This window comes from Macaca nemestrina, chromosome 7, assembly GCF_043159975.1.
Source record: "Macaca nemestrina isolate mMacNem1 chromosome 7, mMacNem.hap1, whole genome shotgun sequence".
In the NCBI taxonomy this organism is placed as follows: Eukaryota; Metazoa; Chordata; class Mammalia; order Primates; family Cercopithecidae; genus Macaca; species Macaca nemestrina.
In genome coordinates this window covers 84,458,504-84,595,648 of record NC_092131.1, presented here as the reverse complement: position 1 = coordinate 84,595,648, position 137,145 = coordinate 84,458,504, and the positions used below count along the sequence as shown (strand labels likewise).

At 42.0% G+C, this 137,145-nt stretch overlaps 2 long non-coding RNA genes and 3 pseudogenes across 3 annotated transcripts; 4 read left to right on the top strand and 1 right to left on the bottom strand.

Moving 5' to 3' along the window:
* The first annotated feature begins 29,867 nt into the window (after positions 1-29,867).
* On the top strand, positions 29,868-37,857 carry LOC139364013 (dehydrogenase/reductase SDR family member 2, mitochondrial-like; annotated as a pseudogene).
* A 5,315-nt stretch (positions 37,858-43,172) lies between these two features.
* LOC139364012 (uncharacterized) lies at positions 43,173-44,494 on the top strand (annotated as a pseudogene).
* A 17,011-nt stretch (positions 44,495-61,505) lies between these two features.
* Positions 61,506-72,418, top strand: LOC139364336 (uncharacterized). Its single transcript, XR_011625994.1, has 3 exons — positions 61,506-62,133; positions 65,697-70,746; positions 71,323-72,418. It is a non-coding gene; the product is annotated as an uncharacterized lncRNA (long non-coding RNA).
* LOC139364337 (uncharacterized) lies at positions 71,653-102,181 on the bottom strand. 2 transcript variants are annotated; one of them, XR_011625995.1, is made up of 5 exons: positions 102,049-102,177; positions 87,928-88,106; positions 85,982-86,187; positions 81,374-81,558; positions 71,653-71,763 (listed from the first exon to the last, which is right to left on the bottom strand). It is a non-coding gene; the product is annotated as an uncharacterized lncRNA (long non-coding RNA). The 2 variants fall into 2 exon arrangements; XR_011625996.1 differs by lacking the exon at positions 87,928-88,106 and having other exon boundaries at positions 102,049-102,181.
* Positions 102,182-119,799: 17,618 nt separating this feature from the next.
* On the top strand, positions 119,800-121,751 carry LOC105478027 (bromodomain-containing protein 7 pseudogene; annotated as a pseudogene).
* The last annotated feature ends 15,394 nt before the right edge of the window (positions 121,752-137,145 follow it).

The following is a 137,145-nucleotide window of genomic DNA, read 5'->3' as shown; positions in this document are numbered from 1 at the left end:
AAGAGAATAAGTGAATTGGAGGAGAGTTCAGGATATTCTGTAGCACAGAGGCAAATGAAACAAGAAAAGAAAATAAACTGAAAGGCTTGAAATATGCCTACTGGATAATCTAGAAGACTAAATTACTGAGTGAAGGCAACTGAGAGGGAAGAAGTAGGAAGCAAAAAGCAATGGTATTGATTGAATTTTGTAAAATAATTTAGTAAATGCACTTAAGGATTGAGAGTAAATTTCTTAATACACTTTTTGTATTTTTTCCTCATAGTAAAATAACATTTCTAAACAAATGGTATTCAAAATAGGGTGTATGCACCCCAGACAGTTAGCAAAATAGTCTCCTGATAATCAAAAAGAAAATATTAGAACTTTCATCTTTATATCCTATTTCATTATACATATGTGTATATTTCATAATTTATATAATATGTTGATAAGCAATGCATGTCTATAGTTTATAAATATGTGATATACTTACATTGCAGGTGTGTGCTCAAAATTAATTAATTGAGTATTTGAAAATGCTGGAGACCACAGTTCTAGGCAAAATAGCAAAGAATATTGGGTCAGGGGTTATTCAATGAGTAATGAAAGTATCCTAACCTTTTCGTGTTTTTAAATGAAATAACAGAAATATTGAAAAAAATAGGATTTCATTAGAAAATTTTATGGGCATATATGGGTATAAGTCAGAGTTTTATGGGTATAAGTCAGAGTACTTACTAAATTAGTGTAAATATCCATAGTTTCTGAACAAGCAGAAATAAAAAAGATATACTATAGAAAACTTTAGCAATCTGACATTAGTCAAAAAAGGAGTAACAAAAAAGAAGCAAAGATATAGAACAAAAATGATGTGTAGTAGGTTGAATAATGGCCCCCAAAATATATGTCCACATCCTGATCTCTGAAACTTGTAAATGAGACTTTATTTGGAAAAAAGATCTTTACACATGTAATTAAGAATCTCAAGATGAGAACATTCTGGGTTATCTGGGTGGGCCTTAAGTCCAATGGCAAATGTTCTTATAAAAGACACACAGAGGAGTGACACACAGGGAGAGGAGGAGATGGCCAGGTCAAGACAGAGGCAGAGCCTGGAGTGATGCAGCTACGAGCGCAGGAATGCCAACAGCCACCAGTAACTGCATGAGAGGAGGAACGGGATCTCCCCCAGGGCCTCTGGAGACAGCACAGACCTACCAACAGCTTAATTTCAGACTTCTACCTTCCAAAACTTTGAAATAATAAATTTATTATTTATGTTGTTTGAAGTCACCCAGTTTGTGGTAATTTGTTATAGCAGCCCTAGTAAGCTAATGTGGATGGTAACAGAAAACACAATAAAAATATCGTAGAAATAATTTCAAATTTATCAGCAACCATACTAAATGAGTAGATGAATTCATCTATTAAATGACTATCAGATTGGATTAAATAAAGGAATACAAAACTCAATTATATGCTGGTTATAAGACATGGAGTAAAAAAAAGTGATTGCAAAGACTGCAAATAAAAGAATGAAAAAAGATGTACAGGGAAATTGTTAACCAAAAGAAAGCTGGAGTACCTATTAATATCAGATTATATAAACTTTAAGGCAAAAAAGAATTAATGGGAACAAAAGGGGACAGTACATAATTATATCGGGAAGGATCCACCAAGAAGATTTTATTTGTAAGTAAAGTTAAAATACAAATAACAAACTAGAGGAAAGTATTTGCAACTTACATTATAGGCTAAGGGCTAATTTTCTTAGTGCATAAGGAACCTCTACACATCAATAAGAAAGAGACAACAACCTTGGAAAAATGGGCAAGAGATATGAATAAATGTTCACAGAAAAGAAAAAACCAAATGGTTCATAAATATATGAAAAAAAAGCTAATCTCAATAGTAATGAAAGAAATGCAGTTATAAGCTATGTTGAGATATCATTTTAAAATTATCAGATTGATAAAGATCCAATAAATTGATTAAATATTGGATTAGCCAGTGTTCAGGGTGTGATGGAACAGGCCCTCTCACACATTGCTAGTGGCAGTGCAAACTGGGACAACCATCTATGGAGGACAATTTGGCAATGTCTAATATAACAACAAAAACCTTTTGATTTACACATTTCACTTCTCCCTATTTGCTATAGTCTGAATGTTTGTGTCCTCCCCAAATCAATATGATACAATTTTATTTGGGGAGGTGATTAGGTCATGAGGGGAGAACCCTCAGGAATGAGATTAGTGCCTTCATAAAATGGCCCAAGGGAGCTTGTTTGTCCCTTCCACAAAAGGAGGACACAGCAAAAAGGCACCATCTATGAATCAGAAGGTGGCTCTCACCAGATACCAAATCTGCCAGATCTTGGACTTCCCAGCTTCCAGAATCACGAAAAAATACATTTCTGTTGTATATAAGCCACCCAGTTTATGGCATTTTGTTATATTAGCTCAAATGGATGAAGACAATTTGTCCTGCAGATGCTCATGAGCAAAATGATGAATGACAAAGGCTATTAATTGCACTACTATTTATAAAAGAAAGAGATTAATCATATTATAAACATCCATAATATATAAATACTACTTGAAATTATTAAAAAGAATGAGGGATTTCAGCATGCAGTGACTCATAATGACCCCCTAAGTAAAAAAAGGAATGAGCACAACGGTGTGCACAATATACTGTTCTTTTATAAAATGAGTTAAAATTACATAAGTACCATTTATGAATGTCTGTATATAAATACACATTTCCCAACACCTGCACAAAATCTTTCTGGAAGGATACATAAAAAACTGGGAACATTGGTTGCCACTGGTGAGGACGCCTGATAGGCTGCCAGAGAGGAGTGGGAGGGTGCCTGAAAAACAACCACTCAACCAAACCAACCACCACCAACACCACCCAATCGGCCCACCTCTACCATCCCCTTATCTCCATAGGAAGAAGAATCAATAGAGATGATCAGCAAAACTAAAAGCTATTTCTTTAAAAATGAATAGTGAAATAGACAAACCTCTGTGAAAACCTGATCAAGGAAAAGAGAAAATACACAAATAATGACTGGCGAGGCGTGTTCATTCTCCATTGCTGTCTTTTGTGTGTCTGGGGTTGTGGATGAATGCCATGTCGTAGAGAATAGGCAAAGGAGTAGGTTTTATTGGGAAATGGGACATTTACATGGCTGAGTCATTAAGAGAAGGCTGAGTCTCCCATCATCCCATGGAGAGCAGGCTGGGCCTTGCTGTGTCCACAGTGAGGGCCTGCATTCTACCACAGGGTCCTCTTCGCCTTGTCACCCTCCCTTCTTAAAAGAGCAAACTTGTGAGCAGCCTTATCAGTGGGAGAATAAACAGACTGGCATCAAGGAAACTGGAGAAAATTTAAAAATCATTAAAAAATTAAATCAATAGGTAAACTCTGTCTCTCTGTTCCCTCTCAATAAAAACACTAGGATGAGATAATTTTATAGACGTCTTTTACAAACCACAAATGGATTTTTTTTTTTTAAGAGACACGGTCTTGCTCTATCACCCAGGTTGGAGTGCAGTGGCGTGATCACAGCTCACTGCAGCCTCAATTTCCCAAGCTCAGGCAATCCTCTTGCCTCAACCTCCCAAGTAGCTGGGACCACAGGTGCATGCCACCATGCCTGGATAATTTAAATTTTTTTTTTTTGGGGGATGGGGTCTTGCCATATTGTCCATGCTGGTCTCAAACTTCTAGGCTCAAGCAATCCTCCTACCTTGGCCTCCCAAAGTGCTGGGACTACAGGTATGAGCCACTGTGCCTGGCCTGGATCATCATTTTTTATACAAGCTTTTTTGGAGGAAAGAGAAAGAGAGAACTGCTCAACTTACTTGCATCCTATAAATTTTGATACATTGTGTTTTCATTTTCATTTAATTAGAATATTTTCTAATTTCCCTTGTGACTTCTTTTTTATGCATGAGCACTTAGCAGTGAGTTGTTTAATTTCCAGATATTTAGGGATTTTCTAAATATGTTTGTTGTTTACTTACAGTTTAATCCTGTTGAGGCCAGAGAATATATTTGTAAAATTTTAAATTCATTGGGATTTGTTTTATGGCCTTAGATACGATCTACCCTGATGAATGTTCCATGTGTGCTTGGGAAAAACTTGTTGAGAGGTGCGTCCTATAAATGCCAGTTTGGTCAAGGTGGTTAATAGTGTTGTTTGAGTCTTTCATATATTTAATGATTTTTTTATTTACTTGTTCTATCAACTACTGATAGAAGAGTGTGTTGAAGTTTTCAACTGTGAATATACAGATTTTCCTATTTCTCCTAGTCTAGTCAGTTTTTACTTTATTTTGAAGCTCTGTTTTTAGACACTTATACATTTAGGTAAGTTACATCTTTTTGACAATTTGATCCTTTTTTTCATTATGTAATATTCCTCATTATCCCTGGTAATATTCTTTGTTCTAAAGTCTATTTTGTTTGATGGTTAATATAGCTCCTCCAGCTTTCTTTTGATTAGTGCTAACATGATATACCTTTTTGCATCTTTTAACTTTTAACCTAGTTATCTCTTTATATTTAAAGTGAGTTTCTAGGAGACAACAGATTCCTTGGGTCATGTTTTGGTTCTAAGCTGGCAAGCTCTGGTTTTTAATTTGAGGCTCTCTCTGTCTCCTGTCTTTCTCATTAGTAGGTGGTGAAAGCCCGTGGAAAAGAGCTCGTGAGAGCAGACACTCCCGTGCCTGGGTTTCCATTGTCAACACCAGTGGTCCTCAATCAAAAGCAGTTTTGCCCCCCAAGGCACATTTAGCAATGTCTGAAGATATATTTGGTTGTCGCAACTGGGAGAGGGTGTGCTACTAGTATCTGGTAGGTAGAGGCCAAGAATGCTGCTAAAAATCCTGCTACTCATGGGACAGCCTTCCACGACAAATCATTATCCAGCATGTTAATAGTGCCAAAGCTGAGAAGCCCTGTTCTAAACTTCCGCGATAGTCCATCCTGGCCTTTAAGAATTCACTAAAATGTTAGAATATTAGCTGCTCTTTTTTATTCCCATGTTTATGGCAGTCACCTCTTCCTCCCACACTTTGACAAAAGGGAAGCCGTTCATGTGCCACGTCTTTCTTACGAGGGTCTTGTCGCCACTCTTTGGAACTCAGTTCACACAGTGGCCTCAACTCTCTGATGGACTGAAGAAAAGCTACAGTTTTGTAGATTGTCTATATTTTTTCGTTACTAGGGTGAGGGTGATGTTCTCTTGTGGCTTCGTACATCATAAGTGGAAGGAGAACGCCTCCCATCTCATTTTTAAATAATCAACTCTAAATCAGGATAAGGACAATTATAGATTAATATCATTGGTGAACATGGATTATTAAATCAAGAAGTTGTAATAGTATATATACAGTAGTATATATATTATATATATTTTATATAAATAAATCATGGCCATGAAGGGTTTATCCCAAGAATACAAGGAATGTTCACCAACAAACATTAGTCGACATAATCCAGTCCAACAGATCAAAGGAACAATCCATATGATCATTTAACAGATGCAAAATTTTCTTCTATATAGTTTTAAATCTATTCATGATTTTTAAAACTTGTAAACTAACAGTAGAAGAAAATTTTTAAAAATTAGTATAAAAGTCTACCAAATACCTACAGTAAATATCATTTAATGGTAAATACTAATTACATTTCCACTGAAGTCAGGAATAAGACAAGGATGCCTGCATCACCCCACCATCCAACATTACACTGGAGGGTCTGTCAATACAACAAGATAAAAAAAGTAAGGTATAAGAATTCACAGAGAAGAGAAAAATTCAATATTTACCAAATGCATAGAATTTTTGAAAATATATTAGAACTAGTTAGATATTTCTGCAGTTTGCTAGCTACAAGGTCAACATGTAAAATCAACACAGTTGCCATTTAACACGGTGTCAGTTAAAAATGTGTATGTGTGTGTGTTTTTTAAAGGTAACATTCACAAGATCTATAAGATATCTAGGAATTAAAAGAACATAGGGTTTTTGCAATATCTTTATGGAAAAACTATATCTTTTTTTAAGAGATGAGGTCTCACTCTGTCACTCAGGCTGGTGCACATGTAAAACATCTTTGAAGAGCAAAATGAAGCTCTAAGTGGAAAGACATATCGTATATAAGAAGGCTCAATAGCATACAGATGTCCATCTGTCCCCACTTTAATAGATGAAATAAATGCAATTCTGATCAAAATCTCAATAGTTGTTGCTTTTAAATAATGGAACTCATATAGAAGATGGAAACTTCGAGAATAGCAAAAAAAATTTTGACAAAGAAAAATAAGATGAGGGTACTTGGCTTGTTATGGCACTGTGGTAAATAAAATATTGTGTTATTGGAACAGGGATAGAAAAGTAGACCTATAGAATGGAATAGAGAGCCCAGAAAGAGACCCTCACATAGATGAAAATTTGGGAAATGACAGAAGTGCTGTTACAAGTCATTACAGGCAAGAAAGGACTAGTCAATAAATAATAACCGCATGATTGGTTTTCCACATGAAAATAAATTAAGACTCCTACTTTAAACAATATACAAAAATAAACTAAAGTTTAATTAAGAGCTAAATATGAAAAATACACAACTGTAAAACTTACAGTTAATTAAAAACTTACAGTTAAATAAAATTACTGTTAATTTACTCATTCATTCAACGAATATTTATTGAGCTGCTGCTACACACTGGCCTAGAATTAAGGACAGAGCAGTGAATAAAACAAAGTCTCTGCTCTAGTGATGGTTTATGTTAACAGTAAACGAATAAATATGTAACATGTCAGGTGATGAGAAGTGCCATGGAGAAAAATAGAGCAGGGTAAGGGGCTAGGGAGTGGGTAGGTGGATTTGCTACTTTATACAGGGTGGTTGGAGAAGGCTGTCCTGACCTGAGGAGAGAGCTGAAGGAACTGGGGGAGTTTGGAATGTGGATATTCAGGCAAAATAAATTTTCAGGTGGAAAGACCAGCTGAACAATTGCTCTGAGGCCGGAGAGCACTTGGCCTTTGAAGAACAATGAGAAGGCCAGTGTGTCTGGGATCAGGGAGAAGGGAGTCATAGCAGATGAGGTAAAAGAGGACGTAGCGAGGCCAGGAGACATAGGGCTTGAAGGCCATGGCAAGGACATCTAAAGGGCATGGGAAATCATGGGAGGATTTGCGCTAAGGAGTGGCAGGATATGAGTGCAGTTTATAGGGTTACTCTAGCTACTTGCGGAAAGTAGATTGGAAACGCGCAAGGGTGAAGGGGCAGGGAGTTTTGTTAGAAGGCTATTTCAGTAGCCCAGGTAAGGGATGAGGACTTGTTCCTGGGTGACAGGTGTAGAGGTGGTAAGAAGTGGATGTTAATCAAGTGTTCTGACATACTTTGAAGGTAGAAAAGATATAATTTGCTGACATGGCATGTGAGAGAAGAGGAGAAGCCAAGGTGGGGTGACTCTGAGCCTTAAGCAACTGGGCTAACAATGGTACCTTGTAATAATATGGTGAACTCTATGGGAGGAACAGGCTTGCGGGAGAGCATTAAGAGCTCGGTTTTAAACATGTTAAGTTAGAGACACTTATCAGACATCAAGTAAGCAGCTGAACAGTATATGAGTCTGGAGCTCAGGCAAGAGGCTGGAGCTTGAGATAGCAATTTGAGAGTGGTCAGTCTAATAAATGGTATCTAAAACCATAGGGCTGGACGACTTCACCTAGTGGGTTGTCTTTGCAGAGGAAAGATCTGAGGACTGGGCCTTGAATACTCCAATTTTAGAGTTGGGAAGAAAGTGAAGGAACCAGCGAACAAGACTGAGAAGAAGCATTCAGTGAGATTTGAAGAGAACCAAAGAGAAGGAGGTGTGTCAAGAAGGAGCAAGTGATTATGTCAAATGCTGCTGAGAGGCTGGGTAAAGTGAGGACTGAGCATTTATCGTTGGGTTTAGCAAAGTAGAGATTATCTGTGACCTCAGTGACAGTTTCAGGGCAGTGGTGATGAAAGCCTGTTTGGAGTAGGTGCAAGAGAGAATAGGAGAAGAGTAAGTAGAGAGGGTGCACACAGATAATCTTTTTGAGTTTTACTGTAGGATGAAGGAGGAAAATGGGATGGTAGTTGAGGGCAGCATATATTAAGGGATTGTGTTTTTTAAATATAGAAAATATATAGAGTGTTTGCATGCTGATGATCCAGTAAAGAACAATATCCTTGAGGAGGTGTGAGAAAGGACGGGACCCAGGGTAAAAATGGAGTGTTGGTTTTACACAGGAGCACTGACAGTTTATCCACTGTACTAGAAGGAAAAGCAGAGAATTTGGAATGTATGTAGGGGATTGGTAGTACTTTTTAGATTGCTTCTACAATCTCAGTGCAATAAGAAACAAGGCCATCAACTAAGTGAGGAAGTAGAAGGTGTTGGAAGTTTGAGAAAAGAGAAGTTATAAGAAAATAATCTGTAAGAGTATAAGAGAGTGAATTGACCAGGGAATGAAGCAGGATTGAAGAGCAGCACTAAAGACCTTCCTAAGGTCAGTGGTCATGAATTTAAAGAAAGACCCTTCACCATGCTTGTGTGTTTTTCCCTAGTGAATATCATTTGCTTGTGTACTATTAGCGAGTAAACAGAGAGCTATGTTTTTCCAGTTTTGGGTTTTTTTTTTTTTTTTCCTGGAAAAGTCCAAGAGAGGAAGAGAAGAGCAAGGGAACAACTACACCTACAGAGAAGAGACTCTCATGATGGAAGGTGGAATTAAGCTCAGTCATATAGGAGGTGAGGACATGAATGGGGGTGACAGATGTGCAAACTGACAAGTCAGTGGAGAGCAGGTTCCATTAGGTTTGAAGAATTTAGAAACTGGGCTATTGGAGGGAGGATGCTGAAAGATGAGAAGCCACAGTGAAAGAGTGAGACGTTTCTTGTCAAGGTAATGGGGAGAATGCTATTGTTGGTAATGGCAAGGTCTCAGGCATGACTGTGGAAGTTGGTGGCTTGGAGCAGGGTGAGGATAGGATCACTGGGAATGAAAGGGTCAAAGAACTAAGAAGATCATGCTTATGAATATTGAAGTCACTAATAATTAAGACAGAGTTGGTCCTAGAAAAAGACAATGACCCAGGTGCTAAAATCTTCAAGGAAGGAGGAATGGTAACCTGGAGGTCTTAAGATGACCACAAAAACTAGAAGTAAGATGAGCAAAGTCTACCAAAAAAGGAGTAGGTTCAGAATATGCAAATACCTTTAAAAACAAATAAGAAACAAGCAAGTAACCCAATAAAAAATGGGCAGAGAATGAACCGGCAATTTACAGAGGAGGAACCCTAAATGACCCAGCAGGCAAAGAGGATTAACCTCACTGCTAATCAGGAAAATGCAAAGCAAGACAAGATGCTCTTTCACATCTACCAGAATGACACAGATGAAAATGTCTGAGACCACCAGCATTAGGAATGATGTGGAGGAATTGGAGATTTCATACAAGTGTAAATTGCTACAATGGCTTTGGAAAACAAATTTGGTAATATACAGTAAAAATCATGATGCATGTGATCTTTGACCCAACTTCTTCCTTCCAGATATAAACTCTGGGAAAAGCTCAAACATGTGTGGTGCAAGTAGATGTGCACAGGACACTTATGGCAGCATTATGTGTAATAGATAAAAATTAAAACAACCTAAATGTCCATCAACAGGAAAGTAGATAAGTAGATTTTGTATAGTCACACAATAAGAATATTCTATGGTGGTGCAAATGAATGAACTAGAGATGCGTATGTCGTGGTTCAATTCCAAAAACATAAGGTTGCTGAAAATCAGTAAATTGCATAATGATAGGTACAATGTGATAACACCCATCTTTGGTAAAGTTTAAAAACAAACAAGACATGTATACATGTGCCATGTTGGTGTACTGCACCCATTAACTTGTCATTTACATTAGGTGTATCTCCTATGTAACAAATCTGCACATTGTGCACATGTACCCTAGAACTTAAAGTATAAAACAAAACAAAACAAACAAACAAAAAACAAAACAATATATATGATTTATGAATGCATATGCAGTAAAATGTAAAAACATGAACAAGAAGGATATATACAACTTCTGAACAGCAGCCACCTCTGGGGAGGGCAGAGAGAGAAGCAGCACAAAGTGGAGATTCTATTCAATTTGTAAGTTTTATTTATTTCTTTTCTTTTAATTTTTCTTTTTTATTATACTTTATGTTCTAGGATACATGTGCACAACGTGCAGGTTCGTTACGTATGTATACATGTGCCATGTTGGTGTGCTGCACCCATTTACATTAGGTATATCTCCTAATGCTATCCCTCCCCCCACCCCACAACAGGCCCCAGTGTGTATTAGCGGGGGAGTGACCTGATTTTCCAGGCGCTGTGTGTCACGGTTTCCCTTGGCTAGGAAAGGGAATTCCCTTACCCCTTGTGCTTCCTGGATGAGGTGGTGCCTCGCCCTTCTTTGCCTCTCACTCACTGGGCTGCACCTACTGTCCCGTACCCACTGTCAGACATGCCCCAGTGAGAAGAACCTGGTGTCTCAGTTGGAAATGCAGAAATCTCCCATCTTTTGTGTCACTCACGCTGCAAGCTGGAGGCTGGAGCTCTTCCTATTCGGCCATCTTGGTGCAGATCTATGTATTTCTTTTCTTTTCTTTTTGTTTTTTTGAGACTGAGTCTCACTCTGTTGCCCAGGCTAGAGTGCAGTGGTGCAATCTTGGTTCGCCTCTGCCTCCCAGGTTTAAGCGATTCTCATGCCTCAGCTTCTCAGGTAGGTGGGATTACAGGCATGTGCCATCATGGCTGGTTAATTTTTTTTTTTTTTTTTTTTTGGTATTTTTAGTAGAGACAGGCTTTTGCTATGTTGGCCAGGTTAGTCTCGAACTCCTGGCCTCAAATCATCTGCTGGCCTCGGCCTCCCAAAGTGCTGGGATTACAGGCATGAGCCACGGTGCTTGGCCTGTAGTGTTTTATTCTTAATAAAAGTTGGAGCATATTGGGCAAAATGTTAACATTTGTTAAATGTGGGTGTTGGCTACAGTACACTGTTCTTTTCCAGACATTCAAAATAAATATTTCACAATAGAAGAAGTCTGTGGCATAGGTATGGATGACAGCACTTTCAGAGAACAGCTAAACACATTTTAAAAACTCATGTAACCCCACTGTTCAGTGTCAGCCTGTCACTTTGCAAGCATTTCTAGAGCACCTAGAAGTTGTGTAACAGTGCTCTCCGTGTTAGGGCTCTGCAGAGAATGAGCAGAATTTCAAACAGATGACAGAAATATGAACATGCCACCAGTGGAAATTTAAAATGTGTCATGACAAACATTCCTCAAGAGGAGTCAGAAATGATGCTGGTGGCTTGGTCTAGAATGGGTCGAATTTGATAAAAACTTACTAAAATATTTTCCTGTGGCTGTAGTTCTCCAGTAGTTCAATCAGTGATTCTGCTTTTCTCTGGGCTCTCTCTTGGCCATAAAGAGGCATTTGGGTACATACCTGTCCTTTTATTGTGTGATATATAAATATTTAACAAATAGATATCTATGGTCTCCTAAGGGCCGTATTGCAGGATCTGGCCAGCAGCCCACAATGCAACAGGGCTCTTTCTTTGTTCCTGGGTGGATCAGCAGGTCAAGAAATAATAGACACACACAAGATAGTGAAAGCAGGGTCCAGGTGGGTCACTACCTTCTGGTCCCAACAATGCACTGGATATACCAGCATTTATTATTAAGTTTAGTGAGGGCGGGGGTAGGTTAGTGAGGGATTTAGAGTCATTTGATTATGAGGTGAGATGGTCATGTGGGGATGAAGTAATTCTTTAACATAACATCTGTATGCAGAAGTACAGTGTACAGAGATAAGAATTTATAATATAGTGTGTGCATCAGTAATTTCTAACAGAGCCTTAAAACAGAAACACAGTCTTTCCGTAACTACGATTAGCAAGATATTAATCAGCAGTAACAGCTGCAGCAAAACTGGTTACAAACAATCCATAGAAACAGGACATGAAGCTAGACAACTGGTTAGACCAGAAATTATCAGAAGGGAGTATGCCTTAATCTTAAAGAGGCCTAGAAGAGCTGTGGCAAGATGAGGGTGTTTATGGCCTTATCTTATCCATATGGACAGGTGCCCCTCAAGCATCCATTTATAGGCTCTCCACAAGGGTTGCATTCCATTCCCAGAGCTATGAACATCTGCTTTTCTGGGATAGGAATCTTGGTGATGTGAAAGCTCCCTGACTGCACATCCATTCATAGGTTCTGTGCAGGGGGAAGCACATCTTACACTGTTGGCTCATTCTGGCAGTCCAACCTGGCATTGTCTTTACACAATCTTGCATGTGATTTTGTATTTATAATCAGGTGCATTTCATCTTTTATTCCGTAGCAGTAGTTTCAGGGGCTATCCCTACAGGGCCAGGCAATGCACACACACAAACACGCACACACACACACAAACACACACACACACAAACATGGCCCAATTGCTCTCCACTCCTTCTCCAAGGTCCTCTCCGTCTTACTGAAACCATCACTCCGTGCCTCCTCTGTCTGTGCTCTCTCTCTGGAAGTGGAGAACCCCTGTATTCCTCGAGGATCTTTTGTTACCAGGAACCTAGCTGGGGCAGCTTCGGAGGCAGAATATTGCCTTATGAGGGGTTGTTCAGGGATCCTATAGGTGGCTCTAAGGACACCACAATTTGCTTAGATGTTTTTATGACTCAACAAAGGGCTTGGGAGCGTGGTGGGAAAGGAACAGGGTGAGCTTAAAAGGAGTGTCTGAAAGACAAGAGGGAATGGGCTGGAACTCTTATATAACAGAATACTCAGTGGCAATCAGCACAGCTCTAGGACTGCTGCAGCCCCAAGCTTCTGCTCAGGAATCCAAGGTAAGCATCTGAGTCCATTGGTCCCAGGTAGGCATGTCTCTTTCCTTCAGGGGTCTCCCTGGAGAAAATGGGCTGTTGAGACTGGAGAGGCCAGAGTCCTCTAGGAGACACATACCTCTTCTCAGCACAGCCCTTGTTTGGAAGGGATAAGTTTGGCTGCCAGGGGACCCAGCGGTCAGTAACCTGTACTGGTCACCACCAGTAGTGCTGGAGTATAGACAGGGGCAGTCTTAAGGCCTGGACTCAAATCCTTATCAGAAGAAGTGCAAACTTCCTTATTTCTTTTGTCCCCAGAGATAAAAGGTCAAATCCCCATTCCCTGCTGTGGTAGCAAGTATCAGTGCTGCCAGAGACACCCGTGGACTGAGCTATTCCCACCCTTAGAGACCCTGGGCCTTGCTTCTTGGGCTGGGAGGGCTTCCCAGGATTAGGGATGGGAGTGATGAGAGCATCTGCCTGGGGCTGTCCTGTGAATCCTGCCGTCTTGAAAGCATGTCAAATGATTTCTGCTATGAAACTGGAACGTATTAATTCAGAAAATTTGATAATAGCCCAATTTTCATACAAAAGCTCTAAGTGTACAGCTAAGTTAAAGTTGTGAAATTTTAATAATAGATTTTTACCATTCACAACTTTAATAATCATTGCCAAATTCTACATTCAAAATTTAAGAAACAGACTTTGAAAATTCTCTGAGGCATGTGTGGTTGGTCATTTTAAAATAACAGGTGGCTCATGTCTGTAATCCCAACACTTTGGGAAGCCAAGGTGGGAGGATTGATTGAGCCCAGCAGTTCAAGACCAGCCTGGGCAATACAATGAGACCCTGTCTCTGTAGAAAAATAAAATAAATCAACCAGGCATGATGGCATGCCCCTGTGGTCCTAGCTACTTGGGAGGCTGAGGCAGAAGGATCCTGAGCATGGGAGGTTGAGGCTGCAGTGAGCTGAGATCATGCCACTGAACTCCAGCCTAGATGACAAAGTAAGACCCTGTTTGAAAAATAAACAAACACACAAACAAATGAGAGAGAATTGTTGTATTTTTAACCCCTTAACTCTTAAAATTTATATCAAAAAGAAAAAACCCCAAAACTTGTAGTTTTGTAATAATTGTAGATTTGTGAAAATTGCAAGTATAGTAGAGAGTTCCTGTATACTCTCCACCCAGCGTCCCTTAATGTTAGCATCTTATATAAAAATGGTATGTGTATCAAAACTAAGAAATTAACTCTGGTACATTATTACAACTAAACTATATACTTTTATTAATATCTCGCCAATTTTTTCTCTAATGTCCTGTATGGTTCAAGGATCCAATCTAGGATAATACATTGTGTTTAATCCTTGTGTCTCCACAGTTTTTTTCTTATCCGTGACATTTTCTCATCTCATTTTTCATGGCCTTAACAGTTTTGAAGAGGATTGGGCTGGATGTTGTAGAACGTGACTCAGTTTTGGTTTGTCTGATGCATTTCTCATGATGGGACGGTAGGATGAGTTTTGGGGAAAAATGCTACAGAGAGAAGTGTCCTTCTCATCTCATCATATCAAGGAGTACATGGGATCAGCATGACTTAGACAGTGATGTTCACCTTCATCGCTTGGTTAGGGAACTGTCTGCCGGGTTTCTCCACTGTAAAGTTACTATTTCCCCCTTCTTTGGAAGTGAGACTCCAAATCCAACCCATCTTCATGGTGGGGAAGAAGGGATTCAGCTCCACCTACAAGGAAAAGTATCTTCATATATTATTTGGAATTTTTCTACAGAGAAGATTTGTTTCTTGTCCACCATTTAGTTATTTATTGAATCTTTAAAAAATAAATATGGACACATAGATATTTATCTTGTTTTAGATTAAAATCCAATAATTTGTTACTTATTTTATTGCTCAGATTGTTCCAGCTTTGGCCATGGGTAGGTCTTTCTGTTTGGCTCTTGTGCCCTTGTGCCAGGCCTCCATTCTTTTGGGATTTTTAAATGTTTGTTTGTTGAGCACTTCCTTACTTTCTGGCACTACAAGATGCTCCAGGACCATCTCGTATTTTCCCTGTCTCAGCCCTAGAATCAGCCGTTTCTCCAAGGAGTAACTGAGGAATTAGAAATAGTAGACTTTTAAATATAAAAGCAATGCATTCTTTTTGTAGAAAATTTGGGAAATAAGAATACAAATTCAAGAAAAAATAAATGATAGTGCCATGATCAAAAGAAATTCATTTTGGCAATTTGATATCTTTCTTTTCCAGTCTCTTATTGATTTTCTTTGTGTTCAATTTCATAATTTCTGCTTTTATCTTTGTTTTCAAAATTCTTTTCACTTGGGTTTATTAGCATTTTTCTTTTATTTAACTTCTTGCATTGAAAGATTATTTCATTTTCAATTATTTTCTTTCCAAGTGTATTTAAGACTGCTTTACTCTCTGTATATTGCTTTGATCACATCCTACAGGGTTTTATTTTCCTGCAAAGTCCTCATATTGTTGTTCCTTCCTTCCTTCCCTTGCTTCCTTTCCTTCCTTTCCTTCTTCCTTCCTTCCTTCCTCTCTCTCCCTCCCTTCCTCCGTTCTTCCCCTTTCCTTTCATTTCCTTTCCTTCCCTCTCCTCTCCTTTCCTTTCTTTCCCTTCTTCCCTCCCTCCCCTCCCTCCTTCCCTCCCTCTCTTTCTTTCCCTTCCTTCCTTCCTTCCTTCCTTCCTTCCTTCCTTCCTTCCTTCCTTCCTTCCTTCCTTCCTTCCTTCCTTCCTTCCCTCCCTCCCTGCTTGCCTGCCTGCCTGCCTGCCTGCCTTCCTTTCTTTCTTTCTTTCTTTCCTTCCTTCCTTTCTTTCTTTCTTTCTTCTTTCTTTTTTTTTCTTTCAAGACAGGGTCTTGCTCTTTCACCTAGGATGGAGTACAGTGGCTCAATTATAGCTTGCTGCAGCCTCCAACTCCTAGGCTCAAGCAATCCTCCCACCTCAGCCTTCCTAGTAACTAGGACTACAGGTACTCACTATCACTCTTGGTAATTTTTCTTTTTGTTTTAAGAGACAGGAGTTCAGAGGGTGGTCTCACTGTGTTACCCAGGCTGATCTTGAACTCCTAGTCTCAGGTGATCCTCCCACCTCAGCCTCCCAAAGTATTGGGATTACAGGTGTGGCCACTATGTCTGGCTTTGTTTTTCATTTCTAAGTAGTGATTTCTGCTGTGATTTTTCTCTTTTAAAAACTATCATATAAGGAGATTTAAAATTTCTAGTAAATGATTTTTTTTGGATTCTATACTTTTATGTTCATTTTCTGTATTTATTGCATACAGGTCAGTGACTATGAATGGCTCACATGATTTCCACTCTTTGGAATTTATTAACATTTTATTAATTATTATTTTAAATTCTCTCTATTCTTAATTATATTTTGTCCATTAAAGTGTTGATTTCATAAGGATACATGTTAAAGTTACTCACGGACTTTGTATTTGCCAATTTTAAACTTGTGTTATAAAAGTTACTGACTATTGTAATTTTTGTTTTATATATCTTTTAATAACATAATTATTATCTTTTTCCACTTTAATGCCCTTTTCCTTGAATTATATTTTTTCTTATTATAATATTGTCATACTTTCCTTCCTTTTATTAACATTTGCCTGATATGTGACCTTCTGTTCCTTTCTTCCTATTTTCAATTTTCCTTTGGTCGTTGTTCTAGCTGTACCTCTTACAAACTGTATTTTTTTTTTAAATTTATTTATTATTATTATACGTTAAGTTGTAGGGTACATGTGCATAACGTGCAGGTTTGTTACATATGTATACTTGTGCCATGTTGCTGTGCTGCACCCATCAACTCGTCATTTACATCAGGTATAACTCCCAATGCAATCCCTCCCCCCTCCCCCCTCCCCATGATAGGCCCCGGTGTGTGATGTTCCCCTTCCTGAGTCCGAGTGATCTCATTGTTCAGTTCCCACCTATGAGTGAGAACATGCGGTGTTTGGTTTTCTGTTCTTGTGATAGTTTGCTAAGAATGATGGATTCCAGCTGCATCCAAGTCCCTACAAAGGACTCAAACTCATCCTTTTTTATGGCTGCATAGTATTCCATGGTGTATATGTGCCACATTTTCTTAATCCAATCTGTCACTGATGGACATTTGGGTTGATTCCAAGTCTTTGCTATTGTGAATAGTGCTGCAATAAACATACGTGTGCATGTGTCTTTATAGCAGCATAATTTAGAATCCTTTGGGTATATACCCAGTAATGGGATGGCTGGGTCATATGGTACATCTAGTTCTAGATCCTTGAGGAATCGCCATACTGTTTTCCATAATGGTTGAACTAGTTTACAATCCCACCAACAGTGTAAAAGTGTTCCTATTTCTCCACATCCTCTCCAGCACCTGTTGTTTCCTGACTTTTTAATGATTGCCATTCTAACTGGTGTGAGATGGTATCTCATTGTGGTTTTGATTTGCATTTCTCTGATGGCCAGTGATGATGAGCATTTTTTCATGTGTCTGTTGGCTGTATGAATGTCTTCTTTTGAGAAATGTCTGTTCATATCCTTTGCCCACTTTTTGATGGGGTTGTTTGTTTTTTTCTTGTAAATTTGTTTGAGTTCTTTGTAGGTTCTGGATATTAGCCCTTTGTCAGATGAGTAGATTGCAAAAATTTTCTCCCATTCTGTAGGTTGCCTGTTCACTCTGATGGTAGTTTCTTTTGCTGTGCAGAAGCTCTTTAGTTTAATGAGATCCCATTTGTCAATTTTGGCTTTTGCTGCCATTGCTTTTGGTGTTTTAGACATGAAGTCTTTGCCCATGCCTATGTCCTGAATGGTACTACCTAGGTTTTCCTCTAGGATTTTTATGGTATTAGGTCTAACATTTAAGTCTCTAATCCATCTTGAATTAATTTTCGTATACAGAGTAAGGAAAGGATCCAGTTTCAGCTTTCTACTTATGGCTAGGCAATTTTCCCAGCACCATTTATTAAATAGGGAATCCTTTCCCCATTTCTTGTTTCTCTCAGGTTTGTCAAAGATCAGATGGCTGTAGATGTGTGGTATTATTTCTGAGGACTCTGTTCTGTTCCATTGGTCTATATCTCTGTTTTGGTACCAGTACCATGCTGTTTTGGTTACTGTAGCCTTGTAGTATAGTTTGAAGTCAGGTAGCATGATGCCTCCAGCTTTGTTCTTTTGACTTAGGATTGTCTTGGAGATGCGGGCTCTTTTTTGATTCCATATGAACTTTAAAGCAGTTTTTTCCAATTCTGTGAAGAAACTCATTGGTAGCTTGATGGGGATGGCATTGAATCTATAAATTACCTTGGGCAGTATGGCCATTTTCACAATATTGATTCTTCCTATCCATGAGCATGGTATGTTCTTCCATTTGTTTGTGTCCTCTTTTATTTCACTGAGCAGTGGTTTGTAGTTCTCCTTGAAGAGGTCCTTTACATCCCTTGTAAGTTGGATTCCTAGGTATTTGATTCTCTTTGAAGCAATTGTGAATGGAAGTTCATTCATGATTTGGCTCTCTGTTTGTCTGTTACTGGTGTATAAGAATGCTTGTGATTTTTGCACATTAATTTTGTATCCTGAGACTTTGCTGAAGTTGCTTATCAGCTTAAGGAGATTTTGGGCTGAGACAATGGGGTTTTCTAAATATACAATCATGTCATCTGCAAAGAGGGACAATTTGACTTCTTCTTTTCCTAACTGAATACCCTTGATTTCTTTCTCTTGCCTGATTGCCCTAGCCAGAACTTCCAACACTAGGTTGAATAGGAGTGGTGAGAGAGGGCATCCCTGTCTTGTGCCAGTTTTCAAAGGGAATTTTTCCAGTTTTTGCCCATTCAGTATGATATTGGCTGTGGGTTTGTCATAAATAGCTCTTATTATTTTGAGGTACGTTCCATCAATACCGAATTTATTGAGCGTTTTTAGCATGAAGGGCTGTTGAATTTTGTCAAAAGCCTTTTCTGCATCAATTGAGATAATCATGTGGTTCTTGTCTTTGGTTCTGTTTATATGCTGGATTATGTTTATTGATTTGCGAATGTTGAACCAGCCTTGCATCCCAGGGATGAAGCCCACTTGATCATGGTGGATAAGCTTTTTGATGTGTTGCTGAATCTGGTTTGCCAGTATTTTATTGAGGATTTTTGCATCGATGTTCATCAGGGATATTGGACTAAAATTCTCTTTTTTTGTTGTGTCTCTGCCAGGCTTTGGTATCAGGATGATGTTGGCCTCATAAAATGAGTTAGGGAGGATTCCCTCTTTTTCTATTGATTGGAATAGTTTCAGAAGGAATGGTACCAACTCCTCCTTGTACCTCTGGTAGAATTCAGCTGTGAATCCATCTGGTCCTGGACTTTTTTTGGTTGGTAGGCTATTAATTGTTGCCTCAATTTCAGAGCCTGCTATTGGTCTACTCAGGGATTCAACTTCTTCCTGGTTTAGTCTTGGAAGAGTGTAAGTGTCCAGGAAATTATCCATTTCTTCTAGATTTTCTAGTTTATTTGCGTAGAGGTGTTTATAGTATTCTCTGATGGTAGTTTGTATTTCTGTGGGGTCGGTGGTGATATCCCCTTTATCATTTTTAATTGTGTCGATTTGATTCTTCTTTCTTTTCTTCTTTATTAGTCTGGCTAGTGGTCTGTCAATTTTGTTGATCTTTTCAAAAAACCAACTCCTGGATTCATTGATTTTTTGGAGGGTTTTTTGTGTCTCTATCTCCTTCAGTTCTGCTCTGATCTTAGTTATTTCTTGCCTTCTGCTAGCTTTTGAATGTGTTTGCTCTTGCTTCTCTAGTTCTTTTAATTGCGATGTTAGAGTGTCAATTTTAGATCTTTCCTGCTTTCTCTTGTGGGCATTTAGTGCTATAAATTTCCCTCTACACACTGCTTTAAATGTGTCCCAGAGATTCTGGTATGTTGTATCTTTGTTCTCATTGGTTTCAAAGAACATCTTTATTTCTGCCTTCATTTCGTTATGTACCCAGTAGTCATTCAGGAGCAGGTTGTTCAGTTTCCATGTAGTTGAGCGGTTTTGATTGAGTTTCTTAGTCCTGAGTTCTAGTTTGATTGCACTGTGGTCTGAGAGACAGTTTGTTATAATTTCTGTTCTTGTACATTTGCTGAGGAGTGCTTTACTTCCAATTACGTGGTCAATTTTGGAGTAAGTATGATGTGGTGCTGAGAAGAATGTATATTCTGTTGATATGGGGTGGAGAGTTCTATAGATGTCTATTAGGTCTGCTTGCTGCAGAGATGAGTTCAATTCCTGGATATCCTTGTTAACTTTCTGTCTCGTTGATCTGTCTAATGTTGACAGTGGAGTGTTGAAGTCTCCCATTATTATTGTATGGGAGTCTAAGTCTCTTTGTAAGTCCCTAAGGACTTGCTTTATGAATCTGGGTGCTCCTGTATTGGGTGCATATATATTTAGGATAGTTAGCTCTTTCTGTTGAATTGATCCCTTTACCATTATGTAATGGCCTTCTTTGTCTCTTTTGATCTTTGATGGTTTAAAGTCTGTTTTATCAGAGACTAGTATTGCAACCCCTGCTTTTTTTTGTTTTCCATTTGCTTGGTAAATCTTCCTCCATCCCTTTATTTTGAGCCTATGTATGTCTCTGCGTGTGAGATGGGTCTCCTGAATACAGCAGACTGATGGGTCTTGACTCTTTATCCAGTTTGCCAGTCTGTGTCTTTTAATTGGAGCATTTAGTCCATTTACATTTAAGGTTAATATTGTTATGTGTGAACTTGATCCTGCCATTATGATATTAACTGGTTATTTTGTTCGTTAGTTGATGCAGTTTCTTCCTAGCCTCAATGGTCTTTACATTTTGGCATGTTTTTGCAATGGCTGGTACCGGTTGTTCCTTTCCATGTTTAGTGCTTCCTTCAGGGTCTCTTGTAAGGCAGGCCTAGTGGTGACAAAATCTCTAAGCATTTGCTTATCTGTAAAGGATTTTATTTCTCCTTCACTTATGAAACTTAGTTTGGCTGGATATGAAATTCTGGGTTGAAAATTCTTTTCTTTAAGAATGTTGAATATTGGCCCCCACTCTCTTCTGGCTTGTAGAGTTTCTGCCGAGAGATCTGCTGTTAGTCTGATGGGCTTCCCTTTGTGGGTAACCTGACCTTTCTCTCTGGCTGCCCTTAAGATTTTTTCCTTCATTTCAACTTTGGTGAATCTGGCAATTATGTGTCTTGGAGTTGCTCTTCTCGAGGAGTATCTTTGTGGCGTTCTCTGTATTTCCTGGATTTGAATGTTGGCCTGCCCTACTAGGTTGGGGAAGTTCTCCTGGATGATATCCTGAAGAGTGTTTTCCAACTTGGTTCCATTTTCCCCCTCACTTTCAGGCACCCCAATCAGACGTAGATTTGGTCTTTTTACATAATCCCATACTTCTTGCAGGCTTTGTTCATTTCTTTTTCTTCTTTTTTCTTTTGGTTTCTCTTCTCGCTTCATTTCATTCATTTGATCCTCAATCGCTGATACTCTTTCTTCCAGTTGATCGAGTCGGTTACTGAAGCTTGTGCATTTGTCACGTATTTCTTGTGTCATGGTTTTCATCTCTTTCATTTCGTTTAGGACCTTCTCTGCATTAATTACTCTAGCCATCAATTCTTCCACTTTTTTTTCAAGATTTTTAGTTTCTTAGCGCTGGGTACGTAATTCCTCCTTTAGCTCTGAGAAATTTGATGGACTGAAGCCTTCTTCTCTCATCTCGTCAAAGTCATTCTCCGTCCAGCTTTGATCCGTTGCTGGCGATGAGCTGCGCTCCTTTGCCGGGAGAGATGCGCTCTTATTTTTTGAATTTCCAGCTTTTCTGCCCTGCTTTTTCCCCATCTTTGTGGTTTTATCTGCCTCTGGTCTTTGATGATGGTGATGTACTGATGGGGTTTTGGTGTAGGTGTCCTTCCTGTTTGATAGTTTTCCTTCTAACAGTCAGGACCCTCAGCTGTAGGTCTGTTGGAGATTGCTTGAGGTCCACTCCAGACCCTGTTTGCCTGGGTATCAGCAGCAGAGGCTGCAGAAGATAGAATGTTTCTGAACAGCGAGTGTACCTGTCTGATTCTTGCTTTGGAAGCTTCCTCTCAGGGGTGTACTCCTCCCTGTGAGGTGTGGGGTGTCAGACTGCCCCTAGTGGGGGATGTCTCCCAGTTAGGCTACTCAGGGGTCAGGGACCCACTTGAGCAGGGAGTCTGTCCCTTCTCAGATCTCAACCTCCATGTTGGGAGATCCACTGCTCTCTTCAAAGCTGTCAGACAGAGTCGTTTGCGTCTGCAGAGGTGTCTGCTGCGTTTGTTTAGTTTACTGTGCCCTGTCCCCAGAGGTGGAGTCTACAGAGACAGGCAGGTTTCCTTGAGCTGCTGTGAGCTCCACCCAGTTCGAGCTTCCCAGCAGCTTTGTTTACCTACTTAAGCCTCAACAATGGCGGGCGCCCCTCCCCCAGCCTCGCTGCTGCCTTGCCGGTAGATCACAGACTGCTGCGCTAGCAATGAGGGAGGCTCCGTGGGTGTGGGACCCTCCCGGCCAGGTGTGGGATATGATCTCCTGGTGTGCCTGTTTGCTTAAAGCGCAGTATTGGGGTGGGAGTTACCCGATTTTCCAGGTGTTGTGTGTCTCAGTTCCCCTGGCTAGGAAAAGGGACTCCCTTCCCCCTTGCGCTTCCCAGGTGAGGCAATGCCTCGCCCTGCTTCAGCTCTCGCTGGTCGGGCTGCAGCAGCTGACCAGCACCGATCGTCCGGCACTCCCCAGTGAGATGAACCCAGTACCTCAGTTGAAAATGCAGAAATCACCGGTCTTCTGTGTCGCTCGCGCTGGGAGTTGGAGACTGGAGCTGCTCCTATTCGGCCATCTTGCTCCGCCCCCCCACAAACTGTATTTAACTGGGTTTTAAAAATTCTTTTAATCCATGAATTTAACACACTCACATCTATTGTGAACATCCATATATATTTGGACTTATTTCTGAAATCTTATTTTGTGTTTCTTATTTATCATGCTTTTTTTTTCTTTTTTCCTTCATTTTATTTTATCAATCCAAATTTCTTCTGACCTTCTCACAGTTACCTTCCCAGGTGCTGATACTTTTTCTCATAAGATGTGTGGCAAAATGATGGTGATTTGCACGGCTTTGCTCCTCCCAATGCAAATACAGTCTTGTGTGGCTCAAAGATGGGTATGTGTTCTGAGAAATGCAACATTAGGTGAGTTTGTCATTACGGCAATATTGTAGAGTGTACCTACACAAACCTACATGGTGTAGCCTACTATGCATCTAGGCAATATGGTATAGCCTATTGTTCCTAGGCTGCAAACCCCTACAGCATGGTACTGTACTGAATACTGTAGCCAACTGTAACACAGTGGTAAGGATTAGTACATCTAAACATAGCTAAACATAGGAAAGGTATACTTAAAGCACAGTGTTATAATCTTATGGGACCACCTTTGTAGAAGTGGCCTGTGGTTGACTGAAATGTTGTTATGTGGTGCATGACTTACCTCTGCAGTGAATTGCCCAGGACCCTCCTACTCGTTATGTCTGCTGCTTCTAAGCTTGGAGCACCCACAGCTGCTCCCATCTTTTGCTATTATTCTTTCCTGAAGGCATTTTGGACTGTACTTTTCTCTTGCAAGGCAACACCATTCATCTTTCAAGAATTCCTTATAATTTTTTTTTTTTCAGACAGGGTTTCACTTTGTTGCCCACGCTGAAGTGTGGTAGTACGATCACAGCTTACTGCAGCCTAAACCTCCTGAGCTCAAGTAATCCTCCCACCTCAGCTTCTCGAAACGTTGGGATTACAAGTATGAGCCACCATGCCTAGCCTCTTCATAATTTTTACAAGCATTTTTTCTTTCTGCGTTGGCGTTGTTTTGTTTTGGTTTCCTTTCTTTCTTTCTTTTTTTTTTTTTTTTTTTGAGATGGAGTCTCCCTCTGTCGCCCAGGCTGGAGTGCAGTGGTGCGATCTCGGCTCACTGCAAGCTCCGCCTCCCGGGTTCATGCCATTCTCCTGCCTGAGCCTCCCGAGTAGCTCGGACTACAGGCGCCGGCCACTGCGCCTGGCTAGTTTTTTTTTTTTTTTGTATTTTCAGTAGAGACTGGGTTTCACCGTGTTAGCCAGGATGGTCTCAATCTCCTGACCTCGTGATCCGCCCACCTCGGCCACCCAAAGTGCTGGGATTACAGGCGTGAGCCACTGCGCCAGGTCGGTTTTCTTTCTTTTTAAAAATGTCTTCTTCATCTAGTAGTATTTGCCATAGAAGGCTGGAGTACATATTTACTCTTTCACTTTGATCCCAGCACACCTTCTTTTCTTTCTAGCTTTTCTCTGTGTAGATACTTGTGTAAATATAAGTTGTCATTCTGTATGTAAAAGTTTGTGTCATGATTTTTCAGTTAGCATTTTAATGGAAGCATTTCTATGTTATTACAAACTACTTGCTGTATATATCCCATCAAGTAATACACCATATTCAGCATTTAGGTTTTATTCATTTTTTTACCTATTACAAATAAGGCCATAAAGGTTCTTGTTCACAAATCCATTTTTATATGTGAAATATTTTAAGTGGGTGTCAAGATTATTGTAGATTTCCAGCAAACAGATTGGTTCATTCCATACCTACTAACATATTACACACACACACACACACACAATTTATATCATATATACGTGCATATTGATATATAATATATATGGCATGTATAAAATATACACACATATTCTCGGAACATACAAATTCCTGAATGTTATTATGGTTCCATCAAATTATATGTCTTTGAAAACTAAGATGGTAGATCAACTGTACAACAGGCAAAGACTGGGACAGGGAATGTGAAATATTATAGCACATATCACATAGATGCCTGTGAATGCAGGCCAACTACTCCTTATTGCATCATTTTCTTTGGGAGGGGGAAATATGGCAATGATGACCTTTTCTGGACCATAATTGGTTATATAGTCAGTCTCAGAAGATCAAGGATGGAGTAGGGAACTCTAAATATAGCCAGTTTTTGGTCTTTTTGTTTGTTTGTTTTTACCTCCTCTTGCCATATAACTTTGCTAACTTTCTAATACTATTATTCCACACTGTAGAAGCACAATCTATTTTTCTTGACTCATCAGGGGGGCCTTTGCTCTTTTCAGATTTGTAAATCTGAGGTGCATGGTTTCTCTTCTGTTCACTATGTCCTGGACTTCTTTTCCTGAAGGTCAGAAACTCTTAGTGCTCCATTTCTGTTGAAAGAAAGGTTGAGTGAAATTAACAGGTCATAATGGGAGGTGTTAAGGAATAGTAGTGAGGTTTCTCCTTGTACTGGTTTGCTAGGGTCCCATAAGAAAATATCACAGACTGGGTGGCTTGAACAGAAATTTATTTCTCTTAGTTCTGGAGCCTGAAAATTCAAGATCAAGATCAAGTTCAAGTTTTGTGAAGCCTCTATCCTTGGCTTGCGATGGGTGTCTTCTCATTGTCCTCTCATGGCCTTCTCTCTACATGCACACATCCTTGGCTCTCTTATGTGTATCCAGAGTCTCTCTTCTTATAAGATCACCAGTCAGATTGGATTAGGGCTCACCCCAACGATATTATTTTAACTTAATCATCTCTGTAAAGGCCCTATCTCCAAACATAGTCATAGTCTGTACCAGGGCCTCAGCTTATGAATTTTGGGGGGACAAAATTCAGTCCATAACAGTCTTTGAGACAAACAAGGTTGAACTTGCTTTGAAAGCCTTGTTTAAAGTTTTGATGTTAAGTTCAGACATGAAGTTGTCTATTTTCAGAGATCTATGATTTTGTTCCCTAGGAAGGGTTTTAACTTTTTATATTGATTCCCTAATTGTGCCATGGGCTTAATACTGACATAAAGACTGGAATATGAAGGACAGAACTCAGGAAATTTTTTTAAAAGGAAAGAAAAAATTTTAAAAAATTAGACTAGAATAGACCACTCAGGAAGTGGAATAAGAATTAAATCAAGACCAAAAGAAAAATAAAAAAGAGTACTAGAGAAACAATGTTTAGCTCTTTTAGTTGTTAGGGCCCAGAATGAAGTTTATGCCTTCTTGAGCATAATCATCATTTATTTACATAACAATTATCAGTTTGTTAAAAACAAAAACAAAACAAAAAACCCCAGAAACTTTCTTTCATCCAGAAGAGAAAGTCCAGAGTGCCATGGTCTTACCACTCCACCCCACCTTACCTGGCTCTCTGCTCTGTCTATGCCACTTCCCTGTTCCACTCCACACCCAGGCCCACTGGACTCTGTGCCGGGAGCAGTCCACAGCCCTGCTGCAAAAACACAGCCTACTCTAACCTAAAGCTCCATCCTGTTTCCTTCACAAGCCCTTTCTCTCTCTCTCTCTCCTCTCTCTCTCTCTCTATCCCCCCACCCCCCACCGCTCCAAACTGGGGGTATCACTCTGTCCTTATGACGATCTTTGATGTCTTCCATCATTACCTGGAGAAGAGCACTTCCTTTGGTTCTTACATGTCTCAAGAGCCAAATTGTACACATTTCTAAGCTCTGTCCCCAAGTACTACTTGTGAAATCACAAAAACTAATGATTAAGGATATACTTCACTTATTAAGAGGCAGGAGTAAATATTATAGTGTAGATGTCTGCTTTAATAAAAAATTGTTTTAAGTGGTCCCAGAAATTGAGCCTGATTAATTAGCGTTTTGTTCTTTTACAGATCTTAGCCCAATTGTGTTCTACAAGTCAAAGTCGAGTGAATTTCTTAAGGAACTTTTAAAATAATTTTAGGTTCAGAGAAAGTTGCAAAAATAGTACCGAGAGGTCTCACATACTTTTTATCCAGTAGTTCCAATGGTATTATAATAATGTATTAACATCTTCCATAATGATAGTGCAATATCAAAACCAGGAAATTGACATTGTTACAATCCACAAATTTTATTCGTATCTCATCAGTTTTATATGCAGTCATGTGTGTATGTGTGTGTGTCTGTGTGGTTCTGGACATTTTATCACATGTTGATTTGTGTGGCCACCACCACAATTGAGACACTGAACTGTTCTATCACCACAAAGATCTTTCATGCTACCTCTTGTAGTGACACTCATCTGCCTCCCCTTAACCCATCCCTAACCTCTGGCAACCACAAATCTTTTCTATATTTCTATAATTTTATCATCTCACGAATATATTAGTGGGATCATATGGTACATAACTTTTTGGAATCAACCATATTTACTCAGCAGAACCCTCTTGAGATCCATAAATTGTTGCACTTATCAATATTTTGTTCTTTATTGCTCTGGAGTATTTTCTCACACTCCAATTTTCTGACGCCAGCTGGTGCCCCACAGTTCAATCCAACTCTGACACTAGCTGGCGGTGGCACCAGATTCCATAGGTTCAATGGCTCAGTCTCAGCGATCGCCCCCATTTCAGATGTGAGTTGCAAGTCCCAGGCCACCCATATGTCTGACTGACTAGCTATAAATCAGGGATTCCTTGGGTTGGATAATTTGCTAGAATGGTTCAAAGAACTCAGGATATCTCTTTATTTACACCTACTGGTTTATTCCAAAGGATAAAACTCAAAAACAGCCAAATGGAACAGATGCACAGCACAAGGTATGCTGTGTTTGTGTAGCTTCCATACCTATCTCTCTGGGTGTGCTACCCTGCCAGCACCTCAGTGTGTTCACCAACCTGGAAGCCCTCTGCATCTCATTGTTCATGAGTTTTTATAGGGCTCAATCTCCAGACCCCTTCTCCCCTTCCTGGAGGTCAGTGGGTGGAACTGAAAGTTTCAGCCCTCTAATCACTTGATCTCTCTGGTGACCAGTTCCATCCTGAGGCTATTTAGAGGCCCCACTCAAAGTCACCTCATTAGTATAAACTCAGGTATGACTGAAAAGGGCTCATTATGAATAGCAAAAGACACTCCTACCACTCAGGAAATTCCACGGAAATCTGTGCGAGGAACCTGGGACAAATACTGAATGTATGTTTGGGATATAGCACAATTGTTTCGTAGTGGTCCATGGGATGGATATACTACAGTTTGCTTAACCATTCACCCACTGAAGAACATTTGAGTTGTTCCCAGTTTTGGCTACTATGTACAAATGAAGCTGCTATAAGCATTCATGTACATGATTTTGTGTGAGCTTACAGTTTCAATTCTGGGATAAAGCCTGGGAGTACAGCAGCTGGGTCATATGGTAAGTGTATGTTTATTTTTTAAAGGAAATTCCCAAGCCATTTCTCCAAGTGGCTGTACCATGTTGTGTTCCCATCAGCAATGTATGAGAAAATCCAGTTTCCCTACATCCTCACCAACATTTGGTACTTTTCTGATTTTAGCTGTTGTAATAGAGGAATAGTTGTATTTCATTGTGGTTTAAATTTGCATTTCCCTAATGGATAATGGTATTCAACATCTTTTCAGGTATTTATTTGCCATGTATATATCCTCTTTGATGAATGCTCAAGTATTTTTTCTCACTTTTTAGTTGAATTGCATTTTTATTGTTGAGTTTGAGAGTTCTTCATATATTCTAATATGAGGTTTTTTGGTCAGATGTGGTTTGCAAATATTTTTATGCCAATCTATAGCTTGACTTTCATTCTCTTAACAGGGTCTTTCACAGAGCAAATGTTTTTATTTTGAGGAAATCTGATTTATTTTTTCTTTTATGGATCATGATTTTGGTGTCATTTCTAAGAACTCTTCACCTAGTTATTTGTCCTGAAGATTTTAGCCTGTGTTTTCTGTAAAAAGTTTTAGAGTTTTATGTATAAATCTGTGATCCATTTTGAGGGATTTTTGGTTTTTTTTTTAGACAGAGTCTTGGTCTGTCACCCAGGCTGGACGTCTCAGTCACAAACGATCCTCCCACCTCAGCTTCCTGAGTAGCTGGGACCACAGGCGTGCACCAACATACCTGGCTAATTTTTTAATTTTGTAGAGATGAGAATCTTGCTATGTTGCTCAGCCTGGTCTCTACTCCTGGCTCAAGTCATCCTTCTGCCTTGGCCTCCCAGAATGCTGGGATTACAGGTGTAAGTAAGTCATCGCATCTGGTCTCTTTTTTTTTTTTTTTAAATAAAGAATGAGATTTAGCTTGAGGTTCATTTTCTTCTACTATAGATGTTCGATTGCTCCGGTGTCATTTGTTTAAAAGATTATCCTTCCTCATCGAATTGTTTTTGCACCTTTGTCAAAAATCAGTTTGCTGTACTTGTGTGGCTCTATTTTGGGATGTTCTGTTCTGTTCCATCTACTGTGTGCCTGTTTTTCTGTCAATACTACAGTATCCTGATTATTATAAAGCCAAGTGAAGTTTGAGGATATCCAAGACAAATATAAAAGTCCTGTGGGCTCAGAACAAGTAGCACCTTCCTGAGAGGAATCAGAGAAGCCAGTATAATTTAGGTACTAAGATTGCAGATTTTCTACTCAGTAGATGTGGGTTGAACCTCAGCTTTTTACTGGCTGTGAGAAATTGAACAGTTTATTTCTCTGTGCTTCTGTTTGCAGTTCTATAAAATGTGGATAATAACAATGACTACTTCAAAAAGCTAACTGACTATTAAATGAAAAAAATCATGAAGATTGCATAGCATTATGCTTAGAACATAATGATCAATACATGTGAACTTTACAGCAGATGATGTTGGTATCCTGCCTGAGTCCTCTCAGCACTCAGCTTTCTGTATTCATCAGCCCAACTTCCAACAGCTCGCACCTGTGACTTTCGCTGGGTTTTCTGGTTCCTGGAACCTGCTCTGTGTACAGGTGGGGCAAGCTGGCAGCCTAAGGAATTTAACGCTGCTTAAGAGCAGCCCTCAACCAATGACTGACAAGAGTTGACCAGCTGTCCTGGTTTGCCTGGGACTGGGGAGTTTCCTGGAGGGCAGGAAAACCGGGAGGGTGGGCCACCTTAAGTTCCCCATTCCCTTGGAATTTGAAGCAGATGCTCAGAGTTCCTCAGCAGATTGAATTTCAGTAGTCACAGAGGTAACCTGATTGATCACACACCATTCCCAAATGGGAGTCCCTAGCTGGCTCACGACTAGGAGATGTCAGTGTCCTCATTCCAGAGTGAGCTCTGCAGTCAATGCCCATCTCACACATCCCTGTCCAATGCTCCCACCTCGTCACACAGCTCTGGAATTTATAATTAACTCCAAATCTTAGCATCTCTCCCTAAAATATCTGATTTCTGAGCTCTAAGAATAATATAGCTGGAAAACCAGCTGCTTTGTGGGTCAATGAGGGGAGGACTTGAATATTGGTACTGGCTTGGTAGTCCTAAGATACTTGTCTTATTACCACCAGGACATCCCTCTCTCCCCATCTTCCATCTTTCCTGGGCTGTCTTCTCTTCCATCTCACTGCCTCTAGTCTCCTAACATTTCTTCCCAGGGTCATCTCCAGAAAAACTACTTGCTTCACAGTATACCTCTTAGGGGAGCCACCCTAGGGTTATTATTGTTCCTTGGTCTCCCCACTGGATAGTAAGGGGGTTTGAGATGAAAGGTATGTGTTGAAAATTGTTTCAGATATGAGGTGCTGCTCTTGCAGTTACAGTGACACAAGGTGCTGTGGGCTGTTTGGGCAGGTAGACCTGAACAGGAAGGCCTGGGGGCTAGGAGGAGGTGAGGGGAGAGGCTCTGTGAAATTTTTTGGAAACGGAGAGAGTGGTCTGACTTTATTGGAATCAGAAGGGAGTGACTGGACTTTATCTAGAGTTGGAAGGGAGTCATTTGTGATGAGGAGAAGCAACTTGCCTGTCGGAAATGTTACCAGTTTAGTATCTGAGAAGGGGGGGCTGTTGCTGTGGCTTTAGGTAGAGAGATGAGGGGTGGCTTCAGGAAAGGTCAGAACCTGGAGCTGTTGAGAACAAGTCCAATGCTCAGATGATGGATGTAGAGATGAGCCAGGCAAATATCACTCAGGCACTTACCGGGGCCCAGCACCATGCCTGGCCATGTCTGCTGTGGTGCTGCAGTTCACTACAGTGGGGAAGCCCTTCTGGTGGAACAGGCTGTGGAAAGAACACGGATAGTCCTGTACTTTCCTGGAAAGTTTGGAGAATGGTGGGACATCCGTCAGAAGCCTCAGTGGCACTTCCATGGAGGATGCATGGAGACACAGGTCCTAATGTGTTCCATAATGTGAATATCTTCCCAGGTTCTTCCCTGGGTCCAGAAGGAGGAAAACCAGACAGTGACTGCCATGTTCAAGGTGTCATGGGCCTTTTGGGGTCTTCATTGCCCCTCAGTTCCTCTCTCAGCAAAAATGTTTGGCAAAAGAGCAGATAAGTTCCATAATGTGAATATCTTCCCAGGTTCTCCCCCAGCTTTTTGGGTCCAGAAGCAGGAAGACCAGACAGTGACTGCCATGTTCAAGGCTGTGTCGTGGGCCTTTAGGGGTCTTCATTGCCCCTCAGTCCCTCTCTCAGCAAAAATGCTTGGCAAAAGAGCAGATAAGAGCAATGTCCTGACTGATAAAGTGGCTGTGATCACTGATCACTGGGTCCACAAGAGGGTGAGTGAATAGGAGTCCCTAGCTGGCTCATGACTAGGAGATGTCAGGGTCTTCATTCCAGAGTGGGCACTGCAGTCAATGTCCATCCCACACATTTCTGCTCAATGCTCCCACCTCATCATACAGCTCTAGAGTTTATAATTAACTCAAAATCACAGCATCTCTCCTTAAAATATCTGGTTTCTGAGCTCTAAGAATGGTGTAGTTGGAAAACCAGCAGCTTTCTGAGTCAATGAGAGCAGTGTTGAATCTTATCTCCCTACCTACTGCCTCAGTAGTCCCAAGATATTTATCTTATTACCATAAGGACATCCCTCTCTCCCCACCTTCCATGCAGCTATGGCCTTTTAGGATCCTGGTCTAATAGGGAGAAACCTGAGACCTATTTGTCCCTCAGACTCAGAGGTTTTATTGACTGGAGGATGCCCACTGGCACCAGGGGAATGAGCAGGGCAATGTCTCAGGACCAGCTCAGGGAGTTTTCATAAGTGAACCTCTTCTCATTGTCACATTTCTTCCCATGTTGCTCCAATTCCACTCATCCTCTGACTGCCATCATAAGCCACAAGCTATGAGTCATTATCACTGGCAGGAGGAGGAGTTTCCGGTGTTGAGTGCTTCAGGGGCACGATCTTCCTTTTGACCCTTCATGGTCTATAATTTCACCGATTTAAACCATTGTATTTCAGAATTGTTTAATCATTCTAGACTTCCCAGATCTCTGTGATGTTTTAAATCTTTATGGGTGCTCCCAAGGCCTGACCTTCATAATAAATGAATACATTAAAAAATTCCGAGCTACCCAGATAGTTTGTACAACGTAGAGGAAATGTGCCTTCTGCTCTTTCTTTATCACGGGGTTGAGCAGCCCCATCAAGAGTACATCAGATCTCCTTAAAGGAAGGAAATGCAAAGGGGAGAACGCGGTCTTCAAAATGAAAGTGTTTCAACTGCAGAGCAGTGGGAAGCTGTTAAGCTTAGAGAAACTGTAATTTATACTGGAGGCCTCTGGCTAGAACAAAAAGAAAATAAGCTGGACCATTAAAAATATTCTTTACAACATAGACCGGGTACCCAGCAAGTTAACTGATTTGATGAAATATTACTTTTTAAAAACTCCTTTAACAAAATTGATATGAACATTTCCTTATCTATAAAATATAATTATACATTAAGTTGTGAGAATTAAATGGGGTAGCTTTTGCGAAGGCCTGATAAGTATTAGCCACTCAGTTCCTCTTCCTTGCTCAGAAGGATTTGGAGGTTGCTCTCAGACAACACCAGGGAACTCAATTTGTGTCTCAAGATCAGGCTTCCAGGAGGAGAGTGGGGAGGGCAGAAGCCATCAGTCCATGCCTGCCCCTAGGATCCGCTTTGCCATCGCTGGGCATCTTGCCCAGGACGGGGCCCACATGGTCATCAGTGGCCAGAAGCAGCAGAAAGTGGGCTGCCCCGTGGCCGCGCTCAGCGTGGTGGGCACCGTGTGCCACCTGGGGAAGGCTGAGGATCAGGAGTGGCTGGTGGTCACGGTGAAGGGGCAGGCAGTGGGAGGAGGAGAAGACGGGGATACCCAGATCCAGCCCTGACATGGCTGGGGTCTCTAGGAATGGTATCTAGGTGAACAGCGTGTGCAGCCCAGGACAGGGCCCTGCCCAGGGAATGAAGCAAATGGACAACCAGATGTGTCTGAGAAGAGATGTTCCTGGCAGGAGGGAGCTCACATGGGCTGGTCTAGAGCAGGGCTAAACAAAGGGTGGCCTGGCCTGGGAGCTTGCTAGATACCTGGAAGTTCAGATCTAGCTGAGGCTGCTTGAATGGAGGCTAACTTTGCACACAGTCTGCCAGTGATCTGTGTACTTGTTGAAGTTTGAGAGCACAGCTCTAGCGCACCCCCAGGTGCTGTGCTGGGGAGCCCACTGGGGTAAGAGCTCTTCATGCGTGACCACCCTGGAAGGGGTGAGTCGTGAGGCAGAATCTGAAGGAGCGTGCAGTGGGCAGCTGCATGTTGCAGAGAATGAATGGGCTCTTGATGTGAGACTGTGGGAGGAAGATTCCAGAGTGGAGGGAGAGGTGAGACAAAATTGGTTAGAAATGTAGGAGGTGAGTGAAGATCTGGACTGGTCGGGGCCTGGGTGTCAACCAGGCATCACACAGGGGCAGGAATTTGATGCCTCCAAGGAGGTGAGAAACAAATATTTCACTCACCTCTGATGGCCAGGATCTGCCAGTGCTCCAGGGAGGCTGCAGGATGGCCTCGAGCAGGGGTTCGTCACTTTGCCCCGGGTTGTCACCACCTCTCCTTCGCTCCTTCCTCCACATCCTCTGTCATTTCCTCCACAGGCCTGAAGCACTGTGGAGGCGGTGACTAGTGTGCGTGGCAGAGGTCAGTCCCTTGGTGGGGAGCACACTGGGAGTCAGTGAGCCGGTCTGGGACAAGGTGAGGACCGGGGATAGGCTCACTTCCTGCTTGGCTCTCTGTCCTCCATTTCTGCACGCATGCGTATGCACACACAGTACCTCAGCACCCACATGCCCTCCCTCCCCACCTCAATGCTGACCGTGATGGGTGGGGGCTGGGGCTCCCTGGGACAAGCTGCCCATCAGTAAGTTCAACAGGCACTGACCATGCCCAGCCTAGACCAGGCTCCAGCAGCCTCCTCTACCCAGACTCTCCTTGTGCTGGTCACTGCTACAAAGAGCTGAGATGCCAGAAATTTCCTGGTCTATCCATGGCAAAGACCTCTCCCTTGGCTCAGGTTTCTGAGGCTGTCTCAGTCTGGACTTACTGTCACCTGTTCCAGTCCCTTCATTCTGCCCGTCCCATGGGCCCCCTCTGGGCTGTCACAGAGACACCTCACTTGTTCACAGACACAGCAGAGAGAAGGGACCCCTGCCCAGGCCTACCGTCCCACTCAATCAATAGAGCATTCCAGGGGCTCCCACTGCCTCTGCACACCCCCTACCCCTGCTGTCCTGATGGGCCCCCTTCGAGGGCTCAGTCCTGGTCCCCTCCTGACCCTGTTGGCAGAGACTGGGTCCTGTGATCTATGGAAGCCATCCCCTCCTCAGGGAGCCTTCATCCCACCGACCGCCCCTCCCCTTCTCCTGGTGGAGCCCACCCCACCTTCTCTCTGCGGGTCTCACATTCCATGGCCTTCCAGACTCAACTTTCAATTCCTCTCCTCTCCCTTCAGCCATACTCAGGCTCTTCTGGTTAAAAAAAAATCCTGGTTCCAAACCTTTCCTGACATAGACCAAATACTCAGTATGGATTCCCTTCTCTCGCTGCACCTACCTAATGGCACTCACTGAGTTATCCTGATTTCCCTCCCTCACCTGTATTTCCCCAGCCTCCTCTCCAGAGGGCAATATTGACTGGGGAGAGGTTGTGTGGGGACTGACAGTGAGAGGGTACCCTAAATCACAGATTATTGGTGGCTCCCCTATGACCTGGGCAGGACTGGAACCTCTGATCCCTTTTCCCTCACACATAGTAAGGAACACAGTGTCCCAGCACTTGGCACAGTCACAGGGCTTTATTCTTGCTCTGGCCACAGGTCTCCAAGTGACCAGTGAGATGGGCCCTGGACAGACCTCCTCCCTCCCTGTCCCCTGCCCGTGGATTCTTTCTCATTTCAGATCCTGTGTGTGAACGTGAAGGCCTCAGCCCTGCTGCTGAGCCAGCTGCTGCCCCACATGGAGAACAGGGGATGAGGGATGAGAGGGGCTAGTGGGCACCGAGGTCTCAGTGCATTGGTTTATTTCTACCTCCCTGGAAGCACTTGGGCAGGGACTCAGGAAGTAGAGGATGGCGGGAGAGATGGTAGGTGTGTCCTTTGGGAAATGTTCTCCATTTCCAGACGTACCTTCTTCCTCATGGGATGTGGCAGTTGTGATGAAGATGAAGAGACACTTGCTGCGGAGGGGCAGGGCCTGCCTTCCAGGTCCTCAAAGGACCTTTCACTGACCCTTGTTTCTTTCATCCAGGGGAGTGGCATGGACCTTGCCCCTGCAGTGGCAGCTGCAGGGATGAAGGGGCCAGAGTGAAGTCACCCAGAGCCGCCAGCTCCAGTTATGCTTGCCCTCATCTGTGGGCATGTCATCAGTTTTCCTTCTGGTCAGAGGCCCTATGGGTTTGCTTCTCCTCACCTTCCCATGAAGAGCCTGGCTGTCCTGTGTCTCGTGGCTGCCCTGGGGCAGGCCAGGCTGGGACTCGTTAGTGATGCCCAGACCTCACAGGGGTCTCTGTGACACATGAGTGGCTCTGCACTCCAGGAGTGCTGCCCCTCAGCCTCGGGACCCTGCCCCAAGGGATGCCACTCTGGCTGTGTGTATTGGGTGGCTTTGAACCCAGCAGTGGCCTCGGTATCCACTAATTTAGATGTCCAGCTTCCCTCTAGTGTTCCAAATTGTTCCCAAACTTTTATGCTTTCACCCTGAATCCTGAACTGATTTCCTCATAGCATAAAAATACAATTTCCTGGCTCACCTGGTCTCTTTATTGAACTTTCATCTCTTCTCATCTCCCTTTCTTCTCACAGGGGAAGCTCTGTGCTTCTGGTCTCATCTATGGTGCGTTATGTGCCAATACCAGTGAGTGTGAGCTCCTCTGTATGTGGCTGGGTGAGGGGTAGCTAAAACTGGTTTCCTGTGAAGCCCTGCAGGGGTATGTGGAAGAATTGGCTGTTGATCCCAGATAAGATGGAGTTAAGATGTGTGAACACCAGGCCAGGTGTGGTGGCTCACACCTGTAGTCTCAGCACTTTGGGAGTCTGGGGCAGGTGAATCGCTTGAGTTCAGGAATTCAAGACCAGTATGGGCAGCATAGCGAGACCCCATCTCTATTAAAAGGACCAAAATACAAATTTTAAAAAATGCTGGGGTTTTTTTGTTGTTGTTATGCTGTTAACACCAGCATAACACCCTGACTGCTACAGACCAGGTATAATCTCACTTTGTCATAATAGACCTAATACCCAAGGACATTAAGCCATGTGCCCAGCGTAAGAATAGTCAGTTTGCATTACTTCAAGGACTGGGCCCTGGGTCTCTTAATTCCCGCTTCCTTCCTGAATGTTCAAAAGCACAGTGCAGCTGTCTGTGTCAAGCTTGGACACACATGTAGCAACTTGACATTTCCCTAAGCCTAGAGGAGCCCTGCTATCTCAGAATTTCAGTTCTGAAAATTATTATGGGGTGGTGAGGGGTCAGGGAAGGCATTTTAGTTTGGGGCTGGAGTCAGGCATATCTTCTTAGTCTGTGACCCAGAGTCACAGCTTTTGTTGTTCAGGTAATTGTCCATCCCTGCATTGTCAATCCACTCTGTCTGCTTCCTTTTGCATTTCAGAAGTTGGGAGCCTGCAACACCAGCAGAACAGCCCTGCTGGGCCTCTCTGAGTCTCTGGCAATGGAGCTGGCTCCAAAAGACATCTGGGTAAACTGCCTGGTGCCAGGAATAATCAAGACTGACTTTGTGCAAGTGGGGAGGGTCACTGTGGCTCCTACTCCCACTCCCTGCCCCACTGGTCCCACAGATCCCTTCCCCAGCCAAGCTTCCAGCTGAACTGAGGCCCACAGAGACCTGCAGGCTCATCACTCAGAGGCTTATCACTCAGAGGCTCTGGCCTGCAGGCTCATCACTCATCTGGCCCAGGCTCATCCCTCAGAGGCTCTGGCCTGCAGCCTTTGGGACCTACAACCTCTCCCTTTCCTGTAGAAGCATGGGAGGGCCCTGTCCTTTCTGGGAGCAGACCAGAGTCCTTCCTCACCCTTCTCAGCCAAACAGGGTCACCCTCCCACAGAGGACTTAGTCTTCCATGGTGCTCTTCCCAGCCCCCATCTCCTCCCTGCTACCAGCGCCCCCCAACATTCCCTGCTCCTGTCAACAGTCCATCTGCCTGACATTGACCTGAAATCTTTCCTCAGGACAAAATATTGCCATATTTGCTACCCAGCTTTAACCAAGTCCATGGATTGCAGCGGTAGGTGGTGCTTGGTACTTTAGCGGTCTGTGTCTACTTGAGGGAAAGTTCAGGATCAAGAAGACATAGATCCCTGATCTTCCAGTCTACTAGCTGTTCCCCTCTCTGAAGTCTGAAGACATCACAGTCCTGGGCTGGAGGCTACAGGGTGGGTGTGAGCCCCCCGTGGAGCCTGGTGAGGTATGGGTTGATTGGGGTCAATGCTGGGCACCCCACTGGGGCAGCAGGACGTGAGGTCAGAGATTAACACTTCAAAGCTGTGCCCTCAGATCTGCTCTCTTCCCTCAGGTTTGGGGAGCCAGAGGACTATGCAGGAAGCATGTCCTTCCTGGGCTCTCCAGATGTGCTCCATCACTGGGGAGAACATAGTGGTGGTTGGCTACTCCTCTAAGCTGTGAAGAGAGTCTGTGGCTAAGAGAGTGAGGCCATGGTCCTCAGTAGAAAATGGGGGGCCTAGGGAAATATGGAAGCGGGGAGCCTTAGTATGTCATTAGGATCCAGGGCCATGTAAGGAAACTTGCTCAGGAAATAAGGAAGGCGAAGTGTTTGAAACTTTTCTTTTGGAAACAAACATGTTTGGCCACTTCTTTTTTTTTTTTTTTTTTTTTTTTTTTTTTTTTTTTTTTTTTTTGAGACGGAGTCTTGCTCTGTCACCCAGGCTGGAGTGCAGTGGTCGGATCTCAGCTCACTGCAAGCTCCTCCTCTCGGGTTCACGCCATTCTCCTGCCTCAGCCTCCCGAGTAGCTGGGACTACAGGCACCCGCCACTTCGCCCGGCTAGTTTTTTGTATTTTTTAGTAAAGACGGGGTTTCACCGTATTAGCCAGGATGGTCTCGATCTCCTGACCTCATGATCCGCCCGTCTCGGCCTCCCAAAGTGCTGGGATTACAGGCTTGAGCCACCGCGCCCGGCCAAGGCCACTTCTAATCTAGGCTGATTTCTGTTTGGCTAGTGATATATGAGCAGTCCCCTTGGCCTAGAAGCCTCATCCCTGGCAGAGTTCCTTGCCTCATTCCCTAAGATTTTTTACCCCTCCCTACTTTCCTTCATTCCTTTCCCATGAAATTATAAATTGGGCTGGATACTTTCCATCTGCCCTTCTAGATCCACTATCTGTGTCTTTTCTTCTCTGTGCCCTGGGAGGCTGACCTGTAGGGATGCTTCCACAGTCCCTTAACCTCTGGCTTCCAGTTGGGTTTGGTCAAGGGGAGGCACTCACAGGAGATTGGAGGGCGCAGGAGAGTGAGGCCAGGGAATTTGTTTCTCAGGCTCCCTTATTGCCTGCTTACCACATGAGGGCTGTGTCCACCAAAGGCTATGGCTCTTGTCAGGCAGTACCTTCCCCTCTTTCATCCCTTCAGGTCTACAGGTGGTAATGGCTCTCTACCGTTGCTATCTCAGGAGTATTGCACTATACCTTATTCAGTTTGAGAATATCAATGTTACCACCATATCTTTTCCTTAAGAAAACCATTTACTTATAGCTTGTATACAATAAATCAGATGCACTTCAAGCAAACTTTTCACTGAGTGTTAACAAACTTTTACATACATATGACCACTACCATAATAAAAATACAGAACATTTCCATTGCCCCCCTCCAAGTTCTCTTGTGCCCCATTCCACTGGACACCCCTGCCAATGACCCAAGGCGACCATTGATCTTCTCTCATGATAGATTATATATTTTTTAGAGTTTTATATAAATGGAATCATATGGTTTATATGTACTCTTCATGTCTGGCTCCCTTTGCCTAGCATAATGCTTTTAAGATTCATCTTTGTTGTTGTGTATATCAGTAGTTCTTTCCATTCTATTGCTTAACAATGTTCCACTGTATGAATATACCACAATATCTTTGTTCACCTGCTGATGGACACTTGAGTTGTTTCCAGTTTTTGTTTATTATAATTATATGTTTTGTGACTATTCATGTTGAAATCTTTGTGTGGGCATGTCTTCATTTTTCTATGATAAACAGGAATGAAATTTTTATTTAGAAAATTCTTTGCTGATATTTTCTGTCTTTTCATTCATTGTGAGCATTTTGAAAACCTGTATTTAGGATACTTATAATAGTTGCTTTGCAATTCTTGTATGTTTGTTTCAACATTTGGTTCACTTCAGAGCTGGAATCAGCTGAGATGCTTTTCTCTTGAATATGTGTTCCATCTCTTTGTTCTTTTGTTTTTTTCACATCCAGTGATCAATCTTTGGTTCTCTTATATTGACTCATTTTGTATATGTATTCTGAGCATTATTAATTTTAAGTTGTGGATATTCTGGCATCTATTATTTTTTTCCTGATGTGCAGTATCATTTATTTTTGCTGGCAAATGTTTGGATTAGATTTGACCCATAAACTCTATTTTTCTGGTGACAGTTCTGGTCTCGATTTAGATCTTTGGTCTTTAGCTGAGCTGCTTTGAATCTATTCTTACATGCAGGGCTCAAGGGTAAATTAGGCACATAATTTGGGAATTCCCTTCTTTGGATCTTTCACTTCTAGGATTCTTACATTCATCTTAGTGGTCAGTTTCACTAACTTCAGCTTTCTGTTTTCTCATCCAGAAAAAAATGTGGCTTTTCTGCTCACGCTCCTTTCAATTCATGGGTGCTATGATAACTCCACTTAGCCCCAGGCTAAAAGTCATAAAGAAAGGAACTTTCTTAGTATTGCTCATCTTCTCTCCATTCCAAGAATGTACTTCCCATCAGAGTCTGTCTTCTATTTACTCTCTAGTGACTTCAGGGAGTTGCTTTTTAAAAAAATTATCTTCTGATGTTATTGTTGTTTTCTGTGGGACAGTCATCTGGTAGAGTCTTACCCCTTTTTTCCTGGAAACAAACCCTCATTTTGTTTTTTATTTTTAAATGTTTAAAAAATACTTTTTTTTGATATGTAGTTTTACCCTTGTTGCCCAAGCTGGAGTGCAATGTTGTGATCTCAACTCACTGCACCCTCCACCTCCCGGGTTCAAGCAATTCTCCTGCCTCAGCCTCCCAAGTAGCTGGGATTACAGGCATGCACCACCATGCCTGGCTAATTTTTTGCATTTTTAGTAGAAACAGGGTTTTACCATGTTAACCAAGCTGGTCTTGAACTCCTGACCTCTGGTGATCTGCCCCCCCCCCCATCGGCCTCCCAAAGTGCTGGTGAGAGGTGACAACCTGCTAGTAGCCCTCACTCTCGGTGCCTCCTCGGCCTCAGCATCCACTCTGGCAGCACTTGAGGGGCACTTCAGCCCACCATGGCACTGTGGGAGCCCCTCTCTGGGCTGGCTGAGGCCAGAGCCAGCTCCCTCTGCTTGCGGGGAGGTGTGGAGGGATAGGAGCCGTGGGGGAACCGGGGCTGTGTGTGGAGCTCATGGGCCAGTGTGAGTTCCAGGTGGGCGTGGGCTCGGCAGCCCCACACTCGGAGCAGCCAGCTGGTGCCACCGGCCCCAGGCAGTGAGGGGCTTAGCACCAGGCCAGCAGTTGCAGAGGGTGTGCTGGCTCCCCCAGCAGTGCCACCCGCTGGCGCTGCACTCGAATTGTCGCGGGGCCTCAGCTGCCCTCCCCGTGGGGCAGGGCTCAGGACCTGCAGCCTGCCGTGCCCAAATCCCCTGGTGGTGGGCTCTGGGGCGGCCAGAGCCTCCCCAAAGAGCGCCACCCCCTGCTCTGCAGCTCCCAGTCCCATCAACCACCCAAGGGCTGAGGAGTGCGGGAGCATGGCTTGGGACTGGGCAGCAGCTCCACCTGCAGCCCCAGTGTGGGATACACTAGGTGAAGGCAGCTGGGCTCCTGAGTCTAGTAGGGACTTGGAGAACCTTTATGTCTAGCTAAGGGATTGTAAATACACCAATCAGCACTCTGTGTCTAGCTCAAGATTTGTAAATACACCAATCAGTTCTCTGTATCTAGCTAACCTAGTGGGGACTTTGGGAACTTTTCTGTCTAGCACTCTGCGTCTAGCTCAGGGATTGTAAATGCACCAATCAGCACTCTGTCAAAGTGGACAAATTTACAGCTCTCTGTAAAATGGACCAATCAGCTCTCTGTAAAATGGCCCAATCAGCAGGATGTGGGTGGGGCCAGATAAGGGAATAAAAGTAGGCTGCCTGAGCCAGCCAGTGGCAACCTGCTCAGGTCCCTTTGCACACTGTGGAAGCTTTGTTCTTTTGCTCTTTATAATAAATCTTGCTGCTGCTCACTCTTTGGGTTGATGCCACCTTTAAGAGCTGTAACACTCACTGCTAAGGTCTGCAGCTTCACTCCTGTCAGTGAGACCACGAACCCACCAGAAGGAGGAAGCTCCAGACACATCTGAATATCTGAAGGAACAAACTTTGGACACACCATCTTTAAGAACTGTAACACTCACTGTGACAGTCCGTGGCTTCATTCTTGAAATCAGTGAGACCAAGAACCCACCAATTCCGGACACATTTTGGTGACCATGAAGGGACTTTCACCTATCAGCATACGATGAGACTTTTGCCTATCACCAAGCAGTAGGACATCGATTATCGCTGAGCGGTGAGCACCGACAGACCCCTTTCACTTGCTATTCTGTCCTATTTTTCCTTAGAATTCGGGGGCTAACTACTGGGCACCTGTCAGTTAAAAGCAACTAGCACAGCTGCTGGACTAAAGACAAGGGTGTCAGGCTTTCTGGGAAAGGGCTTTGTAACAAACCCCAACTCTTCGGAGTTGGGAGTGTTGGTTTGCCTGGAACCAGCTTCTGCTTTTCCTGTACTTCTGGGCTGAGCCAAGGGTAGACAGAGAGGAAAGCCATTCAGCTCTGGGGTGCCAACAACAAGTTGGTTGACCCTGCAGCCATGAGCGGAACTCTCAAAGGCATGTCACCCAAGTGAGACTCGCCCATCTATCCTATCTATCCTGACCCTTGCCCCCTGGGTACTAATTCCTGCTAGACAAAGTTCCTCTCACCTCTCTTCTCTGAGGCTAGTCCTGCTTCTAAAAATTGCTCCCTGTCTCTGGCACTTTTCTAGTTTCTCTTATAAGAATGACTTCTAGTATAAACTCCAAGACTCTGTTACCTTCTTTAGGCACCTGTGCTCACCAATAAGAAAGACATAATTTTTGCCCAAAGCCCCATCATATGGGGGACTATCTGGAATTTTAGGATCCTTCCTCAGACTAGCAGCCTAACAAAAGCTATTCCTGAAGCTAGGATATGGGGAGCCTCAGAAATTGTATCCTTCCTATTTATATAAATGAGGACAAAAGGTGTCAATTTTCCAACCCTGGAGATTCCTTCCCTCCCTCAGGGTATGGCCCTCCACTTCATTTTTGGGGCATAACATCCTTATAGGACAGGGGTAAAGTCCCAGTACTAACAGGAGAATGCTTAGGATTCTAACAGGTTTTCAAGAATGCGTCGGTAAGGGCAACTAAATCCGATTTTTCTCGGTGCTCCATGTGGTCTTGGGGGACAGGCAAAGGTACAGATTTTTGAGAATGCATTGGTAAGTGCCACTAAATCCGACCTTCCTTGGTCCTCCGTGTGGTCTGGGGGAAAAACTAATGTTTCTGCTACTGCGTTGGTGAGCACAACTATTCCGATCAGCAGAGTCCAGGGACCATTGTGGGCTCTTGGGCAGGGGTTGTTTCTGCTGCTCCGTCAGTGAGTGCAACTATTCCAATCAGCAGTGTTCAGGGACCATTGCTGGTTCTTGGGCAGGGGAGAAACAAAACAAACCAAAACCATGGGCAGTTTTGTCTTTCAGATGAGAAACACCCAGGCATCAACAGGCTCACCCTTGAAATGCATCCTAAGTCATTGGGATCAATTTGACCCACAAACCCTGAAAAAGAGGCAGCTCATTTTTTTTCTGCACTATGGCTTGGCCCCAATATTCTCTCTCTGATGGGGAAAAATGGCAACCTGAGGGAAGTACAAATTACAATACTATCCTGCAGTTTGACCTTTTCTGTAAGAGGGAAGGCAAATGGAGTGAAATACCTTATGTCCAAGCTTTCTTTTCATTGAGGGAGAATACACAACTATGCAAAGCTTACAGTTTACATCCCACAGGAGGACCTCTCAGCTTACCCCCATATCCTACCCTCCCTATAGCTCCCCTTCCTATTAATGATAATCCTCCTCTAATCTCCCCTGCCCAGAAGGAAATAATCAAAGAAATCTCCAAAGCACCAAAAACCCCCAGGCTATCAGTTATGTCCCCTTTAAGCTGTAGGGGGAGGGGAATTTGGCCCAACCTGGGTACATGTCCCCTTCTCCCTCTCTGATTTAAAGCAGATCAAGGCAGACCTGGGGAAGTTTTCAGATGATCCTGATAGGTACATAGATGTCCTACAGGGTCTAGGGCAAACCTTCGACCTCACTTGGAGAGATGTCATGCTAGTGTTAGATCAAACCCTGACCTTTAATGAAAAGAATGCGGCTTTGGCTGCAGCCTGAGAGTTTGGAGATACCTGGTATCTTAGTCAAGTAAATGATACAATGATAGCCAAAGCAAGGGACAAATTTCCTACTGGTCAGCAAGCCATCCCCAGTATGGATCCCCACTGGGACCTTGACTCAGATCATGGGGACTGGAGATGTAAACATCTGTTGACCTGTGTTCTAGAAGGACTAAGGAGAATTAGAAAAAAGCCCATGAATTAGTCAATGATGTCCACCATAACTCAGGGAAAGGAAGAAAATCCTTCTGCCTTCCTTGTGTGGCTACGGGAGGCCTTTAGAAAATATACTCCCCTGTCACCTGAATCACTCAAGGGTCAATTGATTCTAAAAGATAAGTTTATTACCCAATCAGTCGCAGATATCAGGAGAAAGCTCCAAAAGCAAGCCCTGGGCCCTGAACAAAATTTGGAGGCATTATTAAACCTGGCAACCTCGGTGTTCTATCATAGGGACCAAGAGGAACAGGCCCAAAAGGAAAAGCGAGATCAGAGAAAGGCCACAGCCTTACTCATGGCCCTCAGACAAACAAACCTTGGTGGTTCAGAGAGGACAGAAAATGGAGCAGGCCCGGTAGGCTTTGTTATCAGTGTGGTTTACTAGGACACTTTAAAAAAGACTGTCCAATGAGAAACAAGCTGCCCCCTCATCCATGTCCACTATGCCGAGGCAATCACTGGAAGGTGCACTGCCCCAGAGGACGAAGGTTCTCTGGGTCAGAAGCCCCAACCAGATGATCCAACAACAGGACTGAGGGTGCCCGGGGCAAGCGCCAGCTCATGTCCTCACCCTACTGAGCCCGGGGTACACATAACCATTGAGGGCCAGGAAATTGACTTCCTCCTGGACACTGGTGCGGCCTTCTCAGTGTTAATTTCCTGTCCTGGATAACTGTCCTCAAGGTCCGTTACCATCCGAGGAATCCTGGGACAGCCTGTAACCAGGTATTTCTCCCACCTCCTCAGTTGTAATTGGGAGACTTTGCTCTTTTCACATGCCTTTCTTGTTTTGCCTGAAAGTCCCACACCCTTATTGGGGAGGGATATGTTAGCCAAGGCTAGAGCTATTATCTACGTGAATATGGGAAACAGGTTACCCATTTGTTGTCCCCTATTTGAGGAGGGAATCAACCCTGAAGTCTGGGCATTGGAAGGACAATTTGGAAGGGCAAAAAATGCCCACCTAGTCCAAATCAGGCTGAAAGACCCCAACACTTTTCCTTATCAAAGGCAATATCCCTTAAGGCCTGAAGCTCATAAAGGATTACAGGATATTGTTAAACATTTAAAAGCTCAAGTCTTAGTAAGGAAATGCAGCAGTCCTTGCAACACCCCAATTCTAGGAGTACAAAAACCAAATGGTCAGTGGAGACTAGTGAAAGATCTTATAATGCAGCAGTAATTCTTCTATATCCAGTTGTACCCAACCCCTATACCTTGCTCTCTCAAATACCAGAGGAAGCAGAATGGTTCACTGTTTTGGACCTCAAGGATGCCTTCTTCTGTATTCCCCTGCACTCCGACTCCCAGTTTCTCTTTGCCTTTGAGGATTCCAAAGACCACACGTTCCAAGAATGGTTCACTGTTCTGGACCTCAAGGATGCCTTCTTCTGTATTCCCCTGCACTCCGACTCCCAGTTTCTCTTTGCCTTTGAGGATTCCAAAGACCACACGTTCCAAGTTACCTGGACGGTCTTGCCCCAGGGGTTTAGGGACAGCCCTCATCTGTTTGGTCAGGCACTGGCCCAAGATCTAGGCCACTTCTCAAGTCCAGGCACTCTGGTCCTTCAGTATGTGGATGATTTGCTTTGGGCTACCAGTTCAGAAGCCTCATGCCAGCAGGCTACTCTAGATCTCTTGAACTTTCTAGCTAATCAAGGGTACAAGGTGTCTAGGTCGAAGGCCCAGCTTTGCCTACAACAGGTCAAATATCTAGGCCTAATCTTAGTCAGAGGGACCAGGGCCCTCAGCAAGGAATGAACGCAGCCTATATTGGCTTATCCTCACCCTAAGACATTAAAACCATTGCGGGGTTTCCTTGGAATTACCGGCTTTTGCCGACTATGGATCCCCAGATACAGCAAGATAGCCAGGCCCGTCTATACTCTAATAAGGAAACCCAGAAGGCAAATACTCATCTAGTATAATGGGAACCAGAGGCAGAAACAGCCTTCAAAACCTTAAAGCAGGCCCTAGTACAAGCTCCAGCTTTAAGCCTTCCCACAGGACAAAACTTCTCTTCATACATCACAGAGAGAGCAGAGATAGCTCTTAAGAGTCCTTACTCAGACTCATGGGAGAACCCCACAACCAGTGGCATACCTAAGTAAGGAAATTGATGTAGTAGAAAAAGGTTGGCCTCACTGTTTATGGGTAGTTGCAGTGGTGGCTGCCTTAGTGTCAGAGGCTATCAAGATAATACAAGGAAAGGATCTCACTGTCTGGACTACTCATGATGTAACTGGCATACGAGGTGCCAAAGGAAGTTTATGGCTGTCAGACAATGACCTACTTAGATACCAGGCACTACTTCTTGAGGGACCAGTGCTTCAAATACATATGTACATGGCCCTCAACCCTGCCACTTTTCTCCCAGAGGATGGGGAACCAATCGAGCATGACGGCCAACAAATTATAGTCCAGACTTATGCTGCCCAAGATAATCTCTTAGAAGTCCCCTTAGCTAATCCTGACCTTGATCTATATATTGATGGAAGCTCATTTGTGGAGAATAGGATACGAAGGGCAGGTTATGCCATAGTGATGTAACCATACTTCAAAGTAAGCCTCTTCCCCCAGGGACTAGCAGCCAGTTAGCAGAACTAGTGACACTTACCCAAGCTTTAGAACTGGGAAAGGGAATAAGAATAAATGTGTATACAGATAGCAAGTATGCTTATCTAATTCTACATGCCCATGCTGCAATATGGAAAGAAAGGGAGTTCCTAACCTCTGGGAATCCCCATTAAATACCACAAGGAAATCATGGAGTTACTGCACACAGTGCAAAACCCAAAGAAGGTGTCAGTCTTACACTGCAAAAGTCATCAAAAAGGGCAAGGAGAAGGGAGAACAGCAGCATAAGCAGCTGGCAGAGGCAGGGAAAGACCAGCAAAAAGGAAAGAGAGAAAGGGACAGGAAGTCAGAGAAAGAGAGAGGAAGAGACAAAGAGGGAGTCAGAGAGAAAGAGAGAGACAAAGGAGAAGTCAAAGAGAAAGAAAGTGGAAGAAACTAGAGAGACAAAGAGGAGATAGAGGAAGAGACAGTCAAACAAGGAAAGACAGAAACAGAGTCAGAAAGAGAGAGACAAAGAAGAAGTTGAAAAGAAAGAAAAAGAGACAGAAGTAGTAAAGAAAAAACAGTGTACCCTATTCCTTCAAAAGCTCCCAGGGTAAAGTTCTGTCTACCCAGCCAATGTATATTCTTCTTATGTGGAATGTCGACCTATATCTGCCTCCCCACTAACTGGACAGGCATCTGCACCTTAGTCTTTCTAAGTCCCAACATTAATATTGCCCCAGGAAATCAGACCTTATCAGTACCCCTCAAAGCTCAAGTCTGTCAGCGCAGAGCCATACAACTAATACTCCTACTTATAGGGTTAGGAATTGCTACTGCTACAGGAACCAGAATAGCCAGTTTATCTACTTCATTATCCTACTACCAAACACTCTCACAGGATTTCTCAGATAGTTTACAAGAAATAACAAAATCTATCCTAACTCTACAATCCCAAATAGACTCTTGGGCAGCAGTGACTCTCCAAAACCACTGAGACCTAGACCTTCTCACTGCTGAGAAAGGAGGACTCTGCACCTTCTTAGGGGAAGAGTGTTGTTTTTACACTAACCAGTCATGGATAGTACAAGACGCCACCCAGCATTTACAGGAAAAGACTTCTGAAATCAGACAACACCTTTCAAACTCTTATACCAACCTCTGGAGTAGGGCAACATGGCTTCTCCCCTTTCTAGGTCCCATGGCAGCCATCTTGCGGTTGCTCACCTTTGGGCCCTCTATTTTTAACCTTCTTGTCAAATTTATTTCCTCTAGAATCGAGGTCATCAAGCTACAGATGGTCTTACAAATGGAACCCCAAATGAGTTCAACTAACAACTTCTACTGAGGACCCCTGGACCAACCCGCTGGCACTTTCCCCTCTGGAGGACACTACAACTGCAGGGCCTCTTCATCACCCCTATCCAGAAGGAAGTAGCTAGAGTGGTCATCGGCCAAATTCCCAACAGCATTTGGGGTGTCCTGTTTAGAGGGAGGATTGAGAAGTGACAACATGATAGCAGCCCTTGCTCTTGGCGCCTCCTCGGCATCAGTGTCCACTCTGGCAGTGCTTGAGGGGCCCTTCAGCCCATGACAGCACTGTGGGAGCCCCTCTCTGGGCTGGCTGAGGCCAGAGCTGGCTCCCTCTGCTTGTGGGGAGGTGTGGAGGGAGAGGCATGGGCTGAAACTGGGGCTGCACATGGCACTTGTGGGCCAGTGTGAGTTCCGGGTGGGCGTGGGCTTGGCAGGCCCCACACTCAGAGCAGCCAGCCAGTGCCACCAGCCCTGGGCAGTGAGGGGCTTAGCACCCTGGCCAGCAGCTGCAGAGGGTGCGCCGGGTCCCCCAGCAGTGCTGGCCCACCGGTGCTGCCCTTGAATTCTTGCCGGGCCTCAACTGCCTCCCCATGGGGCAGGGCTCAGAACCTGCAGCCTGCCATGCTCGATTCCCCTCGCAGTGGGCTCCCACCTGGCCTGAGCCTCCCCAACAAGTGCCACCCCCTGCTCTGTGGCACCCGGTCCCATCAACCACCCAAGGGCTGAGGAGTGCGGGTGCATGGCGCGGGGCTAGGGGGCAGCTCTGCCTGCAGCCCCGGTGTGGGATACACTAGGTGAAGCCAGCTGGGCTCCTGAGTCTAGTAGGGACTTGGAGAACCTTTATGTCTAGCTAAGGGATTGTAAATACACCAATCAGCACCCTGTGTCTAGCTCAAGGTTTGTAAATACACCAATCAGTACTCTGCATCTAGCTAAACTAGTGAGGACTTGGAGAACTTTTCTGTCTAGCCCTCTATGTCTAGCTCAGAGATTGTAAATGCACCAATTAGCACTCTGTCAAAGTGGACCAATCAGCTCTCTGTAAAATGGCCCAATCACAAGATGTGAGTGGGGCCAGATAAGGGAATAAAAGTAGGCTGCCTGAGCCAGCCAGCAGCAACCTGCTTGGGTCCCCTTCCACACTGTGGAAGCTTTGTTCTTTCGCTCTTTATAATAAATCTTGCTGCTGCTCACTCTTTGGGTTGATGCCACCTTTAAGAGCTGTAACACTCACCGCTAAGGTCTGCAGCTTCACTCCTGTCAGCAAGATCATGAACTCACCAGAAGGAAGAAGCTCCAGACACATCTGAATATCTGAAGGAACAAACTCCGGACACACCACCTTTAAGAACTTACCCGAAGGTCCGCAGCTTGATTCTTGAAGTCAGTGAGACCGAGAACCCACCAATTCTGGACACACTGGGATTACAGGCATGAGCCATTGCGCCTGGCCATAAAATACTTATTTTTTAAAGATAGTTTTAGGTTCAAAGCAAAATTGAGTAGAATGTACAGGGAGTTCTCATATATCTCCTGCTCACCGCCCCCCATGGCCTTCCCCACTATCAACGTCTTATACCCGAATGGTACCTTTGTTACAATTGATGAACCTGCATTGACACGTCATAGCCACCCCAAGTCCATAGTTTATGTTAGGGCTCACTTGGTGGTGTACATTCCATGGGTTTGGATGATTACATAGTGACATATAGCTACCATTATAGTATCATACAGAACTGTTCACTGCCCTAAAAATCTTCTGTGCTCCTCCTATTCATCTCTCCCTTCTTGCTAAAAACTCTGGCAACTACTAATTTTTTTATTTTTATTTTTATTTTTTTTTTTTACTGTCACCTTAGTTTTGCTTTTTTCCATGGTGTCATATAGTTGGAATCATACAGTATGTGGCCTTTTCAGACTGTCTTCTTTCACTTAGTAATATACATTTAAGAGGTTTGTTCCACTGTATATTTTTGTGGCTTGATAGATTATTTCTTTTCAACACTGAATATTCCATCGTCCAGATGTACCACAGGACATCTTGTTTGGTTCCAAGTCTTGGCATTTACAAATGAAACTGCCATAAACAGTTGTGTGCAGTTTTTTGTGTAGACTTAAGTTTGTAATTCATTTGGGTACATACCTAGGCACATGTAGTAGTCAACCTGGGCTGCTATAATAAAGTACCATAGACTGGGTGGTTTAAAAAACAGACATTTATTTTTCACAATTCTGGAGTCTGGGAAGTCCAAGATCAGGGAACGGCATGGTCAGGTTCTTATGAGGGCCCACTTCCTGGCTTGGAGTGGTCTCCTTCTTGCTGTGTTCTCACATAATGAAGAGAGAAAGCATGCTCTCTGTTTTCTCTGCTGGGATGGCTGATTTACTTTGTGGTACACATGCATACTAATCTCCTTGTAAAACTGTGGTTTGTGCACACCCATGCTACTCTTTGCATTCTGGATAAGCTGAGAATTTTTCAGTCTTTAAGTTCTGGTTCAAAATCAAGATGCTGCAGATTTGGTTCCTGGCCCTCTTTCTGGCTTGCAGGTGGTTCACTTCTTGCTTGCAGAGAGAAAGCTCTGGTGTCTGCCTCTTCTTATAAGCACACTAATCCCATTATGGAGGGCCACCCTCATGACCTCATATAGATCTAATTACTTCTCAAAAGCCGTACCTCCAAATTCCACTACATTAAGGGTTAGGGCATCAACATATGAACTATGGGGACATAAAAACCTTCAGTTTATAACACAGCGTGGTCGCTAAATCATATGGTAAAAATATGTTTAGTTTTGTATTAAACAGCCAAACTGACTGTTTGATGTTGTCAGTGTTTTGGATTTTAGCCATTGTAGTAGTTGTTTAGTAGCATCTCATTGTTTTAATTTGCAATTCCCTAATCATATATGATATTGGCATCTTCTCATATGCTTATTTGCCATCTGTATATTATATTTGTAATATATCTGCTCAGCTCATTTGCCTATTTTTAATTTGGATTGTTCACTTTTTTATTGTTGACTTTTAAGAATTCTTTGTATATTTTATATACAGTCCCTTATTAGAAATGTGTATTGCAAATATTTTCTCCCAGTCTATGGCTTATCATTTTATTCTCCTATATCTCTTTCTTTTTTTTTTTTTCTTTTTTTTTTTTTTTTTTTGAGATGGAGTCTCGCTCTGTTGCCCAGGCTGGAGTGCAGTGGCGCGATCTCCACTTGCTGCAAGCTCTGCCTCCCAGGTTCATGCCATTCTCCTGCCTCAGCCTCCCGAGTAGCTGGGACTACAGGCACCCGCCACCACGCCCAGCTAATTTTTGTATTTTTAGTAGAGACGGCGTTTCACCGTGTTAGCCAGGATGGCCTCGATCTCCTGACCTTGTGATCCACCCGTCTTGACCTCCCAAAGTGCTGGGATTACAGGCTTGAGCCACTGCGCCTGGACCCCTTTCATTTTTGAAGGATATGTTTGCCTGTTATAAAATTCTAGGTTTATAATTTTTTACTTTCAACATTTTAGAGAGATCATTTACTTGTCTTCTGGCTTGCATAATTTATAATGAGAAGCCTGTGTAATTCTCTTTTTTTCCTTTGTATGTAATGTGTCTCCCCCGCCCTCACCCTTCCCACCTTATGGCCGATTTTAAGATTTTAGTTTCTGTATTACTGGTTTTCAGCTGTTTTATTATGATGTACCTTGGTTTTATTTTCGCATGTGTTTATTCTCCTTGGAGTTTATTTTCCCATGCTATATGAGTTTATAGTTTCTTCAAATTTGTAAAACTTCAGTCTTTGTTTATACAATTTTTTTTTTTGTTCTATCCTTTCCTCTCCTCTTCTTATGTGGGACTCCAGTTACATGTCTATTACACCATTTCCTATTATCTCACAGGTAACTGAAACTCTGGAACTTTTTCTAGCCTTTTTCTCTCTGTGCTTCATTTTGAGTATATTCTATTGCTGTATCTTGAAGTTCACTGATCTTTTCCTCTGCCATGCCTAATTTGCTATGAATATTTATATCTGATATGTTGTATTTTTCACCTCTGAAACTTCCAAGCTATATCCAACTTCAAGTAAGATTGGGAAATATATATTGTCTGTGTGCTCAGGAAGAAAAGGAAAATAAATTTTGGTGAAGCAACCAAACTCTGCCACAGTGTTTCAGCCTGGATTCTTTAATCTTTCAAGTCTTGCATAGTCTAGTCCCTGCTTTCCTCTCTGATTTCATCTCCTACCACATTCCCCTTCACTCACCATGCCTTGGTCACATTGACCCTCTTACAGTTCCTCACACAGAATCTTTTCATATACCTTTCCCTTTGCCTGGATACTCTTCTTACTAAACCTTTTTTTTTTTTTTTTTAAGTCACTTCGTTTTCAGACCAAATAGCACCCCCTATGAGACACCTTCCCTTGACCACCTTATATAATATTGCTCCCACCACAGTCACTTTCTATGACATACCCTATTTTATTTTCTTCATAGCACTTTTAACTCTTTATCATTTTTATTTGAGTGTTTGCTTGTTTTTTTTGTGTGTGTATCTTGTTCACTCAAATGTGGGTTCCATAAGACCAGGCACCTTGTCAGTCCTGTTCATGGCTATCCACATTGCACATAACAGGTGTTCAATAAATAGTTGTTGAACAAATGATCTGCCATCTCTATCTGGCTCAGTGATTCTCCTGCTTACATTTTCAGACTGAGGAAATCTTATGCTAGGCCCATAAATTGAACATGAGTCATTTTAGGGAGCATTACAAATAAATGAAACACTTTCAGTCCTGAGTTGGAGGATATTTTTATTTCTCTGATGCACCACTCACCACTTGACTTCATTAATTCACAAATATTCTGCATTCTTATTATGTGTCTGGTATTTTCTAGGTAGAACTGAGAATAGAATGGTGAATGAGAAATACACAATCTCTAGATATTATCATGGGGTTTATCTTCTGGTAGATAGAGTTATGAGTGCCACATTCTCTTAGTTCTCCAATCATACTTCCAATTCATTACTTCTCCACTATCATATATAAATATGTTTCTCATAGGTTCACACCCTTAGGCCTTCAACCACTCATCACCATCCTCCATATCTTCACCAGAGTGTGGGCACCTCCACTGGAAGACCAACAGGATCACAGGGAGCATTCAATATTAGTTACTGTCATATCTGTGGAACTTGGATTATGGAAAATGCTCCATAAATTTTTACTGAATAAAAAACCTACTGCCATTCCTCTCATTCCTAGAAAACTGGCTCACAAGATTCCTTTTTATCTGAACTCTTTTTTTTTTTTTTGTGGGGGGGACTGATGAAATCTTTTTTTTTAATTCTATTTTAAGTTCTAGGGTACATGTGCACAACGTGCAGGCTCATTACATAGGTATACATGTGCCATGCTGGCCTGCGGCACCCATCAACCCGTCATTTACATTAGGTATTTCTCCCAATGCCATCCTTACCCCCACCCACCACCCCATGACAGGCCCTGGAGTGTGATGTTCCCCATCCTGTGTCCAAGTGTCCTCATTGTTCAATTCTCACCTATGAGTGAGAACATGCAGTATTTGGTTTTCTGTCCTTGTGACAGTTTGCTCAGAATGATGGTTTCCAGCTTCACCCATGTCCCTGCAAAGGACATGAACTCATCCTTTTTTATGGCTGCATAGCATTCTATGGTGTATATGTACCACATTTTCTTAATCCAGTCTATCATTGATGGACATTTGAGTTGGTTCCAAATCTTTGCTATTGTGAATAGTGCCACAATAAACATACGTGTGCATGTGTCTTTATAGCAGCATGATTTATAATCCTTTGGGTATACACCCAGTAATGGGATGCCTGGGTCAAATGATATTTCTAGCTCTAGGTCCTTCAGGAATCACCACACTGTCTTCCACAGTGGTTGAACTAGTTTATGGTCCCACCAACCATGTAAAAGTGTTCCTATTTCTCCACATCCTCTCCAGCACCTGTTATTCCCTTTTTAATGATCACCATTCTAATTGGCATGAGACAGTATCTCATTGTGGTTTTGATTTGCATTTCTCTGATGGCCAGTGATGATGAGCATTTTTTCATGTGTCTGTTGGCTGCATAAATGTCTTCTTTTGAGAAGTATCTGTTCATATCCTTTGCCCACTTTTTGATGGGTTTGTTTGTTTGCTTCTTGTGAATTTGTTTAAGTTCTTTGTAGATACTGGATATTAGCACTTTGTCTGATGGATAGATTGCAAAAATTTTCTCCCATTCTGTAGGTTGCCTGTTCACTTTGATGGTAGTTTCTTTTGCTGTGCAGAAGCTCTTTAGTTTAATTAGATCCCATTTGTCTATTCTGGCTTTTGTTGTCATTGCTTTTGGTGTTTTAGTCATGAAGCCCTTGCCTATGCCTATGTCCTGAAAGGTATTGCCTAGGTTTTCTTCTAGGGTTGTTATGATTTTAGGTCTAACATTTAAGTCTTTAATCCATCTTGAATTAATTTTTGTATAAGATGTAAGGAAGGGATCCAGTTTCAGCTTTCTACATATGGCCAGCCAGTTTTCCCAGCACCATTTATTAAATAAGGAATCCTCTCTCCATTTCTTGTTTTTATCAGGTTTGTCAAAGATCAGATGGTTGTAGATGTGTGGTATAACAGAACAGACCTCTGTTCTGTTCCATTGTCTATATCTCTGTTTTGGTACCAGTACCATGCTGTTTTGGTTACTGTAGACCTGTCGCATAGTTTGAAGTCCGGTGGTGTGATGCCTCCAGCTTTGTTCTTTTGGCTTAGGATTGACTTGGCAATGTGGGGTCTTTTTTGGTTCCATATCAACTTTAAAGTAGTTTTTCCAATTCTGTAAAGAAAGTCATTGGTAGCTTGATGGGGATGGCATTGAACCTATAAATTACCTTGGGCAATATGGTCATTTCATGATACTGATTCTTTCTATCCATGAGCATGGAATGTTCTTCCTTTTGTTTGTGTCCTCTTTTATTTCATTGAGCAGTGGTTTATAGTTCTCCTTGAAGAGGTCCTTCACATCAACTGTAAATTTGATTCCTAGGTATTTTATTTTCTTTGCAGCAATTGTGAATGGGACTTCACTCATGATTTGGCTCTCTGTTAGTCTGTTATTGATGTATAGGAATGCTTGTGATTTTTGCACATTGATTTTGTATCCTGAGATTTTGCTGAAGTTGCTTATCAGCTTAAGGAGATTTGGGGCTGAGATGATGGGGTTTTCTAAATATGCAATAATGTCATCTGCAAACAGGGACAATTTGAATTCTTCTTTTACTAATTGAATACTCTTTATTTCTTTCTCTTGCCTGATGCCCTGGCCAGAACTTCCAACACTATGTTGAATAGGAGTGGTGAGAGAGGGCATCCCTGTCTTGTGCTGGTTTTCAAAGGGAATGTTTCCAGTTTTTGCCCATTCAGTATGATATTGGCTATGGGTTTGTTGTAAATAGCTCTTATTATTTTGAGATACATTCCATCAATAGCTAGTTTATTGAGAGTTTTTAGCATGAAGGCTGTTGAATTTTGTTGAAGGCCTTTTCTGCATCCATTGCAATAATCATGCGGTTTTTGTCTTTGGTTCTGTTTATGTGATGGATTACTTTTATTGATTTGCGTAAGTTGAACCAGCCTTGCATCCCAGGGATGAAACCAACTTGATCATGGTGGATAAGCTTTTTGATGTGCTGCTGGATTCGGTTTGCCAGTAGTTCATTGAGGATTTTTGCACTGATCTTCACTAGGGATATTGGTCTAAAATTCTCTTTTTTTTTTGTGGGTTTCTCTTCTAGGCTTTGGTATCAGGATGATGCTGGCCTCAAAAAACAAGTTAGGGAGGATTCCTTCTTTTTCTATTGATTGGAATAGTTTCAGAAGGAATGGTACCAGCTCCTCTTTGTACCTCTGGTAGAATTTGGCTATGAATCCATCTGGTCCTGGACTTTTTTTTAGGTTGGTAGGCTATTAATTATTGCCTCAATTTCAGAACCTGTTATTGGTCTATTCAGAGATTCAATTTCTCCCTGATTTAGTCTTGGGAGGGTGTAGGTGTCCAGGAATTTATCTCTTTCTTCTAGGTTTTCTAGTTTATTTGCATAGAGGTGTTTATAGTATCCTCTGGTGGTAGTTTGTATTTCTGTGGGATGGGAGGTGATATCCCCTTTATCCTTTTTTATTGCATCTATTTGATTCTTCTCCTTTTTTCTTTATTAGTCTTGCTAGCAGTCTATCAGTTTCGTTGATCTTTTCAAAAAACCAGCTCCTGGATTCATTGATCTTTTGAAGGGTTTTTTGTGTCTCTATCTTCTTCAGTTCTGCTCTGATCTTAGTTATTTCTTGCCTTCTGCTAGCTTTTGAATGTGTTTGCTCTTGCTTCTGTAGTTCTTTAAATTGTGATGTTAGGGTGTCAATTTTTAATCTTTCCTGTTTTCTCTCATGGCCATTTGGTGCTATAATTTTCCCTCTACACACTGCTTTAAGTGTGTCCCAGAGATTCTGGTACGTTGTGTCTTTGTTCTCATTGGTTTCAAAGAACATCTTTACTTCTGCCTTCATTTCGTTATTTGCCCAGTAGTCATTCAGGAGCAGGTTGTTCAGTTTCCATGTAGTTGAGCAGTTTTGAGCAATTTTCTTAATCTTGAGTTCTAATTTGATTGCAATGTGGTCTTAAGAGACAGTTTGCTGTGATTTCTATTCTTTTACATTTGCTGAGGAGTACTTCACTTCCACCTATGTGGTCAATTTTGGAATAAGTGCAATGTGGTGCTGAGAAGAATGTATATTCTGTTGATTTGGGGTGGAGAATTCTGTAGATGTCTATTAGTTTTGCTTGGTGCAGAGCTGAGTTCAAGTCCGGGATATCCTTGTTAACCTTCTGTCTCAGTGATCTGTCTAATATTGACAGTGGGGTGTTAAAGTCTCCCATTATTATTGTGTGGGAGTCTAAGTCTCTTTGTAGGTCTCTGAGGACTTGCTTTATGAATCTGGGTGCTCCTGTATTGGGTGCATATATATTTAGGACAGTTAGCTCTTCTTGTTGAATTTATCCCTTTACCATTATGTAATGGCCTTCTTTGTCTCTTTTGATCTTTACTGATTTAAAGTCTGTTTTATCAGAGACTAGGATTGCAACTTCTGCTTTTTTTTTTTTTTTTTTCCATTTGCTTGGTAGATCATCCTCCATCCCTTTATTTTGATCCTATGTGTGTCTCTGCACGTGAGATGGGTCTCCTGAATACAGCAAACTGACGGGTCTTGACTCTTTATCCAATTTGCCAGTCTGTGTCTTTTAATTGGGACATTTAGCCCATTTATATTTAAGGTTAATATTGTTATGTGTGAATTTGATCCTGTCATTTTGATGTTAGCTGGTTATTTTGCTTGTTAGTTGATGCTGTTTCTTCCTAGCATTGATGGTCTTTACAATTTGGCATGTTTTCGCAGTGGCTGGTACCTGTTGTTCCTTTTCATGTTTAGTGCTTCCTTCAGGAGCTCTTGTAAGACAGGCCTGGTGGTGACAAAATCTCTCAGCATTTGCTTGTCTGTAAAGGATCTCATTTCTCCTTCACTTATGAAGCTTAGTTTGGCTGTATATGAAATTCTGGTTTGAAAATTCTTTTCTGTAAGAATGCTGAATATTGGCCCCCACTCTCTTCTGGCTTGTAGAGTTTCTGCCGAGAGATCCGCTGTTAATATGGTGGGCTTCCCTTTGTGGGTAACCCGACCTTTCTCTCTTGTTGCCCTTAACATTTTTTCCTTCATTTCAACCTTGGTGAATCTGACAATTATGTGTCTTGGGATTGTTCTTCTTGAAGATTATCTTTGTGGTGTTCTCTGTGTAGCCTGAATTTGAATGTTGGCCAGCCTTCCTAGGTTGGGGAAGTTCTCCTGGATAATATCCTGAAGAGTGTTTTCCAGCTTGGTTCCATTCTCCCTGTCACTTTCAGGAACACCAATCAGATGTAGATTTGATCTTTTCACATGTTCCCATATTTCTTGCAGGCTTTGTTCATTTCCTTTTACTCTTTTCTTCTCATTTTATTTCATTAATTTGACCTTCAATCACTGATACCCTTTCTTCCACTTGATCACATCAGCTATTGAAGCTTCTGCATGAATCATGTAGTTCTCATGCCATGATTTTCAGCTCCATCAGGTCATTTAAGGTCTTGTCTTCACTATTTATTCTAGTTAGCCATTCATCTAATCTTTTTTCAAGGTTTTTAGCTTCCTTGCTATGAGTTCGAACATCCTCCTTTAGCTTGGAGACATCTGTTATTACTGACTTTCTGAAGCCTACTTCTGTTGGCTAGTCAAAGTCATTCTCCATCCAGCTTTGTTCCATTGCTGGCAAGGAGCTGTGATCCTTTGGAGGAGAAGAGTTGCTCTGGGTTTTAAAATTTGGAGCTTTTCTGCTCTGGTTTCTCCCTATCTTTGTGGTTTTATCCACCTTTGGTCTTTGACGTTGGTGACCTACAGATGGTGTTTTGGTGTGGCTGTCCTTTTTGTTGATGTTAATGCTATTCCTTTCTCTTTGTTAGTTTTCCTTCTAACAGGTCCCTCAGCTGCAGGTCTGTTGGAGTTTGCTGAAGGTCCACTCCAGACCTTGTTTTCCTGGGTATCACCAGTGGAGGCTGCAGAACAGCAAATATTGCACAACAGCAAATATTACTTCCTCTTGAAGCTTCATCCCAGAGGGGCACCCACCTGTATGAGGTGTCTTTCAGCCCCTACTGGGAGGTGTCTCCCACTTAGGCTACATGGGGGTCAGGGACCCACTTGAGGATGCAGTCTGTCCATTCTCAGGGCTCAAACACAGTGCTGGGAGAACCACTGCTCTCTTCAGAGCTATCAGACAGGGACATTTAAGTCTGCAGAAGTTTCTACTGCCTTTTGTTCAGCTATGCCCTGCTCCCAGAGGTGGAATCTACAGAGGCAACAGGACTTGCTGAACTGTGGTGGGGTCTGCCCAGTTTGAGCTTCTCTGGCTGCTTTGTTTACCTACTCAAGTCTCAGCAATGGCGGACACCCCTCCCCCTGCCAGGCTGCTGCCTCACAGGTCAATCTCAGACTGCTGCACTAGCAGTGAACAAGACTCCACGGGCATGGGACCTGCTGAGCTATTTGCAGGATATAATCTCCTGGTGTGCCGTTTGCTATGACCATTGGGAAAATGCAGTATTTGGGCAGGAGTGTCCTGATTTTCCAGGTGCAGTCTGTCATGGCTTCCCCTGGCTAGGAAAGGGAAGTCCCCCAACCCCTTGTGCTCCCAGGTAAGGTAATGCCCCACCCCGTTTTGGCTTGCCCTTTGTGGGCTTCACCCACTGTGCAACCAGTCCCACTGAGATGAGCCAGGTACCTCAGTTGGAAATTCAAAAATCACCTGTCTTCTGTGTCAATCGTGCTGGGAGCTGCAGACTGGTGCTGTTTCTATTCAGCCATCTTGAAATGGAATCCCTACCTGAAGTGTTATCTTCATCCTGGGTAAATTGTTTGTTCAACTAATTTAATATTTATCCTTATTATTTCTTGACATCCTCAGTTCCAGTGAGCTTCAACTCAGCTTCACTTCAGCCACTTTAAACTGTCTTGGTAACTTAGACTTGTCATCACCCAGGTCCTTTCTATCTTGAAATATTAAATGTATATGTCCTATTCTCTGACTACAAATTCTTGCTTTTCCACTGGTTTCTGCTCTATTTCCTCTTACATCAGCTCTTTAACATTATGGAGAATTCTTGTTCCCTGACCTCTCTTTATTGTCCTAATCTGTAAATCCCCTCTTTCATTTTATTTCCTTCTTTATATAGCTTAGACTGCACAATATATCCCTTCAGTTACTGTCCTGTAAGTTCTTTAATTGCTTTCCTCACTTCTTTTTCACTGTCCACTGTTGGGAGAATATTTGTACCTGATCAATCCAAATGTCTTTTCTTCTATAGCTAAGTTGTGGAAAATTGTAGAAATTCACTTAACAAATTTGGCTTTTAATGCAAATTGACTTTTGATATCATTTGTCACCTTTTCCACATGATCCTACTCAGGACCACTTCCATTCCCCATCAACACATATTTAAACCACCAATTGTATTAGTTTGCTAAAGCTCTGTCTTTTCTTTTTTTTTTTAGAGGGAGTCTCACTCTGTCACCAGGCTGGAGTGCAGTGTTGCAATCTCAGCTCACTGCAATCTCTGCCTCCCAGGTTCAAGCCTTTCTCCTGCCTCAGCCTCCCAAGTAGCTGAGACTGCAGGCATGTGCCACCACACCCAGTTAATTTTTTTTGTATTTTTAGTAGAGACAGGGTTTTACCATGTTGGCCAGGATGATCTCGATCTCTTAAGCTCGTGATCTGCCCACCTCGGCCTCCAAAAGTGTTGGGATTACAGGCGTGAGCCACCACACATGGCCCAACTAAAGCTCTGTCTTAGCCCATCTTCTGTTGCCATTAACAGAATACCACAGACTAGTAATTTATTTTAAAAAGAAATTTATTTATTCCAGTTGTGGAGGCTGGGAAGTCCACGATTGAGGGGCCACATCTGGTGAGGGCCTTCTTATTGCATTATAACAAGACAGAGGGCATTACCTGTCAAGGGGGTAAGAGCATGTCAGCTCAGGCATTTTTCTTCTCTTTATAAACTCACCAGTCCCATAATGGAGGCAAAACCTGATGACTTTATCTCATCCTAATTTTCTGTCAATGCCTCACCTGCAAATGCCATCAACATATGAATTTGGGGATTTAGGTTCCAACAAACAAAATTTAGGAGACACATTCAAACCATAGCAGGTTACCATAACAGAGTACCACAGTCTGAGTGGCTTAAACCACATACATTTATTTTGTCACCGTTCTGGAAGCTAGAAGTTCAGGATCAGTGTGTTTTCAGGGCTGATTTCTTCTGAGGCCTATCTCCTTGGCTTCCAGATGACCATCTTCCCCCTTTGTCTTCACATGGTTTTTCCTCATGTGTGTTTACATCCTAATCTCTTCTTCTTATAAGGACATCAGTTATATCGGATTAGGGCCTCAATGTCCTCATTTAACCATAATTACCTCTTTAAAGATCCCACCTCCAAATACCTCACATTCTGAGGTACTTGGGATTAGGACTTCAATGTATGAATTGGTGGCAGGGGTGGGGGTTGACAGATAGACACAATTCAGTAGCGGTAGGGGTTGGCAGATAGACACAATTCAGCCCCGGACAGTCTTCTCAAACCTGCTCCTTTGCCACCTCACTCTCCCTCTTCATAGAGGAGACAGAAATAATTATCTGGCCTCTCCCACTGTCTTATAAATCTGACTGTGAGGAGTTCTCTTCTTTCCTCACCCCCTCCCATTGAGGCAGAAATTTAAAAATAAATATGCATTCATTCACTCTAAAAGTAACAGGCAAGGCAAGGATTAAAAAGAAAAGCACAAGTTTTCCTCTGCCTAGCAGAGGAAAGTGCAGCAAGCTCACTTCAAGCACAGTTATAAGATAACACTCTGAGAAGCCAAGGCCAAAGGAATGGACTCCAGACACCCCCCAGCTCCAGAGCAAGGTTGAAGGAAAAAAAAGACAAATTCTTTTATTGTTACTCCTTTCCCAGGCATCTTAAGCATGATTATGTTTTACAAATGTCTGTATTTAGTTAGTTGTTGTTTTTCTTTCAATGCAGCTGCAAGGCCACCAACTACACAAGGCCACAAGTTATGCTATGCTATAGATTATGTGACCTATCATATGATTAACTGCTTTTGTTTTACTTATTATAAGTCTGCTTATAAAAACCCGACTCTGTCTTTGTTTAATGCTCAGCTTTTTGGATGTGAGTCTGCTGAGCCGGTGTGTACCTAAAATAAACAATCCTCCTGCACTCTCATATTGGTCTCTCTGGTCCTCAGTTTCCTGCAACATTTTTGGTGACCACGAAGGGACCAGAGACAGCAGGTTTACTGTCTCCTTTGGCTCTGGTGGCTGGAGTCCTGGGCCTCAGGAGACCTGTGACCCCAGACACCACTGGAAGAACTTCAGCCTGGAGGGGAAATCAGCCCTCCCCTGACCCGGCGCCCCCTACCCAGCAGTGCAATGGAACCTGAAAGGAGCTACAGGACAATTTCAGAAACAGCATGCTTCAGGAACCGCGGTAAGGTTTTGGGGCCCAAGGCAGGACCTGTCCCATGGGGATGGAAGGGGAGCCTAATAACCTCCTGGAGTGTGCTGAATAGTCTGACCCAGAGGGGCTGGGGGTGACAGGAGTGGCTCAACAATTTGGACGAATCTCACACCCCAGTAGACACAGGATGTGAGAGGGACTCGCTAAGTCAGCTAGGAAACTGGAGGTGGTGAGAGTGGCTCACTACCCTAAGTAGGAAACTGGAGGTGGTGAGAGTGGCTCACTACCCTAACTAGGAAACTGGAGGTGGTGAGAATGGCTCGCCACCCCAACTGGGGAAGTAGAGGGGGCGAGAGTGGCTTGCCACCCCAATTATGAACACAGGAACTGGGAATGGGGAAGCGTGTGAAAGTGTGTGAATGGAGAGGCCTAATTAGGTTCATCAGCTGCAAAGTGGGGCGTCACAGATCTCTTAGCATGGACTGTGTGCTCTGAGAAAGTGTGGGGCCAACTAAGACTAGTGGTGATCTGCATGTGGCTAATAGGAGCCACCCTACAGCTCAGAGATGTAGTGAGAATAAGGATCTCTCCAAAGCCAAGTAGCATCTGAAAACTCCCATAATAGGAGATGGTATAGTTGGCTGAAATGAGAGGAAGAGTGAGCGTGCAAGGGTGATTGTGCTGTGCCATAAAGGGAGGAATGGGAGGAAAGTCATCAAAACTTACTCCATTGGAGTACATGTTATAGAACTTTAAGAAAGGTTTTGCAAGGGATTATGGAGTTAAGCTAAACCCCCAAAGATTGAGAACTCTCTGTGAATTAGAATGGTCTTCTCTTGGTGTTGGGTGGCTGACTGAAAGAACTATAGATAGGGATAATTGGCTGTGCATTTAAGGTGGTGACAGGGGTTGGAGGACAGCCAGGGTACCCAGACAAATTTTCCTTAAATTGATTCATGGTTAAATATAGCACAGACAAGACTGGCCTGGATCCAGCTCTATTTAGCAGCTTCACTGGCAGACACAGAGTTAAAGGGGAAGTCCCAGAAACAGCAAGAGAAGCCAGTTTTGCAGGAGCTGCCAGAGGGAACACAGATTCTTCCTCCATGTGTCCCAGCCTACCCCGCTTTACCGAGGCTAACATCCCCCCAGGAATGAGATTCAGGAGCTAACACACCCCAAGTTTCACCCCAATAGGAGAATCGGAGCCTGGAGAGGCCAGGGAAGGAAGTCAAGATAGTTAAGCGGCAGTCTCAGATCTGGCCATGCTTGAGCTATGCAAATACCTCTCAGGGAGATGTGAGTACCCATCTATTATGACGACTAAGGCCAGGTTCAAGGGGGCAATGAACTTTCAGCTACCAGCTCTTTTCAACCACTGATCTTTTAAACTGGAAATGCCACATTCCCTCCTACACGGAGAAGCCCCAAGCTCTTATAGATTTGATGCAATGAATCTTTCTGACACGCAATCCAACCAGGCCAGACTGCAGACAGCTCCTCCTCACATTATTTAACACTGAGGAGTGCAGGAGAGTAACATAGGCAGCTCTCCACGCTAGAAGCCCATGCACCAGAAGACACAGTGAATGCTCAGGCGTATGCTCAGGGTCAGTTCCCAGATCAAGATCCCAACTGAGACCTGGTGGATGCAACTCAACTTCAGCATTTGCAGAGGTACCAAAAGGTTCCTTTTGCAAGGGATAAGAGCTGATAGAAAGAAGGCAATTAATATAGGGAAGATTTCAAAAGTGCTTCAGGGAGCTGATGAGAGCCTAAGTCAGTTTTACAGAGACTTTGTGAAGCATTCTTGTTTTACACCCCATTTGACCCTGAGGCTTCTGAAAATCAGCACATGGTAAACAAAGCATTGGTAGGGCAAGCCCAGGGTGACATCAAGCAGAAGCTGCAGGCATGAATGCCACTCAGTGTACGTTAATCAGGACCAGAGAACAAAACAGGAAAGAGCAAAAGTAACAAGTGTGGTGCCAGGCAGCTAGGCATGCCAAGGTTTAAGTCCCTTTCCCCAGCCCAGCTCTATCTGGAAAAAGAGAGGGGTGGAGACTGGCACCCGGAGAAAAGCAAAGGAGATGGAAGGGCATAATTCTGACATTTTGCAGCAGGCATCTGCCAAGCCTCTGGGCCAATGATGGCCCAGGGGGACTACGGTTGTGCAGATCCCACCCAGCCCAAAAGAGTAAGTGTGAGAAAGGAAAGAAGAAAGTAAAAACAGAAATCGGAAGGAAACAGGAGAGACCAAGGGCAGTGTGTGCGTGGGGGTGGGACCCGTGTCATTGCCTGGCCCCACAGGCCATAGGAGCAGGAGAACTCAAGAAGGAAAAAGGAAGCAGATTGAAGACTTAAGAAAAAGGTCAATCTGTTGGCAGCAGTCTTTCTATAGAAAGAGAGATTAGCAATGTGAGAGGATGTGGAAACGAAGGTGGATGTGGAAGAGGTCCAGTTAGGCAGGGATTCAAGAGTCAGACAAGGCTAGAAAGAGATTAATGTGTAGGATGCAAAAAGAAAGGACAATGGAAGGATGAATGTCCAGAAGGTAATAAAGAGAGTGGTAAATGCTGTGGTATAAGGAAGTCATCGGCCAAGGGCTGCTGCACCTTAGAGGAACCAGATACTGATCCGATCAGGCTGGCATGAACTGAAGGATGTGAGGACTAGGACAGACCAGGTTCCTTTTCATTAGGCCTCCAGGATCCAGTGGTCACATTAGAAGTTGAAGGCAGCAGGATTCTGCCATATCTGGATTCCAAATTTCTCACTGATGGCTAAGCCACTACATAAAGTTACAAAGGTTGGGTAACGGGGAGAAAAAGAATCCCGCCTCTGGGATGCTGAACAGAAGAAGGAGCCATGCCTTCATGCCTTGTGTAAACTTTCTTGTAGACTTTACCGAAATGCCCCATACTGGAGGCTATCGGTATATGCTAGTGTTTATTTGCACATTTTTCATGATGGATTGAGGCTTTATCCACCATGACAGAAGAAGCACAAGAAGTGACTAAAGTACTGCTAAGAGACATTATCCCCAGGTTTGGACTGCGTCTGACTTTAAAATCAGAGAGTGGGTTGGCATTTGTAGCCGAAATAGTGCAAGATTTAACAAGACTGTTAAAAATAAAATGGAAGTTACACACAACCTATCGGCCGCAAAGTTCAGGAAAAGTGGAATGCATGAACCGGACACTCCAGTAGCTGCTGAAGAAATGTTGCCAGGAAACTCATCTGAGATAGGATCAGGTTTTGCCTGTGGTTCTCCTCTGAGTCAGGTGCACCCCCACCAAACAAACTGGGTATTTACCCTATGAGATTTTGTTCGGTGGGCCAACCCCAAACCATAAGTCAAACAAAAAGGTGATCTCCAGTAACTAGGTGAATTAACTTTAAGAAAACAAACTCAGGCTTTAGAAATAGCCATGCAAAGTGTTCATAACTAGGTACATGAAAAACGTGCCTATAAACCTGACACCCCTTTAAACCTGGTAACTCTGTTTAGGTTAAAAAGAACCCAACGTCTCTAAGACCCATGTGGGATGGGCCCCATATGGTAATCTTGTCCGCTCCCACTGCTGTTAAAGTTGCAGGTGTTGTGTCTTGGATCCACCATAGTTGGTTGAAACCAGCAGCTCAGGACGAGTGAACCAGCCAGCAGGACCCAGACCCCTTGACTCGGCTGATCCTGCGATGAGACCGAGTTGCTGCTGAGGACGACAGGCCTGCTCTGGTCACTCCAGTGGCTGACCAGTCTACACACGACTGAAGCTTGAGGAAACAACAAACCCTGCTCTAGTCACACACCAGAAGCTGACTAGTCTATGCATGGCTGAAGCTTGAGGACTTGTCAAGCAAGTAAATGTAGTTAGAAATCTTGGGACTAGTAGTTTTCCTGTAACACTGTTTTACTATTGTTCTGTCGCTGTGCTCAACCTCTTTCCCCAGGTAAGGACTTCTTTTATCCTTGCTGGATATGAATATACTGTACGTTGTTTTGCTGTTGTTACCCCCCTTAACCATGCTAGAAGAATCACCCATAGAAGGGTGTCCCCACTGTACACATACTACTTGGTCAGGGAACAGTATAACTAAAACTCTATTGTACCATACTTATTATGAGTGTACAGGGACTCACTTAGGAACTGGTACTTATAATCAGACCACCTACTCAATTTGTGACCCAGGAAATAACCAACCTTATGTGTGTTATGACCCCAAGTTTTCACCTGGTGAATGGTTTGAAATTTGTGCAGTCAAAAGAAGGCCTCCTCTTAAACCAAACCAGGGTCCCTCCCTTTTACCAAGGGCTTATTTCTCTGTATTTTGATGCTCGTTAGGTAGCATACCAAGACTCACCCATCTGTGGTAACCTACCTTTGGAAAGATACTATAGAAATAACTACAAATATGTATGCATGCCAAGAGTAACTCCACCTTGTTCCCCTGGGACCCCAGAGAAAGATTGTTGGTATTGCATATCATGGCACCCTAGCACACAGCAAAAGTCAATTATGCTTACCAAAATGTTGGTGGACTGCAGATTTCTCCTTACATGTCTATATACACACATACCCAGTAACCTTCCTATGTGTTATCAAAAAGGGAACCCAAACCCATCTGGCCCAGCAAGCCACAACAATGAGGAATGCTATCTATCAGAACAGATTAGCTTTAGACTACCTCCTAGCCCAAGAAGGAGGAGTATGTAGAAAGTTCAATCTAACAAATTGCTGCCTGGAAATGAATAATAATGGAAAGGAAATTATGGAAATAACTGCAAGAATGAGAAAATAAGCCCATGTTCCAGTTCAAACTTGGAAAGGGTGGTCTCCAGATTCTCTCTTTGGAAGCCTAGTTTTTATCTTTCTGAGGGTTCAAGACTTTAATAGGAGTGGCTCTGGCCATACTAGGAAGTTGCCTAATACTCCCTTGTCTCTTACCTCTCCTTGTTAGAAGCATTCAATCAAGTATAGAGGCAAGAGTAGCTAGGCAAACTACCACTCAGCTAATGGCGCTGTGTAAATATGAACCTTGTCTAAAGAAAAAACTTGTCTTTTCAGGCAGAACTAAGTAATAGTGATGCCTTCTATTAAACTTCTTTCATAAAAGGCATCAAAGAGGGAACTGAGGCAGAAATTTAAAAATAAATATGCATTCATTCACTCTAAGAAAAGTAACAGGCAAGGCAAGGGTTAAAAAGAAAAGCACAAGTTTTCCTCTGCCTAGCAGAGGAAAGTGCAGCAAGCTCACTTCAAGCACGGTTATAAGATAACACTGTGAGAAGCCAAGGCCAAAGGAATGGACTCCAGACACCCCCCTCCAGAGCAAGGTTGAAGGACAAGAAAAGACAAATTCTTTTACTGTTACTCCTTTCCCAGGCTTCTTAAGCATGATTATGTTTTACAAATGTCTGTATTTGGCCAGCTGTTGTTTTTCTTTCAATGCAGCTACAAGGCCACCAGCTATGCAAGGTCACAAGTTATGCTATGCCATAGATTATGTGACCTATCATATGGTTAACTGCTTTTGTTTTATTTATTGTAAGTCTGCTTATAAAAACCCGACTCTGTCTTTGTTTAATGCTCAGCTTTTTGGATGTGAGTCTGCTGAGCTGGTGTGTACCTAAAATAAACAATCCTCCTGCACTCTCATATTGGTCTGTCTGGTCCTCAGTTTCCCGCAACACCGTAAGTGAAGGCTGTTGCTGTGTTTTGAATGTTTGCATGCCTCAGGAATTCATGTTGAAACTTAGTCCCCAGTGCAACAGTGTTATGAGGCAGGACCTTTAGGAGGTGATTAGGCCATGAGGATTCCACTCTCAGGAATGGGATTAATGCCTTTATAAAAGGGTTTGAGGGCGTGAGTTCCTCCCTTCCATCCCTTCTGTCAAGTGTGGACATGGTGTTTGTCCCTTCCAGAGGTTGCAACAACTTGGACACAGAGAGTAAGCCCTTACCAGACAGCAAATTCACTGCCTCCCTGATAGTGGGCTTCCCAGCTCCCAAAACTGTGAGATAATAAATTTCTATTGTTTATAAATTACCCAGTCTAAGATCTTTTGTGATAGCAGCAGGAATGGACTAAGACATAAATTGGTACCAATGAAGCAGGAAATTTCCCTGATTTTTTCGTGGGCAAGAACTGGAGTGCATAGGCACTAGAAATAGCTGGCTGCTTCGGTGCCAGCAAGGTGGACTCTACTTGCTTGGTCCCTCTGTGTTCCACCCCTCACAGGAGGGGGAGCACAGGTGAATGGATGCAGGAGCCAGGGTGAGGGCTTTTGGGCACCAGCAGGAGCAAAACTCCATGTGGCCTCGTAGCAGCATCTAGGGAGGTGCCCATTACCCCTGAAGCCCTAGAAAGAGTGTTACAGTTAGTTCTCTTTTAGCTTTGCCATTTGCAGATGGTTTAAGTGTTAACGGCTCAGTGGAGAATCAGTGTGACAGCCTTTTGCACCGACACCTGAGTTCTTATTCAGTATCCAGGAGGAATGAGGTCGCACAAACAAATTGGACATGGTAAATGTGGGAAATTTTATTGCTGATGTAAGTGGCTTTCAGTGGGAAGGGGAGCTGAAAAGTGGATGGTGCAGGAAGATAATCTTCCCCTAGAGTCCAGCTGTCCCTGACTGACCTCCTCTCTGAAGCAATGCCATCAGGCTGTCCCTCTGAAGTCAAGCTGCTTCTCTCCCATGTCCAACCATAGTCTCTGATGTCCAGCTGCTTCTCGTCTTCTCCTCTTCTCTTCTCCCTCTGCTGGTGGAGCCTGGAGATTTTATGGCAATAGGATGGGGGGTGGGGCAGGCCATGGGTGATTTTGGATAAGGCAACATTTAGTGGGAAAACAGGATGTAAAGTTCTCACTTTGGGCCGTGGTATTAAGCTTTTCAGCTTGTGGGTGGGGCCCTTGCCATGGACTTACTCTCTTCTGCCCAGAATTTCCCTGCCTCTTGTCACTATCTCCAAGAAGTGGAGATAGTGTAACGAATACCTAAACTCTAAGAAGTGGAAATAGTGTAACAAATACCCACTTCCGTAACAAATACCTAAAAATGTGAAAGCAGCTTTGGAACTGGTTAATGGCTAGAAGCTGAACCATAAAGGGCTATTTGGATGACGACTCAGAAGAGGGGAGCTGTGGAGAGCCTCAGTCTTCTTAGAAATTAAGAGATCATGAACAGAATGTTGTGAACAGAATATGGACAGTAAAGACCATTTCGAGGAGGTCATAGATGAAAATGAGGAATATCTTATTGGAAATTGGAGGAAAGGCCATTCTTGTTACAAATTGGCAAATAACTTGGCTGAGCAGTGTCCATGTCCTAGTAGTCTGTGGGAGGCAGATGTGAACTAGGATATTTAATGGAAGAAATCTCTAAGCAAAGTGTTGAGGGTACGGCATAGCTTCTCTTGAATTCTTAGAGTAAAATGCAAGAGAGAGAAATGAATTAAAGATGGAATTTATAATTAAAAGGGAAACAGAACTTAAAGACTTGGAAAAATCTGAGCCTGGGTAGGTTGTAAGGAAATAAAAGGTATATGCAGGAGAGAACACCAAATGGTGTGCTCAAGTGAACCTTTGATAAGGAGATTAGAATGAAGAGAAGGAAGCCAGTTGCTATTCATCAAGATAATGGAATTATGTCACTGAAGGCATTTTGGAGATCTTAAAGGCTGCCATTCCTATCACAGGGCCAGGGTACTAGAGCCTTGAGGGCAGAATGGTTTCAAGGGAAGGGCGCATGGTGCTGGAGAAGCCCAGGGAACTTGTGGGACCTCCAAACTCTGTCCGGGGCTGCCTCAAGTTTCTGCTCCTCACCTTCTGGTGCAGTATCCCTTGGCTGCCCTGGATTGGCTCAGGTGGGGTTGGTGTGTTGGGCTGCCCCTCCAGAAGGCACAGGAATAAACCTTGGTAGTTTCCACATGCTGCTAACTATGCAGGTACACAGAGCGCAAGACCTGGGGGGCATGGATTCCTCCACCTAGATTTCAAAGGATGCCCCAGAGAGCCTCAGAGCCCAGGCAGAGAACTGCCACAGGAGTGGAGCCACCACAGGGCAATGTCTGGTGGAGTGGTGGGAGTGAGGCTATCCTTAAGACCCCAGGACTGTAGAACCACAAGTATGCAACTCCAGCCTGTGAAAGCCAAAAGGCAGAAGAGTACAACCCATGAGAGCTGCAGTGTGGAATGTACCCAGGAAACCCAGAGAGCTCGTTCCTTCCATTCCTTCTGCCATATGAGGATACAATATTTGTCCCCTCCAGATGTTGCAGCAACTTAGACACAGAGAGCAAGCCCTCACCAGACACAGACTCTGCTGGCACCTTAATCTTTGACTTCCCAGTCTCCAGGACTGTGAGAGGGGGCTGGGCTGCCCAGGGCCTTGGGGGACAGCCCCTGCCCCAGTGTGCCTAAAATAAGAGACATGGAGCCAAATAAGGTTATTCTCAAGCCTCATTATTTAGTGTGTAGACGGTATTGTTTGCCTTGTTGAGTTTTGGGCTTACTTTGGACCTATTGCTCCTTTTTTTCTTTTCTATTTCTTCCTTTTTGCAGTTCTGTAAGGAGAAGCTCACTCCAGGTTTGGAAGGCTGTTAGAAGAGTCATTTCCCATCCCGGGTCTGGAGGAAGGAGGTATGGGCTCCAAGAACCCTGACTAACTCCCTTGTTTCCAGAGCCAACTATACCCTCCTCCATTACCAAACAATTTTTACTCTGTCAGAAAATTTTTTTTAAACTTGGAAATAGGCAGAAGAAATGACAGGGCATTTACCAGCATAGTGGGCTTAGTTTTCTGTTGTCTTTGGGCAAAAGTTATTGTTTGGTTTTTGTTTGAGATGTGAATAATTTCTGTCTAATACAACAGATGATCCCAAAGGTTCTGGTTTGTTTTCTTGTTGGACTTTAACCAGTTTGTAACCCAGCAATCTTATGCTAATATTTTCTGTAAATACCCAGCTTCTCAAATGCTCTTTGAATCAGTTATAACATCTTATTGGTTCCCTCATTAATTAATGAGTTGAATAAAACTTTGAAAACTATTCATTTTATATTTGTATGAGAGTCACGATGTTATATTTTTTGAAAATTATACTTTAACAGTTTTATTGTGTACAGAGGCAAACAAAAAGGAGAGGTTACTTGACTTTGCAGTAGAACCATCTTTATTAATTATGCTGCTGAACTTTTCTCTCTCTGTTTACCTTTCAGATGAAGAAAAGTTTTTTCTCTCTTTTTTATGAAGAGAAAACTCTCAAGTCATCCTTTAACATTCTGCAGCTGCCATATAATACTCTGCTTCCTTGAAACAGTAGTTTGAAAAGTTGTCTAAATTGTCTAAAAAGTTGTCTCAGACCAAATGTTAAGGCTGTATGTGGAAAATATCATGACTATGTAAAGTTGATGTTAGATAGGTTTGGAAAGATTCATGCCTATGCAAGGTAATTACAATGACAAGAAAGGAATTCTTTGTGTGCTCCTACTGACTCTTAACTTTGCTATAAAGTTTCGACCTCTGCTGGGCACTTTCAGGATCTCCACCTGCCCTTAACCTCAACTAGGTTTAATGAGCTCTTAAAGTAAGTGAAGGCTTCCAGCTGCAACGACTCTGCAAAGACTTTCTCTTGTATCACCATAGAAACAAGACCTTCACTGTAAAAGAAAAAAAATCACATTATAATGAGGAACACTGCTATAAAATATGGATTAATGAGTTGAATAACAAAAGGGAGGAACTTGTAGTAGGAAGGAACTAAGTGACAGCAAGAGCAGCTGGAGGAAGGAGTTAGGATGAATTGTGGGTCTCAGAATGGGGAGACAAAATGTACAGTCTAATATTTGCACTATGAGCCTGAGTTCTTACATACAACAGTTTCTGAGTGGAGGCTTCCACTATGGTGATTGTGAAGAGATAAACAGAATATTCATGACCCTGAGTTGCTTCTACATGTTTTTGTTGGAGATTCAGCAAAAAAATGACAGGATTTAATGAGCTTGAGAAAGAGATTGCAAATTTATAAGAAAAACACAAATGCCTAAGATAATGGGCAAAATTATTAAACTCAGTGCATAACAAGCATAGAAGAGGAAAAATAACTTTCTCCTCCACCCTTCATATTTCTTAGCTGGTACTTTCTGTAATAAAAGGCAAACTAACAAGAGAAAAACAAGCAGAAGTTTAATGACATGTATACCTCATGTATTCGGATGGTGCAAATGTAACTGTAATTTTTGCATTGTTGAAATTTACTGTTTGATATTGGAATACATTCTTAAATAAATGTGGTTATGCTATACACCATTTTAATGCACATTTCTCATTTTATTTTTTTGCTAATGACTTATTACTTGCTGTTTATTTTATATTTATTTTAGACTATGGAAATGATGTTAGACAAAAAGCAAATTTGAGCGATTTTCTTATTTGAGTTCAAAATGGGTTGTAAAACAGCAGAGACAACTTGCAACATCTACAATGCATTTGGCCCAGAAACTACTAACAAATGTACAGAGAAGTAGTAGTTCAATAAGTTTTGCAAAAGAGACAAGAGCCTTGAAGATAGTGGCTGGCCATTGGAAGTTGACAACAACAAATTGAAAGCAATCATCAAAACTGATCCTCTTACAACTACACAAGAAGTTGCCAAAGAACTCAGCATTGACCATTCTACAGTCATTTGGCATTAGAAGCAAATTGGAAAGTTGAAAAAGCTAGATAAGTGGGTGCCTCATGAACCTGACCAAAAATTTTTTTAAAAACTTCATTTTGAAGTGTCATCCTCTCTTATTCTATGTAACAACATGAACCATTTCTCGATTGGATTGTGACGTGTGATGAAAAGTGGATTTTATACAATAACAGGTGATGACCAGCTCAGTGCCTGGACCGAGAAGAAGCTCCAAAGCACTTCCCAAAGCCAAACTTGCACAAAAAAAGCATGGTCACTGTTTGGTGGTCTGCTGCTGGTCTGATTTACTACAGCTTTCTTGCTTGCTTTTTTTTTTTTTTGACAGAGTCTTGTTCTGTCACCCAGGCTAAAATGCAGTGGCACCATCTTGGCTCACAGCTCACTGCAACCTTTGCCTCTTGGGTTCAAGCAATTCTCCTGCCTCAGACTCCTGAGTAGCTGGGATTACAAGTGCTTGCCACATCCTGCTAATTTTTGTAGTTTTAGTTGAGACGGTTTCACTACTGTTGGTCAAGCTGGTCTTGAACTCCCGACATAAAGTGCTGATCCACTACAGCTTTGTGAATCCCAGCAAAACCATTACATTTGAGAAGTATTCTCAGCAAATCAATGAGATCTGCCAAAAACTGCAATGCCTGCATCAGGCATTGGTCAACAGAAAGGGCCCAATTCTTCTCCACGACAACGTGTGACTGCATGTTGCACATCCAACGCTTCATAAGTTGAAAGAAACCTATGCCACATTCACCTGACCTCTTGCTAACCAACTACCACTTCTTCAAACATCTCGACTTTTTTTTTTCTTTTTTTTGAGATGGAGTCTCACTGTCGCTCAGGCTGGAGTGCAGTGGCGCAATCTTGGCTCACTGCAACCTCCGCCTCCTGGGGTCAAGCAATTCTCCTGTCTCAGCCTCCTGGGTAGCTGGGATTACAGGCACCTGCCACCATGACCGGCTATATTTTGTATTTTTAGTAGAGATGGGATTTCACGATGTTGGCTATGCTGGTCTTGAACCCCTGACCTAGGGTGATCTCCCTGCCTAGGCCTCCCAAAGTGCTGGGATTACAGACGTGATCCACTTTTGCAGGGAAAAACCAACAGGAGGTAGAAAATTATTTCCAAGAGTTCGTTGAATCCTCTGACATGGATTTTTATGCTATAGGAATAAGCAGATTTACTTCTTATTGGCAAAAATGTGTTGATTATAATGGTTCCTATTTTGATTAATAAAAATGTGTTTGAGCCTAGTTATAATGATTTAAAATTCATGGTCTGAAACTGCAATTACTTTTATACAAACATAATATACATGAAAAACCAGAGAAATGAGTAAATCTGTAGAGTAGATCTATAAGAGTATCTTAGATTTCAGGCTTAAATACTATCCTCTGAAATCAGAAAGAAGGGTATGAGGGAAGGCCCAGTTAACCTTAACACGAAGGCAAGTTTTGTTATGCAGATTTAAGTCAATGCCTTCTCCACTGATTATGAGTCTCTAGTGATTTAGTTGTCCCTCTCTTCTTGATGCAGAAAGGGAGACACACTTACAAATGTAGATTTCCTTTATAGATGTAAATTTCTCTTACAAAGGGCAACTTTTTAGAGCTACTCCTATGTCTGCAGTTTCTCAAAATAACCAGCTGAAAATAATCCTTTTGCTAAAGAGGCATATCTTGGGGTGACATATTCTGATCTTCTGCAGTAAAATTTTGAGGTGGCATGTTCTGAACCCTTTCACAAGGAAATTTAACTGGTCAATAAATATATATATGAAAAAGCTCAAGTTAATTGGTAATTGATATGGTTTAGCTGTGTCTCTATCCAGATCTCATCTTGAATTGTACTTCCATAATTCCCACATGTTCTGGGAGAGACCTGGTGGGAGATAATTGAACCATGGGGTTGGTTTCCCCCGTACTGTTCCTGTGGTAGTTAATAAGTCTCATGAAATCTGATGGTTTGATAAGGGGAAACCTGTTTTGCTTTGCTCTCATTCTCTCTCTTGCTGCTGGCATGTGAAACGTGCCTTTCACCTTCCACCATGATTGTGAGGCCTCCCCTGCCACGTGGAGTTGCAAGTCTAATAAATCTTTTTTTTTTTTTTTTTTGTAAATTGCCCGGTCTCAGGTATGTCTTTATTAGCAGTGTGAAAACAGGCTAATACAGAAAATTGGTACCAGTAGAGTGGGGTGCTGCTGAAAAGATACCCCAAAATGTGGAAGCAACTTTGGAACTGGGTAACAGGCAGAGGTTGGAACAGTTTGGAGAGCTCAGAAGAAGACAGGAAAATGTGGGAAAGTTTGGAACTCCCTAGAGACTTGTTGAATGGCTTTGACCAAAATGCTGCTAAGGATATGGACAATGAAATCCAGGCTGAGGTGGTCTCAGATAGAGATGAGGAACTTGTTGGGAACTGGAGCAAAGGTGACTCTTGTTATGTCTTAGCAAAGAAACTGGTGGCATTTTGCCCCTGCCCTAGAGATTCATGGAACTTTGAACTTGAGAGAGATGATTTAGGGTATCTAGCAGAATAAATTACTAAGCATCAAAGCATTCAAGAGGTGATTTGCGTGCTGTTAAAAGCATTCAGTTTTACAAGGGAAATAGCATAGAAATTTGGAAAATTTGCAGCCTGACGATGCAATAGAAAAGAAAAACCCATTTTCTGAGGAGAAATTCAAGCCAGCTGCAGAAATTTGCATAAGTAATGAGGAGCTGAATGTTAATCCCCAAGACAATGGGAAAATGTCTCCGGGACATGTCAGTGGACTTCGCTGCAGCTCCTCCCATCACAGGCCTGGAAGTGTAGGAGGGAAAAATGGTTTCATGGGCTAGGCCCAGGGTCCCTCTGCTATATGCAGTCTAGGGACTTGGTGGTCTGCATCCCACCTGCTCCAGCCATGACTAAAAGGGGCCAAGGTACAGCTCAAGTTGTTGCTTCAGAGGGTGGAAGCCCCAAGCCTTGGCAGCTTCCACATGGTGTTGAGCCTGTGGGTGCACAGAAGTCAAGAATTGAGGTTTGGGAACCTCCACCTAGATTTCAGAAGATGTATGGAAATGCCTAGATGCCCAAGCAGAAGTTGGCTGCAGGGGCAGGGGCCCTCATGAAGAACCTCTGCTAGGACAGTACAGAAGGGAAATGTGGGGTCAGAGCCCCCACACAGAGTCCCTACTGGGGCACTACCTAGTGGAGCTGTGAGAAGAGGGCCACCATCCTCCAGACTCCAGAATGGTAGGTCCCCTGACAGCTTGCACCATAAGCCTGGAAAAGCTGCAGACACACAACACCAGCCTGTGAAAGCAGCCAAGAGATCTTGGGCAGCTCCATGATCTTGGGCAGCTCCACCTTGCAAAGCCACAGTGGTGGAAATGCCCAAGATCATGGGAACCCACCTCTTGCATCAGTGTGACCTGGATATGAGACATGGAGTCAAAGGAGATCATTTAGGAGCTTTAAGATTTGACTGCCTGCTGGATTTCAGACTTGCATGAGGCCTGTAGTTCCTTTGTTTTGGTCAATTCCTCTCATTTGGAATGACTGTATTTAACCAATGCCTGTACCCCTCATTGTATATAGGAAGTAACTACCTTGCTTTTGACTTTACAGGTTCATAGGTGGAAGGGACTTGCCTTTCTCAGATGAGACTTTGCACTGTGGACTTTTGAATTAATGCTGAAATGAGTTAAGACTTTGGGGACTGTTGGGAAGACATGATTGGTTTTGAAACGTGAGGACATGAGATTTGTGAGGGGGCAGGGGCAGAATGATATGGTTTGGCTGTATCTCCACCCAAATCTCATCTTGAATTGTACTCCCATAATTCCCATGTGTTTTAGGAGGGACCCAGTGGGTGATAATTGAATCATGAGGGTGATTGCCCCATACTGTTCTCGTGGTAATGAATAAATCTCACAAGATTTGATGGTTTGATAAGGGGAAAACTGTTTTGCTTTGCTCTCATTCTCTCTCCTGCCACTGCCATGTGAGACATGCCTTTCACCTTCTACCATGACCGTGAGGCCTCCCTTGTTAGGTGGAACTGTAAGTCCAATAAACCTCTTTCTTTTGTAAATTGTGCAGTCTTGGGTATGTCATTATCAGCAGCATGAAAATGGACTAATATAGTAATCAAAGAACTATAAATAAAAGCAATGTCTTACCGTTTTTGCTTATCAAGTTGGCAAAGATTTTAAAAGGGCAATACTTAATGGTGATGGGGGATGTAAAGAGGATGTTGATGGAACTGTAAAACTTTTCAGGAAGTCAATTTGGCATTATAAATGAAGAACCTCAACTATTAATTTGGGATTCCCATGTATAGGAGTCTCTATTAATGAAGTAATTTATAAAATATTGAGTATAGAATTACTTATTAAATCCTTTGGGAGGCTGAGATGGGTGGATCACGAAGTCAGCAGATCAAGACCATCCTGGCTAACATGGTGAAACCCCGTCTCTACTAAAAAATACAAAAAACTAGCCGGGCGTGGTGGCAGGCTCCTGTAGTCCCAGCTACTCAGGAGGCTGAGGTAGGAGAATGGCCTAAACCCAGGAGGCAGAGCTTGCAGTGAGCTGAGATCTGGCCACTGCACTCCAGCCTGGGAGACAGAGCAAAACTCCGTCTCAAAAAAAAAAAAAAAAAAAAAGAATTACTTATTAAATCAAAATATTGAAAATAAATACCCAAAATGCTCCCAAATAAGGATTGTTAAGTAAATTACACATATCTTGTGTATTTTACAAATAATTCTACACTATAAAATCAAAATATTCCCAACATTCCCAAAATATTCTCAAATGCCTTCAAATAAGGATTAAGTAAGTTGTGTGCATATGTGCATTTTATAAATAATTATACACACAACATTTCATAAATTATTTCTTTAGTATAGACTTCCATAAGTGGGAAATCTAAATTAATTGTTGAGATTCTTGATTTTCTGAATCAAGATAATGCCAAGTTGATTTCCTGAAAAGTTGTACACTTTCTACTTCCACCAACATCCTCATTGCATCCCTCTTCCTCTTGAAATTGCCTTTGAAAAGATTATGACAGTGAGAGAAGTCTAGCATGGCTAACTGCATCTTGCTTCTATCCTCAGAGGGTGGCTGTCCTCACTCATTCCTGGGTACAGGCCAAGCTAACAGTCACGTGTGAGCAATGACTATCTGGTCCAGTGGCACAGGGGTAATATAATTTACTAAGACAGTTGTAGATAAAGAAAGGCAGATTTATTAGAGAAAGTAGTAAAATATGTTGCAAGGAGGCAGTGGTCAGGTCAGCAGAAGGGAAGCTGACTGCTAGGAAACAAAGGTTTGCTGGAGATTTTATAGGATAGTGTTTATGTTGTCTGTTGAAGAGGGCTTTGTGTAGTATTGATAACATCAAGGTTGCAGTGAGCTAACTTGCAGATGTTTGCTAATAGTTGGGTGCAGGAAGATTGTGAGTCATTTGTGCAGCAGGGCTATGTATCCTGGACCATGAAGAAAGGCAAACTTTTACCTTATCTGCTTTCTCTTTTTCCTTTTCTTTGCTCCCACTAGTCTGACTCCTTTTCGCTAATTAGGACTCCACATTTCCCCCCTGACAGAGCAACAGTGACAAATCTTTGGCACATGAGTAAAGATTTTATGTTCTAACTGCTTCCTTCTGACCAGGGATGCAGAGTTGGCCCCACCTAGGATTGTTGGTCAGTTAGGAGGTTACATGGGTTATTGTCCTAGATCGTGGAACTTAGGATGTTGGATATTGCTGGAGGAAGGGACTCATTAGAGAGGGGTGAGTATGTTAAGGTGAAATCAACATCTAGCAGAAGTCAGTGGAGATTCATAAAGGTAGCAGGCCTTATTGGGAAGAGACTGATATTTCATTTGCAGAATTATTTGAAGGTGAAACTGCTGAACTTTAGAAGAAAAAAAACTGTGGTTTTTTAAAGTCAGTTACCAAAAAGGCAAAGAAAAACCTTTTGTAGTGTGATTGTTTTTTCTTATTGGAAGCCCATTTAGATAATCTGGAAGTTAAACTTAATGAAAAGTGTTTGAATTTAATTAGACACAAGAATGGTGTGTTTAGGGTTATGACTTATAGGAACAGCATGAAAAGTTTTTTATTACATTGAGAATTTAGACATATTAGGAAAAGTGAAGAAGTACAGATTTAAGTTATGTTAGAGAAGACTATTGTTTAATTTTTACCTTCAAGATGAAACATTTTAGCATTAGGCTATAATAGCAGAACAGAAGCTGACAAGGACTGAAGAAGTTACTATCTTAGGCCTTTTCCAGGGGAAAAAATGCTGAAGCTGTGGGACACAGCAAAAGTTGAACTTTTGAGATATGATTCTGAGAAAGTTTTCTGTTGTTGTTTTAAAAAAACATTTATAATTTTAAAAACTTATAACCAACTTAATTACATACAAAATTTCTTTCACAAATTCCCCTTTATGAATATTTTATGACTTACACAGACCATTTATGACATGCTTGGACTTTTTGACTTCTTGTAATCACCACTTAAAAAAAAAAGAAAAACAGCCAGCCATTTTATTTTAGAATTTACTATAGAAGATTTTTTTCTATAAATTTTTTATAACCTTCCTTACTAAAAATTCTGCTTTACCTTTTTTTAAATTTAAATGAGGTTTCAATGTTTACATTTTAGTTTGATTATAAACAATGAGTCTTATCTCAGCACCAGCAGCTTAGTAACAGCAGATTTAAAGCAGGTAGGAAAAAGAGAGGCAGAGAGCTTTCAAAGACTTAACACTATAGTGCAGGTTAACCATTTGAGCTTTGAGTTTTCCTGTTATAGTTTGCCAATCAGTTTGAAATGTGCACAAAAACAGGCCATAATAGGTAACCAGCTAGAGTTTTAAAGAGAAGAACAAAATCAGGGGTTAGGATGTCAGAAACTGCCTTCTCCTTTTTATCACTGGACCCCTGGATTGAATAGGAAAAAAAGAAAAGAAAGGAATGGAGAGGAGAAGGTTAAGCTTTATAGGATGGCTTGTGAGCCTTCCAGCCACTGTACATTGTGGTTCAGGGCTAGCACCCCTTCCACCCTTGTTTTTCTTCCATCAGAGAGAGCCTTAGCACCCTAGACTGCAAAGTGTGGGATGAATTCTTCCCATCTCCACAAGTCACGAGTTAAGGTGAGCTGTTTTCAGCCAAAGATGAGAGCCCATTCAGCTTAAGGCCATTGAGGGTTGGGATTCTTTCTTGGGGGCCCTTTGGCTTTCAGGGCAGTTCCACTTCCAGTGGCCGAGCTTGTAACCAAGGGGGCAAAGTGTGTGGAGCTTTTTCCCATTAATCTCATTGAGGCAGTTTGTCTTTTAGTGGCCTGGCCCTCTGCACCAGTGGCAGATATTTGAATGAGTGTTTTTAGAGTAGTCTGGAGTGGGCTGGGGCTTGTAAAGCAGCCAACAGTTTAGCCTGCCTTTTGTCTTTGCATTTTTCTTTTTTCTTAGCCTTGTCTTCCTTATTCTGCTCTTGGTTATAAAGATTGAGGAGGCTAATTTGATGATTTTCTGCATAGAGGCCATGCTCTGTCACACAAGAAAATTAGACATTTCTTTTTGAGGGTTTGGGGATCAAATTTGTCCTAGTGCTTTAGAATACAGCCTAGGGGTGAGTCAGAAGGAATAGACAGGGGTTTTCCCATGGTGGGACTGGAAAACCCACAACTGGGGGCTAATTGAACTGTATTCTCACTTGGGGCACTTCACCAATGAAAATGGTTTCACTATGTCAGCTGAGAGACTCAGGGTGCACCTTCTAAAGGGGCATCCCACCTGTTAGAAAAGACCGTTTGGATGCTCAGGGGCCTTATACTGGATGGCTAGTCTAGGTACACTCTTATACTGGGTTATTAGCCCAGGTACAAGGGAAAAAGTGTGTCAGGAGTTGGTTCCTTCTGGTGGGTTCGTGGTCTCTCTGACTTCAAGAATGGAGTCGCAGACCTTCATGGTGAGTGTTACAGCTCTTAAATATGGCACAGACCCAAAGAGTGAGCAACGGCAAGATTTATTGTGAAAAGTGAAAGAACAAAGCTTCCACAGCATGGAAGGGGACCCGAGTGGGTTGTGGCTGCTGGCTGGGGGTGGCCAACTTTTATTTCCTTATTTGTCCCCTCCCATGTCCTGTTTCTATCCTATCAGAATGCCCTTTCTCAATCCTCCCCACGATTGGTGACTTTTAGAATCCTGCTGATTTTGGTCCATTTTACAGAGTGCTGATTTGTGCATTTTACAACCCTCTTGCTAGCCACAGAGCGCTGACTGGTGCGTTTTACAATCCTAGCTTACAAAGTGCTGATTGGTGCACTTTATAATCCTCTTGTAAGACAGAAAAGTTCTCCAAGTCCCCCCTTGACCCAGGAAGTCCAGCTGGCTTCACCTCTCAAAAGGATAAAGAAAGCCCTCTGCTTAGTGAAGGTCCAGGATAGGGGGTGGGTAGGGAAAGATTTACTGTTCTGAGGCTGTCTGAGATTGCCTGATTTAGCAATGTCCAGGACAGGACAACTGGCTGACTCCATAGGAGAATCCAGAGTGAGAGAAAGAAGGTCTAATTCACCTAAAACGTGTAGGAATTCGTTCTGAATGAGTTTCCACTGTCAGTTGCATCACATGCTTCCTCCCTTCTGTGCAAAACAGCCAGCTCTGTTCACCTTTTAGCCTTCAGGCAACACCAGAGAGTGGCTTGGTCAAATATTATACCATCAATTTCCGGAGAAATAGTGGAAGCCAGCTACTGAGAGACTGAAAAGAATAAGTAGAGTTAGGTCCCTTACCTAAATGGACAATGGTGGTTAGACACTTTCTCATGAACACCTTTTAGTCCCACCCTCAGTGTAGCTCTGGTCAGAGACCTGCAATTGTCTCCATGCTTAGATGCTGTCCACTGAAGGTTCCAAGTTGGAAAAAAAGAGACAGAGGAGAGAGCCCCCTATGAGGAGAGAGAGTTCACGTATGGGCCACCAAAATGTCTTGGGTGAGTGATGACTACTTGGGCCGGTGGCATAGGAGTAAAATAATTTACCAGACAGTTGTAGGTAAAGAGACAGATTTATCAGAGAAAGGGGGAAAACACATTGTGAGGAGGCAAAGGGCAGGTCAGCAGAAGAGAAGCTGACTTCCAGGAAACAAGGGTTTGATGGAGATTTTATAGCAAAATATTTCTGTTATCTGTTGAAGAGGGCTTTGTGCAGTATTGATAACACCAAGGTTACAGTGAGCTAACTTGCAGGTGTTTGGTGATGGTTTGGCACAGGAAGATTGTGAGTTGTTTGTGCGGAGGGCTATGTGTCTTAGACCACAAAGAAAGGTCGACTTATAGCTTTTCTGCTTTCTCTTGTCCCCACTAGCCTGACTCCTTTTCCCTAATTAGAAATCTACACTAACCATGGGAGGAATTTAGTTTATAGTTTAACTTTGAAGTAATGATGATAATAGTCTTTCTTAAAACTAACCCTTGCAAACAACTTGCTCAGTGACCAAAACTGACTTTGTAAAACCAATAAAAGCCTATGAGATTAGGATTATGACAGGGGCCCTAATTCTGCTAATATGTAGGCATAGTTAGATGATGACCAGCCATTGTTCTGGAGGTCACAAGCTTTGCAACTTTCCCAGTTGCTCCCATAGACAGTATCACTAATGGGAAGTTCTTTTGAGATATTTTTCAGATTTTTACATTCTGAGACTGACTGACTCCACCTGGACCCTTGACTCATGACTCAATCAGTCCTATGGCACCCACCCACAGGCTGACTCTGCACACAGGACCATTTTCTACACCCCTATGTTTTTATCCCCAACCAATCAGCAGTACCTATTCCCTAGTCCCCTGCCCACCAAACTATCTTTGAAAAATGCTAGCCTCTGAGTCATCAGGTAGGCTGATTTGAGTAATAATCCCTGTCCTTCCACTAGGCTGCCTTGTGATAATTAAGTTCTTTTTCTATTGCAATACCACAATTTCAGTGAATTGGTTTTGTCTGTGCTGCAGGCAGAACGAACCTGTTGGGCAACTATACTCATGGTACTTTAATCATATTGTTCTCTTTCTATTTCTTGAACAGGCCAGGTTTGCTTCAGCATTAGGACAATTGCATTAGCTATTCTCTTTTCTTGGGACATTTCTCCCTTAGATACCTGCATGGTTTGCAACCTTACCTCATTCAGGTCTTCATTCAAATGTCACCTTTGTATTGACCCTTTTATAAAACTGCACTTCTCTACCATACTTTTTTTCCTGGCTTCATTTTTCTTCCTAGCACTTATCACTATCTAACACTCTATGTGGGACCTCAATTTCAAGTCAATCTATCTACAAAGTTCATCATTGTCTAGGAGCCTTGAAAAAGGTTTTAAATTTTAAAGCCCAATTAAATTCTACATTTCATTGCACTGCAAGTTATTGCATGTTTCTAAAAATAAGACAAAAAGAAGGACCTTTGAGTCAAATCAAGATTTACAAGGGTATTGACTCTAAAATGTGAAATTGGCTGAGTAAGAAGCCCCTTTCCTTGTTATGTGGTAGCGACAAAGATGATTAAACTTGTCCTTACTGCAGCTTAGCTATCTCAGACCAATGTCTATTAAAGTTGGAGCTTTAGGAAACTTGGTAGAAAAATATCAGGGTGTTAGAAAACATTGGCTGTTTCTTGTGACCTTTAGTAAGGTCTTACCAAAAAACAAACCAAAAGGATAAGATTTGAACTGAGCTGACCTGGCTGAAAGTAGAAAGGGAACAACATACAATTTTGCTAATACAGCTCCCTCTGCCTATGGGTGAGATTGCTGAGGCTCGGTTAACAACGCTTCTTATAGAATTGCCAAAACCAAAATTTATGCCCTGTCTTAAAATTAGCATAAAAGGCAAGGAGGTGGGAAACACAGCAGGGAGATAAAATTGGGATACCTGAGAGGCCAGAGACATGAAGGAAGCTGGAGTCCCTGGAATCTTCCCACATACCTCCTTTCTCAAACTATCTGATTCAAGGAATCTTTCTTCCTATATTAGGGTTAGCCAATGGGCTGCAGCCTGGTCACAGGTGCACATTATTCTGCCTCACCTAATGTTTCACCAGAGGTTTATTGCCTTCACCTTATTACTTTCCAAGAAGGAAATGATTAAATTTAGGTCTAGGGCTAAGGGCAAAGTTCTGAGGCTATAGAGACAGAAGATGGAGTACAGGTCTGTGAACCCAAAGGTTCTAATGCCTACTAGAGTTTTATTGGAGTTGGTTATCAGTGAAACTCCAAGCGTAAACAAAATGTAAGTTGTGTTTCCTCAGCCTCAAAGGCAGTCATAGGCCCCCACCTCTCATAAACTATGTCAGCAGGAAGTGGGCTGCTAGAGAGGTTCAGTCTCTGGAAGGGATTTCTTTTTTATGATCTCTTCTGTACCCTTCTCAGGCATGGCCATGGATAAAAGAGGACTCTCAGTGGGATTGCAGGCAGGCATATTGGCTGACTAGTAAATTCACTCCTTTGCCGAGAAAAGAACTCCATGCTATCCCTGCCCAGAAATAGGTACTTTGGGTGGACAGCTGCTGTTTGTTTCCTTTTCCAGATGATAGTATATTTTAATTTAAAAATTTTACATTTCCCTGCACCTTTTTATATCAGATGGGGTGGTAAAATGTATCAGTTAATCATAGGGAGCATAGTCATGAGGAGAAAGATTTGAAATGAAGAGGAATGCCCATATTTCAAGGATCTAGAGTTGGAGCTGTATGCAATAATAACATTAAATTTGGTCATTTCTCTTTCAGACTTAGGATATTTTCATTTGTAAATGGGATAGTTGCATCACACTAGGTGGGGACATTTCTGATACTATATGTATGAGAAGAAAGAATGCTGAACATCCAAGGGGTAGAATATAGTGGACATATATTGTTCCTCTATCCAGAATCTCTTCTTTGGGGGAAACATCATTTCCCTACTCCGTGTGCACCTGGGTATCAGCAAAAGTGTCTGCCCTACGTCTTGGTTGCACACCTGCTAGAGGCTGTGCAATCAGGATTCTCCATTCACCTGGCCACAGGGTTGGTTCAGCGATGGGTGCATAACTTAAGAAGGGCCAGTTAGAATTCTTGCTGAACTCTTGTGATAAAGCTAAGATTTTCTCATTCTGATTTATGATCTGAGAGTATTTGAAATTTGGTAACTAACTGTGGTGATCTTGGAAGAAGTTCATCTGAATAAGGAGGGAATAAGGCAGAGATTTACATAGAATTAAAAGATGAAGTGGAGGAAGAAAAAGGGGATAGCTAGAGAGATAGAGATCCAAATCATTTTCTGAAAACTATTTCTGAGTGTCCCTGGGTCTATTAATAGCTGTGACAGAAGCCAGCTCTACCTCTATACTTTCCATTTATACTATACAATAAATTTCTTTTTTGCTAAATGAGTTTGAGTTGGGTTTCTGACACTTGCAACAGAAAGGGTCCTGACTCAGGCAGTAGCTACCACTCAATCTTCCATATACTGCAGAGTGGCCTGGCCCTTGTCCTCACCACTCCTCTGCAACTGCTCTTGCACCATTGACTTTCTGGTTTCTAAAGCTGGTGAATCTTTTTTTGTATTTACCTTCCTAGATCTTTCTACTGAGTTTGATGCTGTTTATAACTCTTTTTCTTGAAAATTTCCTCCATTGATTTTTGAGAGACGCTGTTCTTTTAGGTTGTTGTTGTTCCTACTTTAAAACATTTTTTTTAATCTTCCAGGCCAGTGCTTATCTCTAGAATGATTTGCTTACAAGTGTTATGTTCTTGACTTTCTCATTGTTTTACTATACAACTTCTCCCTGGGCAACTTTGTTCATTTCTGGAGCTTCTATTGCTATCTATACACTGAGTACTTCAACATTTTCATCTTTAGACTAGAGTCTCCTGATTTAAAGTCTACTGCCTTGTGGACGTATCTGCTCAGATGTCCTTCAGCCATCTCAAAATCAGCATCTCTCAAATCTAACTTTACTGTTTATCCACCCAATTATACTCTTCTTTTAATGTCCCCAATCACAGTGACTGGTACCACATGTAAGCATTTGCTTTTGTAAAAAATCTGAGTATGATTGCTGACTCCTCTTTTTTACCCTGTCATCAAATCTGTGGATTATGTTTCACAGATATTCCTTAGATCCATAGCCACATATCCATATGTCACTCACCAGGGCTACACAGGCCATGCATTTCACAGCTCCAGGAGCACCAATCTCTAGGTCTCAAAATGAGTGAAATCTTGATGGGCAATAGCTCTGATTTAGGTTCTCCTAATTTCTCACAGAGGTTACTGCTGCAGCTTCCTAATGTTTTCCTCACATCCAGGTTCCCATTTCTCTTCAATCATTTCTCCAAATGTGGCAAATGATTTATCCTAAATACAAATGAGAGCATATCATATTTGTCCTACAAATTCCATTGCTTGCCCTACCTTTCCACTTTAATCTCTTACCACTTCAAATATCTTTTTGTACTTTTGCCTTACCAAATATTTGGACCTCCTCAAATGTGCCATACTTTCTCCTACCAGATATATTTGCATATATGCCCCTGTGCTTTGAAAATACATCTTTGCTTATCTTGCTAGCTCTTATTTATCTTTCTAGATGCAGCCCAGGATTAATTCTCCAGCCCACTCCAGTTTGGGTTGGCAGCCTTTCCTATGTCTTATATTCACACCTTACATTTACCTCTATTATAGCACACACACATCATGTTGAAATACGTTTTTACTTATCAGTCTTGTTCATTAGATGTAAGTTTCTTAGGGGAAGAGACCTTGAGTTATTTTTCTGTGTGTTCCCAGAGCCTGGCATATCACCTAGTGCATATTAAGTGCTCAATAGTCTGAATAAACTCGTAAGAAGAAAAACAGTTTTTGGTATCTGTCCACTGCCTGCCAGCATTTCAGTCCCATCTGTCTGGAAGGTGGAAGGGAGGGGAAGATGTTTCTTAGTAACTACTATTCACTCACTCAACATTTATCGAGCATCTTCCATTGTCAGTTATCACGCTAGGCACTTTCACACTGTTAGATCATTTAGTCGATTCAGCCACATCATCAGGAAAGCATTATTTTTTTAATTTTAGAAATAGGGCATTCTGTATAGCAGCTTTGTTTTTTGAGACATGGTTTTGCTCTGTAGCCCAGGCTGGAGTGCAGTAGCACCATCATAGTTTACTGTAACCTTGAGCTCCAGGACACAAGCAATCCTCCCACCTCAGCCTCCCGAGTAGCTGGGACTACAGATGTGAGCCACTATGCACAGCTAACTAATTTTTTTTTGGTAGAGACAGGGGTTTTTCTATGTTGCCCAGGATGGTTTCAAACTCCTGGCCTCAATCGATCCTTCTGCTTCAGCCTCCCACCACTGGCTTGGATTATAGTAGTGACCAACCCAGTCCTACAGCAGCATTATTGAAGCTAAGGCTACCAGAGTTTTAATTTTTGTTGACTTAAATCTCAAGTGACCTAATTTCAAAAGCCATCTATTGCCAGTGTTTCGTGTACTTGCTTTGGCAGCACACATATTGCCAGGGTTTCATCTCCACTCAGATTTAAAGACATCTTTAAAAAATGAAACTTCCTGTTCAAGATGGCAGACTCAGCCCACATTTTGTCTCCACTCATTCTTGAGATATCATGGAAATAATATTACATGAATATGAAAAACACCCCCATAGCAGTGAAGTGAATAGAATTAGATGGAGGTCATTAGTTGCTTAGAGATTGTGTCACTTATTAAATCTATTGTCTTTCTGCTGCAAATACACCCTTTGTGCCCCTGCTTGTGGAACTAAAACGTTGCCTCCATGCCGGCTAGTATGGTTTAAAAACTTCATCAGTGTTGGGCCCTGGAACAATGCTGGGGGAGGAAGTGACATTTCTCCTGGTGCAGCCGGCTCTTGCAGCACAGCACACCATGCACAGCTCCTGGGGCTCCAAAAAGCAGTTTCCCAGTGAGTTCCAACAGTGTGGTACCTCTGTGTGCATGGCTCCCCCCAGAACTTCCTTGAAGGCTTTGTAGTGAGTTCCTAGGCACAGGACCTTCCTGAGATGGTTCTCCTGATACCCTAGAAGGTGACTTTCTAGTCACTCTTCCTGGCACCATACCTCAACGAGCTTATCCAACACCTAGTGAGTTGTGAACCATGCAATGCTCTCTCCAACAATATCTGAATCAAAGCCCTGAGGGCAGGGGATCTTCAGATTTGCTCCTTCCTCAGGGGCTCTGTTTCAGCCTGGAGAAATGGCTGCACCCTATGTCTTCTATTCCAGTATTGGCAAGAGTTCTGTGGAAAAATTCAAAGAGACTCCCTTTATTAAGGGTTTGAGATATACATTAGTGCGAAGACCGGAATCCTTGCAAATCTCTGTAGTGGTTTTATTTGTTGGCCAGATATGACTGTAGAAAGTTTTACTCACTATTGAGATGATCTCTCTGATTTCAGTGGGGGTAATGGGTTTTTAGAATAGCAGAGGACTGGTGGTATCACTTAACCTCCAAAAACAAAGTAAGTACTTCTGTTGTAAAGAGCAACAAAGACATGCTGATTGTTAGAATGCCTCGGCTCACAGAGATGTTTGGCGGGGGCAATTGATCACTGTGTCTGTAGAAAAAAGATAGATGGTCATCCTACCAAACTGTTGTTTGATCTATATGATAGGAAATACTCTAGATATAGTAGTCAAAAACCTGACTTGGGTCACCACAGTGGAGAGTCATAGTCTCTCACTCAGTTTCAAAATCTAAGTTAAGTCATGGATACAAAACCTCTTGATTAAAGGGGAGGCTGAGTCCTTTTGAAGGATAACCCTATATCATTTCCACAAATACATACCATAAATCTTCCTCCAAGCCTTCACCAAATGTACTGTGATAATTTACTAAGTAACTGTTTATTAGAGGAAGAAAATACCCAGACCTTGCAGGGATTACTAGACACAGACTCTGAATTGACATTGACTCTTGGGGACCCAAAACACCTCTTTGGTCTACTCTTAAAGAAAGGGCTTACAATGGTCAGGGGACCAGTGGAGTCTGAGCTCAAGTGTGACTCATAGTGGGCCTAGTCCTTCCATAGACTCATCCTGTTGTTATTTCCCCAATTCCTAAATATCTAATTATAATAGGCATAATTAGCAACTTGAGGAATCTCCACATTGGTTCTCTGTATCATATATATATATACACATGATAAAACCCATCAGTTTTATACATCTAAATGTAGAAAAAAATTAAAATTTAGAATAATATTATTTAGGCATAACCTTGAAGTGGATGAAATGTTTTGAAACACGGCATGAAAGCCAGAGCTCATCAATGAAAAAGATAAATATATCTGGGTATAGATCAATTTAACTTTTTTTTTGAGATGGAATCTTGCTCTGTTGTCCAGGCTGGAGTGCAGTGGCACGATCTTGGCTCACTGGAACCTCCATCTCCTGGGTTCCAGCAATTCTCTGCCTCAGCCTCCCAAGTAGCTGAGATTACAGGCACCTGCCACCACACCCAGCTAATTTTTTTTTTTTTTTTAATTTTTAGTAGAGACAGGGTTTTACCATCTTGGCTAGGCTGGTCTTAAACTCCTGACCTCGTGATCCACCTGCCTTGGCCTCCCAAAGTGCTGGGATTACAGGCATAAGCCACCGGGCCCAGTCAATTTAGCATATTTTGTATGGCAAAAGACACCGTAAACAAAGTCAAAGACAAATAGTAGACTTAGAACAAATATGTACAAACATGTAATTTATAATATGCAAAGGGTTCCTATAGATTGATTCCCAAAAAACCCTCAAATAGCTAGATAAGATAATGGATAAAAATGTGAAGAGAAAATTTACACAATAATATAATCAAATGATCAATAAACATGAAAAGATATCTCACCCCACTAGTAGTAACAAAAACTCAAATTAAAGGAAATATGAAATAACATTATTAGTATACCTCATGAGCTTCACCTAAATTAAAAACAATCTAAATTACTTCTCCTAAATTAAAAAGAATCTAAAACTAACAGCCTGATTTTTACCTTTTGACATCTTTCTCTATGTGTAAAAATATATGTAAAATATGATTAGAAATGTACAGAATTTTGTTTGTTTTCCTAAAAATGGTATATCTCTCTCTGTAACTTGTTTTTCTCATGTGATAAAATATAAGGAACATTCATTCAGGTAAATAATAGATGTGTTTTTAAAAAAAGTTGCATAATAATAATCCATGAATGGCTATGCCATAATTTACCTAACCATTCATCCATTGATTGGACAAAGAAAATAGTAGGAAGTATACAAAAGACTAAGACTTAGATTGGCATCAGACCCCGTGTCAGCAATAGTAAATGCTAGAAGACAATTAATGGAGCAATGCCCTGAAAGAGGGATATTTTCAACTGATAAAAGATTACAATTCCTGTAGAAGATACAACAGTCATGAACTTTTATGTTCCAGATAAAAAGGCAGCCTGATGGTTTTTGTCAGGCCACATAACCCAACATGGTTGGAATGGGCTTGCATACCTCTTTGAATTTCTATCCACACCAATCCCCATATAAGCGAAATTCAAATACACAGTGTGACAGGGTGACCAATAGTGAATGAAATGAGCCTTATACACTGCTATTAGGATAATAAAGGGGTACTGACTTTCTGAAAATCAGTTTGACAGCTGCACTGAAAACCAGTTTTACAGCTGCACTGAGACTTTAAAATATTTATATCTCTATCATTCATTAATTCTACTTACCTGATTTTAACCCAAAGATATAATCAGGTGTGGAAGCAAAACTTTATCAGTAAGGATGAACACAGCATTATATATAATAAGGAAAAACTGAAAACAGCTTAAACATTCAACAACAGGGAAATTGTTAAATTAATTGTGGACCATTATTAGGTGGCATATACATCTTTTAGAAATCATATTTTTAAAGACTATACAATGCCAGGAAGAATTGCTCAGGATTAAGGATTTTAAAAGTCCCAAACGAAAACCCCAAGAAAACATGGATTTAAACACTGCATGGTAAAATATTTTGTAGCCTGGAAGTTCGCTTCTGGAAGTTACTGTAAAATCTCATTAGACTTGTTAGAAAGAGATAAAAATCATCACAGAACATAGACTCAACTGCAAACTTGTAAAACTAGACATTCAAGGAGAAGATGGAGGAAAAGTTCATTTTATATGAAGGGACATTAGTGCTTTGGCAGAAAATAAGAGAGTCCCTTTCACTTAATGCACAGTTTGTTTCGTTAGCTAGAATTGAATAACAATATTCTGGGTATGTTGGTATACCACTGAGAATATGCATAGTCACTGTCCTGAAGAAATTTAACATGCGATGTCAGAAATACAGATAAGTATGTTATCAACTGAAACAGGTAATTCTGGTCATTACAAAAGTGCATTAAGTGAAAAGGAGAATCCTGGTTGTGTTGGTGGCTTGGACATCAAATGATTACTCTTGACATGGGGCTCACATTTAAAATCTTCCCATGGTGACCCATTATCCTGTCCTAACTTTGCCTCCCTTCCCTTCTGGGGCATTCCTACTGTTATACATGATGATATATGATAGTGAGAAGCATCATATCAATATCTTATGATGCATGATAGTGGGTTATACAATCCTCTGACTCCCATTTCTTCCTCCTTTCCCACTTTCACCCTAAGGCAAGCAAGAGCTCTTTGCAGGATGGAACCTCTGTAGACAGATTCTGAGGGGCTGACCTATACTGGGGTAGCATGTGTCCACATTCATGGGCCTGAACTCAAGGGGAGTATTCCGGAGGAAGAGAAAGAGGAAAAAGAGAGAAGGAGGGATGGGGGTTGAACCTAACATTTAAGTATTTGTGCACAAGGGAGACAGCATCTGGGAATCCATGGATGGACCTGACACCATTACAAAGCAATGCTTCCATAGATCAGCGGCAAAGGTAATTGGGTTCTCTCCCCAGGTAAGGTAAGGTTCTGTCCTCTCCAGAGAGGCATCTTGTCTCCTGGGAGAACTGGGTGGAAATGTCCCCTCAGAGCTGGGACTCTGAAGATAAGCTGCTCCCCTTGCTGAGCTTACTCCCTGCCCTGCAGGATGCCAGAATGGAGCTGGGCAAGTGCTTGCCCTGCTCACCACCATGAGTGACCAGAATGTGGCCAGGAAAGGGCTCATGGACTAGTCTGCAGTGGTTGTACACCTATGTGTGTGACGTATACATGCTTCTCCAAGTTCTGACCCTGCCTCGTTACCCTTTGGCTACCAGGTTTTTATTAGAAGGAATACTAACTTTCTTTTAAAACAAACTTTTTTTCCCTGAGGATAAAACAACAAGTCTCCACCGGGCTGCAGAAACCAGCAGCCACTGCCTGAGGCACTACTGAGCTGGCTTCACTCTTAGAGGCCTGGGGGCTTTCCTCTCCTCAGACCGGTATGGGTACTGGTTCATGGTCTGTTAGGAACTGGGCTGCACAGCAGGAGGTGAGCAGCGGGTAGCAAGTATTACTGCCAGAGCTCCGCCTCCTGTCAGATCAGCAGCAGCATTAGATTCCCATAGGAGCGTGAACCATATTGTGAACTGCACATGTTAGGGGTCTAGGCTGTGCACTCCTTATGAGAATCTAATGCCTGATGATCTGAGGTGCAACAGTTTCATCCTGAAACCATCACCCTCTCTTCCCCTGCCTTGCTCCATCTGTGGAAAAATTGTCTTCCACAAAACCAGCCCCTGGTGCCAAAGAGGTTGGGGACTGCTGCCCTAGGCAATTCCTTCCAGACCTCTCCCACTGATTTCCATGTCTAGGAAATGTGGGGTTGAAACAGCAGATTTGGATCATGGTAATCTTTCAGCAAATCTAAGAACACTACGGTTTTTATACAATTTGCCCAATTGCTTGTGTGCAACTTGTTCAAATCTTAAAAACAGATTTCACTATTGGAACTTTAATAAGTATTGGCATTTGAAGATAAACTTTCAAAATCCTCTGTGGTGTTACAGGACATTTTTAAAGATAGGATTTTTATATTATAAACACCAGACTTAGAAAAGTTGGTAAGAGAAGAAAAATGGAGAGTCAAAGGAAAGCAAACACTTGAAACCCTATCACCCAAAGAAAATTGCTTTTGAAGTTTTGGTAAATTTCATTTCAATTTCAATACTTTCTGCCTTTATCTTTTTTATGACCTTTCTATTTTGAGTTTATCTGCTATTCTTTCTGAAGCTGAGTGGTTTAAAATTATGCTTTTATAATTTTCAATCTTTTTAAAATGATTTCCAATGAATATATCTGAAACTAAATATCTATATATTTTTTCCTGAGTACTGCTTTGACTATATTAAATACACTTTAAAAGTGTGGCCTGTTCTCATTGTTCATTTCTAAGTATTTATAATTTATGTTTTAATTTATTCTTTAACTGAAGAATTTTTAATAAAACCATTTGATAAAGGTGTGTTATCTAGTTATCTACAGTTTTGCTGTCCAATGTGGTAGCTACATGTGTTAGTCTATTCTGTTCTCATATTGCTATAAAGAAGTACCTGAGAGTAGGTAATTGATAAAGAAAAGAGGTTTAATTGGCTCACGGTTTCACAGGCTGTACAGTAAGCATGACGCTGGCATCTGCTTCTGGAGAGGCCTCAGGAAACTTACAATTATGGTGGTAGACGAAGGGGAAGCAGTCACATCTTACATGGCTAGAGCAGGTGGAAGAGAAAGAGATGGGGGAGGTGCTACACACTTTTAAACCACCAGATCTCCTGATAACTCACTCACTATACAGTACCAAGGGGGATGATGCTAAACCGTTAGCACTGCATCCATGATTCAGTCATCTTCCACCAGGCCCCACCTCCAACATTGGAGACTATGGTTCAACATGAGATTTGGGTGGGGACACACATCCAAACCATATCATCACATGTGGCAATGAGCACTTGAAGTGTGGGTAGTCCAAATTGACATAGGCTTTGAGTGTAAAACACACACCAGTTTCAAAGACTTAGTATGAAAAATTAACAACTTTTTATATTGATTATATGTTAAATGATTGTATTTTGGATGTGTTAAGTTGAATAAAATAAATTATTAAAAATAATTTCACTTGTTTGTTTTTTACTTTTTAAAAAATGTGCCTACTAGAAAAGTTTAAATGATTAATGTGGCTTGCATTTGTGGTTCACATTATATTTCTATTTGATTGCATTAAGCCATAGTTTTATTCTTGAACTGTTAATTCCAGAGACAGATGTGTTAAATTCATCTACTAAGATGCATAGCAGATTGTGAGGGAGTGTATCTTTTATCAACTTAAAAAACTGTGTCCTTCTTTGTCCTTTTTAATGTCTTTTGCCTTGAATTCTACCTTTTTCTATTTTCATATTTCTATACTTGCTTTCTTTTCATGAGCATTTTACTTGATATATCTTTCTCCACTCCTTTATTTACAAATGTCTTGCTTGTTTTCATTTTAGGTGCATCTTTTGTAAATTGTGTACAACTGTTTTTCAAAATAAAGTTTGAAAGATTCTTCTTTTTAATCTATTAATTCAATTTGTTCACATTTATTGGGATTGTTAATACGTTACAATTGGTTCCTGCAAAGTTCCTTTGTGTTTCTAATTTCAAGGCTATCTCTTTTCTGACTTCCAGTATATTGCATTAGTGGCCTTCCATTCTTATCATCATTACTCACAATGGGGGTAACACCTTTGCTGATGGCTGCCTGGCAAAGGGTAGGTACTGGGGAAGGGACCATCTTGGCTAGCTCCTCTCAGCACAGCACCTGCAAACTGTCACCCCGACCACCTCCTACCTTCCTATGTCTGCTGCCATCCAACTCAGGTGCCATAACTGCTCTTACCTTTGGACACAGTCTGCTCTTCCATGACTTTGGGCTATGGTTTATCTTTCAGTGTGACTCCATTCCTCATAAATTTTGGTTCATTGAGAACACCACATTATGTTTTCATGTGCTGCTATTGATTTTTTTCTTTTTCTTCTTTCTTTTTTCTTTTTATAATGATATATCGCGCAGTGACAGGTAGGAGTGTGGCTTAATTTATAATCTTCATCTCATTATGGTGTATTTACTGTCTGCTTTTTTCTGTATGTATTATTTTATTTTATCATAATTTTGATTATTCAATATTTGCATACACAATGTTGTGTCCTGATTTTCCACTTAGCATTTTAACATAAGCATTTCCCCCAAACTATTACGAACTATTTAAAAGCTTTCATTTTACACTATGCATAGTCCCATCAAGGAAAAATGTCCAAAATTTCTTGTTATTGTGAATTTAGGTTATTTTCACTTTTCTGCTATTATAAAAAGATGATAAAGTTACTTGAGCATATAGCTAAGTCTTATTTTGAATTGCAGTCTTAGGTGTAGTGCTGAGGTTCTTATAGATTCCTAGCAAAGAGTATAAGTCATTCGGATTTGCTCTAATTTTAGTAAGACAATGTATGTGCTCAGAGCACAAAGGCTTCTTTGTGTTATTGCGGTTCTTTTGTATCATGTGTCAATGAAAACCAGGAGGCTAGGACAAATCTTCAAGAGGATTAGACCTGTATTTAGGATACAGTATTATAACTGGATGCCTGTAGATACTAGTAGAATGCTCTTGGCTGACATCACTCTCAGGAGGGTGAGTTATGGCAAAATCGACCACATTTTCTGGACTAAGATGGGAACACATCTCATATGTGCTTCTTTTTCTGTACTGTTCAATATGATAGTCATTAGCAACATGTGACTATAGCATGTGAAATGTGGCTAGTCTGAACTGAAGCCTGCTGTAAGTATACAATGCACATATAATTTTTCAGTGTAAAAAATGTTTGGCCAGGCACAGTGGTTCATACCTGTACTCTCAGCACTTTGGGAGGCTGAGGCAGGAGGCTCACTTGAGCCCAGGAGTTTGAGACTAACCTGGGCAAATGTTCAATATGATAGTCATTAGCAACATGTGACTATAGCATGTGAAATGTGGCTAGTCTGAACTGAAGTCTGCTGTAAGTATACAATGTACATATAATTTTTCAGTATAAGAAATGTTTGGCCTGGCATGGTGGTTCATGCCTGTACTCTCAGCACTTTGGGAGGCTGAGGCAGGAGATTCGCATGAGCCCAGGAGTTTAGACCAGCCTGGGCAACATAGGGAGATACTATCTCTACAAAAAATTTAAAAATTAGTCAGGTGTGGTGGTGTTCACCTGTAGTCCCAGATACTCTGGAGACTGAGGCAGGAGGATCTCTTGAGCACAAAGGTCGAGGCTGCAGTGAGCCCTGATTGCACAACTACACTCCAGCCTGGGCAACAGAGTGAGACCCTGTCTCAAGAAAAAAAGTTAAATATGTCATTAATGTCTTTATATTGATTTCATGTTGAAATATATGGCTCACATTATATTTATTTTGGCCAGCACTGTTATAGTTCATTCATTAGAAGATCAGGGATGTATGTAGCCAAGTTTCTTACCTCCCCTTCTGTAATACTTTATAAGTAATTTTCTGATACACCTAATTCACACTGCAGAGGGACAATCTATTTCATCTGCATCATCAGCAGCTCCTTTGCTGTCCTTGAATCTGAACATTTGAATCTAAGGTTCGTGGTTTCCTTTCTGCTCTGTGCTTTCTAGCACTCCTGCTTGCTGAAGGTCAGTGGAGGTTCTCAGGGACTATAACGTTAGGTGCTCGAGAGCATTTGGAATACCTTCAAAACAGGAAGCTTTAGATTAAAAGGGCACCATTGCATAAAGCTGTTATGTAGGAACACGTAGATTTGCCAATTTATTCATCCAACACTTATTACTGAGTGCTTCTGTGTGCTAGTCACTGAAGTAGACATTTGAGATATGCCAGAGACCAAAGACAGAAATCAGTGCCATCTTGGAGTTCACATTCTAGCAGGTGGTATGGACAATAAACAATAGACATTATAAATAAGTAAATTACGTAGGATGTTGGAAGGTGATAAGTAGGGTAGAAAAAGAAAAAGAATAAGAGGGATTCAGAGTGCTGGAAGGAGTGGGGATAGACTGCAACTGTTAACAGAGTGGTCAGATCAGGCTTCACTGAGAAGAGACATTTAACAAAGACTCGAAAGAGGGAAGGATGATAGGTGTGTAGATATCTGGAAGAAAAACTTTCAGGCAGAGGGAACAGCTATGCACAAGGCTTCAGGCTGGAATGTGCTCAACATGTTTGAAGAACATTAAGGAAGCAGGGTGGCCGGGAGGAGAGCAGTAGTGAGGTCAGAGGTAAGGGGATTTCACAGATCACTTAGAGCCCTATAGACCATTGTAAGACTTGGGCTTTTACTTTGAGGGCAATGGGAACCACTGCGGGCTTTAAGGAAAGAAGTCACCTGCTCTGGCCTACATGTTTAAGGGATCACTCAGACCCCATGTTGAATTTAGACTTCAGGTAGGCAAGGAGACAGGTCATGGTGGCCCCACGAGGTGGTAGCACTGGAAATGGTGACAATGTTACATTGTGATGTATAGTGAAGGTGGAATCAACAGGATGTTCTGACAGGTTGGATGTGAGGTGTGAGACAAAGATAGGAATCGAGGATGACTCCAAAGTCTTGAGCCAGGGCTGTTGGAAAGATGGAGTTGCCTGCCGTCAACAGAGGAGGGGAAGGCAGCAGATGGAGCAGGTTTGGGAGAAATATGGGGAGTTACATTTGCATGATTACTTTGTCTATTGCTCTATAACAAAACACCCCAAAATCTAGCAACTTAAGACAATGACCATTTATTATCTCACAGTTTTTGTGGGGCAGGAACTCAGGCGTGGTTTAGCCGGATGGGTTGGGCTCAGAGTTTCTCATAAGGTTCTAGTCAGGATGTGAAGCAGGGCTTTAGGTTCTGAAGGTTTGTCTGCGGCTGGAAGAGTCACTTCCAAGGTGGCTCACTCAAGTGGCCACTGGCAGGAGGCCTTCCTCCTTACAACGTGGGCCTCTCCATAGCCTGCCTGAGTTTCTGTATAGCTGGCTTCCTCCAAAGCAAGGGAGCCGAGAGAAAGAGAGGAGAGCTTAAGAGAGAGCAACCAAGATGGACGCCTCAGTGCTTTTTCTGACCTAGTCCCCAAAGTTGCATGCTGTCACTTTCACCTTTTTCTATTCATTAGGAGGGAGTCACTCCAGTTCAGTCCCACACTAAGCTCCAGATCTGAGGAGCTGCCACCAGTTCTGCTCCCGATTCTCTCCTGGCTCAGGTTTCTGAGGCTGTCTCAGTCTAGACTCACTGGCACCTGTCCCATGGGCCCCCTCTGGGCTGTCACAGGGACACCTCACCTGCCCACAGACATAGCTGAGAGAAGACACCCCTGCTCAGGCCCCTTCCCAGTCAGAATCCAGGCGCATTCCAGGGGCTCCCACTGCCTCTGTAGACCCCATGCTCCCCGGTGAGGGCTCAGTCCTCATCTCCCCTAACCCGACCCTGTTGGCAGAGACTGGGTGCTGTGATCTGGATGAGCCATCCCATCCTCGGGGAGCCTTCGTCCTGCTGACCAGCCCTCCCCGCTCTCCACCTGCCCCACTTTCTCTCTGTGGTTCTCACAGCCCATGGCTTCCCTGGCCCATCTCTGCTCAAGCCAGCCTCTTGCTTTTATAAAAAACTGAAATTTCAACGCCTGTCCCAAACAGTGCCCCACACAGGGCTGGCGTTTATGCCCTGTGAATTCTCACCTCTACTCATTAAAGCAGAATGAATATACCAGCCTTCTTGACATCCTCCCCTGATATTTTCAGTGACCTGTTTATCTGGAGGGTGCTGTGCCCTGCGGCGAGTCTATGCAGCAAATGACAGTGAGGTGGTTGCTAAGCCAAGTGTTCCTGGGGGGCAGGGCACATCCCTCAGGTCCCTTTTTCTCCGTGACTTGGCCGTCACATAGAGAGCAGCAGCGCAGACCCTCAGCACCTCCCCTCAGTCTCGTCTGTGGGACTCCAGGTGAGCAGAGGTGCCAGCTGAACCCACAGTCCCCTTTCTCCTCCTCGTTCTGACTTCAGATCCAGAGCAGGAATGCGAAGGCCCTGGCCCTGCTGCTAAGCCAGCTGCTGCCCCATATGGAGAAGATGGGGTGAGGGCTCCATGGGAGTTGGGGAGACTTTGCCTTGCTCTCTGCTACCCCGCGGCAACACTGGGGATGGGGCCCAGGAAGTAGAATATCCCAAGGAGAGCAGGGTGCAGTGTGCCCTGGAGGTCCGGCTGTCTTGTCACTTCCTAAACCACGTCTTTGGGCTCCTTGGGCCTCACAGGATGTGACCAACACAGTGAAAGGGAACATTTGGAAAGAATGTGGCGGGCGGGCTCCACACCCACAAAGGAACTTTGACCACCTCTGACATGCTCTATCCTCTGAGAACAGCAGGCCAGTGGTAGCTGCAAGGGACAGGACAGGGCCATGAAGTATAGCCCTGAGACCCTAACCTTTCCAGAGAGGCCAAAAGAAGCTCCTTCAGTCCCTCCCCTGCTGGGGTCTCTCATGGCGGAGCTACCCTCCACCTTTTTCCATTCGTCTGGACTTGTTTGAGTCCAAATCAGCAACTCATTACTGCTCCTGCTCCAGAGTGAGATTTGCAACCCAGGCCACTCTCAATGCATTTTCCTCCTGTGGGAGTGGCCATCCCCAGTGGCAGCCTCACACTGATGGCTCCATGTTCCCAGGTCCTGTTCTCCAGAACTCCCGATGCTGATTGGCCCTGCCTGGGTACTAGTTCCTGGGAGTCCTGGGGCATCTGAGCAGGGGAGCTTGTGTCAGGACATTCTCAGCTCTAACTTCCCCGAAGAAGTCACTTCTTCCCAGAGACCGTGGCACTGTTCCCACTTTCCCTTCTTTCCTCTTCCTCACTTCTGCCTCCTCGTCACTTGGAAACTCATTTTCTGGAAGCAAATAGCTTCTTAATTATGTACATCTTCCACTTATCATGGCTGTCCTCTTCTCACAGGGGAAGGCCTATGGCGCTGATTGCCTCTGCTGCTGTCTGTGCACCTCAAACAGTTAGTGGGGAGTTTGGGGATAGGGCAGTGGAGTGGCTGCCAGGATGAGAGAGGTGAATATTGATCCTGCATGATAGTAAAATCCAGGTGCACAACACTATGCAGGTCCTGTCCACATTTAAATCCACACTTATTACCATTATCTCATTTACTTCCTACAGACCCAGGCCTGCCGTGTGTGGTTGTATAGGTTGTTCACTGCACAAGGTCACCTAGTCTAGAAACAAGTGGGAGCTGAAATCCAGTCCATGCTCTGCTTGACAAGACATGTACCCTGTCTTGGGGCTACATGCACCTGAAGAACAGGGTGGCTTTACTATTTGCTGTCACAAAGTCAGGCACCAGTGGGGCTGCATAAGCTCAGAGGAAGGTTTTTTAAAAAATTTACAGCAGGGGGCACTATAGGCTATCAGTGTTCCTTCATAACATTCCTGTGACTATCATAGAGCAGGACTGATAAACTCCATGTGGCAGAGGAGGAGATTGAGACATGGAGATCTTAAGTGACTTGCCCAAGGGCGACCAGTCATGGTAGAGCAAGAATCTGGTCATGGGTCTCTTTAGTGCATTTCTCTGGCTTTGCACCCTAAGCAGTTCTCTCTGAGCCAAGCACGGGTGAACACAGCCTCTGCCTTCCTGACTTTTCTTTAAGCCCAGGTTTCATTCCGCTCCTGCTCAGATTTTGTTCACTGGTAATTTCCTGGAGTGGAGTGGGAGAAACATGTGAGCACAGGTGTAAGAGCAGGCACAGTCATCCTCCATAGCGCTGGGTCTAGGAAGAGCCCCTTCTCCTCCAGCGCAGTGCCCCTCATCCATTTCATTTCCTTCATAGATGCTGGAGGCCTACACCACCATCAAACGGCACTGCTGGGACTCACCAAGCCCTTGGCTATAGAGCTGGCACCAAAGGGCATCCAAGTGCCCTGCCTGTTGCCAGGAATCATCAAGAACTGACTTCAGCCAAATGATGAGGGTTCAGCAACTCCCAGCTGCCCCCTCACCAACCACTTTGTTGATTTCCCCAGCCTGGCCATGGCTCCGTGAGACCAGCAGCCTCTCACTTCCTGTATCCACACCAGGGCTGTCCTCTGTGGGAGCAGTCGAGGGACTGGAGACCTAGCACTGAGCAGGGCCATCTGCCCACAAGGGCACAAGTCTGCCATGGCAGCCTCTCTCTGGCCCTTCACAGTTCTATCTAGCACTGAGTCTCTGAATTATTTCAGGTTGAAGATAACCTGGCTCTGCAAAGCTCCTTTAAAAACCCCTGTGGATAGCAGAAGCGGGTAGTCTTCTCTAGGGGAGACATGGCTCTGAGACTGTAGCCTCACCTAACAACCCGTCTCTCACAGTCTGGGGATGCACAGCCCATGAGGCGGGATCTGGAGGGCACGAGGGGCCCCACCATGTCTCTCCATGGAGCCCAGGCTTCTGAGGGGCCTAGGAGGCAGGATCCAGGGCTGGAGGTGGTGCTGGACCCTATGTTCAGAGCAGCAGGGCCAGAGGTCAGGGTTCATTAAAGCATGGGCTGAGGCCTCAGTTCTGTTCTCTTTCCATGCAGGGGTTAAGAGGACTGTGCAGTAACCATGTCCTTCCTATGCTCTGCAGATGCCAGCTATGTCACCGGGGAGAACATCCTCATGGCTGGCTTCTCCCAGAGGCTCTGCAGGCTGTGACTCTGGGTATAGATACTGTACTTTGCCCTGAGGACCAGATAGTGATTAGATAGGAAGATGAATGAAAGCCAGGCTCTTGGGGGTGTCATAGGTAGCAGGGCCAGTTTGCACATAGAATTCTAAGACAGATCCAGTATAGGGCATGACTGGGGTGGGATACAGTTGCTTCTGAGAGTTACAGAGCCTGAATCTATGGATTTTTGTGTATTTTTCTTGGCAGTAAACTTGTTTTGAAACTCCTAACCCGGCCTCCTGGTGTGGTTGGCAAATACAAGTAGCTTCTTTGCCTACAAACACCATCACTGTCTCAGTGGCCTGTTTCCTCACCACTGCCCCCATCCTCAGGAGCTCCTCCTCTGTGTTTGTCCCAGCATTCAAGCATCCTGAAATCCTAGAAAAGAGAAGCCTTTGCCTGAGGAGTTAAGGACGTGGATCATTAAAAGTTGTGCCAAAATGCCCAGGAGTGCAGCCAACAGGCCACTCCTAGGAGGCCAATGACTCTAAGAGGAGATTGACATATTCACATTTCTCCTTCCCCATTTTCTCACCTGAGAGCCCTGGAAATGATCCTGGATGAGGAATGGAAGATCTGCTAAGAAAGAATTCCTCCTCTGCCACTGTCTTTATCTCCCTGGGCTTCTGTTTCTCTGGCTATTAACTAAGGAGTTGGACTGACAGCCCCACGTCCTCCCCTCTGGCTTTCTGTGAGATGCCACTCAGTGTTTCTCAACACTCTGGCCTCCAGGTCACAATGGTCTCCATGGGTCCAGCTCTCTGCAGTGGCATGTGCCACTCTGAATGCCGTCACCATTGCAAGGTGATGCTCCCTCTCATGTGGCAGCAAACCTAACCTATCAGGGAGCAAAGAAGCTGAGGAAATCTGGGGCCTTCAAAGGGCATTGCTCAGACCCCAAGCTTCACCGTGCACAAAGTGTGCTGTGACACCTCAGTCCTTGTCTCCACCTTCTCCAAACTCACACTATTAGCTCTGCTGTCTTCTTGTCAATGCTGTGACACTTCAATCCTTGTCTCCACCTTCTCCAAACTCACACCATTAGCTCTGCTGTCTTCTTGTCAATGCTGTGCCATGTCCCCTGTCCCCTTCCTGGCCCAGCCTCCCTGGACCCTCACCTGTCTTCCCCAATGGCTATTTAAACTGTCACTGCCATCTCCCCTTGCAGTTCCACTTCTGTTCACTCTAGGCAGTGGCCCGTCTGTGTACTCCCCAGAGAAAGCAATGGCGATGAGACGGCGCTCCTTTAATCTCCCCTATTCTGGTCCAAACTTACACTTCCTTTTGTTCTTACCTGAAAGTTCACATATCAGTGGAAGCGGTGCATCTTCCCTCTCCAAGGGAATCTTTCCATATTCATATTCACTCAGAATCTCATGTTCTCCCACCCCTCTGGGCACCTCGTTCCATGAGCCATCTTCTCTCTTATCTGCAGCTTCAACCTTTTAGAGCATTTTAATCTAAAAGCAGAACAAAACCAACAAACAAATAAAACTCAGACTCTCCAATCTCTAGTCATCCTCTAGCCATCATATTCCTTCACTTCTCCTCATAGTAGTTCCTCTCTCTCATGCCATCTGAAAGTTTTGTTGTTATTGTTTTTGTTTTGTTTTGAGATGGAATCTCACTCTTTCACCCAGGCTGGAGTGCAATGGCGTGATCTTGGCTCACTGCAACCTCCACCTCCCAGTATAAGAATTCTCCTGCCTCAGCCTCCTGAGTAGCTGGGATTACAGGCATGCCCCACCATGCCTGGGTAATTGCATGTTTTTTCATTATCAATGCACATGCTGAGGTTTTATTTTCCTACATTTTTGGGTATTTAGAGTTTAGACCCCTGTTACTCTCCACACACTCGAATACTCAGTAAGGTCTTCGAGGATTATTCCCCAGCCTCCCAGGAAAGCCTGTAAGCCTGTTATTACCTATGGTTTTATTTTATTTTCTGCCTTCTCAGAAATTTGCCATTTCTGGAGTATTTCTACAAGGGGACTGGGCTGCCTGGGCAATCACTTCTTTCATTTCAGTCCTGCTCCAGGGAAAATTCTCCTGAAATCTCTGGGGAGAGGGGGAGCAGATATCTGCCATAGATTTTCTTTCCAGTTCTGGAAACAAGTTCCTGGCCATACATGAAAGTCACTGATTTTCAGACAAGCTTCCAGGACACATTCCTGACCCTTCCCAAGGGAGTTTACAGTGCGTTACCCCCTGGACAGCTCGTAAGAGAACTGGGCTGACCTCTTTCTGCTGGACATAGGGAGACCCAGTGGTCCAAGCTGGAGTTCCAACCAGGCAAAAGCGTCTCCCCACTCTCCCCTGGTTGGTATCTGAAGGCTTACAAAGAGGCACTTTGTTTTCCATGGCCAGAGCCATGAAGCATTTGGACACCATGGAAGGAGTCACACTGGATGTGATAAGTGAAAAATTTCCTCACCCCCACGGAAGCATGGAGATTCCCGTGTGAGAATCCCTTCAGTAGAGCTTCCAAAGTATGTATTAAGATTCCCAAGCTATCCGTATGTCTATGTGTAGAAAGAAGGTAACTATATAAGTCACAAATCATTATTTCTTTGGCTCGAGCCCATCTGCTCCTAAGGAGCATGAGGGAGTGTGGTTTCCTCCCACTCCGGTCTTAAGTCACCCGCTACATTTGCACATGGGCTTCATAGACTTTTGCAGGGGGGATCTTTCTCATCCTCTCTCCACTTTCTTTCTTCTGCTCGTAAAGGAAAGTACATCATACGGTAGCTCAGCCCTTTCAAAAGTGCTGGTGAGGAAATGTCTACCCTTCCCTTGGCTTTGTTACTTCCTTCTGTAGTCTGAGGAGGAGCTAAACTGAAAGGTCACATTACCGATGGTGTCTTACAGAAGCAAGGCAGTCTTCTCCGGCTCTATTCTTCTTGGACCACCTGGACTTAGGCAAGCAGGACTTATTTCTGCTAGAGCTAGTTGGATTTCTGCTCTGGGTTAAGGATGTTTTACCTGAACGCACCTGAGTACATCAGGTCAGTCCTACTCTGCCAGTTACTTTCAATTTGGAGAGTAGGGAGAGGAAAGCCTTGTTCTCTAGCTCAGCATTAACAGTATGAAGGTTACCCTGACTTTCATTCCCATCTGTCTTCTTCCATATAATTCTCAACTTCCTAGAACCTACTAGGGAAGGAGGTGTGATCAGCTCCATCCAATGACTATATCCCAGTCAGGAAATTGATAGAATACATTTCCTTCCTCTCTGTTCCAGCTGGGCCTAGTAAGAACTCTTGGCTCACTAAGGCTGTTCTAAGGATGAAACTCCTGCTAGGACACCACTGCCTGTGGCCATGAATGTTGGTGCAGATGTGGGTTCTGCATGCCAGTGCTAAGTGTGCTACATCTCATTTGCTGCCAAAGCCATTCATATCATCTCTTGTTTCTGCTAAAGTCAAAGGCCTTGACTGCTGTGGGAACAATAGTTGCCAGTTCTCAGCAGGGCTTGTGTTCTCAAAGATGAAATCCTTCTTTTTAATCACACTTACTTAAAATCTTTTACAATTTTGTTTTTAAAATCTTGCCTTAAGTACTGGAATTGGACTTCAGGAAAGCTAACAACAGTGCCATGCAGAATCACTGGGAAGTTCAGATTCTTCCAAGAATACTTGTTCAATTGGGCATACTCATTGCTTTTCACACAATGATGGATGGATCTGCTCCATCAAACCAGCCTCCTTGCTTTCCCAACATTATACAACAATTTCTGAATGTATCATTGCTTTAACAAGATGCCCCAGTTCCATCTTGCCATTTAAGGCAGCACTTAGAGAACCTCTGGTTGCTGTGCCAAGATACAGTGAAACTCAATGAGCCAGATCTACACTCAGCCTTCCTACCCCAGCCCCGCACACGATGCTGAATAAAGTAAGAAACAGAATGAAATTTACAACACAATACGACTTATGTAAGTTTAAAAGTATGCATACAAAATGCCAATGTATATTTTAATAAGAATGTACACAAATAAAAAGATACAAATCAGGTGTATTAGAGTGGATGCCTTTGAGTTTGAGGGGAGGGAAATGGGGGTGAAGATTGAGAATAAAAAGGAATAAGTAAATAAATAAATGAAATAAGAGTGGGACCTTGGATACACAAGCTAGAGCAACGGAGCAATGGAACGAACCCTGGGTCCTGGGACTGGGTGTCATAGCCAAGACAAGCCCTGCATGGTGGAACCACTGAGCTTATAACGCCCTGCTGCCCTCCTTCAATAAGGAAGGATCTTTATGCTTGGCTGGCGCCACTGCTGTACCATGAAGGTAAAGAACGAGAGGCAGAAGTGATGAAGCAAGAGAAGGAAATGGACTGCTCCACATGAGGAAGGGCAGGGGGCCACTGGAGGAAGCAAATAAAATATCTGGGAAAATATCTGGTGGAAAAAGTTTGCAAGGATGAAAAGGAGGTGAGAGAGAGATAGAGAGAGGTCCCATAGATTGTGTGTATGTGAGAAAGTACTGATATGTGGGACTTGAAGGTTGCTAAATCCTAGAGAATGAGCAAATTTGCATAAGAAACCCAGGAACATTCGGGGAAGACAGAAGTGCATCCACATCCTCTCTCAATGGATTTAAAAATCAGGATTACCTGGGGCAACTTGACCAAGGGCCAATAAAGCTTCTAGCATATAAAATAACAGAATATGTTCATGATCTCCTTGTAGGAAAAGATTTCTTTAACAGGATGCAAGAATGCCAACCACACAGAACTGATTAATATATATGATAACATTACAATTAAGAACTTTCTTTTTAAAGATGGAAACTGACTCTGTCACCCAGGCTGGAGTGCAGTGGTGCGATCATAGCTCACTGCAGCCTCTAACTCCTGGGCTCAAGAGATCTTCCCGCCTCAGCCTCATGAGTAGTTGAGACCACAGGTGTGCACCACCACGCTTGGCAAGAACTTCCTTTTCTCAATAGATGCTATTCACAATATTAGAAGGTAAGCCACAGAGTGGGAGAAAATGCAAGCAACAAACAACTCAAAAGCAAAGGGCAAGAGACTCAAGCAGACACTACAAAATGGGATTTCTAAATGACCCATGAACATATGAAAAGGTGGTCAGCCACATTAGTAATCAGGGAAATTCAAATAAAAAATGTAAGATGCACCAGAAAGTTATGGAATCCTGACAATACCAAGTGTTGGTGAAGATACGGAGCAATAGGGAGCACAAATATACTACTACTGGAAGTTTAAATGGATACCAACTGCCACTGTGGAAAACAGTACGGCATTGTTTACTGAAGCTGAACATACCTTAGGGGATAGCAACTCCACTTTTAGGTACATAAACAACAGAAACATATGCACTGTGTAGCTTTATTTGTAATAGACCTAAACTGAAACAACCCAGTATTCATCAATAGCAGAATATACACCTAAATTGTGGTCTAGTCATAGAATGGCATACTATACAGTTATGAAAATGAATAAACTGAAAATGTATACAATGTCATAGACTGTATATATGTATATATACTCAAATGTAATATGGAGTTAAGTGAATCAGTCATAATAGAGAATATGTTGTACAATTTTATGTGGAGTTAAAAAAAACCCCACAAAACTAAACTATAGTGCACAGGGATACACTTAGTGCTTTGGCAGTGGGATCTAAAGAGAAGCAAGGTGGTGGTTGGCCGTGACAGTCAGAACACTGATGGAGGGGTAGTAGAGAGAGGGTGCTCACAGGGAAGGATGAAAGGACCTTTGGGGTGCTGGCAATGTCTGTTTATTGGCCTAGGTGGTTATATGGATATTTACCTTGAGATAATTATTGTGCTTGTGGAACACTTTTGCTTTGCAAACACCATTGTAGGTGTGTTCTACTTCACAATCTAACTGGACTGCTATCTATCACCATATACAAAAATTATCTCAAGACAGATTAAAGTGTTAAATATACAAGGCTTCAGGCTATAAAAATCATCGAAGAAAACCTAGCAAATACTCTTCTCGATATCCATCTTGGCAAATAATTTGTGGTTAAGTCCTTACAAGCAATTGCAACAAAAACAAAAATTGCCAAGTGGGACCTAATTAAACTAAGGAGCTTCTGCACAACAGCAGAAACTATCAAGGGAATAAACAGACAACCTACAAAATGGGAGAAAATATTTGCAAACTATGGGCTGACAAAGGGCTAATATCTAGAATGTATAAAGAACTTAAATCAATAAGCAAAACAAATAGCCAGTTAAAAGGGGGGCAAAGGACGTGGACATTTCTCAAAAGAGGACACATAAGCAGCCAACAAACATTAAAAAATGCTCATCACTAATCATCAGATATGTCCTTATGTACCCAATGTTTAGCTCCCACTTATAAATGAGAATATGCAGTATTTGGTTTTCTGTTCCTATGTTAATTCACTTAGGATAATGGCCTCCAGGTGCATCCATGTTGCTGCAATGAACATGATTTTGTTCTTTTTTATGGCTGCAAGTTATTCCATGGTGTATATGTGCCACATTTTCTCTATTCAATCTACTGCTGATGAGCACCTGGGTTGATTCCATGTCTCTGCTATGGTGAATAGCGCTGCAATGCAAAGAATGCAGAGAAATGCAAATCAAAACCACAATGAAATACCATCTCACACCAGTCAGAATAACTTTTGTTAAAAAGTCAAAAAAATAACAGATGTTGGCAAGGCTGCAGAGAACACTTACACACCATTGGTGGGAATGAATGTAAGTCTAGTCACTGTGGAGGGCAGTTTGGAGATTTCTCAGAGCTAAGAGTTGAACTACCATTCAACCCAGCAATCCCATTACTAGGTATATACCCACAGAAAAATAAGTCATTCTACCAAAAAGACACATGTACCCATATGTTCACTGCAGTGCTATTCACCATAGCAAAGACATGGAATCAACCCAGGTGCACATCAGCAGTGGATTGAATCTAGAAAATCTGGCACGTATACATCATGGAATAATGTGCAGCCATAAAAAAGAACAAAATCATGTCCTTTGCAGCAACATGGATGTACCTGGAGGGAATATCCTAAGCGAATTAATGCAGGAACAGAAAACCAAATACTGCATGTTCTCACTTATAAGTGGGAGTTAAATATTGGGTACACACGGACATAGAGATGGGAACAATAGATACTGAGGACTACTAGAGGAAGGAGGGAGAGCAAGGTACAAGGGCTGAAAAATTACCTCTTAGGTACTATGCTCACTCCCTGGGTGATAGATTCATCTGTACTCCAAACCTCAGGATCATGCAGCATGCCTTTTAACAAACCTGCACATATACCCCAGATTCCAAAATAAAAGTTGAAAAAAAAGTTTAAAAAATTGCTTTACATACACACACACACACACACACACACACACACACACACACACACACACATATCAAAGTGAATACAGGTATTTGGAGTGTACTTGCTTGCAAAACTGGTAGCTGTGGGTTTGGGTTTTTTCCCTTGTGAATTGGTGGAAGAAAAGTAGTGATATGTGATTATCTGGCATTTCATATGGAGCCTCTTTTCCCTCCTTCCCCTTCTGCTGGGGCTTTTTATACCCAATTGGCAGCTGATGTTGGCAAATATGGCCAACATCAAGAAAATTCAAGGACTAGGGCATCCAAGGAAAATCACCAAGTCTGATCAACTCCAGAGTACAGTATACATTAAGGATTCCAGTTTTCTAGATGTGACATTATAATCTACACATGCTGCTCCAAGGAGTCTGTAAAGAAACCAAAGGCTTGCTCCCAGAGCCCAAGAATAACAGTGTGTGAACTTGGAGGTTTGCTGTGATATAGCATGGCTGCAGATGTTGATGCAGTGGGTACATAGAGGATCTCAGGTCCCATGCTCTGAGACAATGTGCTTTGCAATCAAAACTACTAAAGATGAAGATAGCAAACCATTTTCAAAGGTTGCATGGTCTAGGGCTTTTGGAAGCATATGCTGTCTTTCATGTTTGTCCTGCATGATGAATTACAGAAACTAGATACAGAAAGAGAGTGAATTGATTGGGTATAATGCTTACCATACATATTTAGTAGCCATTGATCACAAAGAAACCAGAAATCTCTTTGTGTTTTTGCTCCAGTCATATCATGTTTACACAGTGTTTAGAGGAAACTGTATAAGAGGGGAATGTGATTAACTATTTATACATCTTAACTAATGGCACAGAATACTTACCAAATTTGAGTTTAGGAGAAAGTGAGAGACAATAACTGTGAGTCTGTGGGGGCATATTAGTTCGAGCAAGTGTATAAACCATTGCATTTTTTAGAGATTTTACAAAATCCTGAGATGTATTAAGAATATTTTATTTTATTTTATTATTTTATTTTATTTTATTTTATTTTATTTTATTTTATTTTATACTTTAAGTTCTAGGGCACATGTACACAACGTGCAGGTTTGCTGCATAGGTATACATGTGCCATGTTGGTGTGTTGCACCCATTAACTCATCATTTACATTAGGTATATCTCCTAATGCTATCCCTCCCCACCCCCTGGTGTGTGATGTTCCCCACCCTGTGTCCTAGTGTTCTCATTGTTCAATTCTCACCTATGAGTGAGAACATGTGGTGTTTGGTTTTCTGTCCTTGTGGTAGTTTCTCAGAATAATGGTTTCCAGCTACATCCATGTCCTTGCAAAGGACATGAACTTATCCTTTTTAATGACTACATGGTATTCCATGGTGTATATGTGCCACATTTTCTTAATCCAGTCTGTCACTGATGGACATTTGGGTTGGTTCCAAGTCTTTGCTATTGTGAATAGTGCCGCAATAAACATCCGTGTGCATGTGTCTTTATAGCAGCATGATTTATAATCCTTTGGGTTTATCCCCAGTAATGGGATGGCTGGGTCAAATGGTATTTCTAGTTCTAGATCCTTGAGGAATCGCTGCACTGTCTTCCACAATGGTGAACTAGTTTACGGTCCCACCAACAGTGTAAAAGCGTTCCTATTTCTCCACATCCTCTCCAGCACCTGTTGTTTCCTGACTTTTTAATGATTGCCATTCTAACTGGTGTGAGATGGTATCTCATTGTGGTTTTGATTTGCATTTCTCTGATGGCCAGTGATGATGAGCAATTTTTTCATGTGTCTGTTGGCTGCATAAATGTCTTCTTTTGAGAAGTGTCTGTTCATATCCTTCACCCACTTTTTGATGGGGTTGTTTGATTTTTTCTTGTAAATTTTTTAAGTTCTTTGTAGATTCTGGATACTATCCCTTTGTCAGATGGGTAGAATGCAAAAATTTTCTCCCATTCTGTAGGTTGCCTGTTCACTCTGATGGTAGTTTCTTCTCCTGTGCAGAAGCTCTTTAGCTTAATTAGATCCCATTTGTCTATTTTGGCTTTTCTTGGCATTGTTTTTGGTGTTTTAGACATGAAGTCCTTGCTCATGTCTATGTCCTGAATAGTATTGCCTAGGTTTTCTACTAGGGTTTTTTATGGTTTTAGGTCTAACATTTAAGTCATTAATCCATCTTGAATTAATTTTTGTATAAGGTGTAAGGAAGGGATCTAATTTCAGCTTTCTACATATAGCTAGCCAGTTTTCCCAGCACCATTTATTAAACAGGGAATTCTTTCCCCATTTCTTGTTTTTCTCAGGTTTGTCAAAGATCAGATGGTTGTAGATGTGTGGTATTGTTTCTGAGGACTCTGTTCTGTTCCATCGGTCTATATCTCTGTTTTGGTACCAGTACCATACTGTTTTGGTTACTGTAGCATTGTAGTATAGTTTGATTCAGGTAGTGTCATGCCTCCAGCTTTGTTCTTTGGTTTAGGATTGTCTTGGCAATGTGAGCTCTTTTTTGGTTCCATATGAACTTTAAAGTAGTTTTTTCCAATTCTGTGAAGAAAGTCATTGGTAGCTTGATGGGGATGACATTAAATCTATAAATTACCGTGGGCAGTATGGCCATTTTCACGATATTGATTCTTCCTATCCATGAGCATGGGATGTTCTTCCATTTGTTTGTGTCCTCTTTTATTTCGTTGAACAGTGGTTTGTAGTTCTCCTTGAAGAGATCCTTTACATCCCTTGCAAGTTGAATTCCTAGGTATTTTATTCTCTTTGAAGCAATGGTGAATGTGGCTTCACTCATGATTTGGATCTCTGTTAGTCTGTTATTGTTGTATAGGAATGCTTGTGATTTTTGCACATTGATTTTGTATCTGGTGTCTTTGCTGAGGTTGCTCATCAGCTTAAGGAGATTTTGGGCTGAGTTGATGGGGTTTTCTAAATATACAATCATGTCATTTGCAAACAGGGACAATTTGACTTCCTCTTTTCCTAATCGAGTACCCTTTATTTCTTTCTCTTGTCTGATTGCCCTGGCCAGACTTTCCAACACTATGTTAAACAGGAGTGGTGAGAGAGGGCATCCCTGTGTTGTGCCAGTTTTCAAAGGGAATGCTTCCAGTTTTTGCCCATTAATATTGGCTGTGGGTTTGTCATAAATAGCTCTTATTATTTTGAGATACGTCCTATCAATACCGAATTTATTGAGAGTTTTTAGCATGAAGGGCTGTTGAATTTTGTCAAAGGCCTTTTCTGCATCTATTGAAGTAATCATGTGGTTTTTGTCTTTGGTTCTGTTTATATGCTGCATTATGTTTATTGATTTGCATATGTTGAACCAGCCTTGCATCCCAGGGATGAAGCCAACTTGATTGTGGTGGATAAGCTTTTTGAATGTGCTGCTGGATTCGGTTTGCCAGTATTTTATTGAGGATTTTTGCATTGATGTTCATCAGAGATATTGGTCTAGAATTCTCTTTTTTTGTTGTGTCTCTGCCAGGCTTTGGTATCAGGATGATGCTGGCCTCATAAAATGAATTAGGGAGGATTCCCTCTTTTTCTATTGATTGTAATAGTTTCAGAAGGAATGGTACCAGTTCCTCTTTGTACATCTGGTAGAATTCAGCTGTGAATCCATCTGGTCCAGGACTCTTTTTGGTTGGTAGGCTATTAATTATTGCCTCAATTTCAGAACCTGTTATTTGTCTATTCAGGGGTTCAGCTTCTTCCCGGTTTAGTCTTGGGAGGGTTTATGTGTCCAGGAATTTATCTATTTCTTCTAGATTTTCTAGTTTATTTGTGTAGAAGTGTTTATAGTATTTTCTGGTGGTAGTTTGTATTTCTGTGGGATAGGTGGTGATACCCCCTTTATCATTTTTTATTGCATCTATTTGATTCTTTTCCCTTTTCTTCTTTATTAGTCTTGCTAGTGGTCTATCAATTTTGTTGATCTTTTCAAAAAACCAGCTCCTGGATTCATGGATTTTTTGAAGGGTTTTTGTGTCTCTATCTCCTTTAGTTCTACTCTGATCTTGGTTATTTCTTGCCTCCTGCTAGCTTTTGAATGTGTTTGCTCTTGCTTCTGTAGTTCTTTAAATAGTGATATTAGGGTGTCAATTTTAGATCTTTTCTGCTTTTTCTTGTGGGCATTTAGTGCTATAAATTTCCCTCTACACACTGCTTTAAATGTGTCCCACAGATTCTGGTATGCTGTGTCTTTGTTCTCACTGGTTTCAAAGAACATCTTTATTTCTGCCTTCATTTCCTTATGTACTCAGTAGTCATTCAGGAGCAGGTTGTTCAGTTTCCATGTAGTTGAGTGGTTTTGATTGAGTTTCTTAATCCTGAGTTCTAGTTTGATTGCACTGTGGTCTGAGAGACAGTTTGTTATTATTTCTGTTCTCTCACATTTGCTGAGGAGTGCTTCACTTCCACCTATGTGGTCAATTTTGGAATAAGTGTGATGCGGTGCTGAGAAGAATGTATATTCTGTTGATTTGGGGTGGAGAGTTCTGTAGATGTCTATTAGGTCTACTTGGTGCAGAGCTGAGTTCAATTCCTGAATATCCCTGTTAACTTTCTGTCTCATTGCTCTGTCTAATGTTGACGGTGGGGTGTTTAAGTCTCCCATTATTATTGTATGGGAGTCTAAGTCTCTTTGTAAGTCTCCAAGGACTTGTTTTATGAATCTGAGTGCTCCTGTATTGGGTGCATATATATTTAGGATAGTTAGCTCTTCTTGTTGAATTGATCCCTTTACCACTATGTAATGACCTTCTTTGTTTCTTTCGATCTTTGTTGGTTTAAAGTCTGTTTTATCAGAGACTAGAATTGCAACCCCTGCCTTTTTTCATTTTCCATTTGCTTGGTAGATCTTCCTCCATCCCTTTGTTTTAAGCCTATATGTGTCTCGGCATGTGAGATGGGTCTCCTGAATACAGCACACTGATGGGTCTTGACTCTTTATCCTATTTGGCAGTCTGTGTCTTTTAATTGGAGAATTTAGCCCATTTACATTTAAGGTTAATATTGTTATGTGTGAATTTGATCTTGTCATTATGATGTTAGTTGGTTGTTTTGCCCATTGATTGATGCAGTTTCTTCCTAGCATCGATGGTTTTTACATTTTGGCATGTTTTTGCAGTGGCTGGTACTGGTCGTTCCTTTTCATGTTTAGTGCTTCCTTCAGGAGCTCTCATAGTGCAGGCCTAGTGTTGACAAAATCTCTTAGCATTTGCTTGTCTGTAAAGGATTTTATTTCTCCTTCACTTACGAAGCTTAGTTTGGCTGGATATGAAATTCTAGGTTGAAAATTCTTTTCTTTAACAATGTTGAATATTGGCCCCCCTCTCTTCTGCTCATAGAGTTTCTGCTGAGAGGTCCACTGTTAGTCTGATGGGCTTCCCTTTGTGGGTAACCTGACGTTACTCTCTGGCTGCCCTTAACATTTTTTTCCTTCATTTCAACCTTGGTGAATCTGACAATTGTGTGTCTTGGAGTTGCTCTTCTTGAGGAATATCTTTGTGGCATTCTCTGTATTTCCTGAATTTGAATGTTGGCCTGCCTTGCTAGGTTGGGGAAGTTCTCCTGGATAATATCCTGCAGAGTGTTTTCCAGCTTGGTTCCATCCTCCCCGTCACTTTCAGGTACACCAATCAGACCTAGATTTGGTCTTTTCACATAGTCTCATATTTCTTGGAGGGTTTGTTCATTTCTTTTTACTCTTTTTTCTCTAAACTTCTCTTCTTGTTTCATTTCATTCATTTGATCTTCAATCACTGATACCCTTTCTTCCAGTTGATCGAATTTGTTACTGAAGCTTGTGCCTTCATCACATAGTTCTTGTGCCATGGTTTTCAGCTCCATCGGGTCATTTAAGGACTTCTCTACACTGGTTATTCTAGTTAGCCATTCATCTAATCTTTTTTCAAGGTTTTTAGCTTCTTTGCAATGGGTTCAAACTTCCTCATTTAGCTTGGAGAAGTTTGATCATCTGAAGCCTTCTTCTCTCAACTCATCAGTCATTCTCCATCCAGCTTTGTTCCATTGCTGGTGAGGAGCTGTGTTCCTTTGGAGGGGGCGAGGTGCTCTGATTTTTAGAATTTTCAGCTTTTCTCTTCTGTTTTTTTCCCCCTCTTTGTGGTTTTATCTACCTTTGGTCTTTGATGTTGGTGACGTACAGAGGGGTTTTGGTGTGGATGTTCTTTCTGTTTGTTAGTTTTCCTTCTAACAGTCAGGACCCTCAGCTGCAGGTCTGTTGGAGTTTGCTGGAGGTCCACTCCAGACCCTGTTTGTCTGGGTATCAGCAGCAGAGGCTGCAGAACAGCGCATATTGCTGAATACCAAATGTTGCTGCCTGATTGTTTCTCTGGAAATTTTGTCTCAGAGGGGTACCAGCCTTATGAGGTGTCAGTCTGCCCCTACTGTGGGGTGCTTTCCAGTTAGGCTATTTGGGGGTCAGGGACCCACTTGAGGAGGCAGTCTGTCTTTTCTCAGATCTCAAACTCTGTGCTATTAGAACCACTACTCTCTTCAAAGCTGTCAGACAGGGAGATTTACATCTGCAGAGGTTTCTGCTGCCTTTTGTTTGGCTATGCCCTGCCCCTAGAGGTGGAGTCTACAGAGGCAGGCAGGCCTCCTTGAGCTGAGGTGGGCTCCACCCAGTTCGAGCTTCCTTGCCGCTTTGTTTACCTACTCAAACCTCAGCAATGTCGGGCAGCCCTCCCCCAGCCTCACTGCTGCCTTACAGTTATATGTCAGACTGCTGTGCTAGCAATGAGTGAGGCTCTGTGGGCATGGGACCTTCTGAGCCAGGCTCAGGATATAATCTCCTGGTGTGCCGTTTGCTAAGACCATTGAAAAAGTGTAGTATGAGGGTGGGAGTGTCCTGGTTTTCCAGGTACCATCTGTCATGGCTTCCCTTGGCTAGGAAAGGGAATTCCCCAACCCCTTGCACTTCCCGGGTGAGGCAATGCCCCGCCCTGCTTCGGCACACTCCGTGGGCTGCACCCACTGTCCAACAAGCCCCAGTGAGATGAACCCGGTACCTCAGTTGGAAATGCAGGAATCACCCATCTTCTGCATTGCTCATGCTGGGAGCTATAGACTGGAGCTGCTTGTATTCAGCCATCTTGGAACCCTATTATGAGTATTTTAAAACAAAATATCCCACTTGTGCCTAAGCAGTATGCACAATTTTGCACAACTCAGTTTCTGACCTTTCTGTTCTGTTAGGAATTTTACAATAAATACTCAAGTGAGTACAGGTGTGGGTAGGATTTGGAGGAATTGGCAGCCACCAGTGGTGATTGCATCCATAGACTTTTCCTGACTAGTTCATTCCTTTCCCTTGAGCTCCCCCAGACCACCCTTTCCTGACTAGAAAGAGGCACACAGGTGCCTCAAATAATAATATATTTTAAAATATATATTGTAATGTATATTACAATATACATTAGGACATTGCACTCATTAAATACTATCAAACCAATCAGAACTTGAGGAGTTGCTTGTGCCCTCTGTAGGATTTGAGCATGGAAAGATTCAAGGATTATAAATCATGCTGCTATAAAGACACATGCACATGTATGTTTATTGTGGCTTGGAATCAACCCAAATGCCCATCAATGATAGACTGGATAAAGAAATGTGGCACCTATACACCATGGAATATTATGCAGCCATAAAAAAGGATGAGTTCATGTCCTTTGCAGGGACATGGATGATGCTGGAAACCACCATTCTCAGCAAACTAACACAAGAATAGAAAACCAAACATCACATGTTCTCATTCATAAGTGGGAGTTGAACAATGAGATCACATGGACACAGGGAGGGGAGCATCACACACCGGGGCCTGTTGGGCAGTGGGGGGCTAGGGGAGGGATAGCATTAGGAGAAATACCTAATGTAGATGACAGGTTGTTGGGTGCAGCAAACTACCATGGCACATGTATACCTATGTAACAAACCTGGAAGTTCTGCACATGTATGCCAGAACTTAAAGTATAATAATAAAAAAAATGTAGGGAGGCAGCATTATGCTAAACTTGAAAAAATGAAGTCTAGTCTCTTCATTAGCAGTCTAATCTCAGACTACAATGTGGGACACTGAATTACAAGAAGTAGTCGAATTTTGATTTGTACTTTGGGGTAGAATTTGGCTTGCATTTGGGCATATATTTGCTACACTGTCTCTTCCATTTACTGATGTTGAAGATGGTGGTGGCTGACACCTTGAAAAGAGAAGCAAATTGAGGCTGGCTGAGGTTGGTCTCCTCCTGATTCACTCCTTCCCCCACCTCCCAGCTTCTCTCACTCTCTCCCACTCTACTGAAGACCTGTGTTCCCTCAGGTAATATTAGCTGTAGATTGAGAGAAACTCAGACTTACATGACATAGCCACCTTAAAAGATTATCTTAAAGCACTATAGCAGAATTCCTGAGGGGTGGTGAGCAAGTGCCCCCACAAATGCCAGTGATATCCCCAAAAGGGTTAAAGTTTTGCTTTTGGTTTTGTTTTTAAAATGAAACCATCCTGAACTTTCCTGGTTCTGGAGCAGTTTACTTAGGTCAACACTGGTGACACTCGATGGTGTCTGAGTTCTCTGGACAGAGTGTAGCAAGCCCATGTTTCCTATATCGACATGATAAAAGGGTTTCTAATATGCAGTCTTCTTCTCTCGTGTACCTTCAATTTCAAACTTTAACCATGGGTCTAGAAAAGAAAGTGCAATGAGTGTACAGGGGAAGACACAAATGACAAAGACCCACTTTTTATGGTTAGAAGAAAATTTAATTGTTCTTATTAAGGACAAGATGTCAAAATAATTTTTCTCATCAAATCAGTTACATAGCAGGTGTGGGAAACACCAGAAAAGTAACGACGGAACATATAAAAGCCTCTTTGGAAGGTGGAAGTCCATTTAAAAAGTGAGTAAATTTGAATAATTTAATAGCAAGTGAGGACCTTAGAATTATAAATATGTGGAGATGAACTTAGCAGTTTTCCTTGATGAAAATAACTGTAGTTACTGTATGTTTTTCAAAGTACTTTGAAGGAGTAAAAATGTAGCAACACCTTTAAAGACAGTGCCCATAGGGAGCATGTGGTACTGACAATACAAGGTTACACAATTAACTAAATTTAAAGTATGCCTACTTTTTCTGTGCTTCAAATGAGAGGATCTCACATAAGAAAGAGGAACTAAGGCTGAGGGCAGTGGCTCACACCTGTAATCCCAGCACATTGGAAGGCCAAGGCAGGTGGATCACTTGAGGTTAGAGTTTGAGACCAGCCTGGCCAGCATGGTGAAACCCTGTCTCTACTAAAAATACAAAAATTAGCTGAGTGTGGCGATGCATGCCTGTAATCCCAGCTACTTGTGAGGCTGAGGTGGGAGGATCGCTTGAACCTAGGAGGGAGAGGTTGCAGTGAGCTGAGATCACGCCACTGCACACTAGCCTGGGTGACATAGTGAGACTCCATCTCAAAAAACAACAAACAAACAAACAAAAAACAAAACCTAAAACAAAGACAAACAGAAAAGAGTAACTTAGTTGAATTTGAATTTGAAATTTGCAAAGAATGGGCAGATTTACGTGTTGGGAGTATCAGTCAATGCAAGGCAAATGAGGCCGTAAGAGGCTGGTAATTCCTCTGATGTCACCCTTTCCTTTGAAAGAATTTATTATATGATTCTAACAAATGGAAAGATATATGTCATTGACAATGTCCTCAAGAAGATCCCTACAGTAAATATGGCATCTGGTTTCAGAGTCGTCATCTGCTGGTGCGTCATGGAAGACAGGCCAGTTCTGAAGTCTGTAGAAAAGACATATAATTGCTCCAGGGATCTGTCAAACAACTATGATAGAGAGATAAAATAGGGAAAAAGTAGGATAAGTCCTTCCACACTCAAACAATGGCTGTTATGTTATGGTTGTTATGTTAAGACTTCTATTACCCCATTCCACTGGCTGGGGCCACTAATATAGCACCGAATCTTAGTCCTCCCTTGGTTTCTGTGTCAGTCCCCTCTAAGGCAAGGACTGAATCAACAATCTCAGTCCTAATTCATCTTACCAGGCCCAGCCTCAACCACTTATATGTTACTTCTCACATTCCCACCGCTGCCAGTCCTGGGAGGGTGTGGCCATTCCTCTAGCCACCCTCCTTCCCCTCAGGTTGGCTCAGTCCATCAGCCTGGATCTCTGTGGGTTCCCAGCCTTAGGTTCAGCACAGATCACTGGTCCAGGATCCAAATCTAGGGCTTCCCCTGAACTCCAAGTAGGTAGATAAGATCCTTCTTCCTGTCAGATATCCTAGGTCACAATCCCTTGCCTCAGGGAATCCCTGGTCCTGAAAATGACCAAGATAATCCCCAGTGATGAACTCCTCCCTCTTCCCGGAAAGGCCAGTTGTAAACCATGCCTGATGCACACCTGAGATGCACACCTGTGTGTGCCATGTTCTTTGCATAGTTGATCTCACACACAGAACCAAAATTCCACAGTCCTATTTGGGTGCTCTTGTCATGTCAAGAACTCACCAACTCTTTTCTTATTGCATCTGATCTATTCTGCAGGTTATATGAAGAATTTCTCAAAGACCGCAGAGAAGTGAGATCTGTTACATATTCCACCTACTTTACATTTAGTGATAGCCGCTCACCACCTTTACCAAAAGGAAGAATCTGTAAATTCTTTGCTCTGCTTGTAAAATGAATAAAATAGTCCAGCTATCATGTCATTTCAGATTCAGCCAAACAAATACCAATTGATATTCATTAAAATAAGGTCTCCCTGTTAGATGATTGTTGTTCTGTGTGGCTTCTTTATATTTAAAGCAAGCTCCAGCGTGCCTCACTGCCTGACGGCCCGGGATCTCTCAGTCCCTGCTGCAGCCATCTGCTCCCCTGGCCTGGAAAGCAGTGTTGCAGGGCCAGGACCTGGCGAGGGAGTCGGGTACCAGGACCTAGTGGAACATGGGCAAGAAGCCAGGGTCAGACAAGCACCTTTACGAGGAGTATGCAGAGAAGCCCTTGAAGCTGATCCTCAAAGCAGGAGGGAACCAAGTCACTTAGCTCTCCAAAGACTTAGCCTTTTTAAAAAATAAACTCGGGCTTATTTTAATGAATATCAATTGGCACTGAGGCAGGTTCTGTGGGAAGGAAAGGGGAGAAAACAGAGAAGAGTAAAGGAGGATAAAAGAAAGTGAGCTCGAGGCAGCACGGAGAGGAGGCAGAAAAAGAGCTCCAGTGTCACTTCCCTGTGAGATTAGACCTGCCTGCCGAGAAGCCTCTCTCAAACTCTTCCACCAAGCAAGAAGTAGAACAGACAGCCCTTCAAGAAGCTTCGAGTCAACTGATGAGACAATTGCAAAGAAAAGACCCAAGGGCTTTCTTTTCATTTCCTGTAACTGATTTTATTCCTCCTGGCTGCTTCATGATCATTAAACACCCAGTGGATTTTAATACCACGAAAGAAAAGATCAACAACAATGACTACCAGTCCATAGAAGAACTAAAGGATAACTTCAAACTAATGTGTACTAATGCCATGCTTTACAACAAACCAGAGGCCATTTTTTATAAAACTGCCAAGAAGTTACTGCACTCAGGGATGAACATTCTTAGCCAGCAAAGAATTCAGAGCCTGAATTCTGAAGCAGAGCATAGACTTTATGGCAGTCTTGCAAAAAAAAACCAAAAACAAAACAAAACGAAAAAACTCGAAAGCAGAAAGAGAACAGACACTTCGCAGAGTGGGGTGGACAGAAGCTGCTGGCCAAGAAAGCTAGAGATACTGAAGCATAAGCCTTCAAAAGTACCAGCAAAGAAAATAAAAAGACAAAGTTATGCTTGAAAATGAGTTTAAGAGCAGTAATTTAGACAGAGAGAAGAACCAGGTTGACTGCATCGTTAAGGAATCTGAGGAAAGTTGACCAGGTGGCTTGTTAATAGTGCAAATTTGAAAGAAGAAAACCAGATGGAACAACCACCTTGGGACTTCCCTGTCCTGTGAATCCCATTGTAAGGGTCAGGCGACTGCCCTGTGAGACTGCAAATGACTACCAGAAGACTTCAGTCTGGAGTGAATACTTTGCAGGGGTTCAAAGGGGATAAATTAAACAAAGTAACTCTAGTGTTATATTTGAATTACAAACCCTACAGTTCTTATGCACCACATTCTGACTCCACATTTGCAAATGTCAGCAAGGATGATTCTGATTTAATCTATTTAAACTATGCAGAAGGCTGATCTTTCAGGTGCTTTCAGCATCCCTAAGATTTTGGCCACATGCCAAGATTATCCATATGTTATGGCATATAGTTTACTGAATGTTTTAACAAGAGGAGAACATTCCAGGACTCTACAAGAGCAGGAGATGTTATCACTTGAAGATGAAGGTCATACTAGGATACTTGTCACAGCAAATGAAATAGAGATTATAGAAATAGAGCCAGCAGTGTGTTTGGACTCCAATACTCAGGACAGGCTCATAGCACTGAAAGCACTAACAAACTTTGGCACTCCAGTTGAAGCTTTTAACTCTGAAAAAGCTGACGTGTTCAAAAGAAACTTGACAAGACCATCAAATTGTCCAAAGAGCTCCAGGGAGCCCAGAATGAGCTTTTGAGCATCAGACCCCTTCCCAATATGATCTGTCTCTTGGGTCCCTCATACAGAGAAATGCATCTCTCTGAACAAGTGACCAATAATCTTAAAAAAAACTTACACAGCAGGTAACTTCAGGTGATATTGTAAGCATGTATGGAGTTCAAAAAGCAATAAGGGTTTCCATTCCTTGCCTTATCCTAGAAAACAACTTTGTAGATTTAACAGAAGATTTTGAAGAACCTAAAAAGATTGATGTTGCTGAGTGTGGACTTGATGGAATTTGAAGCCAACTGGTATTTGATTTTATATTGTGTACATATTTTTTCTTTATTCTTAACTTGGAAATGCTTTTCAGAAGATATTAAATATTTGTAAATTATGTTTTTAATTAAACTTTAGAATAATGATTTTTAATGTTCCAGAGTTTGAACTTGTATTGGGTAATAAAGCTGGACCTGGGGCTCAAAAAAAGATGTGTTCACCCTCTCTCTCCTCTTTATCCATAATTACCATATTCACTATGGAAAAGAAATTTTAAAAATAAGAAAATAATTCAAGAGAAGTTGTTAAATTTGGAGATCCAATTTCCAAATAAGAGGAGTTTCTAAAAGTGAAAAAACAGACAAAAGGATCAAAAGCAATTCTCAGAGAAAACATCATTTTTTTAAAAAAGTTACGGAGAGTACTACCAAAGTCCCACGCAAAAATCAAGAGCAAAAAGCAACACCATGACATAGTTTCATAAAAATTTAAGCCGTAAGGGGAAAGACAATTCTGCAAGTTTCCAAGCAAAAAAAAGTAGGTCATTTTCATGGAGCAAAATTTTAAACTAGCTTTGACTTTTTCTACTGCAGTGAGCAATGCTGGATGACAATGTGACAACATCTTCTACAGAGGGCATAAAGAGCAAATCAAGAATAATGGACCACATCATGCCATTTGTATGGGGAGGTAACAGACAGATACTTGCAGACATGAACAATCTTAAAAAAATGTGGCAGCACGGGCTTCTTTTGAAAAAAATTACTCACAGCTACAACATATAGTATGCAAGGCTAACTTAGAGAAAGAAATTTGAATGGATAATGGCTAAAAAGTGAACCTATGAGAATTACTGATACCAACTATTGTTAAAGAAGTAAAAATTACTGGGTATATACCCAAAGGATTATAAATCATGCTGCTATAAAGACACATGCACACGTATGTTTATTGCAGCACTATTCACAATAGCAAAGACTTGGAATCAACCCAAATGTCCATCAGTGACAGATTGGATTAAGAAAATGTGGCACATATACACCATGGAATACTATGCAGCCATAAAAAAGGATGAGTTTGTGTCCTTTGTAGGGACATGGATGCAGCTGGAAACCATCATTCTTAGCAAACTATCACAAGAACAGAAAACCAAACACCGCATGTTCTCACTCATAGGTGGGAACTGAACAATGAGATCACTTGGACTCGGGAAGGGGAACATCACACACCGGGGCCTATCATGGGGAGGGGGGAGGGGGGAGGTATTGCATTGGGAGTTATACCTGATGTAAATGATGAGTTTAGGGGTGCTGACGAGTTGATGGGTGCAGCACGCCAACATGGCACAAGTATACATATGTAACAAACCTGCACGTTATGCACATGTACCCTAGAACTTAAAGTATAATAATTATAATAAATAAATAAATTTTTAAAAAAAGAAGTAAAAATAACTGTGGAAGAATTACTCCTGATACTGCAGTAATTATTTAAAATAAGACACAGAAAGTATAAAAGAAACATGAAGAGAAAAAAGTGAGAAATATCAAATTTAATTATGAATGGGAAATTGGATGTAGGGAATAGGAGATGCAGACAAAAAAGTAGCATCCTTTGTCTTTCTTGCAGGGAAGTACAGCAGGCTTTTGATTAGGGAAAGAGAGAAATAGAATGCTTATGGAACATTTCACGATATTTACATGAGGCTTTAAAATAGATTTTTTTGTCTTCTAAAACATTTTAAAAGATAAAGGGAAAGGTCGGGTGTGGTGGCTCGCACCTGTAATTCCAGCACTTTGGGAGGCCAAGGTGGGCAGATCACGAGGTCAGGAAATTGAGACCATCTTGGCTAACACGGTGAAACCCCATCTCTACTGAAAATACAAAAATTAGCCAGGCGTGGTGGTGGGTGCCTGTAATCCCAGCTACTCGGGAGGCTGAGGCAGGAGAATGGTGTGAACCTGGGAGGCAGAGCTTGCAGTGAGCCAAGATCATGCCACTGCACTCCAGCCTGGGCGACAGAGTGAGGCTCCATCTCAAAAAAAAAAAAAAAAAAAAAAAAAAAGGATAAAGGGAAAAATATAGTCCATATAACCAGAGACAATAAAGTTTCCTAATACATATTGAAAAAATTAACACCAAATGTACCAAACACTGGATCTCATATAAATAATGTAAACTCACCACTGAAAGGCAGTTTCTGCCTAAACCAATAAACAAAAGTAATACAAGAGAGGCCAGTTAGGTTAAAGTTATAAAGGTTCTAGAAGGTTAAAGTTAGAAAGGCTCATCCAATATAAGTCACTTAAAAACAGCAAATAAGCAAATAATTACAAAACCAGGACATGAAAGTTGATAAAAACTAGTGTCAAATGAAAGAGTTAGAATAAAAGGTGATTAAGCATGATATAAAGTTTCAATAATAAAAACTACCAATATTCAATTTAAATGGAACCGTAAAATGGATATTAGAAATGTGAAATTTTTTGTTATGATATAATCTTTCATGTTATCAAGAACTGAATCAAGCACAACTAAAAATCAGTTTTTACTCTCATTTATCTATTGTAGATGTTTTGTTGATTCTATAAGCAGGAACTGATTGTATAGGAATATGTATATTCTTGGCTATTAATATTTCTGCAAACTTGCAAACTAACTTAATACTATTGCAAGGATCAGGAGACAGCATACATAAAACCTGCAATTGGGTAACATTGACCAGAGATGGTTAATCTTGATATTAACTATTAAAATATCATTGGATAATGATCACAAGACTTTGGTCAACTTGGTAAATATTTTCATGACTTCTGGTTTAATTTAGTGTGATGGCAAAATGGACTTTATAGCTGGAAACAGTTTTTATGTATACTTACGTGGGTACTAATTTTCTCATTTGCATTGATATTAAGGTAATGTTGATATCAATTAATATTAATTGGGAAAACTGCCACTCATATACAGAATTTTTGTAGGGAAGGGGGACAGATAGAAGAATAATATACTCTCATAGGAACATTTCCCTTCATTTACAGAGATTACTACAGAATTAGAGACTCTGCAAAAGATTTTGATCCTACTCTTCAAGTAAAAAACAACTTTAATTTGAAAGGGTGGACAGCCCTGAAAACCATCATTTTTCAAGCCCTGAGGCATGTTCTGAAAGAAAGAGTGTGAAGAAAGTGAGCTGTCTGGGCTTTGCATGTCAAAGGGCCAAGTCTGCCCCGGGAAGGAGCTGCAGAGCTGATGGTACAATCAGGACGGTGTTTCTGCTTATGAATATTAATTTAGGCACTAAAATCCCTGGGAATTAATGTCCGTCCTTAGGAGGTATATGTGTGGTCAATAGTCATGTAATGGATAATTAGGATTAACAAGAATACATAGAGGGCCTCACAATGACAGGAGCCTCCAAAAGGATGTGACTTGGAGGTGAACGCTCACCTGCACATTTCTACTAGACTTCTTGTGGAAGCCCTCGTGATTATTTTATATGGAATAATCTGACCTTTGGAAAGTGGACTGCAGGGCTATTACTGTGTCTCACTGATATGGAAAGGCAAGGAGTTAGACCCTAGAGCCAGTTTTCTAACTAAGACTCAAAATCCAGAGGCAGTAAACAAACAAAGAAGAACACACCACACAACACGCACACACACACACACACACACACACACACACACACACACACACAGAGAGAGAGAAACAAATCAGGACACCTAGAAAAACTGGTTGGTTCCAGGAACGGGGCAAAAACAATATAAATTGTAGTTTTAAATTTTCTTTCTTTTATATTCTATAAAAGAAAGATTGAGGAATTATTACAAATTGAAGGACACTAAGAAGACAGGGGTCAACTATGCAATTGGGTCTTGGCTAGAAAAAGAACATCAGTGAAAAACTGGTGAAATTTCAATAAACTATGTCATTTCATCAACAACACTGCATCACTGTCAATTTCTTGGTCTTGATAATTGTGCTATGCTTATGTAAGATGTTAACATCAGGGAAAGAAGTGAAGGGCATATGTAAACTCTATGTACAATTTTTGCACTTTTTTCTGAAAATTTAAAATAATTTCAAAATAAAAGTTAAAAGAAATCTAATGGAATACACTTCTCCTCAAGGTGGCTTTCTAAAACAATATTTGTATATTAAGCACTTACATAAATGGGAAGAACAAGGAATTTTAAACTTTCTAAAAATTTTTTTTTACTTCTTATACTTTACATATGTGGTTCTGTAAGAAAATTTTTTCTTGGTAAAGCTGTAACAAGAAAAAAGACTTAGCGAGCTTAATTAATAACCTTAGTTATTATAAGTATCTTATTAAAAACTTTAAAGTTTTAATATCTGCTATATAATGATGCAAGAAAAGAGATCATGTAATATTTCTAATTAAGGTGTCTCTTTGGAAAAACTAGACTGGTTTAATAATTTTGATTTTAAAATAGCTCTATATCTTTCCCCACCTTCTACTATATAAAAATGATGTTAGCACAACATTTTGGTTTATGAAAGCCTTGGGTTTACTTTTTCACGAAAAGTTTAATTAATTTGAATTTTCTAAATTTCCTCTACCAGTTTTGCGGTTGAATGAATTAAATCATTTTAAATTTATAAAATTGCAAAATTATGTGTTCAACTAAATAACTTGATAACATGCAGTCTTTATAAAAATAGGTTAATTTTTATAATTCTACAAAAGACTCAACATATTAACTTAAATTGTATTTTCTAGACCCTTAGTTAATTTTTAGTACTTGAGATAATATAAACTTGAGTTAACTAATGAATGATCTTTGGACAACATAATTTTAATATATCTGTGTTCTTATTTGATTCTTCACATAGTAGTGATCAATTACCAGATTTAAAAAGATGTATAAATATCTGGGTTAAAAATATATTTTTTAAATAGACATATGTCACCACAAGTTAGTACTGAAAGTAATCTTTCCTTGTATACTTCATTTATGTTCCTATCTGGAATGTAAAACAGTCTATACAACTTCATATTTTTGGTATGTGGAGGCTGGACTTTGGGAAGACACACAAGCATTTAAAACAGTACATGATATCAAGAAGCCTGTATTAATTGATTGGAGACATTCAGGAGTAACATTATTTTTGTCTCTATTTTGCTTCATAGAATGTCAAAGAATAGACAAGTCCTCTATGTGAACATCAAAAGCCTCTTCTCTGGCAAATGGATGCTGCGCACCTTGTCGGTGAGGGAGGAAGTTGGTATAGCATCTGTGGAGAGCCATTCAGCAATATCTATTCTAACTGGTTTATTGAACATATTGGTGTTTGTGAGGTGCAAGCAGTTGAGGAAAAAAATCATTATTTGCTCATAACACTAACTTTCTTTCATACTACTTTGAATCTCCATTTTCTATGCTTTCATGAAACCGTGGGTAGATCTGACAGCTTTTCTGGTCACTTCCGGTTATGAGTGAATAGTCTCGCTTTCTGGATATTAACAAATTTGGTCCAGTTTCATATCAAAGCTTTAATCTCATCCAGTTTAATGCTTCTTCCCAATCCCTGGCTCAGTCCTCACCTAGGCTCAGAAACCTAAAGCCCAGAAAAGATGTCCTGCTTGGCTTCTCACTATTTCTCTCTTAACTCTTTTCCTCTATTTCTGCTATGATTTGAGTGTGCCTCCTCCAAAATTCATGTTGAAACTTGGTATGTCCCCTCTAGAGAATGCAGCAACAAGGTGCCATCTTGGAGGAGAGAGCATTCCCCAACAAGACACCAAACCTGCTGGTGACTTGATCTTGGACTTCCCGGCCTCCAGAACTATGAGAAATAAATTTCTGTGGTTTACAAAGTATCCATTCTGTGGCATTTTGCTATAGCACAGAAATGGACTGAGACACTTTCTACTTTACTCATCTTGTGACCTCTGGTTCCCTGAAGTCTGGCACAGGGGGAGAAAGAGCAGCAAAGGGTGGAAAAGATCTTTAGTGACTGAGACAGTTGTAATCCGGCTTTGGTGCCCTCTGTGTGCGGCCAATGTCCAAATGCTTGACTTTCTACGAGATGATGTTGAGGGTCACTGGAGACCTTTACCCGAACTTCCTTACCCAGCCAACATGCTCTCCATTTTAAAACTCCCATACTCAGACCTTGGCACCCTGCACCCCCCAGCCCAGCACCTCCAGCCTGTTTTTGGAGGGATACTTTTCAATTCTAGTTCCCTTCCACAGGGACCACATCAGACCACAGGAACACTCATCCCATCACTGGAGGAGGTAAGGCTGCACCCATGCGTATTAAAACTATACCCAAGGGATTCTATTTAATGGAGGTGACTGATTGATGGCACAGAAAGAAATTGATGCCATTGAAAGAAGAATTTATTTTGTATATTTCCTAAAAGAAGGGGACATGTCACACCTCCAAGACTACAGGGGAAATACCAGGTTTGGACAGGCAGAAGCAAGAGTGAGGGGAAGGCCTAGGCCACAGCCTTTGTTGAGGTTTCCATGGGAAAAGCAAGAAGGGCAGAGTAAGCAGTTTAAGATTGGCTATTTGAATAATTCCAGAGGGCTTTGAGGCATAGGGGTTGCCTCTATTTGCTTGGTACCTGGCCTGGGATGATTTTAGGTAGGAGGGTGGTTTAGCTTGGTATTTGAATTAGATGTGGAGGTGGTTGGGGCTATAGACTTAGGATTTGTTGGTTTGCAATGAAAGATGTGCTTGTAGGCAAGTTGTTATTATTTTTAGGAATTAGCAAGCCCTGGGAGGTGGAAAGGTAGTTCTCTCCCTAGGTCTATAAGGCCTGCAAATACTAGAGCATTAAAAATACAGAATATAAGGAAATCTAATTAGTATAATTGGCCCTACAGTGCCAAATAGACAAACACAGAATCTAAAAAAAACACGGAACACTATGGCAGCCTCTTTTCACTCTGCTCACAGAGGGAGCTCTGTCACAGACTGTGGCCTTTAGACCGCTTTCCTAGTAGTGACTCAAATACTAGTTTCTATATCCCCAAATTTTAAGGGAAACATGACAAGTTCCCTGGGTGACTCTTAAGAAGCCAAATAAGGTGACCCCCTCATTTGGCTTAACCTAAGAGGGAAACAAGCTCTAAAAAGGAGAAACGGTACATGGCTCTGACAACTCTCCAGTCTCTCATGCTCTAGAGAAACCCTGTCTTCTAATGTTCTACCTTTCCATGAACTCTTAGCCTTCTCTTACGTAACCTGGAGGCAGAGAAGAGGCTAAATGTGGAAGGAAAACAGGTATTAATGTGTCTGCGAGTCCCGAATAGGTGATTCATCACTTAGAGTTTGGTCTTTGAGGCCTTTGCTGAAAATCTAAGATAGGAAAATTCACATCTAATATCCTATTATGTCGTCAGAATTTAAAAATGTACATTTCTTTGGGCACAGCAATTCTACTTCTCTGCATTTGTCTTATAGATACATACATACATGTACAGAAAGACATATGTGCAGAGATATTCATTGCAACTCTATTTGTAAAAGCAAGAGTTTGGAAACAATATGAATGTCTGTTGACAGGGGATGTATTTTGGTGCATCCATTCAAGAAAATACCATGTAGACATAAAAAGAAAGAGGCAGCTTTGATTTACTGATATAGTATCATTTCCAAGATAGATCTTTCAGTGGAAAAAGCAAGGCACTAACATGCAAAAATGTACCCAATAAACAGTCTATGTGTATGAGTCTTTGTTAGTAAATGCACAAAATATCTTTGGAAAAATAAACTAAAATTTGGTAACACAGTTTGTCACTAAGAGGAAAAACTAGGGAATGAGTGCAAAGGAGATGTAGTTTTCACTGTATATGCTTCGTTATGTTTTGAATTTTTTACCATGTCCATCTATTAGTCTTCCAAAATGCAAATTAATAGCTTTCCCTTCTGTACCGTGCCTAGCTATCCCTTGTAAGGTTCTGCACTCTATTTAGGAACAGAGGTTTTTCTTGTGATCTCTGTCTGTTTTCCTACCTTAATTACCAGGGCTGATTAATGTAGAAGGAAGTCCCAAAGTCCATTTCTTTCTTCTGCCAAAAAGTCTAGGTTTTAGCACAACTAGAATTACCCAATTGGTAGGTACCCTGGTGCCTTCCATAGTTCTACAAAACTGTGTACCCCTAAATTGCCCTCCCCCACAAGCCCTATCATTCCAGAAGACAAAGAGAAGGAAAGAAAATGGAGAAAGCTCTTGTAATTGGTTTCAAGAATTTCCAAACTTTCTGGCTCCAGGCCTGGGTTATTGTCCATTGGTGACTTTACTATAGGTTCTTGCTGTTAGGATACTCTTCTCCTCCTCCCTTCAGAAAGAAAGTCGATGGGTGGGGAAACAGAATATGATACCAACCCCTGGTTCTTGTCCTATCTCTGCTTTGAGTTAGCTGTGAGACCTCGTCAGTAGCAGTTATAATATAATGGCTCATTGGCACTGAAGCTCACCCTGGCTCAATGTGCCAGGTATCCTACATGCATTACTTACCTAATCCTCCCAGTGACCCCATGAAATAGTGACCGTTATTAATTCTGTTTTATAGATAAATTAACTCTCTCACCCAAGGCCATACAGCAGAGCCAGGACTCTAAACCTTGACTGCAGAATATCTGGGACAATTTACCCAACTCTCTTATATTCTCATCCCTTAATCATAAGATACAGAGATGAAACAAAGCTTTCCATGGCCCTTCCCAGCTCAGGTTATGGCAAGACTTTAATGCTATGACTGCCTAGAGCCTGGACTTTGTCTCCCTTCTCTGCCACCTGAAACCTCCCAAATATTAGATCTAAGGCTTTTCTGCTCAGCCCAGAAACCCTAATGGCTTAGCCCAGGACTTCATGGCTCTGCCACTTCCTTCTGTGCTTCTAACTTGGAAAGCCTGGCACCCCAACTCAGCTTGCTTGTCAATAGTGATCAACAACCACCTTGTCAATAGTGATCAACAACAAGTACAGGGATTGTAAATATCTCTTCCCTTTCCCCACAAAGGCTGTGGCACAAGTGCACACTCTCCTCACATCCTTCACTCACCCCATCCCATGACTTTCCCTTTCTGAGACCCAGGTTCATGGAGATATATGAAAGGTCTTCAAAAACTTCACAGAAAATGAGTATTATGAAAACTGTGCATGAATTTCAAGAACATTTTGTACCAAAATAAAGTAAGTTGTTACAACATATCTGAACAGGATCTAGCTTGAGGTACTAAAAAAATAAGACATTAGTTTGAGCAGAGTCCTCATCAGAGCAACATGAATGCTGTTAAAATTTAAGCAAAAACAAACCTCAAATTTATGGTGAAGCTTGTGTGGAAGAATGACAATTTATGAAAACTTTATAGGGAAAATGCCTCAAGGAAATTAGCAGTTTACAAATGGATAACCTATTTTAAGAAGATGCAAGAGGATGTTGAAAATGAAGGCCACAGTGGCAGACCATCCACATCATAGTGAGGAAAAAATTAATCTTGTTCATGCCCTAATTGAAAAGGATTGATTATAATGGTAGAAACAATAGCCAACATTATAGACATCTCAATTAGGTCAGCTTACACAATTCTGACTGAAAAGTTAAAATTGAGCAAACTTTCCACTTGACAGATGCCAAAACTGTTGGGCCCAGATAAGCTACAAATAAGAGCAGAACTTTCAGTGGAAATTATCCAAGTAAGATCAAGTGAGGTCAAGATCCTGAAGCATTTATTCAAAGAATTGTAACAGGAGATGAAGCATGGCTTTCCTGGTACCGTCTTGATGGCAAAGTACAATCAAAGCAATGGCTACCAAGAGGTAGAAGTAGTCCAGTCAAAGCAAAAGTGGACCAGTCAAGAATAAAGGTCATGGCAACAATTTTTTGGTATGATCAAGGCATTTTGCTTGTTGACTTTCTATAAGGCCAAAAAACAATAACACCTGATTTTTATGGGAGTGTGTTGAGAAAGTTAGCCAAAGCTTTAGCGGAATAATAACCAGGAAAGCTTCACTAGAGTCATTCTCCAATACAACAATGCTCCTGGTTATTCTGCTCATCAAACAAGGGCAATTTTGCAAGAGTTGCAATGGGAAATCATTAGGCACCCAGCTTACAGTACTGATTTGGCTCCTTCTGACTTATTTTTGTTTCCCAATCTTAAAATCTTTAAAGGGCATCCATTTTTCTTTGGCTGATAATGTAAAACACTGTATTGACATGGTTAAATTCCCAGGACCATCACTCCTTTAAAGATGGACTAAATGACTGATATCATTGCTTACAAAAATGTCTTGAACCTGACAGAGCTTATGTCAAGAAATAAAGTTTTAATTTTTTTATTATCTTTTTTAGAATTTTTGATGTGTATATTTAATTTTCTAATCCCCTTTTTTCCACAAGCTTTTTGAAGTCCCCTCATATGAGGCAATGCCATGTAAAGTGCTTCAAGTTTCTCTTCCTTTCGATCTTCTCTGTGAATTTCTGTGATTCCCAAGGCAGAATCAGGTGCTCCTTCCTCTATGACATGTGGTCCCTCTTCATTTGTGAGGAAGTCCCTAGGGATTTTTTTTTTTTTTTTTTGAGATGGAGTCTCACTCTCTCGCCCAGGCTGGAGTGCAGTGGCGCCATCTCAGCTCACTGCAAGCTCCACCTCCCCGGTTCACGCCATTCTCCTGCCTCAGCCTCCCGAGTAGCTGGGACTACAGGCGCCCGCCACCTCGCCCGGCTAGTTTTTTGTATTTTTTAGTAGAGACGGGGTTTCACTGTGTTAGCCAAGATGGTCTCGATCTCCTGACCTCGTGATCCGCCCATCTCGGCCTCCCAAAGTGCTGGGATAACAGGCTTGAGCCACCGCACCTGGCCTGGAATCTTTTTTATCATTGTATTATTACTAATCATTGTATTATTACTTATCATTGTATTATAACTGTTTGTCTTCACCAGATTATGAAATTGAGAGTCATGTTTATCAACCACAGGGTCATGTTTATCTTTCTACCTCCAGCAAATTACCATAGAGCCTGACACACACACCACAGTCTCTATGAACATGGCAGAGTTTTTGCAGGATAAAAACTTAGTATTATATGTTTTATTTCTGACAGCAACATGGTGGTTGAAATGAGAAGAGTGAGATGTCAGACAGTGAGAACAGTTAAGAGGCCATAACCCAGGGCCCAAATAGCTGGGATCTGAATCAGGACAGGGGGAGCAGAGGGTAGATACAAGAGGTTGGTAAAATTGGGCAATTCTTGGAACCAATTTGATATTGAGGGTGAGGGAGGTGGAGCTTTATATATTGTAGTTCCTGGTTTGGGCAAATGGATGGATGCTGTTGCCATTGATTGAGATAAGAAATAGTTAATTGACAATAAAATATCAAGCTCCATTTTAGTCAGGTTGATTTTGAGGTAAATTTTTCAGCAGAGTTGGCTATTTGGATTTAAAACATAGAGGAGAGGTTTGGGTTAACAATATATTTGGAATGCACCAGGACCTACAAAAATCATTCCCTTAATAATTTCAAGACAGAAGAAAACAAAATTATTAGTAAGAGATGACAGTATTTGATGAAAAAAAATATATATATATGCCCTTAGGAAGCATAGTTTTCTGTGTTGCCCTTTCTTTCTTTATTGAACTGTCTTCCATTTCTACAAGACTACAGCATAAACCATCTAAACACTATGGAAAATGGTTGTGTCTTGTATGAAATACGTTTTCAAAGACCCACGTTGCAATTCACTTAGCTGGATAGGGGATGCCAAATGGCAACTCAGAGCCCTGATGAATAGGTCACTTTCTACTAGAGATTCAAAGAATCTTTCCCACAAAAAGGAAAGAAACCCGATTCTATTAGACCAAGTTGAGCCCTAATACTGAAGGGATTTTTCTGTCTATAAAGGTGAAGAAAAAGAAAGAATATTTTAAATAATTCTTTTTTTTTTTTTTTTTTTTTGAGACGGAGTCTCACTCTGTCGCCCAGGCTGGAGTGCAGTGGCCGGATCTCAGCTCACTGCAAGCTCCACCTCCCCGGTTCACGCCATTCTCCTGCCTCAGCCTCCCGAGTAGCTGGGACTACAGGCGCCCACCACCTTGCCCGGCTAGTTTTTTGTATTTTTTAGTAGAGACGGGGGTTTCACCGTGTTAGCCAGGATGGTCTCGATCTCCTGACCTTGTGATCCGCCCGTCTCGGCCTCCCAAAGTGCTGGGATTACAGGTTTGAGCCACCGCTCCCGGCCTATTTTAAATAATTCTTAAGAGGTGGTATGGTTACTTGTTTTTGTTTTTGTTTTTTAGGCTTTTAGGAGTCTTGCTGTTGTTGCCCAGGGTGGAGTGCAGTGGTGTGATCTTGGCTCATTGCAACCTCCGCCTCCCAGGCTTGAGCGATTCTCCTGCCTCAGCCTCCCAAGTAGCTAGGATTACAAGTGCCTGCCATCACACCCAGCTAATTTTTGTATTTTTAGTAGAGGTGGGGTTTTACCATGTTGGCCAGGCTGGTCTTGAACTCCTGAACTCAGGTGATCCACCTGCCTTGGTCTCCCAAAGTGCTGGGATTACAGGCGTGAGCCACCATGTCTGGCCGATTACTTTGTAATAATAACACAAGATAGCAGCCAGCAGGTTATCCCAGAGAGTTTGTGCATCTGGACTGCTGCAGGCTTTTTAATTTACTCAAATAATTTAAATTTCAGTCCTAGTAAATCTAAAATTAGGGTTATCATTCAAAAGTTGCTGGAATGAATGTTTCAATCAGCTACTGAGATCTTCTTTCTGGTGCAGAACAGCTCAGAGTATTTGCTTCTGGTCACAATGGACTATCAAAGAAAATGTCCATGACCTACAAACATTTTCTTGCGTGTGCAGACAAGAGTACTTGAATTTCCAGAATCCAAAGATAAGGGAGTAAAACAAACAGCAAGGCACATAAGCATTTGCATTTTTACACTAAAATCTATTTATCTCTTTATCCTCAACAAATGGAAATTATCAGTTAAGAAGAAAAGAATCCTGAATAGCTAAGAACACTAATAAAATTGCAGAATTTTGAAGAACAAAGAAATGATGAACTATGGACTCTTTTGTCATGAATCATGGGGTAAACTGCTAAAAATTAAATAATCTCTTGGAACTGTTTGTAAAAATTTGGGGACAAATCCTAAGAAGTGTTTATTTAGAAACTTTAAACAACTAGCCAACAGGCATCACCTTAATTTTATTACTACAATGTCAGTAGACAAAGCAGCCAAACTGGGAATAAAGTAGAATCTGATATACCAACAGATGATGATTTTGGTGGAAAGCAAAATGTAACAACAAATGGATATTGTTAAATTACTGGGAGAGGAAATTTCTGAAGCAGATCATTTCACTATGGTTCAGAACAGAATAAACAACAATGCCTTGAAAGAAATGGCAAATATTGTGCTTTGGACAAATGCTTAAATTGAGCTCCAAGAAATAAAGGCTCTAGGATAATTTCTATTTCTTTTAAGTTGCAAGCTTCTCTTAAGGCCTTACGGAGAACCTTCATGAACTGTTGGTGCAAGCTGACGTCCACGACATGTGGGTACACAATCAGTTCGTGCTACCTTATTGAGATATTTTACTACCAAAAATTTTCTCCCTCTAAAACAGTGACCCCCAATCTTTATGGCACCAGGGACCAGTTTCATGGAAGACAATTTTTCCATGGACTGGGGAGGTAGCGGGGGGATGGTTTCCGGATGAAACTTTTCCACTTCAGATAATCAGGCATTAGTTAGATTCTCATAAGGAGTGTGCATCCTAGATCCCTCACATGTGCAGTTCACAGAAGGGTTTGTACTCCTATGAGAATGTAATGCCCCTGCTGATCTGACAGGAAGCAGAGCTCAGTTGGTAATGCTGCAATGCTTGCTTGCCTGCTAGTCACCTCCTGCTATGTGACCCGGTTCCTAACAGGCATTAGACCAGTACAGGTCCTTGGCCTGAGAGTTGGCGACCCCCTGCTCTAAAAGACTAACATGGTCTCCATCTTGTTACATTTCGTAGACACAGAAAACTTTTTTGGTATCTTTGTTTAATTTTACAAATTAAAAAAAAGGGCTAAAACTAAACATATTGTTTTGTAACTCATTTACATAGTTTTCTGTTCTACAGATATGAGTTACTAAATCTTTCATCCATTGTTAGATTTTCAGGTTGTTTCTATATATATTTGCACATTTCTATAGGATAAATTCTGAAAAGAGAGGTTGCCGACATCAATATGTTAGTCATATGTTTTGGCACAAATTAATTGAGTAATATTTGCTTTAAATACTTTAAAGATTTTGCATTTGAAATATTCTTTATTTACAAAAAATCTGTGTTACTATAAACACAAGTAGGTTTATTTCTTTTTTGTTTTTTTAAATTTTTTATTATACTTTAAGTTCTAGGGTACATGTGCACAACGTGCAGGTTTGTTAAATATGTATACCTGTGCCATGTTGGTGTGCTGCACCCATAACTCGTCATTTATATTAGGTATATCTCCTAATGCTATCCCTCCCCCCTCCCCCCACCCCACCACAGGCCCCAGTATATGATGTTCCCCTTCCTTTGTCCAAGTGTTCTCATTGTTCAATTCCCACCTATGAGTGAGAACATGTGGTGTTTGGTTTTCTATTCTTGCGATAGTTTGCTGAGAATGATGGTTTCCAGCTGCATCCATGTCCTTACAAAGGACAGTAACTCATCTTTTTTTACGGCTGCATAGTATTCCATGGTGTATATATGCCACATTTTCTTAATCTAGTCTATCATTGACAGATATTTGGGTTGGTTCCAAGACTTTGGTATTGTGAATAGTACCAAAATAAACATACGTGTCCATGTGTCTTTATAGCAGCATGATTTATAATCCTTTGGGTATATCCCAGTAATGAGATGGCTGGGTCAAATGGTATTTCTAGTTCTAGATCCTCAAGGAATCGCCACACTGTCTTCCACAATGGTTGAACTAGTTTACAGTCCCACCAACAGTGTAAAAGTGTTCCTCTTTCTCCACATCCTCTTCAGCACCTGTTGTTTCCTGACTTTTTAATGATCACCATTCTAACTGGTGTGAGATGGTATCTCATTGTGAATTTGATTTGCATTTCTCTGATGGCTAGCGATGATGAGCATTTTTTCATGTGTCTGTTGGGTGCATAAATGTCTTCTTTTGAGAAGTGTCTGTTCATATCCTTTGCCCACTTTTTGATGGGGTTGTTCATTATTTTCTTGTAAATTTGTTTGAGTTCTTTGTAGGTTCTGGATATTAGCCCTTTGTCAGGTGAGTAGATCGCAAAATTTTTCTCCCATTCTGTAGGTTATCTGTTCACTGTGATGGTAGTTTCTTTTGCTGTGCAGGAGCTCTTTAGTTTAATTAGATCCCATTTGTCAATTTTGGCTTTTGTTGCCA